Source organism: Lampris incognitus, chromosome 10 (assembly GCF_029633865.1).
Source record: "Lampris incognitus isolate fLamInc1 chromosome 10, fLamInc1.hap2, whole genome shotgun sequence".
In the NCBI taxonomy this organism is placed as follows: Eukaryota; Metazoa; Chordata; class Actinopteri; order Lampriformes; family Lampridae; genus Lampris; species Lampris incognitus.
This window is the reverse complement of record NC_079220.1, coordinates 2,990,046-3,123,468: the sequence shown is the minus strand read 5'-3', so window position 1 is coordinate 3,123,468 and position 133,423 is coordinate 2,990,046. Positions and strand designations below refer to the sequence as shown.

Sequence of the window (133,423 nt, the reverse complement as noted above, 5' to 3'; positions counted from 1 at the left end):
TACAGTGGTTGTGAAAAACGGATAAACAGGTCAAAAGTTAATAAACATTCATGCATGTCCAACTTTGACCTGTTGGTGGCGCTAGAGCTCTGGAGCTAGAGTTGCCAACACAGTATCACCACTTGAACCCATTAATAGGTGGTCTGCTGTTAACTTATTACAATATTGGGGAATTATTACATTATCAGGACCTGCAAAATGAAGGCTAACCTGATCATGTAATAACCTCCTGTTAATGCAATACTTTATTACATTATCGGTAAAAGGTTTATTACATTATCGGGAAATGCACTTTATTACATTATCAGGAAGTTATTATATTATCAGTTTTTATTGCATTTTCAATGGCCTCAAGTGCATTTTTTTATTACATTATCGGGGATTTGTTAGATTATCAGGTTCTACAAGGGTCTTTGTCCACGTCTGCGTCTAAGTTTGTCTTGGTTTGATGGCCGGGAGAGCTGCCGCGGGATCAGCTGGGAGAGCTTGGGTGTTGTGTCTGGTTGGGTGGTGTTAATACCCAAGTCTGACTTGTATGGTTGAGCGCTAGCAGTTACTGTGCCTTTGAGAGGGGCGGGGAGCAGTGTGATTTACGGCAAGTTGAAAAGTGTCGTGAGTTGATGTTGGTTAAGTAAAAGTTGTAAATGTGGCTCTCGGTGTGGTCATTGACTGAACATAATACTTGGTCCGCTGTGTCCGGTGGGCCCAGGGACCACGGCCCTGCCTGGAGCTGTGCCCAAAGATGAAACACCGAGGGCGGTCTGACAGCATGCAGAAGCGGGGCAGGCTAAGCTAACTGCTAACCCATGCAGACCGGCAGTTGTGATAACACCGAGGGCGTTCTAGCGGCGGCCTCGCCGAGCCTTGACTGTGTTTTTAGTGTCGTCGTGTGGAGTGCGGGGAGGTGTGTCGAAGGAGTCTGGCTGGGAGAGCTGACAGTGGATCGGCTGAGGGAGCCTGGTCTGCTGTGTCCTGTGGGCTCAAGGACCCCGGCCCTGACCAGAGCTGCACATGAAGAGGAAACACAGAGGGTGGTCTGACAGGACGCAGAAGCGGGGCAGGTTAAGCTAGCGGCTAACCCATGCAGACCGGCAGTTGTGATAACACCGAGGGCGTTCTAGCGGTGGCCTTGCCTAGTCTTGACTGTGTTTTTAGTGTCGTCGTGTGGAGTGCGGGGAGGTGTGTCGAAGGAGTCTGGCTGGGAGAGCTGACAGTGGATGGGCTGAGGGAGCCTGGTCTGCTGTGTCCTGTGGGCCCAGGGACCCCGGCCCTGACCGGAGCTGCACATGAAGAGGAAACACAGAGGGTGGTCTGACAGGACGCGGAAGCGGGGCAGGCTAAGCTAACTGCTAGCCCATGCAGACCGGCAGTTCCAACAATCATCCTGGCTGGTGTTCGTTCTCCTGGACAGTGATTTTCTTTTGTTTAGTTTAGATATATGTGTTAGTTTGGTGTTAGTTTGGATACAAAACGATTTTTTGTTTCATTTCATGTGCACAAGTGCATGAAATGAAACGACAAATAACAAAATAGATAACAAATAAAAAAATAACAGATAACAAAATAGCTGTTGCCAGGACCCGTCCCACACCTGACACTTTCATCCGGCCCACATACCGCGTGGAATGATGGCACTTGGGCAGTCCGCTCCTGTTTGCCAGATCTGGGCCAGAACCAAGCCATAGCAATGCCGCATGTGCCACATATTTGCCAAAGGTGGCCATTTGGGCCGTATTCACCATTTACCACACGGGCCACTTCAGGGTCACATCCAGATTACGTTGCCCAGAGCACCGCATCTTTGCCAAAAAAAAAGGCCCAGATGTGATTTGGCATATTTGGGTCATATTTGCTGTTATACATGTGGGCCACTTCAGGCTCACATCCCTTTTGTCAAGGCCAGAAGAAGGCCATCAGTGCCGCATCATTGCTTGAAGTGGCCCACATCTGGATGCTGTCTGCGGTGTGACACCAATGTACAGTCAGTCTGGTCTGAGTATGACCTGTGTAAACCTGAGTGCCTGCTGTGGGGTGCTAAGGAGACAGAAACTGAAACCAAACCAAACCAAATAATATGTTTATCCCTTGCGTTAAAATGTCGGAGGGTTGCAGTAATAGGTTATTTATAAAATTATAAAAAGAAGCACGTGATATGTTGTTAGCTAGAGTTTAGTGTCAAAGTTCAAACTGGTCTGAACTTTGTTCCCTGAATCTAGCCCAAAGAGACTCAGGTGGTGTAGTTTTATTAAGTGCCTATCAAATGGTGGACCAAATCCTGTACAGTCACCTAAAGAAAAACCGTGCCTGACCTGATTAAAATGTGTTCAACGTTGCTGCTGCAAGTCAGGATATGAATTTGAAGTAAACACTTAAAAACTGAAATGTAAAAAAAAACAAACCATAACCTTCCAAATAAAATGTTCAGTTCTTCCGTTAGGATCAACACCAGAAACGTCTTTGTAGCGGATTCAGGGGGCAGCCGGGACGCGAACCCGGGCCTCCCGCACCACAGGCTAACCTGTGGTGTGCTAACCAGTCAACTGAAGGGTCTGGCCCCTGGTGTTTTACGCCTCTTTCAAGCATCTGATCCCTCTTAACAGATCTGCTGAAGATCCCTGTTTCGGCCACCCTTTTAGAAAGGCTTTTGATGACGTCATTCGTGCACGTCACATCTTTGGATTAAAGTCATTTCTCTGTTCAGTTCTAATCCTCAAATCAACCAACAGTAAGAATCGTACCAGCGAATACAAAACACGGTGTTCACTACATTACCTCTTCATGTGGGAAGTGACCTGCTGCCACACCGACTAGCACAGCACAACTGAGTCAGTCCACACCCACACCTTTACTTCTGAGAGACACAGCGGCGGGGGGGGGGGGGTGTCAGGGAGAGGGGAGGGGGGAGAGAGGTAGGCCCCCAGGAATTAACTCATCACCTGCCGCTGTGCCTTCTAGAAATGCTCCACAACTCAGTAGGCATGGCCCCCTAGTGAGCATCCAGAGCGCTACAGAAACAGTGCCTATCCAAGTTTCAAACTGCGACTCCCATCCCACAAGCCGTCCCATACTCCCTCACCTATCGTATGGGACGCAGGCCCCGCCGTCCTCAGTATGCCATCCGCGGGTAGTAGGGCAACCTTCTCCAGCCTTCGTCCCCGTTCCTTCCGATAATGGCTGTCCCGACACACAAGCCAACCAGCATATCCCTCAGATGCAGGTTAACCCCTTGCTTCCCCCTTCAGTCACCTTGAACCAAGTCCAAGCTGACCGTTTTGGATCACAAGCTGTTCAACCCCTCCCTTATCACAAGCAGGCCGCTATGCAACCCCTCTCACCCCCCCCCCCCCACATGGCTTCTGATAGGCCGACTAGTTTTCCCCTGTCCAACCCATGTATGGGGGTTTCATCCAGACGCGTCAGATAAAAAATGTTCAAGTGTTCAGTGGGGACTCTGAGTGCAAAATCTTGATTGAAGACCGGATCCGAGACGTCCGGTACCTTCTTGACGCCGGGGGGCTACCAGCACACCTCCATTTTGCAATAATAATACTTTATAAATGTTCGTTTTGAAACTTTTCATCTGCAGTGGTAGAAATGAGTGTAGATGTTTATGTTGGGGTGGTGAGATAGCGTACCAAAGGAAAAGTATTTTAAATCATTTATTATGAAGTGAACTCTGGGAAAATAACGTGACTCTATTTTATTTTAAGAGTCATACAGAACAATCAGCACTGAATAAAACTGACTTGTGACAGTTTAATAATTTGGTTCTACCTGATGTGCGTAACTGTAGTCCACTGACTTCCGGTTTCTACTGCAGCGGTCATACCAGTTTCCTGTTTGTTGGCGCGTGCTACTGACAATGGCATAGTTTTGGCGATGCCTGCAGGGTTACCATGGTCAACGACATGCACAGTAACTTCATATGTACAACTTGAAACTTTCCCCCCGTTTGCTGGTAGGTGCAGGTGAAAGTTTGACATTTATCCACACATTCACACCTAGGGACAATGTAGTACGGCCGGTTCACCTGACCTGCAGGTCTTTGGACTGTGGGAGGAAACCGGAGCCCCCGGAGGAAACCCACGCAGACACGGGGAGAACACACAAACTCCACACAGAGGACGATCCGGGACGACCCCCAAGGTTGGACTACCCCGTGGTAGCTTGCTGGTAGTGTGGTGGTGGCTTGGTGTCAAAGTGAATTAATTTAATGACTCAGACAACTGTATGAATTTTATGTGTCAAGAGTTGGGAAAGTTTGTTTAAACCTGGGCCCTGACGACTCTCACTCATGCAAATGAAGTGGGGCAGGACAACAACCCTTTTGCCCTCCTCCCCCCAGGAGTCTCTGGTGGCTTTTTCACAGATAACACCTCAGCTCTTTGCACTCTAGCTGGGTAAAGGACTCTTGTCGGTGTGCACACCAAAATGAAACAAAGGAAAGACTTCCGTTCTCTACTGGTACCGCCGAACGGCACCGATTCCACAGCCAGGTTGTTTAGAGCAGTGGTTCTCAACCTTTTTGGGGTCCTGGACCCCCTGCGTATTTTTGATCTACCCTGAGGACCCCTCCACCTGATCTTGGGGGAGGGGGGTTGCAATTTGATAGAAACAGTAGAAACTGCAGTTTAAATTGCATTATAGCATTTATTCACTCTTTGGGGCAAAAATAAGAGCTTTCAGTTGTAACTTAGATATAGTTAACAAAACAGAATTCTTATGCAGTAACTTTCAGATATATGTAACAAAACAGAATTCTTATGCAGTAACTTTCAGATATATGTAACAAAACAGAATTCTTATGCAGTAACTTTCAGATATATGTAACAAAACAGAATATGTATTCAGTAACTTTCAGATATATGTAACGAAACAGAATATGTATTCAGTAACTTTCAGATATATGTAACAAAACAGAATATGTATTCAGTAACTTTCAGATATATGTAACAAAACAGAATTCTAATGCAGTAACTTTCAGATATATGTAACACAACAGAATATGTATTCAGTAACTTTCAGATATATGTAACAAAACAGAATATGTATTCAGTAACTTTCAGATATATGTAACAAAACAGAATATGTATTCAGTAACTTTCAGATATATGTAACAAAACAGAATATGTATTCAGTAACTTTCAGATATATGTAACAACACAGAATATGTATTCAGTAACTTTCAGATATATGTAACAAAACAGAATATGTATTCAGTAACTTTCAGATATATGTAACAACAGAATTTTTATGCAGTAACTTTTAACAATGCAAACGGGAGCGAGATCTCTTATTAAAATACAATAAATTACACTTGTGAAACAGATGTAATTAGAGAAAAAAGTCCTGTTACCCTTTATAGTTTAGGTAGATAAAGGTCTCAGTCACATTTGAGTAAAATAATCCTATTTCTCTCAATGTCATAGGATCTTTTTTTTAAAGATATTTTATTTTCACGGACCCCTTGCAATTACACCACGGACCACTAGGGGTCCGCGGACCCCCGGTTGAGAAACACTGGTTTAGACGATGGAAGCAGGTCCTCGCAACGAGCACCTGCTGGTGTTTTTACTCCAGTCATCAGAGCACCAGATGCTCGTTCTGAGCCCATTACCCGCCGAAGCTCCATCGGGTCACCGGACCCGAGTCTATGTACTGGTACCGATGGGTTCTTTCTCCTCCTCCCTCCGGCGGACAACCATTAACTCAAGATTCATTCATTTTTACCGTGTACCGGAAGTTCCATCGTGTGCTTTTTATTTTCTTTTTTTGGGGGGGGGGTTCACCCCTTTTCTCCCCAATTGTATCCGGCCAATCACCCCACTCTTCCGAGCCGTGCCGATCTCTGCTCCACCCCCTCTGCTGATCCGGGGAGGGCTGCAGACTACCACGTCTCCTCCCATACATGTGGAGTCACCACATGTTCTTTTCACCTGACAGTGAGGAGTTTCGCCAGGGGGCGTAGCGCGTGGGAGGATCACGCTATTCCCCCCAGTTTCCCCTCCCACCTGAACAGGCGCCCCGACCGACCAGAGGAGGCGCTAGAGCAGCGACCAGGACACATACCCACATCCGGCTTGCCACCTGCAGATACACGGCCAATTGTGTCTGTAGGGATGCCCGACCAAGCTGGAGGTAACACGGGGATTCGAACCGGTGATCCCCATGTTGGTTGGCAATGGAATAGACTTGCCATGCTACCCGCACGCCCCAGTTGAGGTTTTTTTTTTTTTGCACATTAGGGTTCAGTCGCACAGCTGATTTCAAATCAGTTCACTTATGAGAGAATTCAACATGTAGCTTGTTGTAAATGGGACGTTTACACGCAGAGCTGGACTCTTTCTACACACTCCTCTAGAGCTTTCTACACACTCCTCTAGAGCTTTCTACACACTCCTCCAGAGCTTTCTACACACTCCTCCAGAGCTTTCTACACACTCCTCTAGAGCTTTCTACACACTCCTCCAGAGCTTTCCTCTAGAGCTTTCTACACACTCCTCTAGAGCTTTCTACACACTCCTCCAGAGCTTTCTACACACTCCTCCAGAGCTTTCTACACACTCCTCCAGAGCTTTCTACACACTCCTCCAGAGCTTTCTACACACTCGTCTAGAGCTTTCTACACACTCGTCCAGAGCTTTCTACACACTCCTCTAGAGCTTTCTACACACTCCTCTAGAGCTTTCTACACACTTCTCCAGAGCTTTCTACACACTCCTCTAGAGCTTTCTACACACTCCTCCAGAGCTTTCTACACACTCCTCCAGAGCTTTCTACACACTCCTCTAGAGCTTTCTACACACTCCTCCAGAGCTTTCTACACACTCCTCTAGAGCTTTCTACACACTCCTCCAGAGCTTTCTACACACTCCTCCAGAGCTTTCTACACACTCCTCCAGAGCTCTCTACACACTCCTCTAGAGCTTTCTACACACTCCTCCAGAGCTTTCTACACACTCCTCCAGAGCTTTCTACACACTCCTCCAGAGCTTTCTACACACTCCTCCAGAGCTTTCTACACACTCCTCTAGAGCTTTCTACACACTCCTCCAGAGCTTTCTACACACTCCTCTAGAGCTTTCTACACACTCCTCCAGAGCTTTCTACACACTCCTCCAGAGCTTTCTACACACTCCTCTAGAGCTTTCTACACACTCCTCTGAAATGGATATTTTTATAGACAACAGTCTAAGCTAACAAACATGTTAGGGAACAGAAAACTAACATTTATTCGCTTCATAACTTGATTTGCGTCAACTCCGTCAGACACACCAAGAAGCTGTTTTAATTGGACCGGTTCAACAGGCGCGTGAAGTCCTCAGGTATATACCGATGGTGTTCTGGAACAGAGTTAAGCACTAAAACGCATTATACACATTTTTGTTTTGATTTCAGACTTGGAGATGCCGACCCTCATCCCGGCCATTTTACACTCAGCTGCAAACTGCCCCAGTGCACACTGGAGGTCACGTTCTGATGGAGCAAACAAAACCACTTCATCTGCGAAGACCAGAGATGCAAGTCTGAGGTTCCCGAAACGGACGCACTCCCCACCTTGGCTGCGCCTGGAGATCCTGTCCACGAATATCACAAACAGAAACGGAGACAAGGGACAAGCTTGGCGGAGTCATGTCCAATCTGGGCTGGGAATGCCTTGGGATGCTGCCACCGCAACCCGAACCCGGAGAAGCCGCTGAAGGTGAATGAATGAATGAATGTTCTGATTTCACACCATTTTGAAAACTTCCATTTCAAATTCCTTAATTTTGTGTATTCATTTTTGATATTAAGCATATGGAATCAACGTTCTTAGGCAAAGACGACATCACTGCATGTAGTTCAGCTGGTGCTTTAATACATAAATACAATGAACTGAACCAAGAGTCGCTCATTTAGGTGAAGGCTGTCATGTTGTGTGTGTGTGTGTGTGTGTGTGTGTGTGTGTGTGTGTGTGTGTGTGTGTGTGTGTGTGTGTGTGTGTGTGTGTGTGTGTGTGTGCGTCTGTCTGGGGAATCAAAGCCATGTGGGACATGAGACAACACGTCCTTCAGACGACCAGACTCACAGACACAGAAAGACTCCGTAGTCCCTCCATCACCAAGGTGGGCCTCCAATACAGTCTTGTCATTGTCTCACTGCATCCAAATGTCACGTTTCATGTGTCACCTCAAAAACACCACAAGTTACACAAGTAGATGAACAACAAGTGAAACATTTCATCTAAATGTTCTGTGTGAATAATTACTGACATATTGCTTCCATAGTTTTCTTAATTTGACAGACTTGGAGTATCTTTACATGTAAGTGAGAATCAACTTGGAAGGCAGGTAGAACAGAATTCAACACTGTGCAACATGACTTAAAACACTCAAAAGGACAAATGACAGAATAAAAATAACAAATATCTCACAAAATAATAGTTCACTACAGCAGAGTAGCTACACGTTTAAAATGAAACGCAAGGAATCAGTTTTAAAACACTGAAGCTAACTAAAAAATATTAATTTTATTACTAGGCAGTATTAGCACCTGTTTTTATTCATTCTCTTGTTTCTTCACTTTATTGTCAAGCACTTTGAACCACATCCCCTGTATGAAAGGTGCTATATAAATGAGGTATTATTAGTATTTTCTTAATGTTCGTTTTAAAACTTTTCATCTGCAATGGTAGAAATGTATAGCTGTTTATGTAGGAGTGGTGCGATAACATACCAAATCAAAAGTATTTTAAAATATTTATCATGAAGTTAACTCAGGAAAAATAAAGGGATCCTGTTTTATTTCAAGAGTCATACAGGAAAAAACAATACAATGTTCGATTTCCTTATCTAGGTTTGGCCGCAAACAATGGCTTCTGGCTACTGCTTTTGACTTAACAATGCCCACATGTTCTACATGTAACTCTTCCAACATTTTAGGTCTCAGTGTTGTAGGTATGATCGCACGTAACCCCCGTAACACACAATCTGCTTCCACCGTGAGCTCCTCACGTCTGTTCCAATATGGTTTTAACACCTCATCTGTAACATGTTTAGGCCAACCGTTCTGTGTGAAATGCCTAACTTTGGTAAGCACCCTGTCTTTTTCGGTCTCTTTCCTAATGTCTTTGGCTGAAACAGGGAGGGCTTCAAACCATGACACTCTAAAATCAGGGTTGCTCTGTGCTGCTTCTTTCTGTAAAGGCAACCTTGATAAACTGTCCACGTTTGCATGCTCCAAGGACGGTTTGTATATGATGTCGTACTGATAGGCTGAGAGAAGTAGCGCCCATCTCTGCAGGCGGGCAGCGGCTAACGCTGGCACCCGTCTTTGGCCCCAGAATCTTTACCAGTGGCTTAGGATCAGTAACTAATATGAATTTCTTTCCATACAGATAATCCCTAAATTTCTGTACCCCAAATATGATGCCTAGTGCTTCTTTCTCAATTTGGGAGTAGTTTATTTCAGTCTTGCTTAAAGTGCGTGATGCATACGCTATTGGGCTTTCGCTACCATCTGGCATCTTGTGTGACATCAGTGTTCCTAATCCATATGCGCTAGCGTCACAAGCCAATATGATAGGCAACTGAGGGTCAAAGTGAGTAAGGACAGTTGAGGATAACAACTGCCTTTTTGCATTTTCAAAAGCTGCTTGGAAACTGGGAGACCAGTCTTTCTGTAACAGCACCGTCATAGGTTTGATGATGGTAGACAAGTTCTCAATGGATTTCCCATAATATGTCAGTAAGGATAGGAACGCTCTAAGCTCTGTGGTATTCTTTGGCTGTGGAGCACTTGCTATGGCTTCCACTTTCTCTAGTATTGGGTGTAACCCGTCTCTGTCTATTTTGTGTCCCAGCTACACTACACTTGGTTGACAGAAGGCACATTTCTCTTTGTTTACCCTAATACCTCTGTCTTGTAGCCATTCTAAGACCTGTCCCACGTTTTCCCAGTGTTGGCTTTCTGTTTCCCTGTGATCAGAATGTCATCTAGATAACAGACAACACTTGGAAGACCCTGTAGCACCTGATCCATAATACATTGGAATATTGCCGGTGAACTCGCTACTCTATATGGCAACCTATTCAGTCGATAGAGACCTTTGGTGTATTTATGGTAAGGTATTGCTTCGATTTCTCATCTAACTCAACCTGTTGGTAGACTTGTGTTAGGTCTAGCTTGGTAAAATATTTGCCACCTACTAATTTAGCAAACAAGTCTTGCGTCTTCCGTAGTGGGTATTTGTCTATCTCTAACCATGGGTTTATGGTGACCTTATAATCCCCACAAATTCTAACTTCCCCTTTGGTTTTTGGGATGCACACAATGGGCGTCGCCCACTCACTGTACTCTACAGGAATCAACACACCTTTCTCTTTCAGCTTTGTGAGCTGCTGCTCCACTGCTGCGCTCAACGCATAAGGTACGGATCTGGCCTTACAAAATTTTGGAGTTGCATTGTCAACTATCTGTAATTTTGCTTTTACTCCCGCGATATCCCCTCTGTCCCTATCAAATACTTGGGAGTATTTCTCATACATCTCAGTCAGCGGATCTGTTACCGGCACATAGCTCTTTGCTGGTGCATTCTTGCACGCTCACTCGAGATGTCCTTTCTTGTTGCATGCTCTGCACTGGAAATCTTTGTACTTGCATGATGCAGCTGGATGTCCCTCGCCAAGGCATCTGTAGCACGGACTCTCTCTCACGCCCTGACTCTTTTTCCTGTCATGTGCCTTCTCGGCGATCCCGCATGCACCTGCATTTGCTTTGTGACTACTCACACTGTCTGTTCTCAGCGGAGTTTGCTGGAACATTCTCAAACTTGAAGTTGTGCATTCGAAATTATTCACAATGTCCATCACTCTTTCCCAGTTCAACTGTTCTCCATATGGAGCACTTAATAGCTTAGCTCGTAGTGCCTTACTACTAATGCCATAAACTAGCTGATCCCTTAATTGTTCTTCTAGTGTTGTGCCAAACTCACACGAGGCCGTTAGCCCTTTTAGCCCGGCTACATACTCTGCTAACGACTCTCCACTTTGTTGCTTGCATGCACGGAAACTATAACGTTCACTAAGGACATTTTTCTTCGGCACCTAAAAGTCTCAATGCTTTCAAGAGGTCTGCTAGTGAGGTTTCAGGTGGCTTTTTCGGTGCTATCAAGTCAGTCAGTAACGAGAAAGTTTTTGCACCCACCACTGATGAGAAAACAGCCCGTCGTTTCTCCTCTTCAATTCCGTTTGCTTCTACAAACTGTGCAAAACGTTCTTCGTGTGTGCTGAAGCTTTCGTTAGCTTCACTGAAGCACAATCCCGACTCACTGCTGAAAACCGCCACGCTTAGTTGACCACGCTGCTAGCTAGTTCTGTGACTTTTTCACTAGCTTCATCTCCCATTCTCTCAACATTTTCTCTCCGCTTCCACAGGGAAAACCCCCCCCCCCCAAAAAACAAAAAAATCGTGGTAAACTAATCCACACCTCGTTACCAGTTTGTTGTGTCTTTGTGGGCCCAGCATTCAAAAATAAGGATCGACAGAAATACGATTTATAAAGAACTCAAAGAGCTTTACTAACTCGCGCTTCATGTGAACTTGGGCACACTCTGATCTGGAGCTATGCTGAGAGGGCAGGGCTTTATACCGTGGTGTGACTTCCAGCAGCCTGAGGCTCAAGGGATATGTAGTACAATATGTCTGCCAACAATTAGCTCTATTCTTGTGTTATTAACAAAAATACACATCTTAATACACCACACAATGACCGCTGGGATAGGCTTCAGCATCCCGTGACCCGAATTCGGATAAGTGGCTAGGATAATGGATGGACGGATATATATTTTACATATAATAAGGAATGATTCCTTATTTTAAGGAACGGTTGGCAACCCTAGTGATCACGTGATCGGTGACCCTGTGTCAAGTGATCTACCATTTCAGTAGCTGTCTGTGGGCGGCTGCTGAAATGGTATGTGAGTGTTCCTCCAGGACAGTGGAGGCGTCTCTACCTCCTCTATCTAACACAGACGCACTGAGGAGTCATACGACTCGAACCCAAACTTAATCCCAACATAGAGAGGCTCAGTGAACGTGGAGGTGAAGGTGTGGAGGTGCGTCAGTGTGTCAGAGGAGACTCTGTAGAAGGACAGAGTTCCAGCAGACCAGTCCAGATACACTCCTACTCTGTCAGAGGGGGAGATTTGTGTCTTTCTTCTTTTATTATTATGACAGGCAGTGTAACCATCACTACAGCAGAACAGACTCCAGGACTTTTCTTTCCATCCAAGAAAACAGTCAACACCTCTTCCTCTCCTTCTGATTCCTCTGTAAGTCACTCCTATATCAACCCATCCTTTCCACTCCACCTCGATGTAACAGCGGTCCTTTAGACTCTTTCTACATAGAACCTGTTTCAAGTAGTCAAATCTGTCTGGATGATCAGGATACGACTGCTCCTCTCTCCCCAGCACCACCTTTCTGTTGTCCTCAGATAGACGGAGGCTTCCGTTTGCTGTGTTCGGGTCCAGCGTGAGTTCACAGGTATCTGATGGAGACAACGAGAGACAATACAGCAGTATTTGTTTAGCTAATATTCCTGTTGTTTAGTGTCTCTTGATTTGTTCACACTGAGGCGACATCTATCAGTCGTCACAATCCTACAAGTCAACAGCCAATAGATGTGCTCTCCTTGGCTGACAGCACACTGCTAGTGAGTGGGTTGTACTAAACATGGCCATTGTCTGTTATTTTTTCCCCTTCCCCAATATTCTGACAAATTACACGACTTTAATCTAACCCTTAATGTAACCACTATCTAAACTTAACCCTAACTTAACAATATCTAAACTTAACCTTACATTTACATAGAAAAAGTAGGTGGATTTTCTCAAAATACAGGTGGTGGTGGGGGGGGGGGGGACGCCATTGTCCAAGCTCTGTTCACAGTACTACCTGTTTTTCTTCCTTTTGTGAGTTTCACACAGGAAGAGGAGGGATGAGATGAAAAGAATCTCAGAGAACCCTGCAGGGGTCTTATAGACGTGATGCTGTATGAGTCCCAGGCTTAACAGTCTTATAATGGCTGCTCCTCTAAGACTAAAAAGCCAGGCTTGTAGCAAACTATTAAGTTTGAGAAGGGGGGGGGGCTTCTGGGTAGCGTAGCGCTCTATTCCGTTGCCTGCGAACACGGGGATCCCGGATCGAATCCCTGTGTTGCCTCCGGCTTGGTCGGGCGTCCCTACAGACAATTGGCTGTGTCTGCAGGTGGGAAGCCGGATGTAGGTGTCCTCGTCGCTGCACTAGCGCCTCCTCTGGTTGGTCGAGGTGCCTGTTCAAGGGGACTAGGGGAAATAAGTGTGATCCTCTCACACGCGACGTCCCCCTGGTGAAACTCCTCACTGCCAGGTGAAAAGAGGCGGCTGGCGACTCCACATGTATCGGAGGAGGCATGCGGGAGTCTGCAACCCTCCCCAGATCAGCAGAGGGGGGGGGGGGCAGCAGCAACCAGGAAGGCTCGGAAGAGTGGGGTAATTGGCTGGATACAATTAGGGATAAAAAGGGGGGAAAAGCAAAAAAAAAAAAATAAAGTTTGAGAATGTGCGAGACTTTGTCTCCTGATGTAAGGCAGACATTAATAGAGTCTTACTAACAGTCTTAATATTGATTTAATGGTCGTCTTAATATAGTCTTAATAGCAGGGCTCTAGGTAATCAGAAGGGACTTGATAATGGCTCCAACGCTAACAACTGTCAACAGAGAACGGCTGCAGGAGTCCAGGCAGCGTGGCAGTCTATTCCGTTGTCTAACAACACAGGGGGTCCCGGTTCGAATCCCCGTCTTCCTGCTGGCTTGGTCGGGTGGCCCTACAGACATAATCAGCCGTGTCTGCGGGTGGGAAGCCGGACGTGGGTATGTGTCCTGGTCACTGCACTAGCGCCTCCTCTGGTCGGTCAGGGCGCCTGTTCGGGGGGGAGGGGGAACTGGGGGGAATAGTGTGATCCTCCCACGCGCTACGTCCCTCTGGCGAAACACCTCACTGTCAGGTGAAAAGAAGCGGCTGGCGACTCCACATGTATCAGAGGAAGAAGCATGTGGTAGTCTGCTAGACGGCTCGGAAGAGTGGGGTAACTGGCCAGATAAAACTGAGGAGAAAAGGGCAGGAAAAAAAGAAGAGTACTGCTGTTTCTTTAACACTCCTAGACTCAAAAGAAACATAATGTTATCGGCTGCAGCCGTGTTTACCCTGCTATGCTTACACCACAGAGTAACAAGAGCAGCCCGCCATGTTTTTAACCTTTACATGGTTTTTAACCTGTAGATGTCAGCAAACGTACTAAAACGGCCTCGTGTTTAGTGACTCCTAGAAATTCTTTCATGAGGCCCACTGACTGTTATTTTCTGACCAGTGTAATGATGACACACCATGTCAACCATCATCTTCCCTCCAAGTAGGATGTGAACAGATGGGTGTCACACGCTGCTGTGTAGACAGACTTTCCATCTAAACAGTTGAATGTGGTCTGATTTGTTTTCAGGAATAAACTAAACACACACTTACACTTCCTCAGACCTGGTGTCAACCTGCACACTCCGGCATGGTCCATTCTGGGGGTGGAGGAGAAACACAGTCACACCAGCACATTTTCAATTTAATAAACCTCCATCCGATATCAGTCCTATCCACTGTTACAGAAGAACCAGTCTGATCCAGCGTCAGAGTAGGAGGGAGAATATTCTTGTAGAAGACATGAGGAATTAGTGTCATCCAGCCTGTCGAAACCTGAGAGTGTCCAGTCTCCAGTGTGGATCCTCCAGTCCAGCAGAGAGCAGCTTCCCTCCTGAGTCTCCTGGATGGTTGTAGCTCAGGTCCAGCTCTCTCAGATGGGACGGGTTGGAGCTCAGAGCTGAGAGCAGAGAAGAAACACCTTTCTCTGTGACCAGACAGCCCGACAGCCTGAAAAACACACACACACACACACACAGCTTTTGATTTCTACATTTCTAGAGGTGTGTAGAAAGTTCTAGAGGAGTGTGTAGAAAGTTCTAGAGGAGTGTGTAGAAAGTTCTAGAGGAGTGTGTAAAAAGCTCTAGAGGAGTGTGCAGAAAGCTCTAGAGGAGTGTGTAGAAAGATCTAGAGGAGTGTGTAGAAAGATCTAGAGGAGTGTGTAGAAAGATCTAGAGGAGTGTGTAGAAAGATCTAGAGGAGTGTGTAGAAAGATCTAGAGGAGGGTGTAGAAAGATCTAGAGGAGTGTGTAGAAAGATCTAGAGGAGTGTGTAGAAAGAGTCCAGCTCTGAGTGTAAACATCCCATTTACAACAAGCTACATGTTGAATTCTCTCATAAGTGAACTGATTTGAAATCAGCTGTGCGACTGAACCCTAATGTGCAAACAAACTCAACTGGGGCGTGCGGGCAGCGTGGCAAGTCTATTCCATTGCCAACCAACATGGGGATCACCGGTTCGAATCCCCGTGTTACCTCCGGCTTGGTCGGGCGTCCCTACAGACACAATTGGCCGTGTATCTGCAGGCGGCAAGCCGGATGTGGGTATGTGTCCTGGTGGCTGCACTAGCGCCTCCTCTGGTCGGTCGGGGTGCCTGTTCAGGGGGGAGGGGAAACTGGGGGGAATAGTGTGATCCTCCCACGTGCTACGTCCCCCTGGTGAAACTCCTCACTGTCAGGTGAAAAGAAGCGGCTGGCAACTCGACATGTATCAGAAGAGACATGTGGTTGTCTGCAGCCCTCCCCGGATCGGCATAGGGGGTGGAGCAGCGACCGGGACGACTCAGAAAATAGGGTGATTGGCCAAGTACAACTGGGGAGAAAAAGGAGGGAAAAAGCCAAAAACAAAAAAAAACCCTCAACTGTCACTGTTCCAAACAGTTGTCCCAATGACCTGGTACCAGTTAACTGCAGAACCCTACGAGTCCTTCTTGGTAGTTTAGGTCTCAACAACCAGTACACCGAGGAGGTAAAAGAATGAAATGTACTCATGGAAAACAATTGACAGGGACTAGAAAGTAGAACCAGAGCTCGTTATTGCAACTGGTTTTAAATCCTCCAATCAGACAAAGGGCCACCCAGCTCAGGATGTTTTGACTGCCATTACAGTGGATGTAAATAACCCAGCCACTGAGGATGCACAATCCGGTGCATTCGTAGCACCGGTCCCAAGTCCGAATAAATGGGGAGGGTAGCATCAAGAAGGGCATCCGGCATAAAATATTTGCCAAATCAAATATGCGGATCATAAATCAGATTTCCATACCGGATCGGTCGAGGCCTGGGTTACCAACGACCACCATCGGTACTGTTGGCCAGCAGGGTGCCAGTGTAAACTATGCTACTGTCATGAGTTTAAATACTTGGGGTCAACTGTTCAAAGTAACGAAGAGTGCAGAAGAGAGGTGAAGAAGAGAGTGCAGGCAGGGTGGAGTGGGTGGAGAAGTGTGTCAGGAGGGATTTGTGACAGAAGGGTACCAGCAAGAGTTAAAGGGAAGGTTTACAAGATGGTAGTGAGACCAGCTATGTTGTATGGTTTGGAGACAGTGGCACTGATGAAAGACAGGAGGTGGAGCTGGAGGTGGCAGAGGTGAAGATGATAAGATTTTCATTGGGAGTGATGAAGAAGGACAGGATTAGGAACGAATATATTAGAGAGACAGCTCAGGTTGGACGGTTTGGAGACAAAGCAAGAGAGACAAGATGGAGATGGTGTGGACATGTGTGGAGGAGAGATGCTGGGTATATTGGGAGAAGGATGCTGAATATGGAGCTGCCAGGGAAGAGGAGAAGAAGAAGGCTAAAGAGGAGGTTTATGGATGTGGTGAGGGAGGACATGCAGGTGGCTGGTGTGACAGAGGGAGATGCAGAGGACAGGAAGAGGTGGAAACAGATGAGCCACTGTGGCGCCCCCTAACGGGAATAGACCGAAATAGTAGTAGTAGTAGTCGTAGTAGTAGTAGTGGGATGTAAATGAGGACTGAAGTGGTCCTATGTCTAAGAGGTCTACGAATACTGACCTGAGAGTTTCCAGTCTACAGTGTGGACTACCCAGTCCATCAGAGAGCAGCTTCACTCCTGAATCCTGCAGATCGTTGTTACTCAGGTCCAGCTCTCTCATACTAGAGGAGGGGGAGCTGAGAACTGAGGCCATAACTTCACAGCTGCTCTTTGACAGATTACACAAACTCAACCTGAATCAAGATGAACACACAGAAATATGTCATATTTTAATGTCTTAAAGTATTTTTACAAGGATTTACAACCTGTTTTCATCATTAGTACAATCTGAATAACGACTTTATTATACTGTTTCGTGCATTTGATACCGAGGGGAAGGAAAAGAGCACAATGATTTGAGAATATACGATAACCTTAAAACAAAATATGGCATAAAGGGTTAGCATTTTCAGATGGTATCATGCTTTGTATGTCTGTTCATGAACATATTAAAGTATGACAATACTGTATGAGATTTTTATCTTGCCCCTCATTTATTTTCAGAGTGAAATTAAACAAATGCCACGACACATTCATTCATTCGTCTTCAGCCATTTCTCCGGGGTAGGGTTGCAGTGGCAGCAAGCTAAGTAGGGCGCACCAGACGTCCCTCTCCCGAGCAGCGCCCTCCAGCTCCTCCTGGGGGATCCCAAGGACATTCCCAGGCCAGACTGGACATGTAGTCCCTCCAGCGAGTTCTGGGTCTACCCTGGGGTCTCCTCCCAGTTGGCCATGCCCGAAAAGCCTCCAAAGGAAGTCACCCAGGAGGCATCCTGATCAGATGCCTGAACCACTTCAACTGGCTCCTTTCAACGTGAAGGAGCAGCGGCTCTACTCTGAGCTCCCTCCGGATGGCTGAGCTCCTCATCCCATCTCTAGGGCTGAGCCCAGACACCCTACAGAGGAAACTCATTTCAGCCGCTCGTATCCGCAATCTCACCCTTTCGGTCACTACCCAAAGCTCATGGCCATAGGTGAGGGTTGGAACGAAGACTGACTGGTAAATTGAGAGCTTTGCCTTCCGGCTCAGCTCCCTCTTCACCACAACAGTCTGGTACAATGTCCGCATTACTGCTGATGCTGCACCAATCCGCCTGTCAATCTCCCGCTCCATCCTACCCTAACTCGTGAACAAGACCCCAAGATACTTGAACTTGAAAATAGCTGAACTGCTTATTCCAAATAGGCAGTCCAGAGGCCCATTCCACATCTTTGTTTGCTCTATCAGCTGACTTAAACAAGGGAATACAAAATGCTCATAACCAGGACCCAGATTCACTGCCTGCAGGTGGATCTGGTGTGGTACAAAAAGAGATTTAATCGTTCCTCAGTCAGTCAAGGAAGACCTGGATTTCTAAGGAATCAGAGCACGCTGAAGAGAGCCGTCCCTCTGTGCAGAATGAAATCTTATCTGTATTCACAGATGCTTCTCTAGATGAGTCAGTCAGAGATGACTGGAGCCAGGGGGCATCTGGGTAGTGTAGCGGTCTATTCTGTTACCTACCAACACGGGGATCCTGGTTCGAATTCCCATGTTGTCTCCAGCTTGGTTGGGCGTCCCTACAGACACAACTGGCCATGTGTGTCTGCAGTTGGGAAGCCGGATGTGGGTATGTGTCCTGGCTACTGCACTAGCACCTCCTCTGGTTGGTTGGGGCGCCTGTTTGGGGGGGGGGTCTGGGGGGGATAGTGTGATCCTTCCACGTGTGAAACTGCCTGGCAAAACTCCTGGAAAATCCCTCCCTGATTTCCCCCCGGCGAAACTCCTCACTGTCGGGTGAAAAGAAGCGGCTGGTGACTCCACATACTATATCGGAGGAGGCATGTGGGAGTCAGCAGCATTCCCTGGATCGGCAGAGGGGGTGGAGCAGTGACCGGGACGGGATGGAACAGTGGGGTAATTGGCCAAGTACAACTGGGAAGGAAAAGGGGGAAAAAAATCAAAAACAAAAAAATGACTGGAGCCACCTTCGGCTAACATGAATGAAACGGTGCTATCCAAAGTTATGAGAGGCTTCAACCCTTCACACCACTGGTGGAGAACCATCATGTACTTGTTAGAAACAGACATGATTGCGGTGACTTATACAGAGAAACAGCGGGCATTCACCCCGCTAAGATTCTCAAAGTGGCAATGCAACTTTGTCTCTGGCAGTTGGTGCATCTCAAGAGTCTGAGTGCTCTTCATATCACTGTTTCATTGGATTTGGGCATAGATCTCATGTCTTGGGGATGACCTCATCAAGATGAATTGTGTTTACACCCTGACATTGTCAACTGGATCTGGCAACCATTCAGATAAGCAGAATTGGGCCGGTTTGCCTTCAGGGAAAACACATATTGCCCCGCTGTGGCATTCTCTGAACCAGAGATGAACCAACATTGGGAGTAGATGACCTGTGGCATTCACTGTGGCCCTATGCCCTCCTTAATGCCTTTCCACATTTAACAGTGACAGCAGTGTAGCTACACTTAGACCTGATCCTTCCTTCATCCCCAAGAACATCAGTGCTTTGTTTTGTTGTAGTGATATTTTGCTGAAAGCCTTTTGCCTTCTATCTCACCAGAGTGAGAAAGAAAAAGCTTCTCTTTTTTGTGTGAGAACTGCAAAACTGTTATGTTCAAATCTACTCAGCAGCTATTTGTCTTCTACAGAGAAGCGTCCAACGATCAAGTACTTTCTAGCAATGGCTATCTCACTGGCTGTGTGAGGCCATTGGCCAGACTTATACAAGCATGGATGGATGTGACACAGATACTGTTCTCTCATTCTGCCCTGCAAACTATAAGCTCTTGCTAACTCTGTTGTCAGCTGGGAAACAGGGCCTTCCCTAGTTAAGTTAAAGTTTATAATTGGTGTTCTGGTGTTGGTTGTGTTTTTTCAAACTCTGCCTCACTTTTGGTACACTCTCCAAAGTTACATATTGTAGCTTTCACTTTAACTTTCCCTTTTAATTCCTTTGACTAAATACATGGTTTACAAAATTAAGATGAATTGGAGTTGTCGAGAAATGTCTTATGGTCTTGTTCAGTTGCTCCGTAAGATGAGGATGTAAAGTTCAGTGTTACTGCTGTAAATTCTGCTTCTGCTATGACTATTACAACTACCACTGATGACACAATGAAAGAAGGATTGACATGGTCCTGTGTTCAAGAGGTTTATGAATACTGACCTGAGAGTTTCCAGTCTACAGTGTGGACTCTTCAGTCCATCAGAGAGCAGCTTCACTCCTGAATCCTGCAGATCATTGTAACTCAGGTCCAGCTCTCTCATACTAGAGGAGGGGGAGCTGAGAACTGAGGCCAAAAGTTCACAGCTTCTCTCTGACAGATTACACACATTCAACCTAAACAAAAATTTGTGATTTTAAAAACGACACTTTGAATACATTTCTACTTTATTTTTGATGTAGAAAAACTGAAGAGATTCAATTTATTAAATTATCAATATACTTACAGAGCTTTTCTTGAGGCCTTGACCACTGGCAGTAGCCTCAGAAGACCCTCCTCTGAAGCAGAGTATTTCTTCAGGTCAAACACATCCAGCTCCTTTTCTGAAGACAGTAAGATGAAGACCAGAGCTGACCACTGAGCAGGAGAGAGTTGGTCTGTGGATAGCTTTCCTGATGTTAGGTACTGTTGGATCTCCTCTTCTAGAGAATGGTCATTCAGTTCACTGAGACAGTGGAACAGATTGATGCTTCTCTCTGGGGAGAGATCCTCCCGGATCTTCTCTTGGATGTACTGGACTGTTGTTTGATTGGTCTGTGAGCTACTTCCTGTCTTTCCCAGTAGGCCTCGTAGGAGAATCTGATTGTTCTCCAATGAGAAGCCCAGGAGGAAGCGCAAGAACAAGTCCAGGTGTCCATTTGGACTCTGTAAGGCCTTGTCCACTGCTCTCTGGTAGAGGGTTGATTCTGAAGACTTCTTGGAGGTTGACTGTGTTTCTGACAGTAGGTTGTTTCCAGTGCTGACGAATAAGAGAAAGACATAAAGAGCAGCCAGAAACTCCTGAATGCTCAGATGGACAAAGCAGAAGACCTTGGCCTGGTACAGCCCACACTCCTCTTTAAAGATCTGTGTGAACACTCCTGAGTATAATGACGCTCTGATATCAATGCCACACTCTGTCAGATCTGCTTCATAGAAGATCAGGTTACCTTTCTCCAGCTGCTCGAAGGCCAGTTTTCCCAGAGACATAATCATCTTCCTGCTCTCTTTATTCCAACATGGCTCTGTCTCAGATCTCCCATAATACTTCACATTTTCCTGGATGGACTGAACCACCAGGAAGTGGATGTACATCTCAGTCAGGGTCTTGGGCATCGCTCCTCTCTCATCTGTTTTCAGCACATGATCCAGAACTGTAGCGGTGATCCAACAGAAGACTGGGATGTGACACATGATGTGGAGGCTTCGTGATGTCTTGATGTGTGAGATGATTATCCTGGCCTTCTCCTCATCGCTGAATCTCTTCCTGAAGTACTCCTCCTTCTGTGGCTCAGTGAACCCCCTCACCTCTGTCACCATGTCAACACACTCAGCAGGGATCTGATTGGCTGCTGCAGGTCGTGTGGTTATCCAGAGGCGAGCAGAGGGAAGCAGTTTTCCCTTGATGAGGTTTGTCAGCAGAACGTCCACTGAGGTGGACTTTGTGACATCTGTCCAGGTCTCATTGTTCTGGAAGTCCAGAGGGAGTCGACACTCATCCAGACCATCAAAGATGAACACAACTTGGAATTGGTCAAAGCTACAGATTCCTGCTTCTTTGGTTTCAACAAAGAAGTGATAAAGAAGCTCTACCAAGCTGAACTTTTTCTCTTTCAGCGTGTTCAGCTCTCTGAAAGTGAATGGAAATATTAAGTGTATATTATCGTTAGCGTTGCCTTCAGCCCAGTCCAGAGTGAACTTCTGTGTTAAGACTGTTTTACCGATGCCAGCCACTCCCTTTGTCATCACTGTTCTGATTGGCTTATCTTGTCCAGGTAAGGGTTGAAAGATGTCTTCACATTTGATCAGTGTTTCTGGTCTCACTTGTTTCCTGGATGCTATTTCAATCTGTCTGACCTCATGTTCATTATTGACCTCTCCACTCCCTCCCTCTGTGATGTAGAGCTCAGTGTAGATCTGATTCAGAGATGTTGACTCTCCTGGTTTCGCGACACCCTCAAACAAACGGTGAAACTTCTCCTTAAGCGCAGATTTGAGTTTACTCCGGCACACAGGAACAAGAGTTTCTGAATGAATGAACAAATGACTGAATGAACAAATGAATAAATCAATCAATTTGGAACTCAATGAGTGGATGTTACTGCAAATGTGAGAAATAGAAACTTTTCCAAACTCCATAGTATCTATTCAACTAGTAATTAGTGGATGGACTAGCAGGCCTAATTTAAGACAAATGATGAAGAGATATTTATAATTCATACAATGGGTAGATTTAGCCAAGTAACATTCTATTGATACATATCTTATAGTAATTCTGTTCTCCAGTGTCAATATTTTAATAGTTGCTGTTCCAACTCTTGTAGAAACCATGTACACCGATCAGCCAAAATTAAAACCACTGGCAGGCAAGTGAATAACATTGATTATCTTGTTACAATGGCACCTGTCAACAGGTGGGTTATATTAGGCAGCAAGTGAACAGTCAGTTCTTGAAGTTGATGTGTTGGAAGCAGGAAAAATGGGCATGTGTAGGGATTTGAGGGAATTTGACAAAGGCCAAATTGTGATGACTAGATGACTGGGTCAGAGCATCTCCAAAACAGCAGGTCTTGTGGGGTGTTTCTGGTATGCAATGGTCAGTACCTACTAAAAGAGATCCAAGGAAGGACAACCAGTGAACCAGCGACAGGGTCATGGGCACCCAAGGCTCACTGATGGGCGTGAGGAGCGAAGGCTAGCCTGTGTGGTTCTATCCCACAGAAGAGCTACTGTAGCTAAAATTGCTGAAAAAGTTAATGCTGGCTTTGATAGACAGGTGTCATATCACACAGTGCATTGCAATTTTCTGCGTATGGGGCTGCGTAGCCACAGACCAGTCAGAATGCCCATCCTGACCCATGTCCACCACTGAAAGCGCCTACACTAGGCACATGAGCATCATAACTGGCCCATAGAGCAATGGAGGAAGTTTGCCTGGTCTGATGAATCACGCTATCGTTTACATCACGTGGACGGCTGGGTGTGTGTGCATCGTTTACCAGGGGAAGAGATGGTACCAGGATTCACTATGGGAAGGAGGCAAGCCAGCGGAGGCAGTGTGATGCTCTGGGCAATGTTCTGCTGGGAAACCTTGGGTCCTAGCATTCAAGTGGATGTTACTATGACATGTACCACCTACAGAAACATTGTTGCAGACCATGTACACTTCTTCATGGCAACGGTATTCCCTGATGTCATCAAGATGGTGCCGGGGATGGCAGGCTCAGTACAGTGTTCTCTAGTACTTTTTTTTGGTTTTTGTTTATTCGGTGTGTGTCCGGTTATTCAAACCTGATTACGTTCACTAAAGAAGAACTGCTAAACATTAGGTAGTTAATTCCAGAAAGTTTTTCCTCAGTTTTCACAAACGCGGAAAGTTTTTTGAGATCTTAAGAGTAACAGCGGCTGTCTGTGGGACATGGAGGAGACGCAGACAGGGGAAACGAGGGCATCCGGGTGGCATGGCCGTCTATTCTGTTGCCTACCAACATGGGGCGCACCGGCTCAAATCCCCATGTTACCCCTGGCTCGGTCGGGCGTCCCTACAGACACAATTTGCCATGTCTGTGGGTGGGAAGCCGGATGTGGGTATGTGTCCTGGTTGCTGCACTAGCACCTCCTCTGGTCAGTTGGGGCGCCTGTTTGGGGGGGGGGGGGCTGGGGGGGATGGTGTGATCCTCCCACACGCTACGTCCCCCTGGAAAAACTCCTCACTGTCAGGTGTCAAGAAGCAGCTGTCGACGGCACATCCATCGGAGGAGGCATGTGGTAGTCTGCAGCCCTCCCCGGATCAGCCCGACCCAGACAGCCCGGAAGAGTGGGGTAATTGGCCAAATTCAATCAGGGGAGAAAAAGGGAGAAAAAAATCAACAACAAAAAAAAAAGAGAGAGAGGGGGGGGGCACGGGCTGTCGTGGTGATGAGACTCTGACAGCGGGGATTTCGATCGGACGATTCACCTGACGAATCTCCGCTCCATACCCAACAAAATGGATGAGCTGCTTCTCCTCAATGGGATGAACAAAGTCTTTGCATGTTCTGCTGCCCTTTGTTTCACTGAAACCTGACTCAGCGCCCCCCCCCCCGACAACGGATTACATCTGCCGTGCATACATGTCTGCCTCCAGTGTCTTGTTGTTATTTCTGCCAGGTTTTTAAAAAAAATCTTTTTGTCCTTTTTATTTTCTTTTTTCGTGTGAGTGATGTCTTCAAGTGCTAGAAGCTGCTGCATACGGGTGTCAAATTCCTCGTGTGCATAGGCACACTTGGCCCATCAAGTTGACTCTGATTCTGATGGCAGTGGCATCTTTAAGCAGGATAATACGCCCTGCCACACTGCAGAAATTGTTCAGGAATGGTTTGAGGAACATGACAAAGACTTCAAGGTGTTGCTTTGGCCTCCAAATTCTGCAGAACTCAATCCGATCGAGCATCTGTGGGATGTGCTGGAAAAACAAGTCCGATCCATGGAGGTCCCACCTCGCAGTTTACAGGACTTAAAGGATCTGCTGCTAACGTCTTGGTGCCAGATGCCAAAGGACACCTTCAGAGGTCTTGAGGAATCCATGCCTCGATGGGTCAGAGTTGTTTTGGTGGCACGAGGGGGACCTACACAATATTAGGCAGGTGGCTTTAATGTTTTGGCTAGCAGCTCTTACTGGGATTATGGGTATAATGTTGATGTCTTGAAGAGGTTCTCTCTGGTATTATTGTTCTGATGTGAACCACTGGTATTTTACACCCACATTAACCAATCAACAGTTTAACGAGATTATCAATTAGATTTTTGTTCATTTGCCATCCAGATGTTAACTTTCTGAACCCCCTTTATAAACCTATATTTTCAACAGGGTTTGGAAACAATTCCACCTCCCATTTTGCCTCAATTAACCCTTTCTGTGGTGTTGAAGCTTTTGAATAAAGAGCCTCTTACTGTTCTCCAGAGAGTCAGCCAGCCCCTCCTGCTTCCTAATCCTCAGGAAGTGCACTGTGAGCTTCAGAAGTGCCTCTCTGGCGCTCCTCGTCTGCTCTTCCTCCTCCCTCTGTCTCTCTAAGCACCCTGAGTATTCTGGACTCAAAACCTTCTGGACCCTCTTCAGCTCCTCCTTCACATAACTGACGATGTCGCCTTCAACCAGCTGGAATTAATATATGAATTAAACTTTCATGTTAAACTCATGGAACAAAATATCAAAAACATCGGTCACTGATTAAAAGCCACCGGTGTAAAGAGTGGAGCATGGAGAGGATCACTGTTTTTCGTTTCATTTGTAGGTGAACTAAAAGGTGGTGTTGTACATTTACACACCATAATTATGGAGTCTAGGTCTGTTTGATTCTCTTGGACAGACTGACCACTGGGAACCTCTGACTTCTCCTGGTGGTTTCTGTGGAGAAAACATGACATATTTACCTATCCTGTATCTCGATATCAGCACACACAGGAGGTTAAAGGTGACCAAGTTGTGTCCTGATGGATCCTGGTAGAAATACAAGGTGAACATCACTGTTCACAGTCTACTGATCTGATTATTAGGTGGGATATTTTGAGAGAAGAAAGGAGAAATCAACAGTTTGAAGGTACAGACCAATTCTATATCTCGTGACTTGTTACCTCTGTTAAGAAGAGACTGATAACAACCAAACCATCTGTTAATATCATTATCATAATTCTGACCTCTGTTCAGAAGAATGGTGTCCATCTTTGAAATAAATAGGTGGATCAAGAGACTGGTCACTCGCCGTGGACGGACAGGTGGATACACGGTAGTCTGGTTTCTCCTGATGGACCCTATTAGTAAAAGATCATGGAGACACTCAAGATATATGATTGTCTATTGGTATTGAAGAGGACAATGTAACATTTTTCACTAATGGAAATATAAAATAACATTATTTTGACTCTACCTCTTTTTAGAAGGGTGGGGTTCTTTAAAATTGGTCCCTGGTTCTCCCATAGACCGGTGACCCTTCATGGACAGGCAGCTGGATACAGGGAAGTCCGGTCTCTCCTGATGGATGCTATGAGTCGTAGATTTTGAGATTTTTGATTTTGAGATACTTTATTGATCCCTGTAGGGAAACTGTGCTCTGCATTTAACCCATCCTAGCTGTGTAGCTAGGAGCAGTGGGCAGCTGCCGTGCAGCACCCGGGGACCAACTGCAGTTCGTCTCGCCGTGCCTCGGTCAGGGGCACGGACAGGAGTATCAACTCTAACATGCACGTCTTTTTTGATGGTGAGGGAAACCGGAGAACCCGGAGAAATTCCACCGCAGACACGGGGAGAACATGCAAACGCCACACAGAGGAGACCCCGGGATGAACCCCAAGGTTGGAAAACCCCGGGGTTCAAACTCAGGACATTCTTGCCATACCACTGTACCACGTGCTGTCCCACTGTGCCGCCCAGATACAAGTGATTAATATGAACTTGGTTTTAACTGATAGTCACTATGGAAGTGACCATAGAGCTTACCTCTGTACAGCAGAGTGGTGTTCATATTTGAAATAAATAGGTGGCTCCATAGAATCATCACTCGCCGTGGACGGACAGGTGGATACGGGGGAGTCTGGTCTCTCCTGATGGACACTATTAGTAATAGATCATGGAGACACTCGAGATATATGATCGTCTGTCGGTGTTGAAGAGGACAATGTTACATGTTTCATTAATGGAAAAATGAAATAACATTATTTTGACTCTACCTCTTTTTTGAAGGGTGGGGTTCTTTAAAATTGGTCCCTGGTTCTCCCATGGACCGGTCACTCTTCATGGACAAACAGCTGGGTACAGGGGAGACTGGTCTCTCCCAGTGGCCTGGACTTCAACACAACACAAACAGACCTTTGACTCTGACTGATAATGTCATGAGGACATCACTGCTGAGCTCTGAGATGGAGAGCAGTCCCGGACAGTTAAAGATCCCCATCTTACCTCTTAGCTTGGGTCTGGCTGTCATGTTCCCCCGACAGCGTGGTTTTCAAGGTAGGAGCTCCTTCCTCTCTCTCCTCACACACATTCATGTTAGACACACTCATGGTAGCGCGTCGACCTTCACACAAACACACACACACACATGCTGTGTTTGTTGGACTGAATGGGTAGTTAGGTAGTTTTGCCAAATCTTTTCAGTGTTTTTATCCTGCCCGGTAACTATGTACGCCTGCTGACTGAGCATGCCTACAGGATGGAAGTTAAAGACTTATTTACACGGTGTCAAGGAAACAACCCCTTTCTGCATGTTGATAAAACTAAAGAGATCCCTGTTAATTCGAGGAGGTCTAAAAACAGTCACGCCACAATTTGCATTGTACCCGTACCCCGATTTTGCTTTTGATCGCATGACCAGACATCCTGGTTTCACCGGGACAGTCTCGATTTTTACGTTATGCATCCTGGTATCCCCAAAATCTCCGAAATATACACATTTGTCCTGTTTTCACCAGTTTGTTCACCCAAGAACTCACAAGAACTTGAGAAAAAAAGAAAACAGCTAAGCCCAAACCGGGGAGTTGTTCCTCATCCGATGTGAGGGTCTAAGGACAGGATGTTGTGTTGCTGTAAAGCCACTTGAGGCAAATTTGTAATTTGTGATCTTGGGCGATACAAATAAAATTGACTTGACATGATTTGAACAACGTCCAGTACAGTTTGATATGGGAGCCAGAGAGAAATAGACCTGTTGCGAGTGATTTTCTCGGATTTCAAAGCAGATGTAGCAGCCGTTGTGTCAAGTGTGCCATCAGATAACCAGTAAATAGTCTGCACCCTTGTTAAAATGTGATCCTTGGACCAGAGCTAATGCAGGCAGTCTAAACTTCACTACCCTACATTGCCGTGTTATTCAAGTTATACTGATCGTCTGTCTGAAAGAAGTACGGCCACATCGGCATCACATTTCCATCTTGTTTTCTGCTGGAGTTGTTTCCAACACACACTTGCTTGCTGCTGTGTGAGTGTTCTTCCTACCTGCTCAACACATTTCTACAGCGGTACACAAAGACTGGAGAGGGTCTCCAACCATGGTAGTATTATGGAGCCTGACCCCATGGTCCAGCTGGATATAATAACTACCTATTGGAGGAGGTGTGTGTGTGTGTGTGTGTGTGTGTGTGTGTGTGTGTGTGTGTGTGTGTGTGTGTGTGTGTGTGTGTGTGTGTGGAGAGAGCAAGGCTGTAAACACGAGCACAGAGGCAGAGAAACAGGAGGAGTAACAGGAAAATAAGAAAATAAGTATTACAAAAAATTGGGAAAAGGAGTGAGTTAAACATCCATCCATCCATCCATTATCCAAACCGCTTATCCTACTCAGGGTGGCGAGGATGCTGGAGCCTATCCCAGCAGTCATTGGGCGGCAGGCGGGAGACACCCTGGACAGGCCGCCAGGCCATCACATGCCCCCCCCCCCCCCACACACACACACACACACACCTAGGGATATTTTTAGTGTGGCCGATTCACCTGACCTACATGTCTCCGGACTGTGGGAGGAGGAAACTGGAGCACCGGGAGGGAACCCACGCAGACACGGGGAGAACATGGCGGCGTGAACTCACGTTTGCAGCGGCTTCACCCAGTACCGACTATGCAGTGTCTTTGTCCATGTCAATGGGGATAAATAACGTATTCTGATTCTGATTCTGCCAATATTACTTTCGAGCCAAAAACAGTTAAACAGGTTCACACACACACACACACACACACCAAAAAAAGAAGAGAGAAAATGAGTAATGACATGAGGTAGTGTCCGGTCTAAAACAGAGAGGCTCTCCATTTTAGCACTGAAGTATTCCAGGACTGTGGTGAGGGGATCTTTGGTCTCTCGTCCCAAATATAGAGAATCTTTCTCAGCACTTCCTCCACCCTCACACCTTCCTGTCTCTCTCTTCCCATGAATTTATAGCTCACTGGTCATACAGCTTCTCTGGCCTGAAAGGTCCCCCCCCCTCTTTTTCTCCCCAACTGTATCCGGCCAATCACCCCACTCTTCCGAGCCGTCCCAGTCACTGCTCCACCCCTCTGCTGATCCGAGGAGGGCTGCAGACTACCACATGCCTCCTCTGATACATGTGGAGTCACCAGCCGCTTTTCACCTGACAGTGAGGCGCTTCACCAGGGGGACGTAGCGCGGGGGAGGATCACGCTATTCCCCCCAGCCCCCCCCCCCAAACAGGCGCCCCAGAGGAGGCGCTAGTGCAGCGACCAGGACACACGCCCACGTCCGGCTTCCGACCCGCAGACACGGCCAATTGTGTCTGTAGGGACAGCCGACCAAGCCAGAGGTAACACGGGGATTCGAACCGGCGACCCCCGTGTTGGTAGGCAACGGAATAGACCGCCACGCTACCCGGACGTCCCAATCTTTACCCTTTTAATCACATTTTTAGTAGTCATTTAGGTGAAAACTGTCAGATCAGATTCGGGGGAACTTAATGGGGGCCCCTCTAAATTAAACTTTTATGTTAGTTTTAATCCAAAGTCAGCTATCGTAAAAAGACTCTGAATCAACTTCCTGAAGTCGAAACCATCTAGGCGACACAAATGGGACCAGACAGACACAGACAGAGCCACTTAAATATGAGATGGCTGACAACCTAACGCCCTACACTTAACTTGCCCAAGATGAGCAGCGTTTAAGTATAAAGTAGCGGAGGAAGTGATTCAGGATATGGGAAAGACCTGAATTCAAAGTGTAATTCAGATTTTTTTTTAAAAGTAGGTGTAAATATGAGCATTTTGCTTGCACTGTTGCTGAAGGCTGTATAGTAGTAATATTATCCCCGTCTGTAGCCCCGGACCCTGCTGGACGAGTTAGGGTTAGCTTGTCTGCTAGTGCTGCCCTTTGACCTCCCCGCTCTTCATCCTGGTTTAAAACTCGTCTGTCTCATTTTCTCTCAGCTGCTGGCTCTCCTTTTGGCAGCGTTTGGGACGAAGGCCTGTAACCCCCTTCTCTGAGTCACCGAAATATACTAGCTAACACGTTACGACGGGACCAAGTCAACTAGCGGTTAGCATAGCGGCAGCTGTATAGCAGTAGAGGTAGCAGCACAGCGGTAGCTGTATAGCAGTAGAGGTAGCAGCATAGCGGTAGCGGTTAGCAAACAAGCGTCTGCCAATCACCCACAGTGACAATGAGTGACAGCTATCGGCACGCGCACCGACTGTCTCCCTTCTTGTGTTTTTGGTAAAGGAGGGTTCAGACTGTATTTCTGTTTTATTTCCAAGTTCATTTTTAAATAAATATATATTTACAGCAAATATTGTTATGTCTTCATGCATGCCCAATAATCAAGGTAAGAAAATCAAAGAAGGTTGAATCAGTTCATCTGGACACAACATTTATTGACAGATACGTTTCATCACTCATCTAAGTGACATTTTCAGTCTAAACTGACGGCAGGTACCCCCACCCTTATAAACACCCATCCATCCATCATCTGAACCGCTTCTCCTGCTCTCAGGGTCACGGGGATGCTGGAGCCTATCCCAGCAGTCGTTGGGCGGCAGGCGGGGAGACACCCAGGACAGGCCGCCAGGCCATCACACACACACACACACACACACACACACACACACACATTCACACCTAGGGACAATTCAGTACGGCCGATCCACCTGACCTACATGTCTTTGGACTGTGGGAGGAAACCGGACCACCCGGAGGAAACCCACGCAGACATGGGTAGAACATGCAAACTCCACACAGAGGACGACCCGGGACGCCCCACCATACACAGTACAATACAGTGCCTCATGACCGAAACCAACGACCAGTTGCTATCATATGCATACATGGGTGTGACCTTTATTAACTAGAGTTTCGATGGCCATGTGTACTATTCACAGTGGATTAGGAATTGTTGCCATCACAGCATTGTAACATGGCGACGGATGTACTCTTAGGCCAGTGGAGGTAGTCCATATGAAATTACAAAATGACCCCACCCCTAGCAATAGGACCAGTACTATAGGGGCAGTACTATAGGCAGAGGCATGGGTGTGCTATGGTAGCCCCAGTCTCACCTGTAGTGGCCAACTTGTGTATGGAGGAAGTGCAAAAGAGGCTCTGATGTCCTATCCAGGGACACCACCTAGCCATTGGTTCAGATTTGTGGACGACACCTGGGTTAAAATTATATCTCAGGATGTAGCACATTTCACCGACCACATGAACTCTGTGGACACCACATCACGTTCACCAGGGAGGGAGGATGTGGAACATGACAGGTCAGCCTTGTCAGACTGTGAAATTGTAATTGGTGATGGGGGGACATTTGACTGTTGATGTTTACTGTAAACCAACACATACTGATCAGTACTTAAGGTTTGACTCTCATCATCCACTGGAGCACAAACTAGGAGTCATCAGGACTCTGGACCACCAAGCTGACAACGTCCCCACCGACACAGCAGCTGGGGAAGGGGAGACATCCCACATTAAACAGGCCCTGGGGAAGTGTGGTTATCCTAACTGGGCATCTGTCAAAACCAGGAAGCTGCCCAAACAGTGTACCAGCCAATCGAAGAGAGGAGAAAGACAACAGCTGTCTAATCGTAAACCAGTGGTGATTCCGTGGTGGTGGGAGCGCCGGAATAGTTGAGACACGTATTTTCCAAACACTGCGTCTCAGTTGCTTTCAAACCCCAAAACACCCTGCACCAGAAGTTGGTCCACCCCAAGGACCAGGTCCCCTGGCACAAACAGGGCAATATAGTGCAGCTGTTAAAGTGCCAGGAGGATTGGTGACTTGTACATTGGGGAAACTAAACAGATGCTGGCCAAGAGGACGGCACAACACAGGAGAGCTAACCCGTCAGACTAGGACTCCACAGTCTACACCATCTACAGTCTACACCACCATCTACAGTCTACACCATCTACAGTCTACACCCATCTACAGTCTACACCACCATCTACAGTCTACTACATCTACAGGCCAGTGGCCACTCTTTCAGGGATGAGGTTGTGCACATCCTTGATGGGGAGGAACGCTGGTTTGAACAGGGAGTCAAAGAGGCCATCTATGTGGAGAGGGAACGACCGTCCCTGAACCGAGGGGGGGGGGGGTAAGAGTACATCTGTCACCATCTTACAATGCTGTGATTGCAACAATCCCTAATCCTCAAAAATAGTACACATGGCCATCGAAACGCTAGTTAAAGGTCACGCGCATATTTGCACATGAAACTGGTCTTTGGTTTCGGTCGCTAGGCACTGTATGGTACTGTGTTGTTTATAAGGGTGGGGATCCCTGCAGCCAGTTTAGACTGAAGACGTCACTTAGATGACTAATGAAACGTACCTGTCAATAGATGTTGTGTCCAGATGAACCGACTCAACCCTCTTTGATAAATGTTTTTTACATTTGTGTTGTACTTTGCAGGTCAGGTTCGGTCCATGTGATGGGTGGTGCTCTGCTCTACAGTCTAGGTAAAGACGTTTTATACTGGACATTCGTAAAATATTCAGATTTCAAATCTTCTAACCTGTGGAACACATGAGGTAATGATGCCAAAACAAAGCTATATGATTTAGTCTGACCCCACAATCACGTCACAGAGCTCATTTTAACGAGTTGTCACATCACTTTGTGACGTCATAAGGATTAGAATCACAGGCTTACTGATCAATGTATAGGCTTTCATATATAACTTTTGAACCAGATGAAGTAATGACGTCAAACCAAAAGCCTTTCAATTCAATCTGACCACTGGCCTTCCAGACATTACACTGACAGGTGGGGGTTCCTACGCCTGTGAACGCACTGCTCATGATGCCCACTGGCCCTCCAGACAGTACACTCACAGGTGGGGGCTCCTACGCCTATAAACACACTGCTCATGATGCCCACTGGCCTTCCAGACAGTACACACACAGGTGGGGGTTCCTACGCCTGTGAATGCACTTCTCATGATGGCCACTGGCCTTCCAGACAGTGCACTCAACAGGTGGGGGCTCCTACGCCTGTGAACGCACTTCTCATGATGCCCACTAGCCTTCCAGACAGTGCACTGACAGGTGGGGGCTCCTACGCCTGTAAACGCACTGCTCATGATGCCCACTGGCCCTCCAGACAGTGCACTCACGGGTGGGGGTTCCTACGTTTAGCCTGACCCCAAAATCATGTCACAAAGCTCATTTTAAGGATTTTTTTGGTATGCAGTTTCCACTTAACCCCTGCTACTGCTGGGGCAATGGCCAGGTCTTATCTACAGGTCTTCTCTGGCACCTTAGCTATGAGCACCCTGCCTTATCGAATCACTGTTCACCGCTTAGCGGTCTGCACGAGCGACATGTGCAGCAAGTACTCTCATGACGAGCAAACGAGGAAACCGCATGATGCAAGAGTCCTGCGAGAAGAACTCAGCCACATGGTGCTGGAGGCAGACGGACTCGCGTGGCCGTCGTTTGACACCGCTAACATACTCGAATCAAAAGTTAAATAAATTAGAAATCCGACCAGTTTGCGAATAGCCAAGCCAAAAAATGACTTCACCGATCTCTCGCCTGGCCTGGCCTAGCCTGGCCTGGACTCTGGACCGGAGCCAAATAGTTCCCGATACCGTCCTTATGTAAAGGCATCGAACACGGTATAAAGCGACATTGGTCAGGCAAGATCCAATACGTTCATCGTCAAGGTTTGGCTCCAACCCCTCGCCAGGCTTCGCCCTTGACGTTTCAAAGTCAAACGACGTCCCTCACGGAAACCTGAGACGCGTGTCTGATCATAACCGAGGTGAAGACGGCAGAAGACACCACGATACCGATTTGTATCCGTTTATCTGAAATCAGTTTATCCACACTTATATCGATTTATATCGATTTAGCCTTTAGTTTCGACGTCACGTTTAGGTCTTCGGAAAGCCGACGGGAAAACACGGGAGAAACTTTGATCGAGCGCGGGCGGGCCAGCGGCGGCGTTACAGATCAAGCGACCGAACAGCACATTATACGACCCGTCCTCTGTGACGGCTTAGATATAGATCCATTTACCTTTTCCAGGGTTCGTGTTCTGCGTCACGTCCCAGAGCGTCTGAAATCGAAAGTATAGAGTGCTACAGGGTGGGGGGCGGGGGGAGAGAGGCGAGGGGGCTGGACGAGAGCGAGAGAGAGGGAGCGCGCGAGAGAGAGAGAGCGCGCGCGAGAGAGAGGTTATTTTTTAACTGTTTTTTTTATTCGACACATTTACTCGACACATTTAATCGACACATTTACTCGACACATTTATTCGACACATTTATTCAACGCAACACAAAGAATTCACAACTTGAAGGAGCTACGTAGACAATTACACTTGTTTTAACACTCATTTACATAGCACACGTGCGGAGCGGTGGAGGAGAGATGCTGGGTACACTGGCAGAAGGATGCTGAATACTGTGCTGCCAGGGAAGAGGAGAAGAGGAAGGCCAACGAGGAGGTTTATGGATGTGGTGAGGGAGGACACAGAAAACGGCTTGTGTTCTATTACAGCAGGTGTCTGAAAATGCGATCTGACCAGAAGTGTAAAGCGCTTTGAGTGGCTGTTGCAGCTAGAAAAGCGCTGTATCAAATGCAACTTGATTGGTTGATTGATTGATTGCCATGCAGGTGGCTGGTGTGACAGAGGAAGATGCAGAAGACAGGAAGAAATGGAAACGGATGATCCGCTGTGGCGCCCCCTAACGGGAGCAGCCGAAAGTAGTAGTAGTAGTAGTAGTAGTAGTAGTAGTAGTAGTAGTTACATAGTACATACACATGTATAGCATGTGCTTACACCTGAGGATGAAAACAAGAAACAAGCCCAATAGGACTAAATAAGAATAAATACAATGGAGGGAAAAAAATAGAGGACTAAAGTTCTGGCATTGCCTGTATTAATGGTGACCATCTTTCAGCAAACCTGTGTGTTTTCAACTGTAATCTTGCTGGGCTTTTCTCCATGATGAAGACATTTTTTTCTACCCTCTCTCTCCATTGTTTTATGCTGGGGGCTGTGGCTTCAACCAGGACACTGTCATCTTTTTTTTGCTATTAAAAGCAGAATTGTCAATAAAGAATTTAAGACACTATCGGTCATATTATCAGGAAGTATACCCAATATAAAAAGAGCTAGATCTAGATTAAAGTTTATACCCAAAACCTGTTTAACCTCCTTTTGGACATTCTTCCAGAAATCCAGGAGCTTCAGGCAATCCCGGAATATATGTGTTAAGTCCCCCACCAATCCACAACCCTTATAATATTTCTTAATTATCAAACTCAACAGATGAACAGATGACGTCAGCACATGAAACGGTAGAAGCACCAGTTCCCCTCCTCACCAGCGTAGTGAAGGACCCTGTTCACTCCCACACAAACACCAGCCGAGGTACCTTCCCTGTCATAGGAGGTATTTTCATTTCATCAGAAACAAACCAGAGCACAGCGGACACTATCTCCCTGTGCATGGCAGCGACACCTCCCAATCCTCTATCCTCCTTTTTAGTTTGAGTCCGCATAAAGACCTGGGAAGGAGGTTCGGTCCCTCTGGAAGAAGGAGAAGGAGGTGCAGGAGGAGTCGGATCAAGCTGGACCACTTGTCTGGTTTATTTCAGCGTCAGAGCTGTTGCTTTTTGCCCCCGAAATACAAAAGAATATGACTAAAATAAACATACATTGATAATGAAGAAACTAACCCAGCCACTGAGGATGCACAAGCCAGCGCATTCTTATTGCCAATCCTAAGCCCCGATAAATGGGGAGTGTTGTGTCAGGAAGGGCATCTGGTGTAAATTCTTTGCCAAATCAAATATGCGAATCATAAATCAGCTTTGCAGACCAGATCGGTCGAGGCCCAGGTTACCAACGACCGCCACCGGTACTGTTGGCCAGCAGGGTGCTGATGGAAACTATGCTACTGTTGGGCAAAGGAGAAGGAGAGGAAGAAGGCATGTCCAGAGGCAGAGGGAGAGGAGGAAGGGTAGGAGTGTGGAGGTGAGAGTCAGAACTTTGAATGTTGGCACTATGACTGGTAAAGGGAGAGAGCTGGCTGATATGATGGAGGGAAGAAAGGTAGGCATGCTGTGTGTGCAAGAGACCAGGTGGAAGGGGAGTAAGGCCAGGAGCATCGGAGGTGGGTTCAAACTCTTCTACCATGGTGTGAATGGGAGGAGAAGGGGGGTAGGGGTAATTCTGAAGGAAGAGTATGTCAAGAGCGTGCTGGAGGTGAAGAGAGTGTCAGACAGAGTGATGAGTATGAAGCTGGAAATCGAAGGTGTATTGCTGAATGTTATCAGCGCATATGCCCCGCAAGTTGGGTGTGAGATGGAAGAGAAAGAAGAATTCTGGAGTGAGTTGGATGAAGTGGTGGAGAGGGTACCCAAGGGAACAGAGGTGATGGGCAGGTATGGAGTCAAGGAGAGGAATGTGGAAGGACAGATGGTGGTGGATTTTGTGAAAAGTATGGAAATGGCTGTGGTGAATACCTATTTCAAGAAGAGGGAGGAACACAGGGTGACGTACAAGAGTGGAGGAAAGTGCACACAGGTGGACTATATCTTATGTAGAAGGCGCGATCTAGAAGGGATTGGAGACTGCAAGGTGGTGACAGGGGAGAACGTAGCTAGGCAGCATCGGATGGTGGTCTGTAGGATGACTTTGGAGACCAAGAAGAGGAAGCGAGTGAAGGCAGCGCCAAAGATCAAATGGTGGAAGTTGAAGAAGGAAGACTGTTGTGTGGAGTTCAGGCAGGAGTTAAGACAGGCACTGCGTAGTAGTGAAGAGTTGCCAGATGGCTGGGCAACCACTGCAGAAATAGTGAGGGAGACAGCTAGGAAGGTAGTTGGTGTGTCATCAGGACAGAGGAAGGAAGACAAGGCGACTTGGTGGTGGAACAAGGAAGTACAGCAAAGTATACAGAGGAAGAGGTTGGCAAGGAAGAAGTGGGATAGTCAGAGAGATGAAGAAAGTACACAGGAGTACAAGGAGATGCAGCGTAAAGCAAAGAGAGAGGTGGCAAAGGCAAAGGAAAAGGTGTATGGTGAGTTGTATGACAGGTTAGACACTAAGGAAGGAGAAAAGGACTTGTACCGATTGGCTAGACAGAGGGACCGAGCTGGGAAGGATGTGCAGCAAGTTAGGGTGATCAAGGATAGAGATGGAAATGTGCTGACAAGCGAGGAGAGTGTGCTGAGAAGGTGGAAGGAGTACTTTGAGGGGCTGATGAATGAAGACAGTGTGAGAGAGAGAAGGTTGGATGATGTGGGGATAGTGAATCAGGAAGTGTGGCGGATTAGCAAGGAGGAAGTGAGGGAAGCTATGAAGAGGATGAAGAGTGGAAAGGCGGTTGGTCCAGATGACATACCTGTGGAGGCATGGAGATGTTTAGGAGAGATGGCAGTGGGAGTTTTAACTAGATTGTTTAACACAATCTTGGAAAGTGAGAGGATGCTGAGGAGTGGAGAAGAAGCATACTGGTACCGATTTTCAAGAACAAGGGTGATGTACAGAACTGTAGCATCTACAGAGGTATAAAGTTGATCAGCCACAGCATGAAGATATGGGAAAGAGTAATAGAAGCTGGGTTAAGAGGAGAGGTGATGATCAGCAGCAGCAGCAGTATGGTTTCATGCCAGGAAAGAGCACCACAGATGTGATGTTTGCTTTGAGAATGTTGATGGAGAAGTATAGAGGAGGCCAGAAAGAGTTGCATTGTGTCTTTGTGGATTTAGAGAAAGCAAACGACAGGGTGCCGAGAGAGGAGGTGTGGTGTTGTATGAGGAAGTCAGGACTGGCAGAGAAGTATGTAGGAGTGGTGCAGGATATGTATGAGGGCAGTGTGACAGTGGTGAGGTGTGTGGTTGGAGTGACAGATGGGTTCAAGGTGGAGGTGGGATTACATCAAGGATCGGCTCTGAGCCCTTTCTTGTTTGCAATGGTGATGGACAGGTTGACGGACGAGATCCGGCAGGAGTGTCCGTGGACTACGATGTTGCGGATGACATTGTGATGTGTAGTGAGAGTAGGGTGCAGGTGGAGGAGAGCCTGGAGAGGTGGAGGTATGCACTGGAGAGACGAGGAATGAAAGTCAGTAGGAGCAAGACGGAATACATATGTGTGAATGAGAGGGAGGACAGTGGAATGGTGAGGATGCAAGGAGTAGAGGTGACGAAGGTGTATGAGTTTAAATACTTTGGGTCAACTGTCCAAAGTAACGGGGAGTGCAGAAGAGAGGTGAAGAAGAGAGTGCAGGCAGGGCGGAGTGGGTGGAGAAGAGTGTCAGGAGTGATGTGTGACAGAAGGGTACCAGCAAGAATTAAAGGGAAGGTTTACAAGATGGTAGTGAGACCAGCTATGTTGTATGGTTTGGAGACAGTGGCACTGATGAAAAGACAGGAGGAGGAGCTGGAGGTGGCAGAGATGAAGATGATAAGATTTTCACTGGGATTGATGAAGAAGGACAGGATTAGGAACCAGTATATTAGAGGGACAGCTCAGGTTGGACGGTTTGGAGACAAAGCAAGAGAGGCAAAATTGAGATGGTTTGGACATGTGTGGAGGAGAGATGCTGGGTATACTGGGAGAAGGATGCTGAATATGGAGCTGCCAGGGAAGAGGAGAAGAGGAAGGCCAAAGAGGAGGTTTATGGATGTGGTGAGGGAGGACATGCAGGTGGCTGGTGTGACAGAGGAAGATGCAGAGGACAGAAAGAGATGGAAACGGATGATCCGGTGTGGTGACCCCTAACGGGAGCAGCCGAAAGTAGTAGTAGAAACTGTCTTCTTTCTTTTTTCTTTTTCTTTTTTTGATTACAGTCAGCCTAAAAATTGTGTTAGTAAGGAAATAGGTGCAAGTGCCATCATCAGTATTTTAAAGGCCCCACAAATTATTTTTTATGAGCTTAATTTGCATTATACTTTTCCCCCCAGATAATCATAATTTGTGATTTTATATTGAATTCCTGATTTACTCTATATTTTCATTACTCAATTCAATATATATATATATATATATATATATACACACACACACACACACACATATGTATGTATGTATGTATGTATGTATGTATGTATGTATGTATGTATGTATGTATGTATGGCATTTCTCCAAAAATTCTCGCGGACCATAAATCAACCCGTCACGGGCCGGACGTGGCCCGCGGGCCGCCTATTGGGGGACCCCCCGGAATAGACGTGTTGCGTTGCATTCACGTTTAGTGCGTAAATCCCATTCCTCTCCCCAGCCTCTTGAGCCGTTCACAAGTTCTTCCTCCAGGCCACCAGATGGCGGTAACGCGCCGATCCGGTCGATTTTTCCGCCGCCAAAACCGCTCGTCGCGCAGAAGAAATAATTTTCTTTTCGGGAAGAAGAAGGTGCCGACAAAGCGGCCTTGTTTTCCCGTACAACGGAAAACAGCAAATCCGAAAAACAAAAGCAAACAACAAACCCGAAAAAGCGACCATGTACGCTCGGACGAACGCCGGGGGAGCGCACGGTGACTTCCAAGACCGGAACGGGGTGAACTACGTGTCGCCGGCGGAGTCTTTCGGACACTGCTCCCAGTTGTTCTGGAAGAAGGACCCCAGTGACTCCGGAGTAAGAGCGCCGTTAGCTACAGTGAGCCGAGCCGAGCCGAGCCGAGCGGCGGCGTGTGTGTTGTTCTTGAGCGGATATTTAAAACGCCCACTCTTGCCGGTTCATCGGCGAAAAACGCCGCGTTCTCTCGGCAAGACATCCGCCGCCGGCGTCTCCGTGCGCCGTATTTCATTTGTAGCTGGAAGCGGTTAAAATCCGCCGAGCGCGTTAGCGTGAGGCTAACGCTCACGCCGAGCGGCCTAGTCTACCCGCACCGCGCACCCCGCCGTCCCGCGGCACCCGAGGACCCCCGCATACGTACCGGCGCCACATCACCGGGGGTCGCGTTCCGATTAAAAGGGTCGAAGGTTACGAGGCGAGCGTCGGATGAGCTTTACGCTTAGCCGAGACGAACGGAAGAGCCCTCTCTCACAACAAAACACACAAAAAAAATAGAAACACGGTGGATACACAGAGCCCGCTATTTCTGTCAAGATGTATAATGTGAATATTATTAGCTGGTTGGTTTTATCTTTATTGGGGGGAAAAAAAGAAAAGGTGAAGGAGTCGAGGCCTTTCGCGTAGCCGGTGAATGGCCCAAAGTAAACATGAGGAGGTCGCCCCACCGGAAGCCAGCCCGGAGGAGCGCTTCAGAAAGGGCTCTTTGTGAGCACGGGCTGTGTGGCTTCATTCACCATCATCACTCTTATTATTGCGCGTTACAGCCTCGATTTGGACTTGACTCTCCCTAACGCCTACGCTCCCACAACTTGAAGCATATGTATACTTTCACCACTTAATTTTCCTTTTCTTTTGTTTTTTTTGTTTTGTTTTTTTTTTGTTTTTTTTGGATAACATTTCGTGGTAGTGTCACTCAGTGAACTGGTGGGCAAGCATGCTCGTTACTTCTCTGCTGTTTGTGTAATTCCCTGATGCTCGGTCCGTTCCAGCTCAGTTTGTTGACTGTAAACGAAATGTCATTTACCAGAGTGTGCTCAAAGTCATTCAGTGGAATGCTGCATCTGTATGATGGCTATTTAGTCGTTGATATGATCCTTAACCCGCTGTGTGGTTGTTTCCTTACCGAGCCATACCACACCATTTGTCTTGAGTGTTTTGTGTAGCCTTTCAGTCAACCGCAGTTATTCCAAATTACTAATCATGTGAATTTAAACCCCCCTCTCGGTTAACCTGCCTTTACCGAACTCCTCGGTCGGTAATATTTATAAAGGGAAAACTGGAAGCCTTTGAAAATATCTTAAGATCCGATTGCATTCGTCCAGCACTTTTCCCACTCAGTGTGAAAGTTCTCGACACTGTACATAGCTTACCTTTTCCCATCTAATAGTAGAGACATGGCAGTTGTGGCCTGGAGGAACTGTTTACGCCTGGCACAAACTTGAAGCCACAGCACGTTTCTAATAACCTCCCCAAAGGTCTTTTAAGTGGTCAGTTTACAGTCCACCTCCAATACCTCCCCCCGATAGTGTGTTTCCAACTTGATTTCGGGTAAATAAGCACGATCACATGTCTATCCAAACACCCTCAGACTCAATTTAGGTGTGAAAGCTGTCATAGTTGCCAGCAAAAGTTGTTGTAAGCAGCCGTCAGTTGAAGTTGGATCCAGCCTGTTCTCTCAAATGTTTACCGTGGTAGTGCCGCATTACGACATGGCGTCTATATTGTGTGTACGGTGTGTATCGTTGCCTCACATCAACCGAGTTTGAGCAGACACCTGTACCCATGAAGTGAAGTCTATATGACAAGGAGGTTCTGCTCTCAGAAGAGGGCCCTGTGCACCAAGAAGTCAAACTGAAAACACAATGCACAGGTATATAGAAACGGCTTTTTAGAGATCCTTTGCGCTGAAGAGATTAAAAATGATAGGAACATAAATGCAAGAAATACTGACTCATTAGTTGGGGATTTTAAAAAAATACTGAAGTGGAAGTGATGTCAGTTTCCCAGTCCCATGTCATCATGGAAACTTGTGGGTGGTCAAACCAAATATGGAACATTTTATCAACAAATGAACTGCTTGGTTGGCCCAGTGGTTAGAAATTGTACTGTGTTTTAACTGGCGCAGGGTCGATCCCGACAATAATTGATATGTCACTTCAGTTGAATCGGTTATTTTGGGTGTATTTTCATCGATTGCAGGCGGGGGAAACCTCATTAGTACCTGTTTCAGCATCACTGGAGTTGGTTTATGAGTACAACTGTACAGGGAATCAACTCTAGGTCTCTTGGTTGGGGGGGGAACTAGCTCACTGACCATCAGATTATCCTGTCCTTGTAGTTTGTTATGTTTTATGCCTTTACCAGCTCTTTGTGTATGTGCATTGTCTCGCTCACTTTGGTCCTTCTCTCTCTCTCTCTCTCTCTCGTCTCTGTGTCTTCATGCTAGCCGAGCTCCACCATCAGTTGGTGCGACCAACTCCCCTCCTCTTCAGCCTCCCTCTCCGGCTCAAGTCTCTCCATGGACTCCCGAGCAACTTCAGCTACAACAGCAGCTTCAGCAGCGGCAGCAGATATGGACTCAGATGAGAGGCCCTATGCCTGCGACCTCTGCAACTGTGCCTACAAGCACGCCAGCTCCCTGCTCAACCACAAGCTCACCCACCGGACCGGAGACTTCAGGTGGAATTTAATCTTCCTTTCTGTCTGTGTCTTTGTCAGTCACTCTCGCTGACTTTTTTTTCTCTTGTCTATCACTTTGTCTATTGTTCTGTGTATCTGTATGTTTCTCAATCCATGTATCTATCACTGTAGCTAATGATCTGCCGATCTGCGCATTGGTGTATCTGTTTGTCTTCTCTTTCCAGTAGAAGCTGATTTAATTTATTATTTATCTGTTTCTTGTCTGTTTATTATAGAATAGCTACCTTTTCAACCTGAAATTTGTCTTGATAACGAGGCCTAAAGCTAGTTAGGAGTCAAAACTTTTTTGTTGGGTAGTAAAACGGTGGTTCTCTAGGATATGCATGTTTCCCCTATAACCAAAAATGGCACCAGTACAAATACTGAATACCATCACTTGGGGACCTGGTGTGGTGTTTGCGTGGAATGAAACTCGGCATACACATGGATTATGATAGTGCAGCACGGTAGGGTAAAATGCGTTGGAAGAATTCACTCATACAATCTGATATACTTCTGATTATGTTCACAGCTATTGATGAAACGTTATTTCAAAATGGGCCAGGGACACGTCACCCAGTATTACTGCATAGCAATAGCCCTCTCCTGTGATGTTATTAATATGGCACACTAGGGGTGCAACGGTACACATATTTGCACAGAACATTTTCAGTATGGGTCTTTGGTGCGGCACGCATGTGTACTGAATACGACATTGTTTTAACCACTGCACGTGCAGAACTTTTGTGTGTGCAAAACTTAATTTAAAACACCCGAGTTTCCTCCCCTAGCAACTTTTTCAAAGGACCGGGTGTTGTACATTCAGCCACCCCACTAAGCACACGTGCACACATGTGCACTTCACAGAGAGATATCTAGTAATTTATTACAGCATAGGCCAGTGGCGGCTGGTGCTAAAAAAAAATTTTGGGGGGGGGGGGCGCAATTTACCTTGGCGCAGCACACCTGACAGCTGCTTTAATGTCCACACAGTCACAGAGTTATTAAGAAGGACAATGTAGCCTATAGATTTTATCAGGGTTCGTAGATGGTGGATGATTGACAGTCGAGACGAGATGTCATGGTGGGTGTGAACATGATTGACAGCCAAGAATTGTCCAATCAAATTAGATCAATAACCATTAAAGCAATATCAATTCACTGTCAATAAAAGTGGGAGTGTCTGGGGCGCACAGAACTGCACCCCATGGGAAATCTGAAGAAACCAATCAGATAGCAGCCTCAGGTCACCTGCTTGCCACAAGTTTGGGGGTTTACATAAGGTATTGTTTGGCCGGCGCCCCTCACCCAGGAAGTATATGTATTCAGACAGAAATCAACTAAATACCATTTGAACCAATATTTAATGCCGCTGACAGACGCTGACACACTGAAAAACGTTTATTTCGTAATTATTTGCTTTATACAAACCCCAATTCCAGTGAAGTTGGGACATTGTGTAAAACGTAAATAAAAACAGTACACAATGATTTGCAAATCCTTTTCGACCTATATTCAATTGAATACACTACAAAGACAAGATACTTAATGTTCAAACTGATAAACTTTATTTTGAATTTGATGCCTGCGACATGTTCCAAAAAAAGCTGGGACAGGGGCATGTTCACCACTGTGTTATGTCACCTTTCCTTTTAACAGCACTCAATAAGCGTTTGGGAACTGAGGACACTAATTGTTCAAGCTTTGTAGGTGGAATTCTTTCCCATTCTTGCTTGATGTACGACTTCAGTTGCTTGACAGTCCGGGGTCTCCGTTGTCGTATTTTGTGCTTCATAATGCGCCACACATTTTCAATGGGAGACAGGTCTGGACTGCAGGCAGGCCAGTCTAGTACCTGCACTCTTTTACTACGAAGCCCCGCTGGTGTAACACGTGCAGAATGTGGCTTGGCATTGTCTTGCTGATATAAGCAGGAACATCCCTGAGAAAGACGTCACTTGGATGGCAGCACATGTTGCTCCAAAACCTGTATGTACCTTTCAGCATTAATGGTGCCTTCACAGATGTGCAAGTTACCCATGATGCCATGGGCACTAACACCCCCCCATACCATCACAGATGCTGGCTTTTGAACTTGCGCTGATAACAATCTGGATGGTCCTTTTCCTCTTTAGCCCGGAGGACGCGACGTCCATGATTTCCAAAAACAATGTGAAATGTGGACTCGTCAGACCACAGCACACTTTCCCACTTTGGGTCAGTCCATCTCAGATGAGCTCGGGCCCCGAGAAGCCGACGGCGTGTCTGGGTGGTGTTGATATCTGGCTTTGGCTTTGCATGGTGGAGTTTTAACTTGCACTTGTAGATGTAGCGACAAACTGTGTTAACTGACGATGGTTTTCCCAAGTGTTCCTGAGCCCACGTGGTAATATCCTTTACAGAATGATGTTGGTTTTTAATGCAGTGCCACCTGAGGGGTCGAAGGTCACGGGCATTCAATGTTGGTTTTCGGCCTTGCCGCTTACGTGCAGAGATTTCTCTGGATTCTCTGAATCTTTTGACGATATTATGGACTGGAGATGATGAAATCCCTAAATTCCTTGCAATTGTACGTTGAGAAACGTTGTTCTTAAACTGTTGGACTATTTGCTCACGCAGTTCACAAAGTGGTGAACCTTGCCCCATCCTTGCTTGTGAACAACTGAGCCTTTCGGGGATGCTCCTTTTATACCCAATCATGACACTAACCTGTTTACAATTAACCTGTGCACCTGTGGAATGTTCCAAAAAGGTGTTTTTTGAGCATTCCTCAACTTTCCCAGTCTTTTGTTGCCCCTGTCCCAGCTTCTTTGGAGCGTGTTGCAGGCATCAAATTCGAAATGAGTGAATATTTGCAAAAAGCGATAAAGTTTATCAGTTTGAACATTAAATATCTTGTCTTTGTAGTGTATTCAATTGAATATAGGTCGAAAAGGATTTGCAAATCATTGTATTCTGTTATTATTTACGTTTTACACAATGTCCCAACTTCATTGGAATTGGGGTTTGTACAACGACAGGTTTAAGTAGATTTTCATCTCTTGATGTTTGAAGGGGGCGGCACCCTAGCGCCCTGTACTGGCCAGCCGCCACTGGCATAGCCTCATAGTTATGGTGAACGCAGGTAAACCAGAGGTCGAAAGTCCTGTACAGTTCAATTACAGTTAATTTTCTAAATGCTGCACTTTAATGGTTATTTTATTATATTTTTCGTGCAACTGCTGCCATGGGCTCTGCGTTGTAAATTGTGGTCACTCACTTACTCATGGACAACCTTAGAGCGACACTGAGTAGGAATATGTAGTAGGATGCGCTTGCCGCTCACATCAGGTGTGCCGTGGGTCTGGGCGGTTTTGTGCTTGTTTGAGAGAATATTTTAAGTTTCACAGTCCTAATGTGAAGGTGAAAGCTGCCAATGTGATGCAAGTATAGAACAGTTCAAGTAGCTGATGTTCTAAATGCTGCACCGTAATGGAAGTTTTTTTATTTATTTCAGAGAATATTTTGATTTACTTTTAAGTAAATTTTACTTTTTTATTAGTAGGTTGCGGCCGGTTGCAGCAGTACTGACAGACTTTTTTTTTTTAGAAAGACACAGCCATACCTTAGCTTTTCTTTCTTTACCCCCCGCTGTACTGAAAATACCGAACCGTGACTTCAAACCGTGGTACATACCAACCCGTGGTTTTTGTGTAACACTAGACTCCTATGGTACACCTGGATCTGATTTATTTGTGGTGATAAAACGCCATTGGAAAACTGAAGTGAGACAAGAGACAGTCTTCATCCAAGAAGTCCCAGGTGTGAGTCCCTCTCTGACCAGCTTGTATCAAAAAGTAGGGTTGGGGCATCCAGGTAGCGTTGTGGTCTATTCCATTGCCTACCAACACGGGGATTGGCGGTTCGAATCCCCATGTTACCTCCGGCTTGGTCGGGCATCCCTGCAGACACAATTGGCCATGTCTGCAGGTAGGAAGCCGGATGTGTGTATGTGTCCTGGTCGCTGCACTAGCACCTCCTCTAGTCGGTCGGGGCACCTGTTCAGGGGGGAGGGGGAATAGCGTGATCCTCCCACGCGCTATGTCACCTAGGTGAAACTCCTCACTGCCAGGTGAAAAGAAGCAGCTGGTGACTCCACATGTATCGGAGGAGACGTGGTAGTCTGCAGCCCTCCCTGGATCGCTAGAGGGGGTGGAGCAGCGAGCAGGATGGCTTGAAAGAGGGGTAAGTGGCCAAGTACAGTTGGGGAGAAAAAGGGGGAAAGATTAGAAAATAAAAAAGTAGGGTTGGGTATTGTTTGAGAATTTTTGATACCGATACCTTTAATTCAATACAATACCTTCATGATACTTTTCCCGATACTTTGTATCATGAAACCCTTGTAGGATTATCAGCCATCTTTTCTATCAATTATTATACAGTGAGCACCATAATTCGTTGAACAGTGACACATTGTGTTATTTTGGTTCTGTATTTCTAGCACTTTGAGATTGAAAGAATACGAGGACAATGAGGTCAACGGGCAGACTGGCAGTTTTAATGTGGATTGTATTTTGACAGGACCCTCTCACATCAATACACAAGTTGCAGTAATTGGTATCTGTCCATTCAGTTATAATTCTTATGGAGGAAAATCATCATATCTGCCTTTGCTGGGAGGAGACGAGCCCTTTCCACACTAATTGTGTCCTCAGCTGTTAGGAACGTGCGCTCAACTGGAGTGGAGGATGCTTGGGGGAACACAAGTACCTAGCACTACGGTCAAACAAGATCAGCTAAATCTCTTTCTCGCCAACCACCAGATTACTCTATTTGTTGAGGTCAACACATCAGATAGGCTTCTATACAGCTCCAACTCCTTTCTTGTCCTCTCTGCATTAGGTTGCGTGTTGGTGCTGGCACCTTCCACATAACCACTGATGGTTAGGGCCTGGTCTTCTTCCACAAAGAGTTCACCGAGTGCAGGCACGAGAGTCCACCTCTTTTGCGGTGGAATCTTGGGAAAAACAGTAGATGAAAGCAACATGGCTCAGAATGAAAACACTCAGACATAGGACAGTGGTGTGGCATTGAGATCATCATACACATAATTCTTCCTTAGCACCTCACATAATCCATCATCCTCATTCTTTTCTAGTGCTGCCTCTTCTTTCTCCTCTGCCTGGCCATCGTCATATTGATGTTCCTTTATAAATAGAAAGAGATATGTTTACAATTACTTCCATACATAAGTGTCCATAAGATAGTCTATTGGCTTAGTATAAACCCCTCTAATGTGCCTGTCTTTCCTCAAGCCTCGCCCACACAGCAGCATCCTGGACTTTAGCTTTAAACCGCGGATCCGTAGCAGTGACCTCTTCCAGGAATGCCTGAATCTTTGGCTCCTGTTTGAGCAAATAATAAGACTTACAAGTCAAACTCAAGTAGTGGGGGCAATTCTAGTCAGTTAAACCTTCACTATTTATTATTAGTATTACTAGAATTCCCTTCAGTTTCTCTCTACAGGTAAGTAGGTATGACAGGTATAAAGGTTTAAAAGGAGTTGGGTTTATGTAGCTTGCACATTTTCCAATAGGTAAGTGTAGCAGGTCAGTATATTAGGTTCAGCATAGAGGTACGACTTACTGTTGGTAGGCTTAGGGTTGTGTAGCCCACCAGAACTGGATTCTGCAGCAGAAAAACTCAGCTGATTCTGACAAAAAGAAATAAATAAAATCAGAGTAAATGTTTGTTGAAATTAAGACCCTGTAAATTCAAATTTAAGAAGATGTAATGAATTTTAAGGCCTAATATTTGTAACATTGAATTTAAGACATTTTAAGACCCACAGACAGGCACCCTGAACTTGCTTTGTACCGCTTAGAGAGGTCATCCCAGATTTTCCTCTTGACAGTCGCAGAGAAGGAGTCCTCACCTCATAGGGGGAACTGGGGGGAATAACGTGATCCTCCCACACGCTACGTCCCCCTGATGAAACTCCTCATTGTCGGGTGAAACAAAGCAGCTGGCAACTCCACATGTATCGGAGGAGACGTGGTAGTCTGCAGCCCTCCCCGTCTCGGCGGAAGGGGTGGAGCAGCGACCAGGACAGCTCGGAAGAGTAGGGTAATTGGGGAGAAAAGGGGGGGGGCAGCTATCCCTTTAGATAAAAGCAAATCAAGGGTGTTACCACTGCAATAATTTAGAGGGTAGGTGCCCATCCACCTACCCTCTAAATCCCCCCCCCCCCCATCAGTGCTGGTCAGTTGTTGACAGACACTGGCTGTCAACATTTAACTGAAATGGCACTTAAATGGACTGTGTTGTTAATTGTTTGTGCTTTTTTTTGTTCTCTCTGTTTTTATGTTTTTAGTGGTATCGTTTTTAGGGAATTTTTAGATATATGTTTTTGTCTTCCCTGTTGCACTGCTGTGGGCTGGGAGAAATGACATTTCATTTTTATTTATATGCCCAGGTACATAATGAAATGACAATAAACAAAATCTTGAATAAGGCAAGTCTTCAACAAACTGAGCGAACCCAAAAGTATCAACTAGTGCCAGAAAGGTTTTACTTAGAGGATCAACAGCCTCATTCAGGTGAATATTGAAATCACCAAGAATCAGAATCTCATCAGAATGAGTAACAAGACGGAGACAATTTCTTCATGAAATAGTGAGTATGAGCCACAAAGTCGATCACAATGTGGACTGGGCAAAGTCTTCATGGCTAGGGGAGATGGACTTAGAATAAGAGCCTCATAAGATTTGACTTTAGTTTCAAGTTTAGAGGTTAAATTGAAAATAGTCTTATATATTAAGGCAACACCCCCACCTTCTTTATTTGCCCGATCTACATGAGTATAAGTATGATCGGGTGGGGAAGCTTCATTTAAGGGAAGGAAAACATTTGGTTTTAGCCATGTTTCACATAACCCAATCATATTGAAACTATGTTCAAGAATTAGATCATTTATTAGTAAGGCTTTGGTAGACACTGATCTGATATTTATGAAACCAAATTTAAGGGTCTTGCTGAAGTGATCAGTAGTAGGCAAAACGTTAGAGCTACCAATAGGTGAAATATTAATTGGAATTAGTCACCTTGTATTGACAGTTTTAATGACCTACGCTTTGGACAATATGTGGTCACACTTTTGATAACATTAGATGTTTGATTTTGTAGTTTATTAGATACTTTTGTTAAACATTTCACCACCACCAGTGGTAGGAATGATTATTAGGTTATTGTGATTCACATATTTAGGAGAGGAGAGCTTGGGAGCAATACAACAGGATAGGGAGACGGTCTCAGTGTTATAGACTAAGCTGCAATCTGATAATCTGTACTATGAGAAATTTTCTGACTGAACATATTAATTAAACTAGTTGATTCCACAGCCGCACTAGGTTTAAACCTGGCAGGCTCTCTAATCACCTCTAACCTGCTGAATGATAAGTCCCTAGTGTCAAAAATAAACGTAGACAGTTATCTATATTGCTAAACAAAAGAGTGGTGCCGTCCCCAATAGGGTGAATGCCGTCCGCTTTCAGTAGATAAGGGCAGCCCCAGAAAGGCCAGTTATCAACAAAGCGGAATCGCTGCTCATTACAGTAACATACCAGCCGGCGGTTCATTGAGGTGAGCCTACTGTGCATCTCATCATTACTCCTCATGGATAAGGGAACAGACAATTAATTGATGTCGAGACGTCTTTCTGGCAAACTCAAGTGTCCTGACTAGGCTGGCTTTTGTGATCTCTGATTGCTTCATCCTAGCATTATTGGTGCCGGCATGAATAACAGTGTTGCTGAAAGTAGTAGTGCTGTATACCTGGGTTCCCTGATTTTCCGTCCCCGATGCCCGCACCCTAAGATTATCCTCTACATCGTAGACTCTGACCCCAGGTAAACAAGTGAACCAAGGCTGGCGAAGCTAATCTGATATTGCCGGTAATGGAGTCTCCTATCACTAGTGTGCGTTGCTTTACTCTGTCGACAGGAGCAGTAGAGGCACGTTGACCGGTAGGACTACCAACAGGGCTGGTGGGGGGCGAAAACCAGTTTGCAGTTGGGAGAGGTGACTGCAGTCCAGCCCAGATGACCGGTGGCTTGCTCTTTCATGCCGATAAACAGAGACAAAGTCAGTCGCATCTGCCAACGAGGCTGAGCTAGTGCTAACAATAGCAGGTCTGCTGTCAGGCCCTGGGCTAAGGTTATCTGGAGTGCCCATCAACCTCTAACATAATCCTAGCCGAAAGAAACTGCTCTAACTCACGGACACGTCTCTAGTAGAGACAACCTATCTGTAACTGCGGAACAGTGACCACACACCATAGTTTTAACGAGGCTGATTTGACTGCAAATGTAATAGAGCTAATTGCTAAGCTGGGCTAAGCTCGAAGTTAGTAACAAATTAGGAACAAGAGGCTGCCTACTAAATGCAAGAGTCGTTTGAGAAAGAAAACTAGAGAATCTAGTGATAGGTGAACTAAACACAGAAAATAGCTAAATCAGTAGGACAAATGAAGAGGTTAGGGCAGAATATTATAGAGACGAGATAGTAAGAGAATTAACAGTTAGCGATCTCACAAAGCCGACTCTCACAAAAGCAGAAGCCGGAAACAGCTGGCAGTGAGGAAGAGTTAGGAAATGTTACGGAGGTGGAAGAAAGTAAATTTGGTGACGGACTTGATGTGGAGCTCAAAAGGATAGAGTGGGGTTTAAGATGACTGCTAGATTTCTGACCTCAGAGGATGGGCAGATGGAACAGCCATAAATGGGACAGGACAATGTCTCCTACATTATTGAGCAGAGCCTTCGGAGCCACCAACGTAACCTCCGTCTTACTGCTGTTGAGCTTGAGTAAGTTTGAAGTCATCCAGTTTTTGATGTCCTTAAGACTACCAGTCAGAGATGGGGGAGGGAGTTTTGAGGTGGTTTTGGGGTGGATGTAAATCTGTATGTCGCCAGCATAGCAGTGGAAGGTAAGACCGTGGTTTCGGATGATCTGGCCCAGGGGTACCATGTATATTATGAACAGCAGGGGACTAAGTACAGAACCTCGAGGGACACCTTGGTTTACAGGGGCTGGGGAGAGGGAGGATTTGTGTTCCCAAGTGACGCATACTTTTGCCCGTTAGTCAGGTAGGTTCTGAACCAATCCAGTTCTGTCAGTGTTGTTGCAGTGATGCCCAGAACTGTTTACATGCAGTCAATGAGAATGGTGTGACAGATAATTTCATTGGTAGCAAAGAAGTCCAGGAGGATGGGGTTGTTAAAATGGCAGGAATCAGTGGCAATGGTGAGGTCGACAAGGGCCGTCTCTGTGCTATACTTGGCCCATAAACCTGATTGGAGATTTGTACAGGTCATTGTTAGTCATGTGACACTGTGATTGGGTAGCAACAGCTCGCTCCAGAATTTTAGCAAGAAACGGAAGGTTGGAAATGGGTCTATAGCTGTCTGTTATCCGGGTCCAGTCCTTGCTTCTTGAGGGTTGGAGTGGCTACAGCCAGTTTAAATGAAGGTGGAACCGCACCAGCAGAGAGGAGTTCACAATGCTCACAATGAGAGGGCACAGAGAAGGTTGGCAAGCTTTGACCAATGAAGATGGCATTGGATGCAGTGAGCAGATGGTGGCTTTAGATCTGGTGATCAGCTCTTCAGTGTGGGCTGCATCAACAGGTGATACAATGGAGAAATGGCAGTTTGGAAGGGGGGTGGAGAGGGCAGTGCTAGTCACAACCTGAGTTGAGGGCATTCCCCATGTTAATTCTTCCTCTTTTACCAGTTTTCAACCAATTGCAATTTCAATGTTAGAGGGTACAGTCTCCAAGATGAACTCCTCCTTGTACATTTTAGACATCATTCCCACTCAGCTGCTCAAGGAGGCATTTTCAACTGTTAGCCCCGTTATTCTGCAAATTCTCAATAATTCTCTGGCCTCTGGTTCTTTTCCAGACAGTTTTAAGCATGCCATTGTTCACCCACTGCTGAAGAAACCTAATTTAGATTCCTGTCCTTAAGTAATTACAGACCAATCTCCAAATTTACTTTTTTATCAAAGGTTCTAGGGAGAGTAAATTCATTTCAATTGATTTATTTTATGAACACTAATATTGTTTTTAACAGTTTTCAGTCTGGTTTTAGAGCACTGCGTAGTACTGAGAAAACTCTAGATAAGGTCACTAATGACCTACTGCTGACTGCTGACGTGACAGCTCAGTTTTAGTTCTTTTAGACTTAAGGGCTGCCTTTGACACAGTCGATCACAGCAGCCTCTTACATCGCTTAGGGACTTGAGTTGGCATCAAGCGCTCGGTTCTTAATTTATTACACTCTTACCTCACCAACAGAACTTTTTCTGTTGTTCTGGGTAACTCTACTTCCTCGATGGCTCAGTTGAGCTGCGGTGTCCCTCGAGGCTCAGTTCTTGGTCCCCTTCTGTTTTCTATATACATGCTGCCCCTTGGCCAGATTATTCAAAATCACAATGTGTGGGCATCCAGGTAACGTAGTAGTCTATTCCATTGCCTACCAACACGGGGATCGCTGGTTCGAATCCCCATGTTACCTCCAACTTGGTCAGGCGTCCCTACAGACACAATTGGCTGTGTCTGCGGGTGGGAAGCTGGATGTGGGTATGTGTCCTGGTCGCTGCACTAGCGCCCCCTCTGGTCAGTCGGGCCACCTGTTCAAGGGGAAGGGGAACTGGGGGGAATAGCGTGATCCTCCCACGTGCTACGTCCCCCTGGTGAAACGCCTCACTGCCAGGTGATCATGATGTGTTTTACCATTTTTATGCTAACGACACTCAGTTATACATACCTAAAACCCACAGATCCTAGTGCCCTAGTAAATCTCACACCTGGCCTCTCTGACAATAAATCACGGATGTCCAAAAATTTTCTTAAATTTAATGATGATAAGTCTGACATCATTTTGTTCGGTCCCCCAAATTCCATCAGCCCTTTTTGTACTAATTTTCGTAGTGTGTCAGGTAGTCTTGAGCAGGCTGCTAGGAATCTTGGGGTAATATTCGATGCTAAACTCAGTTTTGATAATCGAATCAAACATGTTGTTCAGTCATTCTTTCTCCAGCTCAAGGTAATCTTCAAAATAAGGTCAATTGCTGATCTATAAAAAGTTGGACATGCTTATATCTATTCCCAGCTTGATTGTTGTAACACACTTGACTCGGTTATCAGCAAGGGCTCCCTCCACCGTCTGCAATTGGTACAAAACACCACTGCTCGGCTCATTACCGGGACAAAGGCATGACCATATCACTCCTGTGCTTGCCTCCCTACACTGGCTCCGTTATATTTCGAATTTATTTTCAAAATGTATTGCTCACTTTTAAGGCCTTAAACGGTCTTGCTCCTACATACATTTCTAATTTATTGTCCTGGTATACGCTCTTTCGGCCATTAAGTTCCGCAGATGGAGCCCTGCTGTTTATTCCCAGGTGTCGGTTTGTCACAAAGGGTGACCGGGCTTTTGCTGTTAGAGCCCCCACACTATGGAACTCTCTTCCTATTGAACTAAGACAAACCAAGTCTGTAGCTTCTTTTAAGTCTCATCTTAAAACTTGTCTTTTTGTGATAGTTTTTACAAATATTTTATATTTGTTTTTATTTATTCATACTATTTTCATTTTTATTTGGTCTTATTCTTATTTTTGCCTTGTCTGGTTTAGTTCTTTGTAAAGCACTTTGTAACATTGTTTAAGAAAAGTACTATATGAGTAAAATTATTAGAGTATGTGGTAGATGGATTTGATTTTTGACTGAAAAAAGTCCAGAAACCTATTGCAGCATTGTATAAAGCCGTTGATGGGGATGGGTTCCAGGTGCCAACATAGCCTGTTGATAGTGAAGAAGAGGGATCCAGGATTTCCCTTACTGTTATTGATGAGGTTAGTATAGTAAACTGATTTCGCCTGGGAGAGGGCATTCTTGTAGTAATTGACATGCTCCCTGTAGGCTTCCAAGTGGACTGGGAGACCAGATTTTTTATAAAGCCTCTCATGTTGGTGGCCAGCAGACTTCATTGAGTGCAGCTCAGGAGTAAGCCAACGAACAGGCAGAGAGAAAGAGACGGTTTGAGTTTTCAGAGGGGAAACAGAGTCGAGGCTGGAGGGAGAGGAGTGTGTCATAGTGAGACGCCAACTCCGCAGTTGAGGAGGTAAGAAGATCTGGGTTATTTTGTGTTTGTAGTATACTTACTGGAATAGTTGCGCTGACTGATTTAATGTTCCTATATGAATTGGTCCACTTTTGACAATTTTGTTAGGGGAACAGCCACATTACACAGGGAAGCAAGATGGTCAGCGATGGTAAGATCCAGTCTACGCAAGTTGAAGGGGACAAAACCTGTCGAGCAGACAAGGTCCAGAACATGGCCTTTGCTATGTGTGAGAAATTTTACATGCCGAGTTAATTTGAAACAGTCAAGGAGAGACAGAGACTCAGCAGCAAATGCACAACTGTTGGAGTCAACGTGGATGTTAAAATCACCTAGCATGAGCGAAGTTGGTGACATGGAAGACAAGTGTAAGGGCCTCTGAGACTTCCGAGAGAAACACAGAGGATGGATTCGGAGGGCGGTAGACTAGGAACCAACCCAAAGGGCCAGACATTCAAAAAAGATGAGGTACTGGGTGTAGGGAGGATCTTTGTCTTGAGGTTTGTTTGATGGATAATCACAAGCCCCCCCCACCCTGACCCACTGAGCGAGGCTTTGTAAGATATACGTAGCCTGGTGGAGTAGCTTGATTAAGAGCACTAAAGTAATTTGGCTGCTGCCAGGTTTCTGTTAAACACATAATGTCGATGCCCAGGATAGCATTGTATATCGAGTGTTAAGTTACAGGTACTATAGTTTTTGTACTGGTTGCAATATGTACATTTGGCCAAACAACGGCTTGCGTGGAAGTATACATGTTATCATGTATTGGGAGGAAGTGGAAACTTTAATTGTGAAGGTACAGGAAGTGACGTGTTTGTTGTTGCACATTGAGTTCATTGTGAACACGGCGGTTGCCAATAAAGCAGTTGTTGAATAACTTCAAATGTTTGTTTTCTCATCGAGTAACATTGGTGGCAGAGGATTGTTAGTGACTACAGAGTAGGGTTGGGAACCGGAACTCGGTTCCAAATTAGAACCGAGTAAAAAAGCCGGGTACCGGGTCCCATTAAAAAAAAAAATTGAATTTCAGTTCTGCTTATCAGTTCCTAAAAGAGATATAGATCTTTATTATTGCAAACAACGGCTACATATGTCTGCAAGGACTTGGCGGCTATTTTTTTCTTATATCTGCCAGGATCTGTCTACTTTATGCATCAATGCAACCGTTCCTGCGTGTCCGTGTCCATTTGTTTTGATACGAGCTAGCGGCTAGCATGTTTGACTAGCATCACAGCAGCAGTTTGAATGATGGACCGTGGTAAACGGTCCAAAGTGTGGCTGTACTTTGCCAAAGAAAGCGACAGTAAGGCTAAGTGCAGTAAATGTGGGGAGTTAATTAGCTGCAAGGCAGGTTGCACCTCATATCTGACCAAACGCTTAAGGCAGAACGGCATCGATTTGAATGAATTACTTGTGCAGTAACAGTTACTGTCATGTTGAATTTTTATTTGCAGGGAGATGACCAGGGCCCTAAATTCAAAGTACACTCCTCCCTCCAGATATAGTTTGAGGAATTAACTGATTTCTGCATGGTACAAGGTGGAAAAGTCTTAACATTTTAAATATCTGAGCTCAGTGATGTTAGCAAATGGTTCAACCGTTACTGCTTTCCACTTTGTTGTCAAGTGGAATATATGAGAGATTAGAGTATTTTCCACCACTAATTAACTACAAATAGGACTTTGTTGTTTGGACAGTAGTATTTTCCTTGGATGATGTGTTTATTTATATGTATTTACATTGTTAATGTTCAGTTAATGTTTAAAAAAATAAAGATTTTTTTGTTATCTAAACATTTGACCTCTTTTTTTACCATATTAGAATCGAAACTCTGAATCGATAGGAACTGGAATCGTTAAGCAGAATCAGAATTGGAATCGATAAAATTCAAACGATATCCAACCCTACTACAGAGTCCCACCGGCTTTGACGAAGGGAAGCCATATGAAAGAATGAAGTTGCAATTTCGATTAGTGTTACAGAACTTGAGAAAAATAAGCATGAGCTTGCTGTAGTTTTGGCACTTTCGGGAAGAGCAAGAGAAATAGCTATTGAAATAGATGATTTTCAATAAAATGACTGGTATGAACTCTTTACTTGCGAAGCTGACAATTTGTTTCTCAAGGAAGAAAAAATCTGAACCTATGACGCTTACTCGAGCTTCGGCCGGATTACAAGAGACTGTATTGTTTCCATGGCGGACTATATTATCGATTTTGACCAACGGTACCCTCGGATGCTCAAACACAAGATGGAACTTCCCGATGCAGTGTTAGCTTTTAAACTGCTGAATACTGCACGCTTGGACACGAAAGATTGACAGTTAGCTCTCGTAGCATGGACAGATCTGAGTTTTACATCAATGAAGTCAGCATTGAAGGGCATATTTGGAGGAAAAGCATCTGCTACCATCATGGGAATTAACCAAGAAACTACATATATTCCGGAGCAGAGGCGACAGAGAGGCAAGTCATGGCCCCAAAAGGATCAACAGAAGACACCATTGCCTGGCACAAACCCAGGTAGGGTTGCAGATCAAAGTGCTTTTTGTCAATCCACTTTTCACTGAGACAAGGACTGTCCACACAAAGGAGAGCAAGTCAAGCTGACGGAAAATAGTAACACAGATAAAGAGGAGTGAAACATCACTCTATACACAAAATAGTCGCCCACTGAAGCAGAAATCTTTATGACGGAGTGTTTTTGTTCAGCAGTCATCGACACTGCATGCACAAGGACTGTGTGGGGACAGGACTGGCTAGATAGCTGCATGACTAAGCCAGAACCAGTTGAATGACTTGAGGAAAACAGAAACACCCAGTTGTAGACTCTTTAGACTTGGAGGTGGAAAAGTTGTCTATTCCACTAAAAGGTAGAAAATTCCTGCAAAAACAGACTTGTCATATTGAAACTGAAATAGTCCCAGCTAAGATTCTACTGCTTTTGAGCAAAGCCTCCATGAAAACAGCGGGGACAGTACTGGATATGGAAAAAACACAGTGGTGATGTTCAACAAACATGTAAAACTTGACTTTACAAGCTCTGGTCATGACTGTGTGAACATTTTGGACAACAAAATCAAGAACATTCAATGGGATTACCAGGTCTTGGCAACTTTACAAGATGGCACTCCAAAAAAAAAAGCGAGAGAGAGAGAAAGAGAGAGCATGAAGAAAGCCAGTGTGAGGATGAAATATTGACAATCTCAGAGAAAAAATGAGCTCATTAACAAAACAGAACATCTTGTTGAAGCGTCATAAACAATTTGGTCATGCTTCCACTAACAGGCTATAGAGGCTTCGAAAGCTTTCCAGCAATAAAGATACAGAATGTAACACCATCCTGCAGAAAATTGTGAGTGAATGTGAAATATGTCAAAGATACAGTAACACTACATCAAAGACTGCTGTTGACCTATCACTGGCATCTTGGTACAATGAGACTATGGCTGTAGTTCTGCATGAATTTGAACCAAGCGTGTGGTATCTCCACATTATTGACCAGTTCACACAGTAGAGGACTGTATTGGGATTGGGATCCCATAGGTCTTGCAGGACCTAACGCAAATCTTGTCAGGGTGGGCGGTTTTAAATGTGCCGCAGGTGGGAGTGGGCGGTCAAAATATAAACTGCAGGTCCCGGGATTTAGCGCTAACCAGAAGGATGGCATCAACAAATGACGTTAAAAAGATTAAAGCAGGTCATTACAAAAGCAAAACAAGGCAAGTGTGATATTTGGAAAAATTCCTCAGTTGTTACTGACAGAGATGGAAATTAATTGGCCCTTGTTAGTTGCAACAAATGCAAAAGTATTGCTCTACAATGGGCACAAATCTGGCACCTCTTGGTTGAGGCGACATACCTACTCCATTGTCCCTGGTCAACGTAAGCTCTGCTTCAAAGATAAAGCATTTCTTCATGCACATATTAAACAAGGTACTGTGGGGAAATGTGTCGCACGCCGATGTAGAGAAATTCGGCCATATGATTTCATCGCTGGTGTTTTCTATTAAAAGCTGAGACATTTTTATTTTTTATCAGCTGAATAAGAACAAGCCTAGCTTTGGCTACTACTTAGTCATCTGGTAACTACTATTTAAGTTGTGACCCATTCAAACTTTTCCTGCATTCACTGCATGGAATTTGAAACTTTGTTGCAAAGCAGTCGATTCATTTTTCAGTTGCATGTAATGGTGCAATATTTTTGATAAATCAAAGTGTTATGTTTAAATGCTGAGGAGGGGAATGGAATAGAATAGAAAGTGTTTATTGTCATTCTACATAATACAATGAAATTAGAAGTGCTACTCCTGATCATTGCATTAAAAAACGGAAACGAAACAAAATAAAATAACCTCAGCAAAACAAACAACCACAGCCAACAACACGTCTAAAATAATAAGTAAAGTACATATAATGTAATTTTGCCCTAGAATAGGTGTACTTATTGCACTAGAATAACTAATTATTGCACTAGTATGAATGTAATTATGCACTAGAACATAATTTCGATACGTTAGTACTGACAGGTACTTTGCATCTCTTTGTTAATACTACACAGTAAAATAACGTGTTTTCCCTGTGGTACAGGAAGAGACACAAAATCAGTGGAGCTCTATTGTGCAGGCATTAATGGTCAGAATGTTTGCGGGTGTGGGTGGGAGTGGACACATATTGCGGGAGCAAGAGGGAAACACCACATTGCAGAAATGGGCAGTAATGGTCAGAAATCCAGCGGGAGCAGGATTAGGAAAACAGCCCCGCTCAGGGCTCTGTCACATGGTTTAGTGCATGCAGCATTCTGACTGCAAAGAAATCTTCTGATATAGTGAAACACTTTGTCCATTCTCGGATTAGTGTGCATGGTCCATCTTAAAAACTGTACAGTGACAATTGGTGAGAGTTTAACAATGATGAGGTGAGAGCTATAGCAGAAAACTTCAACATAGAAATAAAGAGAAGAGCTGCCTACAGCCCATGGAGCAATGGACTTTTGGAACGACACAACCAAACACTTACTGAGATCATAATGAAATTGAAGACAAGTAACTGTTGTGACAGGGACACGGCAATGGACTGGGCTCTTGTGGCAAAGAGCACCATGCCAAATGTCCATGGCTACAGTCCTCACCAGTTGGTTTTTGGAAAGAATCCCAATCTAGCATCTGTCCTAACCAAATAAACCCCCAGCTTTAGAGGGCAGGACAAAAGGTGAATGGGTGGCAAAACACATCTCGGCTTTACATGCATCGAGAAAAGCTTTTACAGAAGCAAAATGTTCAGAAAGAATACGGAGAGCACTGTGGAAAAAAATACGTCATACAGACAAAGAGTGGAAACGACCAGGAGTTGTCATCGGTCAGGATGGTGCAGTGCTGTTTGTCAGACATTGGGGAACCTGCATTAGGGTATGTTATCTCATTTTGAGAAATGTGAATACAGAAATGTGGATCAGCGTGTCATGAGGGATGATGCTGAAAATGACACAGACCTTGATCAAGGACAGGAGATTGTTGACAGTAATGTAGAGGACATAGAAGACACTAACTGAGGTTCATCAAGGTTTAAGACAAATGTAGCCAACAGGAATGACCACTAGGGTGCAGAATGAAACAACATCACACAAATACCATAGAGACACATAGTGGTACAGAGCAGGGAACAGATATCAGTCTGAAAACAGGACAAATCGTGAAATACAGAGATAAAGACAGGGTATTTCATAACTAGCTAAGGCAGGAGTGGGCAGTCTCATCCAGAAAGGGCAATTGTGGGTGAAGACTTTTGTTCCAACCAAGCAATTACACACCTGTGTCTCCTAATCAAGTTCCTCAGCAAATACTCTACTGGTTGATTAGTGGGATCAGGTGTGTAACTGCTTGGTTGGAACAAAAACCTTCACCCACACTGGCCCGTTCTGGATAAGATTACCCACCCCGAGCTAAAGTCTTAGGGCATGCAGCCAAAGCCACGGGCAAATACAAACTGGTATAACTTGCTGCGTATTGAGCCCACCAATATTGCAGTCACTGACATGTCAAGCGTAGAGAACCTTCAGGTAGAAAAAAATGTTACTGACACTACTACCATAGATGTATGTGAGGATGTATTTTTATACGTCAAAAGATGTATCATTTGAATTAGCAAAACATGAGAAGATGGAAGCGCTAGAGTGATAACATGTGAGGAAGTTAGGGATGAGGGACAGACGTTCATTTCTACCAGATGGGTGTGCACCCTCAAAGAGACACTCACTGGGTCAGTACTAAAAGCATGGGTTGTGGCTAGAGGTTTTGGGAAGTTAGGAGTGTCAGAGCTGCAAAAGGACTCACCCACATGTGCTGCAGAGTCTCTTCGGCTACATGTGGCAGTGATTTGTCAAAGACAGTGGAAACTTCATTTATGGATATGAAATCTGAATTTCTACAGGGGATGAAACTATCACATGACATTTACATCAGGCCCCCTCCTGAGACTGAGATTGAAGGAACATTGTGGAAGCTCAAAAAGTGTGTATGTTCCCTGATATCAGGCATAGTTGTCAACCTGTTACACTCCCGTTTCTATCTTTAGTCTGACATTGCCTCCACTCTAACTGATTTCAGTGGGGGAGGGGGCTTCAGTTTTCCCTAACCAATCACTAGAGACCAATGCATCTGTCTGAATCTCAACGTCTTTTCAAGTCAACACTCATGCGTAGCCATGCCAACATACTGGTCTTGCTGGGGTTTTAAGAGTGAAGTGGAGTGAAGTTAAAACAAACTATGATGTTGGGCGAAATTGAGAAGACATGCTGTCTAACGCTTGACAATGGCATTAGTCCTGCCTGTGGCATTGATTGGCTAATCATTATTCCCCCTGCGGGACTCATTGAATTATCACTTTTCCTTTCTTTTTTTTAATTTCTAGTTTTTCCCCTTATCCCACCCGATTAACCCAATGGCATATGGCCGGAGCTCTTGTCGAATAACTCCCCTGACTCACGCTTCCACAGGAAGGAGATAGTCGTAACACCAGCTTCCTTCAAACTCATGTCGGCTGCTCTCGCTATTTTACACACTGAAGCCTCGCATGGAATGCATTACCTTCAGGCCGCGAAGGATACGTAGGGAGAATGCTTTCAGTTGGTTGGCTGCAGGCGCCCGGATGGGCCAGAGGGGTCGCTGGAGAACGACGAGTCCCCGAACACTACACCCGCTATCCCTCGGGTAAGGGTGGCCTAATGAATGCCTTATTCCCATGGATGCTCTGGCCGTGACCGGTTACGGCGAGTCTGGGATACGAACCCCCCAGCCACATGACGATCGGATTGCAAGAACGGCGGTTTATTCCACTTGGCCATCAGAGCGGCCTGAATTATCACTTTTTCAACCAAGAAACGGCTGTTTCATGTCATGATGCCAGACCAGAAGAATCAGTCAACTCAGTGGAATGGGTGAATTCAAAGGTCTGGGCCCAGGCAAGTGTGTATGATCTGGCAGATGCTTCCCTGTAATACTACAACAGAGTAAAGGAAGTAGTGCTGACAGCAGGAGGAAAAATTTCTCAAGTTGATCCAGCAGTTGGCTAGATCAGGACTGTGCTGTAATTGGGATTCTTGACTGCCATGTGGATGACTTCATATGCACACAAAGTTGCTCCACTACTGTAATACCTCAGCTAAGATCTGAGACTTTACTCTCAACACTGAAATTGTGATGGGTTGAAACTGAGTAAAAGAGGTAGAATTAACATGGGGAATTTTGCCAAATCATTATGCGGATTGACAAGGCCATACCAGATCAGTTGAGGCTCCATACGGGATTGGCTGAGGCCCAGGTTAACAACGGCCGCCATTGGTGCTGTGCCCTCACAGGGTACCGATGAAAATTGTACAATCCGCTATGGCGACCCCTGAGAAACGGGACAAGCTGAAAGAAGAAGAATGCTTAAGGATTCTGTTGTTCTACAGTATTGTTTGTGTTGTCATTTGTTAATAAAAGACATTAATCTTGAGGGATTTGGTTGAATGAGGTGCTTTCTATGCATTTCCTGTGACATAATAAAGCTTGTGACATTTTTTTCTTATGGATATGGAGTTATAGGGAATTATAGACCTATATGCTCATAATAATAGGCCTCGAATCCGAGACAATGCCCGACAAAGCGCTGTGAAACATCCATCCATCCATTATCCAAACCGCTTATCCTGCTGTCAGGGTCACGGGGACGCTGGAGCCTATCCCAGCAGTCATTGGGTGACAGGCAGGGAGACACCCTGGACAGGCCGCCAGGCCATCACAGGGCCGACGCACACATTCACACCTAGGGGCAGTTGAACATTTCTTTGGACTGTGGGAGGAAACCGGAGCACCCGGAGGAAACCCACGCAGACACATGGAGAACATGCAAACTCCACACGGAACGACCTCCACAGTTGGACTACCCCGGGGCTCGAACCCAGGACCTTCTTGCTGTGCGGTGACCGCGCTAACCACTGCGCCACCACTGTGCTGTGAAACAGAAGCGCAGAAACAGCGTAGTAGCCCCAACAAATTTAAGATTTGAAAGATTTATATTTATAATTTCTTTATTGTCATTTCTCAGTACTCGCGAATTTTGTCCTCTGCATTTAACCCTTCCTATACACTAGGAACCAGTGGGCAGCCACAGTGCAGTGTGTGGGGACCAACTTCAGTTCCAGATTTCAGTCAGCTATTAGCCTAAGTAAACCTTAATCCATCAAGTCAAACAGAGATACAAAGCGCACATATTTCTGTTATAACGATACCTTTAATGAGATAGCCGTAACAGTAGGCTTAACAGTGTACTACTCAGAATTTTTTTAACAAGGAAATCACAAATCACTCAGAAATACAATTATAATTTTTACCAATTACTGACACAGTAAGGTATGAAAAATAAATGAACAAACTGTAATAAATAGAAGAAGGTAGGGCATTTATAATAACAACAGCACAGCTGAGATCTTCTGGTATTTTGTCTTCCCTTTAACGGCCAACGTGAACTGAAGCGTGACGTCACTGCTGTGAGTGAGAGGGATGTCGCGTCCAAGCTGAGACGGTATATATTTCCACATTTTAACAGTGCAAGGAAAAAATATGATGATTATAGTACAAGAATGTGCCGACAAAATGTATTTTCACAGTTCACCTTTGATAGCCTACATTTTGCAAATATATGTAAATACAAGCAACACCTCCAAGTCTGAGGCCACAGTTCTCTACTGGAAAATGGTGGATTGCGCCCTCCGGGTTAGGGATGAGTTGTTGCCTCAAGTGAAGGAGTATCTCGGGGTCTTGTTCAGGAGTGAGGGTAGGATGGAGCAGGAGATTTACAGGTGGATTGGTGCAGCATCAGCAGAAATGCGGACATTGTACCGGACTGTTGTGGTGAAGAGGGAGCTGAGCCAGAAGGCAAAGCTCTCAATTTACCAATCAATCTTTGTTCCAACCCTCACCTATGGTCATGAGCTTTGGGTAGTGACCGAAAGGGTGAGATCGCGGATACAAGTGGCTGAAATGAGTTTCCTCCGTAGGGTGTCTGGGCTCAGCCTTAGAGATAGTGTGAGGAGCTTGGACATCTAGAAGGAGCTTGGAGTAGAGCTCAAAAGGAGCCAGTTGAGGTGGTTCGGGCATCTGATTAGGATGCCTCCTGGGCGCCTTCCTTTGGAGGTTTTCCGGGCACATCCAACTGGGAGGAGACCCTGGGGTAGACCCAGAACTTACTGGAGGGAGTACATGTCCAATCTGGCCTGGAAACACCTTGGGATCCCCCAGGAGGAGCTGGAGGGCGTTACTGGGGAGAGGGACGTCTGGAGTACCCTACTTAGTTTGCTGCCACCACGGCCTGACCCCGGAGAAGCGGCTGAAAATGAATGAATGAATGAATAAAAAAAAACGAATCTCTGCATCCCAAATTTGAAAACGGAATACCTACCCAACAAACGGATATTCGGATAGTTGAATGGTCGAGTCCAGCCCTAGAAATAACTTTGTATAGTTTATTTGGGATGAAAACCTGCGTACACTTGGTTGAGTACCACTGTATAAGAGAGACATGGATGTCCCTTTGCCTGCATACAGAGGTTCTGGCACAACAGCAGTGGTAATTCTGTTTCATTTTGAACGGATCGCCGGGATGTAAAGTGGTTAGACTGATACAGTTACCAGGGTCACCTTAAGAGCCAGTTTTAAAAAAAATTACAAATTTCAGGAATATAACTTTAAAGGCACCAGCAGTTGTGAGTATTAAGGCCATTTGTGAGCATGTAAATCTTCACGGTTGTGGCTTTGAGATGCTAGATAGAATTCTTAAGCCCTTCCTTAACAACAGTGGTAGTCAGTGAGATGATGCTTCCTTTCCCTTCCTTCCTCTAGATGTGACTTCTGCAGCAAGCCCTACACCAACTACATGTCACTGCGAAACCACATGCGGATTCACGGCCAAAAGCGCTACGTGTGCGACCTGTGTGGGAAGGCCTTCCGCCTGGCTCGGTACCTTCGCAACCACCAGAAGATCCATGATGACGGGCCCAACCGCTTTGACTGCCCCTCCTGCTGCAAGAGCTACAGGACCATGTTGGAACTGGCCCAGCACCGCTGCAGTGCTGCATCCAGCCAGGTGTGTGTTCTGTCTTTCTGTCCTGTCTGTCATTCTCTTGCCCTGTTTGTGTGTGTTTGTGCATCATTTGCGTGGGTGTACAGCAAGGCTCCACAATTGTGTCTTGTGTAAAAGTCAAATCAGATTTCTCTCTTGAATGGGCATATTTGGAACCTTGCTTCACAGCAGCTTGTAGGATCTAGCCAGGCGAGGGATTCCTATAGGAAATGGGTCTTTAAACACAAGGGGCATGTAAAATAAGGGGGACTATGAGAATGTACTACATGCCTGTGTATTTACATGGTGCTCACCCACATGTTGACATTTTCATCAGAACATTATGATAATCCATACTATCAGTCCACATGATTTAGGAACCAAATTGGTTTTACTTGATTAATTTTTAGTCAGCTGGCATTTTCAACTGTAATGGGTATCCAAATTTGAATAAATGTACCATTCTCTAGTTGTGAGTTCTTGGGTGTGCATTGTGAATGAATCGATACTGATTCTGGTATCGGATACCGAGTTGATACCAAGCGAAAATTGAGTATCGTCAGATATTTGACCCAAGACTAAAACCCAGTACCAAAAGCCATGAGTGACTTTTCAGAAATAAAAGTTAAATGGCTTGATTCACTGCACGATTTAGACACATGGAAGCCTGTATTCCTTTAGTAGTGGTACAGAAACGATTGTCTCATTTACTTTGCACATTGACCCCCCCCCAACTAGTGGTCTAAGTATGCACTGTTCAGTAAAAGTAATAGATCGGTACTCGACATCGGTTGATACTTAACGGTTCACACTCCTAACCGGTATTGGCAGTGAAAAAGTGACATTGGTGCGTCCCTAGTTTGCCCAAATAAGTGTGTGAGATTGTGCTTGTGGCTAAGTGGTGGTGAGAAACTAACAGCAGTCATGTGACCAGTCACTTTATCTGCTTCAGCAGCTGTCATTTAACAGGTCACAAACCCTCATTTAGAGCTCTCAAGTATCTAGCTAGTAAAACCTGTTGATGGTTAGTTAGAGGAACAATGCGCACAGACTGACAAATTAAAATTAATACCTGCTCTAGTTTATATTATAGTGAGTCTATTTGTGTATGAGAGTTGTGCAGTTGAGAGTTAGGGGGTATGTACACACGAGAAGGTGTGGGTGTGTGAGTAGGGGTGTAAGAAAATATCGATACACGAGTATCACGATATTATCTTTTGTGATACTGTATCGATTCTCAAAACCACTATATCGACTTTTAATTGTTTACATGTGAAGGTTCGTGACAAACGTTTTGTGTTGTGTGTAACCCCACGACCACTAGATGGAAGTGTTGTAATCTATCTGCAGCCATTTGACTCTTCCACTCCAACCCAACAACATAAACTGGGACAGGAAGTAGCATAAGCACAAAGAACACAGGCCTATGAAATCACAGTATATCGCCTTCCTTACAGTATTGTGATATATTGACCTGTAACCCCTGTATCGTGATACGTATCATATTGACAGATTCTCGCCAGTACACAGCCCTGTGTGTGAGTGGGGGTGTGTGAGTGTGCATGTATGTGACGTATCCTTGTCCCACTGTCTGTTCCAGGACCAGAAACTCCACATAACTATGGTATGCTCACTTAACCCTGGTTTGTGAGGACGTTTTTTTGTTTTTAAATTCTCCGGTTGTTTCAGAATGGATCGGTGGTTTCTGAGTCAGGTTTAGAATCAGGGTTAGGTCCAGTTCAGGAGAAGAGTCAGGGTGCCAGACAGTAGGGGATGGAAGATCCTTATTACGACATTAATCTAAATTTCTGTCTGTGTGTGTGTGTGTTTGTGTGTGTATGTATGTGTGTTTGGGTTGGGTTTAATAAGAACCGGTTCAACTGCCCGTCCTGCTTTAAGAGCTACAGAACCATGCTGGACCTGGCCCAGCACCGCTGCAGCGCCGCGGCCAAGAACCAGGTTGGTGGGAGCATGGGTGTATGTGTCTGTATGTGTTTGTGTATGTGTTTGAGAGAGAGAGAGAGAATAAGGCAGAGTGAGCAGTTGTAGGTGTAGGGGCCATCTCAGGATGTCTTTCCACAATCCATGTTTGTGTGTTTAAAAGAAAACTGCCTCCGCCGCATGTAGCACTGATATGACAAAAAGGTCATGTGCTGCATCTCCATAACAGCCAGCTGCAGGAGCTGCCACTCAGGAAACAGCACACTGGCCCAATACACAGCCAGTGTGCTCCAGTACAGACTCTTTATATGGTAGTTTTCTGGGGTATCGAGCTCACGACTACTGTAATATCTGTATTCGTTCTGGGTTTTTTTTTTTAATGTGCATTGTTCTATTCGTGTTCATAAAATGGTAGCTGCCTACAGAGCTTGAGAAGCCCCATTGTGATTGGTTGGCTCACAAAAAAAAAAGATGGCATCCGGGTAGCGTAGCGGTCTATTCCATTGTCTACCAACACTGGGATTGGTGGTTCGAATCCCAGTGTTACCTCTGGCTTGGTCGGGCATCCCTACAGACAAAATTGGCCGTGTCTGCGGGTGAGAAGCCGGATGTGAGTATGTGTCCTGGCCGCTGCACTAGCGCCTCCTCTGGTCGGTCAGGGCGCCTGTTCAGGGGGGGGGGGGGGAATAGCATGATCCTCCCGGGCGCTACATCCCCCTTGTGAAACGCCTCACTGTCAGGTGAAAAGAAGCAGCTGGTGACTCCACATGTATCAGAGGAGGTATGTGGTAGTCTGCAGCCCTCGCCGGATCTGCAGAGGGGGTGGGGCAGCGACCGGGACAGCTCGGAAGAGTGGGGTAATTGGCCAGGTACAATTGGGGAGAAAAAAGCAAAGATGTCATGTTAGGTCATGGTTCTCCTAAAGTTGGGCTTCAGGGGAAGAAATAGCCGTGACAAAAAAGTCTGGTATGGAGTTTGTCTTCTTATCATCCTGCTTTAGAAAACCCAATTCCTTATTATGTCGGTGTTATTGTATATAAAGGGTTTTTTTTTGTTTTGTTGGATTTTTCCCTTTTCCCCCCCAATTGTACTTGGCCAATTACCCCACTCTTCCGAGCTGTCCCAGTCACTGCTCCACCCCCTCTGCTTATCCGGGGAGGGCTGCAGACTACCACATGCCTCCTCCCATACATGTGGAGTCACCAGCCGCTTCTTTTCACCTGACAGTGAGGAGTTTCACCAGGGAGACATAGCGCGTGGGAGTATCACGCCATTCCCACCAGTTCCCCCGCCCCCCCAAACAGGCGCCCCGACCAACCAGAGGAGGCGCTAGTGCAGCGACCAGGACACATACCCACATCCAGTTTCCCACCCACAGACACGGCCAATTGTGTCTGTAGGAATGCCCGGTCAAGCCAGAGGTAACACGGGGATTCGGACCGGCGATCCCCGTGTTGGTAGGCAACGGAATAGACCGCCACGCCACCTGGATGTCCCGTTTATAAAGGTTTTTAATGGAGTTGTCTTTTTCATGCAGTGCCCGAATCTGTGCTGATCTACCTTTGCCAGCGTCAGTCAGCTATTTAAACTGAAACACCAAATATGAGCCACCATGAACACCCAGACATGTCTGACCGTAGATTTATCTCATACTAGGGTTCTGAAATACGGCACTTTTGGGGGATACTTTGTCTACTCGTTAAAAACCTTGTCGGGGGATAATGTTAGAGATGGATTCAAGTTAAATTTAGACAACCACTTGTTACGCTTCAGACTGAGACCAGAGCTAGAAAGTTTTGAATTTGTGAGGTATTGTGTAAAATTTCCACAAGACAAGCCGACCCTTTATAGCAGGTCAGCCCGGGTTTGTGTAATTTCACATGCAGAGATCTGTTTTAGTCGGCACCATTCAGACTTCACCGCCTGACCATACTAGTCATGGTATGCTTCAAAAAGTAGAAATATTACATATTGTACCTTGAACAGTAGATTTGTAGTGTTGCACATAGGGTTACGGTCATGCCCCTTTTCCACTGCATGGTACTGGCTCAACTCAACTCGACTCTATTCAACTCTACTCGTTTCACCTCGTTTATTGTAAAGAGACTTTGAGTATTAGAAAAGCGCTATATAAGTTTAATTTATTGTTATTATTATTACTCACTTTACTTGTTGGGCTGTGTTTTTTCACAGCAGATAGCGTCCCCTCGTGGTGAAGCCCCGCTGGTCATCTGTGGGCGTGTTGACTAGTTTTTCCTCCCTTGTCTACCAGTGCCCCACACGAGTGTTTGATTTTCAAACAAACCAACAAGACCAACTGTAAATGTGCTTCACATGAACAATAGTAGAGATTCACTGACAACAATAGTAGAGATTCACCGACAACACATCATGTTTTACATGGATAGATTATCAACTATAATACAAGTTTCGAAGACTCGCTTTGGCATTTCCTGGTTATAAACACAGCTGTTCAATTTCTCTCTGACCAATCAGTGGTCAGGTTTTATTTATATTTAAATAAATATCAATAAATTTTATATATATTATTTATTTGTTTGTTTGTTTGTTTGGACCCCCCCCCCCCATTTTTCTCCTCAATTGTACCCGGCCAATTACCCCATTCTTCCAAGCCGTCCCGGTCTCTGCTCCACCCCCTCTGCCGATCCGGGGAGGGCTGCAGACTACCACATGCCTCCTCCCATACATGTGGAGTCACCAGCTACTGCTTTTCACCTGACAGTGAGGAGTTTAGCCGAGGGGTCATAGCACGGGGGAGGATCACGCTATTCCCCCCAGTTCCCCCTCCCCCCCAAACAGGCTCCCCGACCGACCAGAGGAGGCGCTAGTGCAGCGACCGGGGCACACACCCACATAGCCCGATTGTGTCTGTAGGGACGTCCAACCAAGCCGGAGGTAACACGGGGATTCGAACCGGCGATCCCCGTGTTGGTAGGCAATGGAATAGACCACCACATCACCTGGATGCCCCCTTTTATTTATGTTTTTGTATATATTTATTTATTGTTATTTATATTTTATTTTAAATTTAAATATTTTTATTTATAGGATTTTATTCATATTTAAATTAAATATACATATATTTATTTTATTTTGTTTTATTTATTTATTTATTTATTTATATTGATATTATTGACTCAGCTCACCTGGAACCTCGACAGAGGTGCCACCAAAAAAGTACCTGGTACCAGGTACCATCCCTAACTTTTGCCCAAAGGAAAATCAAAAACAGCGAGTAGTCGAGTCGAGCCAGTACCATGCAGTGGAACAGGGGCATTAGGTAGCTTGCAGTGGAACAGGGGCATTAGGTAGCATGCAGTGGAACAGGGGCATTAGGTAGCATGCAGTGGAACAGGGGCATTAGGTAGCATGCAGTGGAACAGGGGCATTAGGTAGCATGCCGTGGAAAAGGGGCATTAGGTAGCTTGCAGTGGAAAAGGGGCATTAGGTAGCATGCAGTGGAAAAGGGGCATTAGGTAGCTTGCAGTGGAAAAGGGGCATTAGGTAGCATGCAGTGGAAAAGGCATTAGGTAGCATGCAGTGGAACAGGGGCATTAGGTAGTATGCCGTGGAAAGGGGGCATTAGGTAGCTTGCAGTGGAAAAGGGGCATTAGGTAGCTTGCAGTGGAAAAGGGGCATTAGGTAGCATGCAGTGGAAAAGGGGCATTAGGTAGCTTGCAGTGGAAAAGGCATTAGGTAGCTTGCAGTGGAAAAGGCATTAGGTAGCATGCCGTGGAAAAGGGGCATTAGGTAGCATGCAGTGGAAAAGGGGCATTAGGTAGCATGCAGTGGAGAAGGGGCATTAGGTAGCTTGCAGTGGAAAAGGGGCATTAGGTAGCATGCAGTGGAGAAGGGGCATTCGGTAGCATGCAGTGGAAAAGGCATTAGGTAGCATGCAGTGGAAAAGGGGCATTAGGTAGCATGCAGTGGAACAGGGGCATTAGGTAGCATGCAGTGGAGAAGGGGCATTAGGTAGCATGCAGTGGAACAGGGGCATTAGGTAGCATGCAGTGGAGAAGGGGCATTCGGTACCTCTGGCAGCGGTCCTGACGTCGGGTCAGCAAATGAATGAGAGTTAAAGGAAGTTTAGTGGAACAAGTGTTTGTATGATAAAAGTGTGTGCGTAGACGTGTGTGTGTGCGTGCGTCCTTCATACCATCACATCAGTTATGGGTAGAGCAGTGTATGTGTGTGTGTGTGTGTGTGTGTGTGTGTGTGTGTGTGTGTGTGTGTGTGTGTGTGTGTGTATCCTCAGTATTCTAAAGCCAAAATGTTTTTTGTTTGGTTTTTCTTTCCCCCAACCAGAACTCAGTCACACAGGCCTTACAGTGATACAATTCAGTTCATCAGTTCACCTCTTCTCTGTCCCACCTCTCTATTCTGTTCTGCATGCATCACTGGAATGACGGCACACACACACACACACGGATGAAGGTTTCAACAAAACTGACCACTCTGCTCCTCTCTTCCCTCCCTCTCACTCCCCTCTCTTCTTCTCCCTCTCCTGTCGTCTCCTAATCTCTCCTCCTGTCCTTCCTCTCTTCTCTCCTCCTCTTCTGTCCTCCAGCCTGGTAACCGTCGCGCCAACTTCTCCTCCGCTCCTCGCCGTCAGCAGCAGCAGCAGCAGCAGCAGCAGCAGAACAACACTACTTCTATGATGCAACAGCAGCATGGAGGACACACCCAGCAGGAGCCTCTGCCCCCCCACTGCGTCTCCCCCATGACCCAGGGGGGAGGTGTGGCCGGACAGCCTACGTCTGACCCTCACCAGGTAGACCCCCAGTCAAATAGTGCTCTATAAATTTTATTAATATCATTGTTATTGTTAATAATAATGATAATAATAATAACATACCTTTCTAGACCGAGGTAAACCTTCTTAACAAAAACTGCTTTCTTATTGTTTAGCATGTTAGACCCCCTGCTAAATACAGGTCTGCTTTCATTTTTACGAGGTTGGGAGCAGAAATCCAGTCAAATTCCAATCACAGAAAGTTGAATCAGTTCATTTGGACACAGTGTTTATCGACAGAAACGTTTTGTCACTCATCTAAGTGATTTCTTCAGTCTCAACTGACTGCAGGTATCTATCCATCCATGATCCAAACCACTTATCCTGCTCTCAGGGTCGCGGGGATGCTGGAGCCTATCCCAGCAGTCGTTGGGCGGCAGGCGGGGAGACCCCCTGGACAGGCTGCCAGGCCATCACAGGGCCCACACACACACACACAGATTAACACCTAGGGACAATTTAGTACGGCCGATTCACCTGACCTGCGTGTATTTGGACTGTGGGAGGAAACCGGAGCACCCGGAGGAAACCCACGCAGACACGGGGAGAACATACAAACTCCACACAGAGGAGATACGCAGATGTATGCAAAATCACAAGTCAGTGACTCAGTGCTCCAGTGGAGCTGCTGGTTACCAGCAGTAGAATATCTCTGGTTATACTGGGCAGCTCCTGAGTGTGGGAGTATGTGAATGCAGATCAATGCAGATCTGTTTGAAAAGGAACGTGTGCTCAGCAGACTTTCACATGAAATGTTTAAGTAAATAAAAAAGATAGACCTTAAACATGTCAGTGAAAGACATTGACCGTGGCCTGTAATACATGCTGACTAGACTGCCATCTGACAGTAATCTAATGGTTGTCCTACGAGCCCTGCTGCTGCTGATACCTGACTGCAGGTATCCCCACCCTTAAAAACAATACAGTGGCATAATGGCCGAAAACAATGATCGTTTTCATATGAAACTTGCCATGACTATTAACTAGAGTTACAACAGCCATGTGTACTATTCACAGAGGAGTGGGGAATAGTTGCAATCACAGCATTGTAAGATGGTGACAGATGTACTCTTAGACCCCTTCTCGGTTCAGGGATGGTCGTTCCCTCTTCACATAGATGGCCTCTTTGACTCCCCGTTCAAACCAGTGTTCCTCCCTGTTAAGGATGTGCGCATCCTCATCCTTGAAAGAGTGGCCACTGGCCTGTAGATGGTGTACACTGTGGAGTCCTGGCCTGATGTGTTAGCTCTCCTGTGTTGTGCCATCCTCTGGTCAGCGTCTGTTTGGTTTCCCCGATGTACAAGTCACAGCAATCCTCCTGGCACTTAACAGGGTTAACCATTTACCAACTGTAAACCAACACATACTGATCAGTACTTAAAGTTTGACTCTCATCATCCACTAGCGCACAAAGTAGGAGTCATCAGGACGCTGTACCACTGAGCTGACAACATCCCCACTGACACAGCAGCCGGGGAGGTAGAGAAATCCCACTTTAACAGGCCCTGGTTAAGTGTGGTTATCCTAACTTGGCGTTTGTCAAAGCCAGGAAGATGCTCAAACAGTGCACCAGCTGATCGATGAGAGAAGGACAACAGCTGTCTAAGCATAAACCAGTGGTGATTCCGTATGTGGCGGGAGTGTCGGAAAAGCTGAGATGCGTGTTTTCGAAACACCACATCTCAGTTGCTTTCAAACCCCGAAACATGCTGTGCCAGAAGTTAGTCCACCCCAAGGATCGAGTACCCCGGCACAAACAGCGATATAGTGTAGCTGTTAAGTGCCAGGAGGATTGCAGTGACTTGTACATTTGGGAAACTGAACAGACGCCGGCCAAGAGGATGGCACAATACAGGAGATGTAACACATAAGACTAGGACTCCACAGTCTACACCATCTACAGACCAGGACTCCACAGTCTACACCATCTACAGGCCAGTGGCCACTCTTTCAAGGATGAGGTTGTGCACATCCTTGATAGGGAGGAACGCTGGTTTGAACAGGGAGTCAAAGAGGCCATCTATGTGAAGAGGGAACGACCATCATTGAACCAAGGGGGGCCCTAAGAAAACATCTGTCGCCATTTTACAATGCTGTGATTGCAAACATTCCCCAACCGTCTGTGAATAGTACACATGGCCATAGTAACCCGAGTTAATGGTCACCCCATTATTTGCATATGAAACTGGTCGTTGGTTTGGGTCGTTACGCCACTGTATTGTTTATAAGGGTGGGGACACCTGCAGTCAGCTGAGACTGAAGAGGTCACTAAACCCTTTTTACACCAAAATTAGCGTGTATAAGCTGGGTTTTTTAAATGTGGGTAAACTTGCTAAAAGTAGGCAATTGACTCCTTTCACAGTGCCAGCAGACCCAGGTCTGACTGCCTGCAGACCCGGGTCTGACTGCCTGCAGACGAGTTTGCCTTTCTTTTTTCCCTTTTCTGTAGCGTCATCTTTGACGTCATGACGTTCGTGATGTCACGAACGCGCTGGAAATCAGGGAAGTAAACAGTAGAAAGCAGCATGGAAGCCAGAGAGACGGTGGTTAACGTTACTTTTTTATATCTTGTACTTCAGTCTCTTTCAAACCATACAAACTCAACGCAGACTGAACGATGTTCAAGCGATGCTTGAACGAAGACGCTGTACCCACAAACAATAAATGTTTTTCTTCAGTTGCGGCGCGATTTTATGACGCACAGACAATGGCGCTACGTCATCGCACAGCACAAATTAGCGTGTCCACCGGGGTGTCGCGTTTACATCAATGCCGATCGGAGGTGGAGCCGGTAAATACCCGTGTCTGCCGCAGAGTCGTGTGACCCGGGAGTGAACGACGATTGTACCCTTTTACATTGACCACCAAAGGCAGGTGTTAGGGGGTTCTTTGGCCAGTGTGAAAGGGGCTTTAGATGAGTGATGAAATGTATCTGTCAATAAACGTTGTGTCCAGATGAACTGATTCAACCTTCTTTGATATTGTGGTGCGTGTTAAAGCTGTTTTATTTATTATTTGTTGGTTCTTTCATAGCATTTTGGTCCCAGAGTCTGACCATTTAAAACCCTTGGGCTGAGAGAGAGGTATGCACAAGTAGCCTAAAAAAACAGATTTTCCTTTGGATCGATTCCTCTGTCCTGTTCATACTTCTGACTGATGAATCTTTTTTAGTTTTCCCAGAGAGATTTAGGGTGTTTTCACACAAGGGACCCGGGCCCGGATCTGAGTACACTTGACCCCAAAATTCATTTAGTTTGAGTAGTGTGACCACTGCGTGCTGTACCCGGGTACGGATCAACGAACTGTGTCCGGTTTCACTTGAAAAGGTGCTCTTGAGTAACGGTTCATGTGTACTCAGGTAGGGTTCGCATCAGGTGTGAAATTAACGGTACCAAAACACGGAAGTGGACTGCTATGCTACAGAGGCATTTCTCAACGCTGCCTATGTCCTCTGAAATCTGCGTATCCACGCAGCACTCACCAGTCTCATGTGTAGATACGCAAGTGTACTTGGGTACGGAACGACATTACCAATTTGAAAGCTGACTGGCAGGGTGGGGGGCAGTCGTACTCGGGCATGGTACGAAGCATTCATACCTAATGTGAAAATGCCCTTGGACTTATGCCCCTTTTCCACTACATGGTACTGGCTCAACTCGACTCGACTTTTTCGTTTTCCATTACTGAAAAGTACCGGCATTTTGGTAACTGTTACCACTTTTCTGGTACCACCTTTGTCGAGGGTCCAAAAAAAACTTGAGCAGGTACCAAAATCAATGCAGACCAGCTACACTGAGGGGGTACTGTTACAGTAATGGAAAACAACACTGCGAGTTGAGTTGAGCCGGTACCATGTCGTGGAAAAGGGGCATTACAAGCATCAGAAGTTGTCATTATATTAAGGAGAATGGGGCGTGCCGGTTTATTTTTCTTCAATGTTTGGTTTGGTTTTGATGTTGCTTTTTATTGTTATAAATCTCACCCTCACCACACAGGGCCATTCCAACTCAGCCTCCTCCCAGAGCCAGGGCAGTCAGCAGAGCATGAGGAACAGCTCCTCCTCCAACAAGCACGTCTCTTCCTCTAGCTCCTCCTCAGCATCCTCCTACTCCTTGCTCCAGCCTCTGGTGCCTGAGGTAAAGGAGATGGGCTCGGCATACACTAGGCTGACAGCCAGCAGCAACCCCATGGTAGGAGACAGAGCCGCCGTGCACCTGCCGGCTAGCCGCCTCCCCCCTTCCCATCCAGATACTAACACCAAGATAGAGAAACAGTTTTGCCTAATGTGTCCACCGGGAACCTGAAAGAAAGCCCCTTACACCAAGCCAGTCAGACAGTGATGCATTAAATATGGGCAGTGCTATATATTTGACTGATGCCCCCACTGTAACCGTATCGAATTTGAATTACTCTTCTGTTGAATGAGAATACCACAAATCAATCATGGAGTGTGCAGGGTCACTGTCTCTCCGTCCTCTTCAGGATCAGTATTTTGGTACATGGAGTGCTGCTCTTGAAATGGGTTTTCTGTTGTTGCTCTGCAACTGCCAGAGTCCTGCCCAGCCACTCCCACTTGCATCTGTTGGGTGCTACTAGCTAGAAACCAGGTACCTGGTGGATGCAGTGTGCTAGCTTCGTTGTGTTTTAGTCTGTTGTTTTTCATGGACTGGCCTTGAGGTCCAAATTTAGGATTCAAGTGAACTGAAAAGGAGCTTGAAAATATTGTTAACATTTTTTAAGAAAAATTTGTGGGAAGTGCTTACTACAAGCTAGTTTGTTGACTTATATTTAGTCGTACCAATTCGTTTAAATGGGACTCACCCTACTAATGCAAATTAGCGTCTTTTTAAAATGGCTGTTAGGATGACAGTTGAAACACTTACCTTTCAGTAGGAGGGAACAACAGGCTAGAATCCAACACATCAGGGTGTGTCTCTAACATGGCCGTCTTACTCTGTGATTTTAAATTCTTCTCAGATGATGGGCACAGCTTTCTATCCCCGTTAACCTGGGCTGGTGTAACACTGCTAACTTGGTGCTGGCTTTCAGACTAATCCTTCGCTCTGTCGCATGCCTGCTGTGGGTAATCTGGATTCAGCATGGCTCCAGTTTAGGGCTGCACAACCCTGTCTAGAGGGACTCACAGTAGAGTTGGCACATTGCAGTGTCGTACTTTTTATTTAGTGCTCAACCTGAATCTAAATCTGAATCTCTAGAAGTTGACGCTAAAGGCACAGTAAAATTTTAAAAAATTAATTTGTTCTCAGATCACGGACAGTATTAATCACATTGTATCAAATGGTTTCAGTTGTGCAGTCTTAAGGTAAAGTTATGCTTCTGCGTAGAATCTACACAGAGCCTACGCTACGCAAGTGGCCTACACAAGTGGCCTACACAAGTGGCCTACGTGGTTGTCACCATTAAGGAATCAGGAACACTTTATTTGTCATTTCATTTCACGCACTTGCATACATGAAATGAAATGCCGTTTCCCTCAGCCAACAGCAGTACAACACAAAGACAAAAACACATCCAAAACTACAAGAACACACATACCCAAACCAACACACATATCCAAACTAACACATAGTATATATAAACTAAGCAAAAAAATCACTGTCCAAGGCAACGAACGCCAGCCAGGATGACTGTCGGAATCGCCGGTCTGCATGGGTTAGCAGTTAGCTTAGCCCGCTCCGCTTCCGCATCCTGTCAGGCTGCCCTCGGCGTTTCCTCCTCGGGCGCAGCTCCAGGCAGGGGCCGTGGTCCCCGTGCCTAAGCAGACCAGGCTCTCCCAGCCAGACACCCTCGACACACCTACCCGGACTCCTCATGACGACATCAAAATCACCAGTCGACGCCAGGTGAGGCCACTGCCAGACCGCCCTCGGTGTTATTGGAACTGCCGGGTCTGCATGGGCTAGCAGTTAGCTTAGTCTCCCTGCTCTCCCAGCCGATCCAGCGCCATCTCTCCCAGCCATCAAATGAGGACAAAACTTAGACGTGGACAAAGACACTGCATGGCCAGTACTGGGTGAGGCCACTGCAAACACAAATTGGCGCAGCTATCTTCCCACACCGGAAGCGGAAAAAATTCATGCTTGTGCGCTTGTGTGTCTGCTTCGCTCTGCCATTACACTGCCAAAACGCTAGTCGGCGGTGGGGTTTTATGCCACCATGTTGAGTTTCTCATAGACAGCAGAAGAACTTTCTTCGTGTCCTTCAAGCAATGGTGACTGAAACTGAAAGGATCATGTTGGAGTTGGAGCTGATAAATGTTGAAATGTAATGTCGTGAAGACAAGTCGTACAAATATGCATACTTGCGAACTTCCTCAACTAGTCTCCTTGGTTTGGCCCATGGTTACTGTTTGGTGAAGAAGGAGCAGATGAAGAAGAAGAAGCAGCCGGAAATGCGCAGCAGGAAATGGGATGCTACCAAGTGGACCAATCACAATTGTTTTTTTTGGGGGGGGGGGCTTTTTCCTCAATTGTACCCAGCCAACTACCCCACTCTTCCAATCTGTCCCGGTTGCTGCTCCACCCCCTCTGCCGATCCGGGGAAGGCTGCAGACTACCACATGCCTCCTCCGATACATGTGGAGTCACCAGCCGCTTCTTTTCGCCTGACAGTGAGGAGTTTCACCAGGGGGATGTAGTGCCTGGGAGGATCATGCTGTTCCCCCCAGTTCCCCCTCCCCCCGAACAGGCGCTCCGACCGACCAGAGGAGGTGCTAGTGCAGCGACCAGGACACATACCCACATCCGGCTTCCCATGACCAGTTGTGTCTGTAGGGACACCCAACCAAGCCGGAGGTAACACGGGGATTCGAACAGGCGATCCCCGTGTTGGTAGGCAACAGAATTGACCGCTATGCTACCCAGACGCCCCCACCAATCACAATTTTTGCAGTTTGCATAGCTTCATATCGCTGCAATGTGTAGTTACATTTTTGGAGAGGTGCACATCAGGCCCCAGCGTAGCCTCCAGCGTTGGGTCCGCGGCTATGCTGGAGCCCCGGCATCGAGTCTACGCAGAAGCATAAATCAGGCTTTACTCTCCATGCTTTAATTTACCCCTGTGTGTGTCTCCCCCCCCCTCTCTCTCTCCCCCTCCCCCTCCCTCCCTCCCTCTCTCCCTCTCCCTCTCTCTCTCTCTCTGCTGTGTGTAGCCTGACCTGCCGTGCTGCCTTCACCCCTCCATGGTTTCACTTTCATGTTTAAATGCAGTTTTGCCAATCTGTCTGTTATACTTATTGTTCAAGGCTCAATCTACCTACTTTTCTCCTCCTCCCCCCCTTCATGCTCTCCTCTCTCTCTCTTTTACAGCCGAAGCACCAGGACAGTTTCTCACTGGCCCCCCAGAGGCCTCTCACCACCATCAACCCCATCGGCCACACCCTCCACCCCAACGGAGCCCCCACGCTCAAGCCTTCCCCCGTGCCACGCACCATCCAGGGCATGCCCTGGGAGCAACGCTCCCTATACAACCAATGAACCCCCCCCCCCCCGCCTTCGGATACTGCCCCAACCCCCACTGTGCCCTACCCCACCTCAACCCCCAGCTCTATTTGTTTTATTTTGTTTTTTGTTTTGTTTTGTTTTTTTCCACTTGCCACTTGGCATTGGGACTCCCATCCCATACCCACCCCACTCCACCCCCACCAACCACTGCCCCCCCCCCTTTTGGATTGTAAGTGGTGTTTATGGGAGAAAGGGGTGGGGCGTTGGAGGTTGGGTTGTGCTCCACAGTTGAGATCTAGATGAGATTGATAACTGAGTAGTTAGGATAAAAATGTGCTGCCTTGACCCTGATATATGATCTATGCCATGTACTGGTTCTAAGTTAAAATGTTTGTCCCTAACCTACCTCCCCTTACTCACACATACCCCCCAACCCCTCCCCCACCTTTTCTAGTTAAAAAAAATCTCTCTTTATAAATAGTTTCTCTCTTCCTCTTTTATTCACTCTTTTTTTACACGTCAGATGTAATGAAAGGATTTTTCTCCTCTCCGTGTGTGTTGGCGAGAAATCAGGGTTCCCACGCATCCTGGAAAACCTGGAAATTTATAGACTAGTTTTCCAGTCATGGAAAACCTGGAAAATGATAAAATTGATTAGATGTTCTGGAAATCTTATTGCGGTCATGGAAAATTGTTGAGTTAGTTTAGAAAGCTTACTTCTACCCACTGAGGGGGCATATTTTCAACTAGTGGTTTAGCTGAAACGTGACAACAGTGTCAAGTCTGAACAGTGGTGATGCGTGGGTCCCATGGGTTGACCCGCGGTTCGGGTCGGGCTTACTAGAAAATATCATGGGTTCGGTCGGGTCAAAAAGTGACAAAAGGGTCCGCGGTGGCGTAGCGGTCTAAGCATCGGCTTGGTGTCGATGCAGTTGCCCACTGGGGACCGGGGTTCGCGCCCCGGTCTCATCAGATCCGACTATGGCCGGACTCGATGAAGCAGCGATCATTGGCAACGCTGTCTTCGGGAGGGGGGCGGAGTCGGCTTGTGTTCGTCATGTGAATGCGTCTCTGTGTGTGTCGGAAAAACAGTGGTTCGGCCTGGAGTCGCCTTGTCACGAAAGTGGGGAGGCGCTTTCCTTCGAGACTGCCGGCCGGAGAGATGCAGTTGGCGAACGCATGCAATATGAGGGTGGGTGTTTGAATTAAAATAGGGATCGATTGGCCACTAAATTGGGAGAAAAAAGGGAAAAATCAGAAATAAATTAAAAAAAAAAAAAAGTGACAAAGCAGCGTTCCGGGTAAGTTATAACTTTGGGGGGGGGGGTTCCCCTTTTTTCTCCCCAATTGCAACCGGCCAGTTACCCCACTCTTCCGAGCTGTCCCAGTCGCTGCTCCACTCCCTCTGGTGATCTGAGGAGGGCTGCAGACTACCACGTCTCCTCGGATACATGTGGAGTTGCCAGCTGCTTCTTTTCACTGGACAGTGAGGAGTTTCACCAGGGGAATGTAGCGCATGGGGGGATCACGCTATTCTCCCCAGTTCCCCCCCCCCCCTCCGAACAGACGGAGGAGGCACTGGTGCCGCGACCAGGACACATACCCAAATCCAGCTTTCCACCTGCAGACACGGCCAATTGTGTCTGTAGGGACGCCCGACCAACCCGGAGGTAACATGGGGATTTGAACTGGCGATCCCCGTGTTGGTAGGCAACGGAATAGACCGCCGCACTACCCGGAACGCCAGCCAATACGTCTGTTATGGAGTGTTGAGGCTTCTGTACAAGACTTTCCCCTAAGTGGTATCCGTAGCTTTTGTTTACAGCCCCAAAACTATTTTATTTGGTTAGAGAGGAGGCGACCACTGACAGCATGCCGGACTGAGCCAGAGAGAAGTTTAGTTCAGGCAGGCTCATATTCAACAGGCTGTGCCTTCCAGTCAGCGTATTAAGCTGTGCCAACAGCCCAAAAACAAAATAGTGCAACACTGCTGTGTTTGCTATAGCCTGGGCTAAATTTGGTGGTTTGTGGGTCGGGTTCAAATGGTTAATCAACACATTTTTTAACAGGTCGGGTGGCGTGGATTGGCTCTCAACTGGTTGGGTGGGTGCGGGTATTATTGTCGTCTTTGTTAGTATAGTGGTGAGTGTCCCTCGCCTGTCACATGGGAGACTGGGGTTCGATTCCCCGACGGGGAGACAACATACTTTGGGCGGCACGGTGGCCAAGTGGTTAGCGCTGTCGCCTCACAGCAAGAAGGTCCTGGGTTCGAACCTCGGGGTTGTCCAACCTTGGGGGTCGTCCCAGGTCGTCCTGTGTGTGGAGTTTGCGTGTTCTCCCCGTGTCTGCGGTGGGTTTCCTCCGGGTGCTCCGGTTTCCCCCACCATCAAAAGAAACATGGGTTAATACTCCTGCCTGTGCCCCTGAGCAAGGCAATGGGAAGAAGAAGTGGAGTTGGTCCCCGGGCACTGCATGGAGGCAGCAGCCCACTGCTCCTAGCTACACAGATCACAGCTGGGATGTGTGACTTCGCAATAACTGAATTTGCCCAAGGGGATTCATAAAGGAAATTTAATTGATTAAAAACCCCCTGACCCGCGCATCACTACTAGGCAGTATGTCCAGGGACACGGTCCGTCTGTAGACTGTCGGGACGTCCACTCATGGGTAGTACTTATTAATATGGCCTTCTGTCAGCAATGCCTGGCATGGATTTCCAACGTCAAGTCAGTTTTATTTGTATCGCCCAGCATCACAAATTAAAAATGGAAAAGGTTCTGGAATGTCGTGTCTTTAAAGAGTGGGAACCCTGTCGAGAGGTGAGCGTGTGTGTGGCTGCTTCCTCCGGGCCAGCGAAGAAGTTTCCGGCCTGTCATCTTGGACGTCAAAGCGAATGTGGACAACTCTCTTCAGGCTGTGTGTGTGTGTGTGTGTGTGTGTGTGTGTGTGTGTGTGTGTGTGTGTGTGTGTGTGTGTGTGTGTGTGTGCGAGCAAGGTTTGGGCTGCCGTTTGCAGGCCGGCTTGGCTCCTGGGAAAAGGAGGCAATGTGAACCACCTCGTCCGTTTGTTTAGTGGGATTGTGTTGGGCCCTCAGAATGAGTGATGTGCATATTTATCTTGTTCATGTTTGGGTTGAAAGGGGTTGTCGATACTTCAGATTGTGCTTTCTGCTCTCTTTCTCTTCTCTCTTTTCTCTTCTGTCTTTCTCTTCTCTCCGTCTCGCTCCCCTCTTCTGTCGTATTAGAGAAAGGGTCACAGTGGACATGAGTGTAACGGGTCCAAACCCGTGTGCAGCACATTGTGGTGTACGTGTCCTCTCAAAACCAGGTCTAATGAGCTTGTAGACATGAAGCCCTGCTCTTAACGAAGGACGTTAAGTTTCACCCACCCAGAGCCGCCGGCAGGGGGAGCACGCCAGCGTTGCGCGATGGGCGCCATTTTATCTTTTAATACACAACTGAATTGTCCTTTATATAAACTCACATTTCTAACGGCTTGTTATTGCAGCCATTATAGTAACGTAGTTTTGATAACCGGGTCGAACGTCTTTTTTATTTTTTTTTATTTTTATCACTGCTGTCTTACTGTATTTGTTCCTTTAACTGTACAGCACTTCGTAATTTTAAGAAAAGTGCGAAATTATTGTTTCCTCATGACGTTTGTTGTCTGTTGTCTGGGGCGAAGCTATATTGGCTGCAATTCATGTAAAAACGCTCTGTTGGACTTCACCAGGGGCCAGGCTTGTGGTGCCAACGTGGCTGCTGAAATGTGTCGGCGTCTCTGGGGCCCCTTATCCCACCCCCCTCTCTCGTCGTCTCTTCCTGTAGCAAAGTCAATCCTGTATCACTGCTCCTCTCTGGGTGGATGTAGTAAAGCCCTTCCTGCAGGGTGTGTCAATAAGCAGGCGTACATCAGTAGCCGGATAGCTTTGGATTTTTAATAAAATTGTAAAACAGGTTTTTGTTTTGTCCATGAAGAGGGAAACACCAGTATCTATCAAATTCGTCATGATGGGATTTAACCGTTAACATTGGTAAAGGATGATGTAGTGTTCTGTTAAAGTGTAACCACACTAAAACACCTTGTTCCGAGATGTTCCTTGGTATTGTCACGAGATCAAACCTTCCAGGTCATAAATCAGGCGTCCCGTATCTTGAGATGCCTGCCGTTCTACTGACATTGCATTTCCTCTTTTTTTTTTAATTTTTATTTTTTGAAGTTGTTTCTATTTTTATTCACATGTTTTTGTTGTCGCTTTCTCTCCTTGTAAAGTGTCTTTGAGTATTTAGAAAAGTGCTATACAAATAAAATGTTTTATTATTATCACTACTGGTGCTGGTTTCGGCGTTTTACACCTCGATGGACAGCTTCCGCTTGTAAATGCAACAATGAAGAGGTTTTACAGACATGATCCGTTTCTTCCTCGCTTGTTCCCTGTTCGCGTCACAGTGGCGGCTCCACGTTTCATCAGAAGTGGTCTGCATGATGGATCTGTCGCAACAGATGACGCCTATAATAGCATGTGATTCAGTAGAGCGTTGTAAATTCTCAGGGTAGTTTGTCCCAGTAGCAGGTTCACAAAAAGACTTGTCTTTACTGGATGTGTCCACTAGAGGGCGACCTCGCTTAGGTACAAATAAAACCGCCAGATATGTTCGTCAACGAGTCCCATCGACAAGATTAAATATTCTGAAATAAATGATGGTGATAAACTTTATTTATGTCGCACCTTCCTAAACAAACAACGTTACAAGGTACCTATAAACATTCTGTCTTTTAATGTTGTGTTCGCCCATGTTTGGATGGAAACAGGTCCGTCTTCCCATGGAAGGTAAATCCGATTTCAGAAGGAAACCAGAGGTGAAGAAATTGTCTAGAAAATTCCAAAAGCTACTTTGTGACATATTGACAGTCCGTCTTATCTGTAAATTGAGAACTGATGTTCACTTTTTTTGTCACATAAGGAGTGTGGAGACAGGCGTTCAGGAGGTGTTCAACACTGGTCATGCAGGAGGTGTTCCAACACTGGTCATGCAAGAGGTGTTCAACACTGGTCATGCAGGAGGTGTTCAACAGTGGTCATGCAGGACGTGTTCAACAGTGGTCATGCAGGACGTGTTCCAACACTGGTCATGCAGGAGGTGTTCAACACTGATCATGCAGGAGGTGTTCAACACTGGTCATGCAGGAGGTGTTCAACACTGGTCATGCAGGAGGTGTTCAACACTGGTCATGCAGGAGGTGTTCAACGCTGGTCATGCAGGAGGTGTTCAACGCTGGTCGTGTAGGATGTGTTCAACGCTGGTCATGCAGGAGGTGTTCCAACACTGGTCATGTAGGATGTGTTCAACGATGGTCATGCAGGAGGTGTTCCAACACTGGTCATGCAGGAGGTGTTCAACACTGGTCATGTAGGATGTGTTCAACGATGGTCATGCAGGAGGTGTTCCAACACTGGTCATGCAGGAGGTGTTCCAACACTGGTCATGTAGGATGTGTTCAACGATGGTCATGCAGGAGGTGACCATGCAGGAGGACGTGGTCGTGCAGTAGGTGTTCAACATGCAGGACGTGACCATGCAGGAGGACGTGGTATGCAGGAGATGTTAAACAGTGGTCATGCCAGAGGACGTGTGGGCCAAAGGGACGGCAGACTGTCACGTGATGATGAAACGTTTATAGACCAGGCAAGCGTTTCGTTTAACCTCAGATGTGTATTGAAATACAGCAGCATTAATGGGGTTACCTGGGGCTTCAATTGGATATGAGCAGGTGTCAGGGTAGGATCATGTTTCCATTCATGTACAGGCAGACTGAACGGATACGGCTGAAGTGCTGTCAGGTGGTGGGCAGCCTTACCCAGAAAGGACCGGTGTGGGTGAAGGTTTTTGTTCCAACCAAGCAGTGACGCACCTGATCCCACTAATCAACCGGTAGAGTCTCTGCTGAGCAGCTTGACCAGGAGACACAGGTGTGCAACTGCTTGGTTGGGACAAAAACCTTCACCCACACCGGCCCTTTCTGGATAAGACTGCCTACCTCTGGTCTAAATCAACAGGAGCAGGCTGGGGAAAAAACTTGTTGAAATTAGGAATCACAAAATGTGGCATATAAACTAAACTTTATGATAAACCCATTCGTGTAGGATGACACTGTTTACTGACTTGCATCCTTAACATCTCTACGGAGGCTGAGTTTTGGTTTGTTCAGATGGGGCGTCGACCCCAAACACTACCATCAGTCTGTGGTCAGTAATCCGTGTGGTTTACTGATTTAAAACGCATAAAAAGGTAAATCTTGGCCGCTACGAGTGAATCTTTGTGCCTCTGGAAGTTCAGCCTCAGACGGAGCCAGGCCTGACGTGACTTTGGGTGCTGGCGGCCCTAAAATGAGGAGCATTGTGTTCGCGAACTGAATTCCCCCCCCTGAAACGGATCAGTTCATCGTCCTCGAGTCAGCTTGGAGCGCACGTGCAGGGCCACGCCCACCCGCCGAGTCACGTCATTGGTCTACAGTTGGTTATTGTTTAGACTGGGGGCGGGGCAAGACCGTTAAAACCCTGGTATGATGAACAGATATAAACTATGAACACAACAAAAACAAAAACAAATTCTTAAGTCAAGAGATTCTACTTCTTAAGAACACAGCAACGGTGGTAGGAATTATAGTTTCTTATCCAGTAACTTCCGGGTTTGTTTGTAGAGTTCATGGAGTGGTTGTGTTGCCTGCCGGAGACACAACATGAGAGATGGGATCGTGTCACACAGCAATTCAGCGACATTTCTGCACAAGTACTCGTTACATTTCTGCACCCGTACTCGTTACATTTCTGCACCTGTACTCGTTACATTTCTGCACCTGTACTCGTTACATTTCTGCACCCGAACTCGTTACATTTCTGTACCTGTACTCGTTACATTTCTGCGCCCGAACTCGTTACATTTCTGCACCTGTACTCGTTACATTTCTGCACTTGTACTCGTTACATTTCTGCATCAGTACTAGTTACATTTCTGCACAAGTACTCGTTACGTTTCTGCACCCGTACTCGTTACATTTCTGCACCTGTACTCGTTACATTTCTGCACCTGTACTCGTTACATTTGGAATAAATTTAAATAAAACAGGCCAAAAAAAAGCCCAAAACAAAACACTAAGAGGCCAGGCTCACAAACTTTCGTGCACAGATGTGTAATAGTTCAACTTTCAGATTGAACATGTGTTCCATTTTGTCTATGGTCAATCACAGTTTCTGCTGTACCCGTAAAACCTGTAAAATCCAATTCCGTTTTGTGTTTTTCTTCCTCTTAACCCTTTACTACACACTCAAAACACGGTGATGACGTCAAACAGCTGCCAGACGCGGAAAGCTGGAGTCATTGTGGGGCAAGAGCACGTCCTCGCTGCACATCTTCTGACACTTTTACAGCCAAAACAACACCAAGAGTCCAGGCGACCTGCGTGAGACAGGCTCGGGTGTTGAAGGGTTAAACGAGCTACGTCACGTCTGACATCCCTGCTTCTCTTGCGTCATCTCCGCACCCTGGCGCGTCACGCCGCCTGGTCAAACTAAGAAGACCAAAAAGCAGCAGGGGGGCTGACCCCGAGACCGTCTCCGAGCCCCTCTTCCGCTGCGACGGAACGGCGCATGCTCCGTGATCCGCGCGCTGAACGTGCACAGTGCACGTGAGCCCCGGCCCCCGAGTGATAGACAGTCGTGTCGCTCAAGCCCGCCCCCCCTCCTTCCCCCTCATGTCTTTGAGGTCTTGAAGTAGGAAGTACTACCAGATATTTTACTTCATAATTAGAAAAATGAAGTTTGCAACTTAATTCTCCGGCTTACCTCATCCCTCACGAGCCTCCGTCAGCTCACTAGTGAGCGAGCTGAACTGAACCTCCGGCTGTGTTTCAGTTCAGCGAAGAAGAAGAAGAAGAAGCAGAAGCTAATTTAACCCCTGGAATATTGTATTGCCCTATTTTATTGTATCTCCTTTTAATTGTCCTTTTGTGTTTCCTTGCTTTGTTGTCGTTGTCTCTGGCATGTTTGATGTTCTGTTCTTAGCCTCCTCTGTTGTTTCAGAGTATACTGGCTTTGTTTGATGTGTTTGTATATTTGAAGTCTTGATAAAAAAAATAAGAAGAAGAAGAAGCAGAAGAAGAAGTAGTGGCAGTATCAGTAGCAGTAGCAGTAGCGGTAGTACTTGTTGTTGTTGTTGTTGTTGTTGTTGTTGTTGTTGAGTGAGTGGGACTACGCAGTGGAAGCACTGAGCAAATCTTGTTAATGAGCTGATTGTAATGACTCAGTGAACTGACACGACCCCTGCGCTGCCCAGCGCCGGCTCAGGCAGCCAGCAGGTGCGGCACGCGGCGTGGTTAGAACGTGTAAACCTTCCCCGGTTTCTTACGTCATCTGCACTTTCTTATTCCTACCGCACAGGCGGCGCTACGGAGCCCTGCCGCCCTCCTCTCCACGCGTATCCGCAGGTGCGCCGAGAAGATGGTGGGTTTGTATTCCACTCGCGTCGTGGACGCGTGTCCGGCCGGTGACGTCACATGATGCGCTAATGAGCTTCCACGTGCCGCCGGGCGGAAAGCGCGGGTAGGATCGGCGCCGTTATCCTTCTCGTCGCGTGTGAGAAATTGTTGAGTACACGCGTGAGAAGGCGTTGATTAGCCTTTAATAAGGCAGTGAAGGAGGTGATTGGTCTGTACAGGAGCGATGACATTTGATTGACAGTTATGAAGCGCATCCATGAAGCGGGTAAAGTAGAGGTCCACATTTAGAAACGTCCCGCTGGCCGTAACGGGACGTTCCTCGGAGACTCATCAGTCAAATGAAGAAGCTGCATCACTGTGTTACAGTTGTCCGTCTGACGAGCCTGCCGGAGTGCTTTTCAGCAACACACCGAGTAGTTTGATCTGAGAGACCATTTTTCGTGGACAAACCTACGAGTGTCACACAACACGAGCGATTCAGAGCGCCTGCGCAATCCTCTGCGGGGGGGGGGGGCACTGCGGCGGGGCTGTTGTGCGCGTGGGGGGGGGTTAGGGTTAGGGCCAGGTCACGTGATCACAGCCTGCCCGACGGTTACGTGGGTTACATACGAATTTCAGCGCACTACTTATCATAGTCCACATCTGTTGTCTGGCTGCTTGTGACGCCTCCTGTCCAGGAAGTGGACCTGGTTCTACTTCTTGTCCAGGAAGTGGACCAGGAAGTCCTACTGCAGCAGGGACGCGGCAGGAGGGGAACCTGCTGGCAAACCATGTTCAAACACCAGCTTTCAGCGACGGGCGTCATGTGCGGTGCTGATGGAGGGCCTGGGACGACGGCGGCTCCATCAGCAGGGCGGTGTTGGAAACCGCTCTTCTCTTGGTGTCCATCCCTTCATACCGACCACCTGCATGGCTGTGACGTCATGTGTGAACGAATGAGAACAAACATGTAGAAGAAACTATTTTAAAACACAAAATATCATCCGTCCATCCATCCATCCGTCCATCCACCCGTCCATCCATCCATCCATCCATCCATCCATTACCGGAACCTCTTGTCCTGCTCCCAGGGTCGCGGGGATGCACAAGATGTTGTAAAACACAAGCTCCCACATCTGTGTCCACTTCCGGTTGGAGGTTTAACCCTGTTTTGGTGCAGATGTGGCGGTGATTTGAGCTTCCCGTGTTCTGCTGGAGAACGTGAGACAGGTTATTCCTGACGTGCAGGAGCTTCTGTTCCCGCCCTTCTGTTCCCGCCCTTCTGTTCCCGCCCTTTCTCACGTTTTCGCCATTAAACACGTTTTTCTAGAAAAGAAACAAAATGAAGAAGTTTGAGAAACGTGGAAAAGAATTGTAGATGGACTATAGATTATGGATTATTAATTATAGATCACAGATTATAAATTATAGATAACTGATTATGGATTATTGAGTCACAGATTATGTATTATCGATTATTGATTATAGATAATAGATTATAAAGTATTGATTCTAGACACCACAGTCTTGAGCTGACGTTGACTTCAGATTTCCTTCCGTCTGTCTTTCTGGATGATCAACACGGTGCAGGTCCATAATCAACGGCATCGATTCTTGATCAAGTCGTCCCGGTGTTCTGCTCCTCGTGGCGCTCGGCGTCACCCAGAAGACCCCGGATTTCCCTTATTTCAGCAACAAAAAAGCTGACCGGGTGAAAAACCACCAGGGTTTCCCCCCATGTATCCTCCTGGTCTTTTATTCATTACGTTTCATGCGGATTCGAACCGACCGCGTTCCGTGTTCGACTCGACAGAGTTGCGCCTTGAAGACTTTCCCTTAGGAAGACTCAGTGATGTGGTTTCTGCCCCAGCAGACAGGCCTTTCCTGGCGGGGGGAGGACATAAATTAAACTGTAGGAAGCATTGTTCCTTGTTTTGTTGAGATTATTATCACTATTATTACCATTATTATTATCACTATTATTATCATTATTATTATTATTATCGTTATTATTACTATTATTATTATTATAGGGTGGTGTGGTGCAGGCTAATAGAAGAGAGCGGTCCTGACTATTTACTGAACATGGAGCCCTGAAGAGGCCTTTGGACCGGCGGGACCACCGGGACACGGGGAAAGTCCGTCAGACGACAGGGCAGAACCGGAAGTCAGTTTCCGTGCGTTTCCAGCGCATCGCCCCCTTCTCGGAAAGCACGTGCGCGCGACGTGAACGCGCGCGGCGGTTCGGCTCCCATAGGGAATGAACGGCGGCACCCGCTCCGTAAACCAACCGATAAAGACGCGTCGAGGCGGAAACGGATCAAGTCCTCGATCGGGATCACGCGGGATTAATATCTGCGTCCCGGCGGGGCGGAGGCTCCGTCGGGATCGATGCCGGATATTGATAAAAAATCGTTCGGACTTTCGATGGCCTTGGTGTTTGGGCGCCGCGAGGCCTCGACGGAAAGAGTCCGACGCGACTGAACAGGAAGTTGGTTCGTTCGCGTGTCTGATCGCGCAGCTGTTGGACGCCACGCGAGCGGCACCAGACCCGCTCCTCACCGTCCACCACGTGAGCAGCGCCGCTGTTCCCCACCCAAAACCTGTCACGTGTCAAAAGACATCTTTATCTGCTTCTTCACGCGGCTCGTGAATCAGGAGCGACTCCGCTTCTACACGCGCGCTGTCCCCGCCGACTCTTCCCGCTTTACTGACGTTCATCAAGGCGACTTGACGCGTGCTCAGTAATCCAGCTAGTAATGACAGACAGCTGAGGCAGTTCTGATTCTGCTGTCTGTGATGTGTTAACCGAGTTAACCACAGACCCGGCTGACCGGAACCAAGGACTTCCGTTCCCAGTCCGTAGGCTGCGATCTCCTGTTGAACAGCTTTAATCAGCTCCCTTTTTAATTAGGCCAAATCATATTGATAGATCTGTCCCCTGCTGTCCATGATGACGCACTGCAACATACAGACAGACAAGCAGACATACAACATGCAGACATGCAGACATACAGAAATAGAGACCATGCAGACATGCAGACCATGCAGACATGCAGAAATACAGACCATGCAGACCATATAGACACGCATACATGCAGACATACAGAAATAGAGACCATACAGACCATGCAGACATGCAGACCATGCAGACATACAGACATACAGACATAAAGACATACAGACCATATAGACATGCATACATGCAGACATACAGACCATACAGACATACAGACCATACAGACCATATAGACATGCATACATGCAGACATACAGACCATACAGACATGCAGACCATATAGACATGCAGACCATGTAGGCATACAGACCATGCATGCAGACATGCAGACCATACAGACATACAGACCATATAGACATGCATACATGCAGACATACAGACATACAGACATACAGACATACAGACCATATAGACATGCATACATGCAGACATACAGACATACAGACATACAGACATACAGACCATATAGACATGCATACATGCAGACATACAGACCATACAGACATACAGACATACAGACCATATAGACATGCATACATGCAGACATACAGACCATACAGACATACAGACCATACAGACCATATAGACATGCATACATGCAGACATACAGACCATACAGACATGCAGACCATACAGACATACAGACATACAGACCATGCAGACATACAGACCATGCAGACATACAGACCATGCAGACATACAGACCATGCAGACCATACAGACATACAGACATACAGACCATGCAGACATACAGACCATGCATGCAGACATACAGACCATGCAGACCATGCAGACCATGCAGACATACAGACATGCATGCAGACACGCAGATTTACAGATTTACAGACATACAGACCATGCAGACATGCAGACCATGCAGACCATGCAGACATGCAGACCATGCAGACCATGCAGATTTACAGACATACAGACATGCAGATTTACAGTCTTCATGGCCGTTCATGTTACGGGAGGCAGACCATTCTGTTCGTGCGCTGACTTTGGTTTGTAGTTCTTCATATTGTCCGCTTGGTGGCGTCACAAGGCCTGGTGAAAGAGCTCCTATAGAGCCGCAATACTTTTTTTCACGCCAAACAAAAACACAACCGAGACCAACGACGGAGCTTTGACTTCTTCCCTCCAACGAATGTTCAGCGTGAACCTGTAGACCACAAGTGGGAACCGGTTCAGACTGAGAGGGGAAACCGTTGTGACGGACTTATTGTTTGGTCGGAATGTTTATCAAGAACACAACTTCGGCTGTGACGCGTCTGTTTGTTCGCCGTTCACAGCAAACGAACGGATTTTTTTGGAGCTCTTCTGGAAGAGGACACCGAGGAGACGACGGAGCAGCGTCTCTGGTTCTGTTCGTTCTGAAAAGTCCTGCTGGACTTTACCAACCCCCACTGTGGTTCTGCCAGGATGGGGGGTTTCTGACTTCTCCCCCCCTCTCCCCCTCCCCCCCCCTCTCTCTCGCTCTCAGAACAACAGAGCGGGGCTCTGCAGGAGGGAGGGCGGGCGGACGTGTGTGCGGACCGAGGGAAGGTGAGTCGCGCTGATGTTTCTCCGCATTGTTTTATTCTCCTCACCTGTTACCCGGCGTCACGCTTCTCGCGCGCGCTCAGTTCACATCCCCCGTGTTTATTCCACGGTGAGCAGGTCGCGCGCACACCACAACTGGTTTTGTTGGCGAAACCACCACCGGCAGACCGGGTGTTGTGGATCTGGATCTATTGTGGACTCGTCAAGTTTCTGCTAAATGGCGTTGTTGTGCGTTCCCCACACGAGCAGCTCAGTGTGTGTGTGTGTGTGTGTGTGTGTGTGTGTGTGTGTGTGTGTGTGTGTGTGTGTGTGTGTGTGTGTGTGTGTGTGTGTGTGTGTGTGTGTGTGTGTGTTGTTTCGTGGAGCACACGACTGAGGTGTACATGTTCGGACGGTTCTAATGAGACCACACGTGTCACAGCGGGAGAACTGACGGAACCTTTGGGGAAGAATTCGGCCCAGCGACCCAGTCCGTCCGCTTCTCTCGACGTTCTGCTTTTCGATGTTCGCTATGGAATGTCCTGAATTAATTAAGCGCTGGCCCGCCTGCTCCCGAACTTCAGCTGCTTTTGTTGTTTTGGGTTTTGGCTTTTTTTTCGATCGCTTTCTGATCCAGTTGAGTGGCTGACGGGCCGGAACCCTTCAGACGCGATCTGACGGGACTCGCGGCGTTGGCTCCGTTTAGAGACGCCTGTGAACGGACTTTTAAAGAAACTGGACCGGACTTGTCGAAACAAAAGTCCTCCATTACGGCAGTTTTCCTTTCTTGGTTCATTTGTTGTTGTTGTTTTGCGCCTTCTTCACGACTCAGCCAGCTGCACAAGCGTCGTCAACACAACGTGCTGTTCGGCTGGACACCGGTGAGAGGACCAAACCCACCTGAGGACCCCCCCCCCACGAGACCCCCCCCTCCCATCCCGAACCAGAGACCTCCAGCTAGCCACAGACGCTTGGTTGCCCTTACAAAAAAAATCAAATAGTATAAACTTAAGTAATCGTAAAATTCACGTATATGTACTAGCAGTATACTTGTAAGTATACTTAAGTATAAATTCGTTGGGTATATCTCTTATAAGTACTTAAAAAGTAAACTGAAAGTATACCCACTGATTTGTAGTTTAAAATAAGCACGCTGGTAGCAGACGTGGATGAAGCAGCTTCCTTGTACGGGTGGCGTTCCGCAGGGAAACGTTCTGAGCACCGCCACGATGTCACGCTGCGCAGCGCGGAGCTGCTCGCCAGGCACGCGGCAGCGACGCCTTTAAAGGGAACCGGGTGAGAAAATCCACCGCCAGCCAGTTTTCTCAGCACAGCCCAGTTTCCTCCCTCAGTGTTTCTGACTCGCTACTTCTGCCACAACGACTTTACGATGCAAAAACCACGTGCCTGCTCCACATCTTGATGGACAAAACTGTAAAGGCCTGTTGTTCACATATGAAAGATACTGACGTCACTGGTTGTCATCACCCCAAAACGATATCTACTATCTCTGAACTGGCCTCATTATTATATATAGCCCTGTACTAATATAGTACTACTACCATTACTACCTACTACTAATAATAATATATTGAAAACTACAACAGCAACAATAATAATCACAAAGTTGAATCAGTCCATCTGGACACAATGTTGATTAAGAGATAAACTAATTCAACGTTCTGTGGTTTCCTTACCTGGATTATTGAGCATGCATAAAGACAGCAATAATAAGAATAATAACAACAACAATAATAATGATAATAATAATAATAACAATGATAATAATAATAATAATAATAATAATAATAATGATAATAACAATGATAAGAATAATAATAACAATAAGAAGAAGAAGAAGAAGAAGAAAAAGACACAAATGTATAGTAAACAGATACTTTTACATGTAGAAGCTTACATTGTATGCATGCATAAAAATGTTAAATAAGCTCCCAAACAAATTAATCACTCTACTTCAAGATTTTTTCCATGTCCTTTTATGGTAGTACCAGTTCACGTTGTTTCTTCCTGATTGGCCCCAAAGCGCCGCCCGTGATGACGTCACCACAGGAGGGGACTGTTGAGTCGAGTGGAGAGTAGTGGAGCCGTGTTTGAGTTTTACCCTCCCTGCTGATCTCTGTTACAGCGTTTCATCCGTCTCAGTTCCTGCCACGGGTGTTGCCGGGGATCTGCGCCGTCTCCGTTGACGTCCTCCCGTAGAATCTGTGGACACACTGCGCTTTACCTGTAGGTGAAATAACTTAACAACGCTTTCCAATTTGTCAGTAAGATTTGTGTGCCTCTGTGACCTCGCAGGCAATCAGCCTCAAGAGTGACATTTCAGAGAGACCAGAGGAGTAAGAAACAGATCCTCCAGACAAGAAATGATGTGAACCAACTTTACCGGTCCACAGTGGGCCATACTTTAAATTCTCCGCATCCAGCATTTGCCCGGGCTTAATGTGTACATTCACTGCTGAAGACACCGCAGGACGTGTGCATTCAGGGCTGCATTAGACTCAGGTTAGATGAAACGTCTATGGGCTCTGTGGGGAACATCAGGTCAAAGAGGAAAATTAGTTAAAAACAGAAACAGATGCAACAAAGGAAGACAACAAAAGAAGAGATCACATAAGAATATATGAGTGTCATGTAAATGCAGAACTCTGTTTGGCTTGCAAGAGCTTTTGCAACGTCAGCTTTTGTCAGATTTACAACTCATTAAAAAATGTTTACGACCTGCAAACATACTGATGAGCCATAACATTATGACCACCTGTCTAATATGCTGTTGATGAGCCACCAAAACAGTGCCAACCTGCTGAGGCATGGCCACCACAAGACCTCTGAAGGTGTCCTCTGGTATCTGGCACCAAGACATTAGCAGCAGATCCTTTAAGTCCTGTAAGTTGTGAGGTGGAGCATCCATGGGTCGGACTTGTCGGTCCAGCACATCCCACATATGCTCAATCGTATTGAGATCTGGTATCTGACACCTTGTCCTCGCTCCATTCCTGAGCAGTGTGTGCAGTGTGGCAGGGTGCGTTATCCTGCTGAAAGCGGCCACCGCCATCAGGGAATACTGTTGCCATGCAGGGGTGTCCCTGGTCTGCAGCGATGTTTAGGGAGGTGTCACATGTCAAACTGACGTCCACGTGAATGCCCGGACCCAGGGTTCCCCAGCAGAACATTGCCCAGAGCATCACACCGCCTCCACCTTCTTGTCGTCTTCCCATAGTGCATCCTGGTGCCATCACTTCCCCGGGTAAACAGGGCACAAACACACGGCCATCCGTGGGATAAACGAAAAAGGGACTCATCGGACCAGGTGACCTTCTTCCGTTGGTCCAAGGTCCAGTTCCGACGTCCATTGTCCATTGTAGGTGCTTTCCACGGTGGACAGGGGTCATGTCGGCTCTCTGACCGGCCTGTGGCTACACAGCCCCGTACGCAGCAGGGTGTCATGCCCTGTGTTGTAAGACATTCCTCCCGTAACCATCATTACAATGTCTTGTGACTTGTGCCACAGTAGATCTTCTGTCGCTTCAGACCAGACGGGATAGCCTTCTTGTGGTTTGTCCCTCCTCGGACCACTGTCGGTAGTGCTCATCACTGCTGACCAGGAGCACCCACAAGCCTTGCCGTTTCAGAGATACTCTGACCCAGTCGTCTGGATTTGGCCCTCGTCCAAGTTTCTCAGGTCTTTACTCCTGCCCATCTCTCCTGCATCCAACACAGCGACTAAGACAACTGTTTGTTCTCTTACCATCTAATCTACCCAGACCTTGACATGTGCCCTGTTTGGCGATCTTATCTCATCATCAGCCGCTTCTCCAGGGTCAGGTCACGGTGACACCCAGCTAAGTAGGGCACTCCAGACATCCCTCTCCGCAGCAACGCCCTCCAGCTCCTCCTGGGGGACCCCAAGACATTCCCAGGCCAGATTGGACATGTGAGTCCGTCCAGCGAGTTCTGGGTCTACCCCGGGGTCTCCTCCCAGTCTGATCATCTCCAGTTGTTTGGAGGTGATCACCGTTATTCGGTTGACCTGTGGGTTGTCATAATGTTCTGGCTTATCAGTGTATATTAAACATGAATTACTGTCCTGTGTGCAGTCAGACTGCACACAGGACAGAGCACAGCAGAAGGACTTCTCATGGCACTCAGCTCACGACTGTCATGGAAAAACTAGAAAAACGGACAAAAGTAAACAAACACAATGAGTCAACTACATGTACACACTATAGCACACAACAGCTGACAGTCGACACAATAAACACTGAAGTTCAGTCAACCAAAAAACAAACAACAAACACGTTTTTGAAGAAAGTCTGTTTTCCAGATATGCAGAAGCAAACATGTTCTGTCTGATTCCCACATACGTAGGAAACCATACGATTTGGGTTATTAGTCGTCAGGAAGAGTCATGAAATGTGTTTGGATGAGAAATCCCGGCAGGCACGTGCAGATGCATGGAGTCAGAGGACTGCGGCAGCCAGTATGCAGCCAGTATGCAGCCAGTATACAGTCACTATGCAGCCAGTATGCAGCCAGTATGCAGCCAGTATGCAGTCAGTACGCAGCCAGTATGCAGCCAGTATGCAGTCAGTATGCAGCCAGTACGCAGCCAGTATGCAGTCACTATGCAGCCAGTATGCAGCCAGTATGCAGCCAGTATGCAGTCAGTATGCAGCCAGTACGCAGCCAGTATGCAGTCACTATGCAGCCAGTATGCAGCCAGTATGCAGCCAGTATGCAGTCAGTACGCAGCCAGTATGCAGCCAGTATGCAGTCAGTATGCAGCCAGTACGCAGCCAGTATGCAGTCACTATGCAGCCAGTATGCAGCCAGTATGCAGCCAGTATGCAGTCAGTATGCAGCCAGTACGCAGCCAGTATGCAGTCACTATGCAGCCAGTATGCAGCCAGTATGCAGTCACTATGCAGCCAGTATGCAGCCAGTATGCAGTCACTATGCAGCCAGTATGCAGCCAGTATGCAGCCAGTATGCAGCCAGTATGCAGTCAGTATGCAGCCAGTATGCAGCCAGTATGCAGTCAGTACGCAGCCAGGATGCAGCCAGTATGCAGTCAGTATGCAGCCAGTATGCAGCCAGTATGCAGTCAGTATGCAGCCAGTATGCAGTCAGTATGCAGCCAGTATGCAGCCAGTATGCAGTCAGTATGGGGCCAGTATGCAGCCACTATGCAGCCAGTATACAGTCAGTATGCAGTCAGTATGCAGCCAGTATGCAGTCAGTATGCGGCCAGTATACAGTCAGTATGCAGCCAGTATGCAGCCAGTATGCAGTCAGTATGCAGCCAGTATACAGTCAGTTGCTGTCTTTGCCAACTTCTCCCAGAAAGTACAGCTGTTTAACCTCTTCAGTGACGTCTCTCACCGCTTTAGAGTGACATGCACGCTCCCAATGTCCCTTTGTATGACACTTGTTGCACTTCCTGTTCATTGCAGGACACTTCCGCTCATCGATGTGCTGCGTCTTGCCGCACCTCCCGCATTCATCTACTATGTTGGTTGCAGGACTGCTGCCACCATGACGCTGTCCGCCCTTTTTCTTGCGCCCCCAGTGGCCAGAAGACGGGATTGCGGCCCCAGTGGCAATTAATGTGTCCATATACACGTATTTCGGTCTCGCAAAAACGTGTCCTCTGACACGTAGGTATTGTGATGTAGTGTAGGTCCTGCGAGGTATGGTGAGTGGGTTTTGTTGCGTCTTCTCGGGTATTACTCCAGCTTCCACTACAAGCGCCCCCATCAGGTAGATGGAGGCAGACTTCTCAGCGCAGCGGGCTAAGTTCATGCTTACATTTGATGTGGTATTCTTGATAAGAGTCAGTGAAAGGCCATAAATCACAATATAGGACAAACTGAACGCGGGCATTGTGTCAACAGCATTTCTAAAGCCACAACATAACACGTGCGTGTGCCCTTTCCCCCTTTTTGTCTTCTAGTGTGGATGGAGATGGCAGAAGCTCAGTCGTGAGGACAAGGGGATGTGACTGGCACCGGACTGGTAAAAATCAATAAAATAAAATTAATTTTATGTAACGGATAATGATTTACACACTGTTACACAACAGTCATTGTGTTACTTTTTGGACAGTTTACTTCTTGTTCATAAACAAAAATAATACATCCCAGTGTTGAGTTTTGACTTTCCCGTGTTTTGCTGTTACTGTTCGTTAACGTCGAATGTAATGTACGGAAGGCCACGCCACCGCGGTCACGTGACCACGCCCACCCACCCCAGCTCCCCTGTCCCAAACGTCACCCATTCCCATCTGGTCCCCCTAGGTTCAGGGGACCTTAAAGCAAGGGTGGGCAATCTGATCCAGAAAGGGCCGGTGTGGGTGCAGGTTTTTGTTCCAGCCGAGCAGTTCCACACCTGTGTCTCCTGATCAAGGTCCTCAGCAGAGACTCTACTGGTGGATTAGTGGGATCAGGTGTGTAACTGTTTGGTTGGAACAAAAACCTGCACCCACACTGGCCCTTCCTGGATCAGATTGCCCACCCCTGCCTTAAAGCATGGGTAGAGTTATTTTGGTCTGGTTTGTACAAGCAGGAAGACACGATGAAGAAGAAGTGACGGAGAGGCTTCAGTCGGCCTGCCGGTTCGACTTCAGACCCGGGTCAAAATGGCTCGTTGTGTTGCTTTGGTAGGAAGCAAGCCCACGTCCACTGTCCACGTCCCCGGCTTTTCCACCATGTCACGGTAAAAGAGTAGAACCACAGACCTGGTAGGTAAACATGCTCATTTACATGCAGTGGCATTTTCAACCGCCGCTGGAATTCTCTTTTGTTTTGTTTCCACAGCAGCCTGCATGTACTCGGTTATCTTTTGGCCTTTGACCCATCAAGATAAGACGGTGAGCCGAGACAAGAGCACCATAAAACGCCGGGCGAGGATGGATGACAGGAAAGGACAGGCTGTCATGTTGGGAGTACAGGTACATTGCAGAGGGTGTGTTATTTGACATGGGTTTAGTATGTGGGGGAACTACATCCGGGTAGCAGCCAAACTCATTTGAATCTGCTTCGATCAGGCTTCACTTCTCAACATCCCAAACAACTGAGAAACTGAGCTCTGTGTCAGCGACAGGCTCGTCTGCCGACTGCTGCTGAGCAAGAAGCAAACCAGCGACCCCTGAACGCCAACAGAGGGTGGGGACACCTGCCTTGTTTATAAGGGTGGGGATACCTGCAGGCAGGTGAGACTGAAGAGGTCACGTAGATGATGATGATAAAACGTTTCTCTCTCAATAAACGTTGTGTCCAGATGACCTGATTCAACTTTCTGATTACTGAGCATGCGTCAAGACATCTGAGCCAGTTGAATTAGAGCAGTGGGCGGGACATATAACAATACTGGTAAATGACTGGCTACTGCTAGAGGAATATAAGGCTGCAGCAAATTTCTCCTAAAATGTTATCACGAAGGCAAAAAAACAAAACACCAGTTAAATGATGACAAAACTTCTTCCATGCAACAGGCAGGGGTGCAAGTCCATGAATGCTGGGATGGCATCCAGCGCTCCACCTGTGCCCCCGTCCATAGGGTTAGTGGTTGTGCCAGGAAGGGCATCCGGCGTAACATCCTGCAAAATCAGTATGCGGATTGACAAGACCCTACCAGATCAGTCAAGACCAGAGTTAAAAACGACCGCCATCGGTGCTGTGCCCTCACATGGTGCTGATGGACACCATAAAATCCACGGTGGCGACCCCGGAGAAACGGGACAAGCTGAAAGAAGAAGAAGAAGCCAAAAGTGTTTCCTGTTTTGAATGAAACACTAATGAGCCTGCCAGTCATCGTTGTAAGAGAAAAATAAATCACACAGACAGCCAGACAGACAGACAGGTAGCCAGACAGACAGACAGACAGACAGACAGACAGACAGACAGACAGACAGGTAGATAGATAGACAGACAGACAGACAGACAGACAGACAGACAGACAGACAGGTAGATAGATAGATAGATAGATAGATAGATAGATAGATAGATAGATAGATAGATAGATAGATAGATAGATAGATAGATAGATAGATAGATAGATAGACAGACAGACAGACAGACAGACAGACAGACAGACAGACAGACAGACAGACAAACAGACAGGTAGACAGACAGACAGACAGGTAGACAGACAGGTAGATAGATAGACAGACAGACAGACAGGTAGATAGATAGACAGGGTGGGACGATTCACAAATCTCACGGTTCGATACGTCTCACGATTCAGGGCCCACGATCTCGATACGACCCAGTGGACGCCTTGGCGAGAAGGAGACCAAACACCACGGCGGTTCTCTGTTTCTCATTTACTTTAAGAATCAGGCCCAACATTTTGGCCTTATCAAGGCACGTATTCAAACGTGACGCAAGCGCAGAAGTCCCGACAACGTTCTGCGCCATCACTTCTTGTTGTGTAGCACAACTGCTTTACTGTGAAACTTTAAAAACTACTAGAACGACCAAGGCGGTCATTTTGTCCGTTTCGGATTTTCATACTTTAATAAGTTTGTGGGAAAAGACGCCGCCCCTCTGAATGCTCCTAACATGGCATATATTTGCATTAAAATGAGGTTTAGATCAATTGCGCAAAAAAAAAGTTGCGATAAGATCCACCTAAAGACGACCATCAGCGGTCAAAGTGACTGCGCGTAATTAGCGCGTCACGTCGGTATTGGTGACGCGTTGGTCGCGTCATTTCCTTCGGGGTTTTTTTTACATGTGACGTTTAAGGGCCTTGTTCCGTTTGTTAGACCGGCAACACGTGTTCTCCGATTCGTTTGTCCGGTATGGTGTTCCACGTGTCGGGGCGCAGACGCCGTTACAGGCGCGCCATGACTACCGCCGAGGCGCGGCGGCAGTGTTTATAGACGTTCGACAGCGGCCAGTTTAAATTGTTTGAGAAATAGTATTGCAAACAATCACGGATGTGTAGACTCGCGAGCCCGTTGGCCAACGGGCCGGACCGTTTAGTCAGCTGGTGGACGTGGTCGCCGGCGGTGCGGGACACCCGGGTTTGCGCCCCGCCAGTGCGGCGGATTGCTGCTGCCTCCTGCATTCGGTACAGTATTACAAATGGTAACTATTGTGTCAGTTTCCTAACAGCCACACTAACTAACATATGTAATGCGTTAATATCTCACCTGGGTATTTATCTTGACACAGTATAGAGTTTACAAACCGCCCGTCATTTTGACCGCCCTTGGTCGTTTTAGGTAGGAGTGAACTCCCGGTCGTTCTAGCATTAATAACACATGATCTCGCGAAATGGGGCGCGTGTCGAACCGTGAAGACCGTATCGAACGATTCAGAGTTCGATCCAGTATCGCCCCACCCCTAATAGATAGATAGACAGACAGACAGACAGACAGACAGACAGACAGAGAGAGAGAGAGAGAGAGAGAGAGAGAGAATGATTGATAGAGAGAGAGATAGGATGATAGATAGATAGACAGACAGACAGACAGACAGACAGATAGATAGATAGATAGATAGATAGATAGATAGATAGATAGATAGATAGATAGATAGATAGAGAGAGAGAGAGACGGATAGATAGAGAGAGAGATAGAATGATAGATAGAATGATTGATAGATAGATAGACGGACAGATAGAGAGAGAGAGAGATAGATAGATAGATAGATAGATAGATAGAGAGAGAGAGAGAGAGAGAGAGAGAGAGAGAGAGAGAGAGAGAGAGAGAGAGAGAGAGAGATAGAATGATTGATAGAGAGAGAGATAGGATGATAGATAGATAGATAGATAGATAGATAGATAGATAGATAGATAGATAGATAGATATATAGACAGACAGATAGATAGATAGATAGATAGATAGATAGATAGATAGATAGATAGATAGATAGATAGATAGATAGATAGATAGATAGATAGACGGATAGATAGAGAGAGAGAGATAGAGAGAGAGAGAGATAGAGAGAGATAGATAGATAGACGGATAGATAGAGAGAGAGATAGATAGAGAGATAGATAGATAGAGAGACAGAATGATTGATAGAGAGAGATAGATAGATAGATAGACGGATAGATAGAGAGAGAGATAGAGAGATAGATAGATAGATAGATAGATAGATAGATAGAGAGAGAGATAGAGAGATAGATAGATAGATAGATAGATAGATAGATAGATAGATAGATAGATAGATAGATAGATAGATAGATAGAGAGATAGTCTAAGGACTAAAACCAAGAGAATCCCTGCTGACGGTGTTTACATGTGATTAAGGTAAATACGTCATGGTGTGATTTGGGCGTCTACATGTTTGTAATAACTTTCCTTTTTTAATAATCCGTGTTTAAAAGACTCGTAGTCGAATTGTGGAACGAAAACGTCTAGGAGAATAAACTCTTTCGTCGTGCTGAGGATGGACGTGGCTTGGGTCCGGCTGCAGAGGCTTTCCCGCCGGCCGCCATTTTGTTTGTTGTTTGTCTGATTTCTAACTTTATGGCGCTCACACAAACCAAACAACCCACATTTATACACAACAGCCCCGCCCACTTAACCACGTCATGCACTTAAGCACGTCATGCACTTCAACTGTATTGGCGGTTTGATGACGGTGTTAATCAGATGATGGTCTCAGTTGGGTGAAGCTGCAGGTGAACACGCTGCCTGACCCGTGTGGCTGCAGGCCGGGCGGACGAGCTCCCGGTGTCCTGATATGGAGGACAGAGCCCCGGTGTCCTGATATAGAAGGACAGAGTCCAGGTGTCCTGATATGGAGGACAGAGCCCCGGTGTCCTGATATAGAAGGACAGAGTCCAGGTGACCTGATATGGAGGACAGAGTCCCGGTGACCTGATATGGAAGACAGAGTCCCGGTGTCCTGATATAGAAGGACAGAGCCCCGGTGTCCTGATATAGAAGGACAGAGTCCAGGTGTCCTGATATGGAAGACAGAGTCCCGGTGACCTGATATGGAAGACAGAGTCCCGGTGTCCTGATATGGAAGACAGAGTCCCGGTGTCCTGATATGGAAGACAGAGTCCCGGTGTCCCGATATGGAGGACAGAGTCCCGGTGTCCTGATATGGAAGACAGAGTCCCGGTGTCCTGATATGGAAGACAGAGTCCCGGTGTCCTGATATGGAAGACAGAGTCCCGGTGTCCCGATATGGAGGACAGAGTCCCGGTGTCCTGATATGGAAGACAGAGTCCCGGTGTCCTGATATGGAAGACAGAGTCCCGGTGTCCTGATATGGAAGACAGAGTCCCGGTGTCCTGATATGGAAGACAGAGTCCCGGTGACCTGATATGGAAGACAGAGTCCCGGTGTCCCGATATGGAGGACAGAGTCCCGGTGACCTGATATGGAAGACAGAGTCCCGGTGACCTGATATGGAAGACAGAGTCCCGGTGTCCTGATATGGAGGACAGAGTCCCGGTGTCCTGATATGGAGGACAGAGTCCCGGTGACCTGATATGGAAGACAGAGTCCCGGTGTCCTGATATGGAGGACAGAGTCCCGGTGTCCTGATATGGAGGACAGAGTCCCGGTGACCTGATATGGAAGACAGAGTCCCGGTGTCCTGATATGGAGGACAGAGTCCCGGTGTCCTGATATGGAAGACAGAGTCCCGTGTCCTGATATGGAGGACAGAGTCCCGGTGACCTGATATGGAAGACAGAGTCCCGGTGACCTGATATGGAGGACAGAGCTCCCGGTGTCCGCTGCATTCTTCTGTTAAAGGGTTTAGAGAGTTGTTCCGTATCCGGTGCGAGGGTCTAAGGACAGGAAGTTGTGTTGCTGTAAAGCCCCTGAGGCACATTTGTAATTTGTGATGTTGGACTATACAAATAAAACGGACTTGACTCATGCTGCACGTGGTTTTGACTTCTATTGTAATTAATATCTATTATAACTAATCTAGTATCAATAATGGGCGGAGTCACAGGACGCATGTATTGTTTGATCTAATTTGACATGTGCACCTCTGCTGTTCTGAAATCGTCTGTGTTCATTAGCTTGCCAAAGTTTGATCATATTAACATATTTGGCTTGATCTCGCTTTTTATTACCTTAAACCCAAATGTGTGCTGTACCGCAAACTTTACACTACTTTTTAAGCACTTTGGGGTGTCTAGAAAACTGCTTTATAGGCCTAAATGTAATAATAATAATAATAATAATAATGAAAATTATTATTATTATTATTATTCACATTTAGAATTTTTTTTAAAAAAAGAATTCATAATTTAATGCAGCGGGTTTGTTGTTGTAGAACAGTACAAGTTCTGTCGTCGCCAGCGGATCCGGTCGTAGAAACGCAGAACAAGCGAACAAAACCAGGTCGAAACCCGTCCGCCTCGTTCAGCGGTTCCCGAGCGGCGCCGTGGCTGTTGGGGGCTGCAGGTCTCCATTTCACACGTGTAGGAGCCATTTTCTCCCCACGCAGACACGCAGGAGCCGGCCGCCGCAGCCGCCGCGCGCGGGCGGGCGGGCGGGTTTCCCGAATTTTACAAACATTTTACAAAATTTTATTTATTTTTTAACATTTTTTACACCACCCAAATGAACAGTGCCCGATAAGCACAGGCTGGCTAAACTATGTGTGTACCCTAGATTGTGCAGGGCTCTCTCTCTCTCTCTCTCTCTCTCTAGGCCGCTCTCTCTCTCTCTCTCTCTCTCTCTCTCTAGGCCGCTCTCTCTCTCTCTCGGCCGCTCTCTCTCTCTCTCTCTCTCTCTCTCTCTCTCTCTCTCTCTCTCTCTCTCTCTCTCTCTCTCTAGGCCGCTCTCTCTCTCTCTCTCTCTCTCTCTCTCTCTCTCTCTCTCTCTCTCTCTCTCTAGGCCGCGCTCTCTCTCTCTCTCTCTCTCTCTCTCTCTCTCTCTCTCCCTCTCTAGGCCTCTCTCTCTCTCTCTCTCTCTCTCTCTCTCTCTCTCTCTCTCTCTCTCTCTCTCTCTCTCTCTCTCTCTCTCTCTCTCTCTCTCTCTCTCTCTCTCTCTAGGCCGCTCTGTCTCTCTGTCTCTCTCTCTCTAAAAGGCGCAGACTCCATTTTGAGAGCAAACAGTCGGCCGCGGAGAGCGGCGCAAAGCGACTGCGCCGTGCCGTCACTTCCTCTGCGCCAGAGAGACAATGGATCAAATGAAGTTGAGTAAAGGCATCTTAAAGTGCAGCGGAGGCCTCACACGCACACGCGCACACGCACACGCACAGTTGTGTCCCAACCGCGATGGCTCGCTCCAGTTTACTGGAAGCCAGAACCAAACTGCGGCGACTTGTTAACGCGGGTAAAGGCGCAGGGCGGACGCACCAGTTGCCTTTGAGGGCAAAACGTGGTACGGAGCCGGTCTGACGAGGCTGCGGAGCGAGCGGCTCACGCTGCAGCCCCGAGGACCGGGGAACGTGGAGCCGTGCCCTCTTGACACCAGAACGCGGCCCAGAGTCCTTTGTTCCGCTGCTCCAGCCTGCAGCCTCGAGTTCACCATATAGGTCATTTATGTAACGCGGTGACGACCAGATTCTGTAGCGGCGGCTGATGCATATTCATCCGCAGGGCGGGAGGGCGGGATGGATGGATGATGGATGCACGGCTGTTAAACTAGGCGGGCGGTCCCTCGCCATATGTAGACTATGGCGGATTTGTACCACCTCGTTGGGCCGTTCCCAAAAGTGGACTTTCAGGGCTGCCGCGCGTGATAAAACCAAGACAATAAAAAAAGGGGGTATTTAGCGCGGTCACGTGTTTGTCAACCGCCCTAAATTCAACATCCGCGTCTTAGACAAGAGTCCTTCCTTTTAGACGGTCTTTCTTTTACAAGTGGCTGCTCTGAGCCTGCACAAGTTGAAGCGCATTTCGGCGCATGTGTGGAAACGCCGTGTTGCATAACCCCCTCCCCCTCCCCCACACCCCCTGCTCCTCCCTCCCATGCACGCTGTAACTGCACCCGGCGCACGTACGGGTACAGTGGAACAGCGCGCAAATCGCGGGGCGATAAGTGGGGGTGGGGGTGGGAGGGGGGTGTCGGCTTTTGCGCGTCCGCGAGCGCTAGGTTGTAACGCGCACACTCCTCGGTGAATACCCTCGGATAAGATAGGGGTGCCCCCTCCTTTTCCTCGTTTTTTTTCCTCCTAACCTACTCCAACCAAACCACGTGGTTTCCTCTTTGCAAACAAAAAACGCCGTCAATTCGAGTTGGAGGGGGGGCGGAGTCAAGCCTGTCGGCAGCAGACGTATCGGGTAGAACGAGAGAGAAAGAGAGAGAGAGAGAGAGAGAGAGAGAGAGAGAGAGAGAGAGAGAGAGAGAGAGAGAGAGATTTCTCCAAGCCTGATCCCGCCATAGTTTTCCTCACTCTTCCTCTATAGACCATCATCAAGCCCACCCCCGGTACAACCCGCCTCCTCCACAGGGCGACAGGCACACAGGACACCGATCTGTTCCACTGCTGCAAGTCCAGGGAATTTAAATTCGTCTGCTTAAAACCGTCGTGTCGGATTTAAAGGACATATTTTTCCACCTTTCTCTCCACTTTTTTACACTTGTTTATTTTGCCCCTCACCATCGGACGTCGATCTCTGCAGTTTTGCTTTGGTTTTTATTCATTTTTTTTAAACTAAATCTCTGCCCAGTTGACATCCAGTCAGACCTCCAGTCCGGCCAGTTGAGAGCTGCCTTCGGTCTTACTGTGTTTTAAACGAGACGAGGAGCAAAAAACTTTTTGGTTTTTTTGGGGTTTTTTTTTTGGTCTCGGGTTCGATTTTTTTTAACACCCCCCCCCCCTTTTTACACTTTTTCGTTTCGGGACTTTTTTTGGAACCAAAAATTTTTTTTTGTTTTCCACCATGAACAAGCTATACATTGGGAAGTTGAACGAAAACGTGACCGCCGAAGATTTAGTGAAGACCTTTGACGATCACAAGATCCCGTACTCCGGACAGTTCCTCATGAAGACCGGCTACGCGTTCGTGGACTGTCCGGACGACCAGTGGGCCATGAAGGCGATCGAGACTATTTCTGGTGAGTAAAGTTCAACTAATGGAAGCGCGGCGGCTCCCCTCCACCTCCATCCACTTTCATTCATTCCGGAGAGGAGAGGAGAGGAGAGGCGGTGTCGGGGTCGGTGTAATGGGCCACGCTGCTCGGAAAGATCCGTCCCAGCTTATATTTCCGAGTCCACGCTGCAACACGTTCAAACGAAATAAAGTCCATAGGATCTTTAGGATTTTTCCACCGGCCGTATTTTAAGGGACGGGGAGTGCGTGGAGCGCTACACGCCCTAAAAAAGAGCCACTCAACTTTTGCAGGGGGGGGGGGGGGCGACGCCGTGCAAAGCTGTTGGCAGACTGTGTCAAACAGAAAGCTTCATATGCAGCACGAACACGTCTTCTGCACGCGCGGAACTCACGCAGCCGTGTCCCTGCGAAGTGGTCCGCTAGAATCCCGACACGAATTACTGACACGCTAGCGAGATACCCAGCCAGTCATAGCCGTCAGTCGTATGTGGCGGGTGTCTTGCATAGCTACTCTGCTGCTTCATATAGAAAGAAGCTCACACACACTCACACACACCCCTCCCCCTTTCTGCCGGCTCGCCAGTACGACAAAGATAGTAAAATATCCCCATCTACTCGCCAGAGCAGGCCTCCAACACGCCGACCCCCGAGTAAGACCACGATCCCTAGGACATCATCACGACTATCATGGTGGTTCTCTGGTGTGAATATTGGTGTTGTGTCGGCGGTGTGTTGTAGATCCAGCACACGTACATAATGTAGATCCACCACATATACATGTAGCTCCAGCACACGTACATGATGTAGATCCAGCACACGTACATGATGTAGATCCACTACATATACATGATGTAGATCCAGCACAGATACATGATGTAGATCCACTACATATACATGATGTAGATCCACTACATATACATGATGTAGATCCACTACATATACATGATGTAGATCCAGCACACGTACATGATGTAGATCCACTACATATACATGATGTAGATCCAGCACAGATACATAAGAGACATGTGAAGACAGTTGGGTCGCCATGCTCCTTCAGTTTCTGCACTTAACCCCCCCCTCTCTCTCACACACACACACACACACTCACACACACACCGACGTGTTGTGTGTCCGTCCTGGGAAAGCTTTAAAAAACGGGACAGCTCAAAGTAATGTGGATGGAAGTCGGTCAGAGTCGTCGGTTTGGTAACACGACAGGTGTGTAACAGTCAATCAGCCCACACGGAAACGAGGATAGATGGGGTGAAGCTTCGTTTCCGGGTGACATTCTTACGAGTTGGACAAGTTTTTAAGCTATTTAGTTTGAATGTGATTCTGACTTGCTAAGCGCTGACTGGCTCATATGAAGTGTATTTTAGACCTTCCTCACGGCCCTCTGTCACTGGGCTCCTCTTCTTCTTCTTCTTCTTCTTCCTGCTCGTGCTCCAACATTAAGCTAGAACACATTAGCTTAAAAACCGTGAGGTGGTACAATTGACCAGTGTTAGTGTTTCCGGTGTGAGTGGAAAGTGTGTTGATACGGACTCGTGTGTGTGTGTGTGTGTGTGACTAAAGTCAGATTTGATTGATTGGTTGTGTGCACCGCAGGCCTGCTATCTGCGGATGACTAGCTAGCACACGTAGCCTGAACGTGTTTCTGTTTTCAGGTAAAGTTGAACTTCATGGGACTCCTATTGAAGTGGAGCACTCCGTCCCCAAGAAGCAAAGGTACAGTCGCATTTCTACTTCCGTTTGAACAAAAACTGCTGGGTTGTGTTTGTTTGTTGATGTTGCTGTTTGCATTTTTTGTTGCTGTTGTTTTGTTTGCATTTTCTCTGATTTTCCTCTGTTAATGAATTTGAGCAAAGGGGACGACCCGGATCCCTGTACAAGGCAGCGTGTCCTTGGCTCCTGCGCCTCCTCCACACGGTGCGTGGCTCTGAGGCCTGTCTGTCAGACGGGGTTTGAACGCTGCTCGTTGTGTGTGTGTGTGTGTGTGTGTGTGTGTGTTTGGTGGGAAGCTGCTCTGCAGAAACCTGCAAGTGGGCCTGAACTTCTGTCGAGACGAGCAGCTCGACCCTCCCTCGCAGAGAGAGGCACAGTTGGGCCTCTAATGTTGTTACCGCAGGGAAGCTTTTACTTTTGAAAACGTGATTATTGATTTATTTTGCACGTCATTAGAAGGAGGTAGCGCTATTTGAACGCTTGTGAGAGCGTGCATGGCCAGCGGAGTCCGCACGTTAACAGCACATGCTGCACGCAGCTCGGCCTGCTGGGCCACCCTGTGTGTGTGCTGATCTATTCAGCTATCTAATTATTTATTATTGAGCTTTATATATATGTATATATATATAATATTATATATAAGTTTTTGCAGAACGTGTTTTCCTGCAGGGCTCTTGGTGTTTGGCTGCGCCGCAGTTCAAGTCTGCGGAAGTTTTGAGTTTTCCCTCTTTTCATATTCGGCTTTCCTGGGGGTGTTTTCTCTCTCCACCGCTCGTTGCGTTTGGGTTGTTTTGCTGCCCGTTTCCGGCCACCCCGTTTGGGAAACACGTGGGTCTGCAGTCCGCGTCTTCTCAGCGTGTTGCGTTTCACGCAAGCGTCCGCGAGGCTGGCAGAGGGACTGAAAAGCGCAGCTTTCCTCACGCGCTGGCATATTCTGTAGACCACCGGCACCTGCAGGTCTCCTGCGGCTCCGTGCCTGTGCAGAAATGCGAGGGGGAAGGAGCCTCCTGAAACCCGCCACTTTGTTGTCGCAGGGCAGTGGTCTCTGTGCGCGGTTGTGTTGTTTAAACGCGATATTTGTTGTGGGGTTTTGTGTGACACGTGACGGCGGTCTGGCTGACCAGCAGCTTGTTGTTACACGTGGCCGCGGCGCCTTTTGGTGAGATGGTTCAAACTGCTTGTTGGGGAGTGTGTTGTGCTGAAATTCAAATTGGCCTAAAAACAAAATGGAGTCCCTTCCAGTCCTGCCCCCTCTCCCTCTCCCTCTCTCTCTCTCGCTCTCTCTCGCTCTGTCAGTGTCGCTCGCTCTCCCTCGCTCTCGCCCTCTCTCTGGTGAGAGATGACCTGCTTCCACTGGGACAGACTTCCCCTATAGAAGCTCCTTCATAGCTGTAACCTTTGGCACAGATACGACGCGAGCGTTACGCACACGTCGCCTAGCCGCTTCTCCCCGTTTGGCCGCACAAGTGTGCGCAAGAGCATCCCACCCCCTGATTAAAGAGACGACCCGAGAGCGCCAACACATTTCTCAGACATGGCTGACTGTTGGAAATGGCAACCTCCTGCTGTAGTCTATAGAACACACCTTCACCGTGGTTATCTGTAATATATACCTTCACCATGGTAATCTATAATATATACTACCTTCACCGTGGTTATCTATAATATATACCTTCACCATGGTAGTCTATAATATATACCTTCACCGTGGTTATCTATAATATATACCTTCAACATGGTAATCTATAATATATACTACCTTCACCGTGGTTATCTATAATATATACCTTCACCGTGGTTATCTATAATATATACCTTCACCGTGGTTATCTATAATATATACCTTCACCATGGTAATCTATAATATATACTACCTTCACCGTGGTAATCTATAATATATATCTTCACTGTGGTAATCTATAATATATACCTTCACCATGGTTATCTATAATATATACCTTCACCGTGGTTATCTATAATATATACCTTCACCGTGGTAATCTATAATATATACCTTCACCATGGTAATCTATAATATATACTACCTTCACCGTGGTTATCTATAATATATATCTTCACTGTGGTAATCTATAGTATATACCTTCACCATGGCAATCTATAATATAGACCTTCACCATGGTAATCTATAATATAGACCTTCACCATGGTATCTATAATATATACCTTCACCATGGTAATCTATAATATTTACTACCTTTACCGTGGTAATCTATAATATATACCTTCACCATGGTAATCTATAATATAAACCTTCACCATGGTAATCTATAATATATACTACCTTCACCATGGCAACCTATAATATAGACCTTCACCATGGTAATCTATAATATATACTACCTTTACCGTAGTAATCTATAATATATACCTTCACCATGGTAATCTATAATATAAACCTTCACCATGGTAATCTATAATATATACTACCTTCACCATGGCATTCTATAATATAGACCTTCACCGTGGTAATCTATAATATATACTACCTTCACCGTGGTAATCTATAATATGTACCTTCACCATGGTAATCTATAATATATACCGTCACCATGGTAATGTATAATATAGACCTTCACCGTGGTAATCTATAATATATACCTTCACCGTGGTAATCTATAATATATACCTTCATCGTGGTAATCTATAATATATACCTTCACCGTGGTAATCTATAATATAGACCTTCACCGTGGTAATCTATAATATATATACTACCTTCACCATGGTAATGTATAATATAGACCTTCACCATGGTAATGTATAATATAGACCTTCACCGTGGTAATGTATAATATAGACCTTCACCGTGGTAATCTATAATATACACCTTCACCGTGGTAATCTATAATATATACCTTCACCATGGTAATCTATAATATAAACCTTCACCGTGGTAATCTATAATATATACTACCTTCACCGTGGTAATCTATAATATATACTACCTTCATCGTGGTAATCTATAATATAGACCTTCACCGTGGTTATCTATAATATATACCTTCACCGTGGTAATCTATAATATATACCTTCATTGTGGTAATCTATAGTATAGACCTTCACCGTGGTAATCTATAATATATACCTTCACTGTGGTAATCTATAATATATACCTTCACCATGGTAATCTATAATATAGACCTTCACCATGGTAATCTATAATATAAACCTTCACCGTGGTAATCTATAATATATACTACCTTCACCGTGGTAATCTATAATATATATACTACCTTCATCGTGGTAATCTATAATATATACCTTCACCGTGGTAATCTATAATATATACCTTCATTGTGGTAATCTATAGTATAGACCTTCACCATGGTAATCTATACTATATACCTTCACCGTGGTAATCTATAATATATACCTTCACCGTGGTAATCTATAATATATACTACCTTTACCGTGGTAATCTATAATATATACCTTCACCATGGTAATATATAATATAAACCTTCACCGTGGTAATCTATAATATATACTACCTTCACCATGGTAATCTATAATATATACCTTCACCGTGGTAATCTATAATATATACCTTCACCATGGTAATCTATAATATGTACCTTCACCATGGTAATCTATAATATAGACCTTCACCATGGTAATCTATAATATATACCTTCACCATAGTAATCTATAATATATACCTTCACCATGGTAATCTATAATATATACCTTCACCGTGGTAATCTATAATATATACCTTCACCATGGTAATCTATAATATATACCTTCACCGTGGTTATCTATAATATATACCTTCACCTTGGTAAAATATAATATATACCTTCACCATGGTAATCTATAATATATACCTTCATCGTGGTAATCTATAATATGTACCATCACCATGGTAATCTATAATATATACCTTCACCGTGGGTAAACTATAATATATACCTTCACCGTGGTAATCTATAATATGTACCTTCACCGTGGTAATCTATAATATATACCTTCACCATGGTAATCTATAATATAGATCTTCACCATGGTAATCTATAGGAACCTGAGCTGTGGGTCCATGCATGTTTGCCTCCAATATGGACACAGAATCAATAAAACTTTGTGGAATATTTAAACGACGGTTAAATTGCGGGGTGATGTGAATTTAAAGTTGGTTTTGTCGTCCATATCTTTCCATTATATAAGAAAGAGTTCGCCCTGTTTGTATGAATTGATGACATTATTATCCCGGAATCCTTGGAAAGTTTTCATGTAAAAAACAAAACATTGTTTCCTGGGTTGATGAGGAATCTGAGAATCTCGCGGGGAGCTGCCATGTCCCCGCGAGCTGCATTCAGGATTCATGTCAGCGTTTTATTTGTGACGGTACGCGGCCTCGGCCTCCTGTCCCGGCTCACATCGATTAACAACAAACTAAACTCAACCAACAGTTAAGAGCGATTAGAAATTGGACGCGTGAACCCTGAAGCTAAGTTGTAAGTCACAATTTAAAGAAATGAAATAAGAGTAAAAAATGGACTATGTAAATATTGCAAACTAACGACTGGGGGGGGGGGGCGTTCCCAATTGGGGGAGGGGGCGTTCCGGATTATCGGTCGGACGGCCTGAGGGACGACGCTCCTCCTCCACGTCCCGCCTGGTTGGTTTCCTGCAGCTTGGGTCCTGGTTCTGGTTCTGGTCGGACAGACGGGGCGCCGGGCCGCTGACAGAGCTCCTCGCGGGGGGTTGACCCGGTTAATTCAGGAAACGCAGAGCGGTTTTCTCCACGAGGATGACGGTGTTGTTCCAGAGAAGCGGGCCTAGCGGGTCCTGTTGTCATGGGAACGTGCTCCGTTTCCGTATGAGCCCGCATGCCGCCGCCGCGCCACATGGCCGATATGACGCCACCCGTACGCCGATATATCGGTACGATACGCGTGTACCGATATACACGTGTGTGCTTGTTATTGGAGGGTTTCTGCCCAGCCTGGAGGATGACGAACCTCCGTCTGGGTGGAGGTGTGGAGGCCCACCTCGTCTCCACGCAGCAGGTGGAGCTCCGCGTGACAGATGCGCTCCCCCACGTCACAGCGGGGAGGAAATGGCGGAGCTCTGAGTGAAGGAGTGAAGGAGTGAAGGAGTGAGTGTCGGAGCGTTTTTGCGCCACTGAGTGGGGCCCGGTTCGCTCGGCGCCTGGCTCGACAGAACATGGCCGTTCTGCTCAGAGCTCAAGCGGCAAAACCCACATCGTGGCGCCCGTGAACCGCCGCACTTCTTGTTGTGGGTTCCAGCGTGTCCGGCGTGTCGTCCCCTCTGCAGCCTAGTTGACCTTTTATTTAGTTTTCGCTCATCCGAAGCCGGTCCTGGAGGTCGAACCAGGCTCCAGACTGGAGGCGTCCTCGCGGCGGTTCGGCTGGGACGGGGATCTGGGTGTTCTGTGCTCATCTGAAGAGAAACACAAAGCAGTAGCAGCTTTATTAGGATTAGGATTCATCCTAATCCTAATAATGTGGTTTTATGAAGTCTCCGAGAGACGGCCTGGACGCTCAGACGCCGCATAAAATGACGTGTGGCCTTCTCGCTCGCTGGCCGTGCGTGTCAGCTGGGCTTGTGGCGTTCGGGTCTGGGAAGTGGTTCTTGTTTGGATGCAGGTTTGGTTTTGAATATTTACTGCGTGTTGTGGTTCCCATGTGGTCCGTGTGCACGTGAGGCAGTGACAGATAAAAGCAGTCTACGTCTTACAGCGAGGACTAAAAGCAGTCTGAGCCGGTCCAAGTCGAGGTCCGTCTAAGTCCACCTGCTGCCTGCTCCCCTAGCAAACGAACTGAAACCGAAATTGCCCAAGTGCTCCTATTCGTTGGAGAAAGGCCCGCGTGGCATCCGGGACTTCCTCTTTGTTTCTGCCGAGGCTCGCCGAGCTGAAGCGCTGAGGGAGAAAAGGGTGCGCTTGTTTGTTGCGCGAATGCGTGAGAAATGTGTGTTTAAAGAAACGTGACAGGGACTCGCAGAACCTGTGTGGATCGTCAGAAACCTGGAATGGATGGTGCTGCTCCCAGTCTGGCCATGGACCAGAACCAGCACACACACACACACACACACACACAGACCCGGCCTGTGGCTTCTGCGGGATCAAAACCAGATCCGTTAACCCCGCGTGGAACAGAGCCGTGAAGCGCTTTACAACAAAGTTGGGCCCAACACTTAATTAATTAATGAATGACTTAATTGCTTTTCTGTTTGTTTGTTTGTTTAGCGGTTTTTACTCGGCGGTTCTCGTGCGTAGGGATTTTCATCTGCTTTTGTGTCTGATTTTTGATTCACTATTTCAGTCATTTTAGGTCAAGCGAACTTTAAATCCAGCGAACCCCGGGGGCTGCGTGAATCTGCATCTAGACAGGCGGAGCACAGGGTGCACCTCGTTCCTGGGGGGGCGTAGGTGCTTGCTGCAACTATCAAGGTGCGTAAAGCAAGCGCACCTCCGCAGTGGCGTCGGCGAGCCCGCTAATCTGGGGGGGTGGGCTTTTGTATTTACTGTCAAGTGTTTTGGTCCTGAGAGATTTTTCTCCCCCCCCCCCCCCCCCCCCCCGGTGTTACGTGAATAAATAAACCCTGAAGAGTAATCCCGTTTCTGTCTTTACCGAACCGCAATGGAGTCCTGCAGAACTTGTTTCTTCCGCTGGCGGGTGTCGGCACCAGCTTGTGCAGGACTTTATTTGGTTCGGTAGAGACAGAAACGGGATTACTCTTCAGGGTTTATTTATTCACGTAACACTGAAACATGGTTGTTTCCTGACCGAAATACTTAATAGTAAATATACCCCCCCCCCCCCCCCCGATAATCTGGTAACTGGTGTGTGTGACGTCACTAGAGGTGCGCTTGTTTTAGGCACCTCGATACTTGTAACAGAAAAGAACCAGGAAAGGAAATGGCTACAGAGGTGTGTGTGTGTGTGTGTGGGGGGGGGGTCTCGTTCACCCCCTTTCTAGAGAACTGAAGTCCCGCCTGTTTCCGTTGGGAGTGGTTTTGGGTTGACGGACTCGGGTTCAAAGTCCCAGGGAAGTGGTCCTGGGTACGGCAGGCGAATCACTCTGCTCCGAACGGCTCCGGCACCGTCCCGGCACGTCCCGCAGACTTCCGGTCCAAACCGCATGTTCGCACCGTGGACTCGCGTCTTCACAGGTGACGGTTTGACACCAGCACAGCCAGATGTTCCCCGTCCCACCTCAGCGCCGGCGGAGTAACGACGGCAAAAAGCGGCATGTTGAAATACACACAACGTATGAAAAATGCACCTTTTGTCAAGCTCGGGCGTGTTGCATGATGATGTGGAGGCGACGGGGGGGGGGGGGAGGTGACGGGGGGGGGGAGAGGACGGCGTCTGACATCACCAACATGGATGGATTTGCTTGGTGTGTGGGTTTTATCAGCTAGCCCAGGTTTTGAAACCCTGAAAAAATGTCAGGGTTTTGGGGTGAAAGGGGCTCTTCTGTGCACCAAGGCCCCACCCCCACTTCTTGATGTGCTGGATGAAGGGCAGCAGCCGCTGGAGGAGTGGACTGTACTGAGGGACGGCTGAAACAAACACCTTCTGATACTGCAACAACTCAGGCATCCCTCCCAGCTTGGAGAATGGAGGAACCCATACAGACCCCCCCCCCTCCCCCGCTTTTTTTCCCTCCCCAACTGTGTTCAGCCAATTACCCCACTCTCCCGAGCCGTCCCGGTCTCTGCCCCACCCCCTCTGCTGATCCGGGGAGGGCTGCAGACTACCACATGCCTCCTCCCATACATGTGGAGTCGCCAGCCGCTCCTTTTCACCTGACAGTGAGGAGTTTCACCGGGGGGACGTAGCGCGTGGGAGGATCATGCTGTTCCCCCCGCCCTGACCGACCAAAGGAGGCGCTAGTGCAGCGACCAGGACACACACCCACATCTGGCTTCCAACCCGCAGACACGGCCAATTGTGTCTGTAGGGACGCCCGACCAAGCCAGCGGTAACACGGGGATTCGAACCGGCGATGAAGCCATACAGATTTGACGTGATTTTGGGAAAAGTGATCCATTTTGAACAAAAACCACCTAAAGTTCACGTTTCAGGTCAGCCATTAGACAACGGTACAGCACATCCAGTCTCTAAGAATAATTCTCATCTCATCAAACAAATATTTCAGTTACCCCAGTAAGTTACGTGTCGTCTGGTGACCGTGGCGTGTCCGTGTCCAGGCTTTCTTTCCTCCCTGGAGAGGTGGAAGGGTCAGTTGATATCTCTAAATGGTGTAATCTGGAGAGCTGGGCAGTCAAATCTCCCAAGCTGAGAGACGCTGAGCCTCCTGCTTGTGCAGGACGCTGTGCATGGATGAGGAGGTGAACAGGTCGGGCTCTGGAGAAGAGGAGGTGAGGATCAGTCTGAATGTTGTTGTCTCGACCTTTTCTTGGTTTCTAATGTAGATGATGTCGAAATGGGCCGTTTTCTGTATCTGTTTCACTCACAAGTCACTCTGGACCGGACCGGTGACGGACCGGGGTTACCCGCCGTTGGTTTACAGATTTACTTCTTGTCTCGTAATGACATGTTTGGCACATTCGTTTGAAGGCTCGTTTCTTTGAAAACACAAATCCACTCTGTTTCTCTCACCTTGTCTTTCTTCCTCTCATCCTGTGATTTAAATAAAAGCAAAATGTCAAAACGCCACTTTTGCAGGTGACCTGTGCGGGATCAGGCCGCGTCCGTACGGATGCAGAGGAATCTGAAAACACCGGCTTCATGTGGAGAACGGCTCGCAACTTTTCCGTCCACAGCAGTATTTTCAAACTGGCTTGAAAAAGTGCACCGTCTAAACTGAAACAATAGAAAAGTGCCGGAGTCTCTTCTTCTTCTGTTGGGCGTGCACACCCCACTGATTCGGCAGCAGCTTTACGCTGATCGTATGTCGGCGTTTTGGAAAACCTTCTTTTTCAGTGCTCACAAACACCAACTTAGTGTGGAGATGAGGCCAAAATGCTAAGAAAAAGATGCACTCCCACTTTTATCCTGGTTGGTGTGGATACAGCTTTAGCATTAGCATTAGCTTACCAATGTAGGGCAACCTACAATTATGCTTTCTCCTGGTTCACAAGAGAGGTGTTCTGTTGTTCTGTTAATCCCTTTATGACTGTTTTCCGCGCCAGACGGACGGACAGACAATTGATTGGTTGGTCGTGCAGTCAACCTGTTAAGGGACAAGGGGTGGAGAACGTGCAGGAGCTAAAAACCACCATGAAAGAGTGGGGTAGTTGGACATGCCGGGTGGAAGCAGTTATGGGGCATCCTGACAGGCGACCTAGGTGAGGCGAGGTGGTTGTGCGGAGCTCTGAAGAGCCCGTTGCCGCCTGCAGTCCCTTGTTCCCTGAGCCTACTTGATCAGTTCAGGGGAAATTCTGTTGCTCTTTTGTCAGTGTTTTTAGATTGGTGACTTTTGTCCTCGTGAATGTGAGTTGAACATGTTTTGTCTTCAGCAAACCCGATACGTTGTGATGGGGAGTTGGTTTAATGTGGTATTACGGCTGGACGATGATGACTAAATCAGTTGTCACAACACTTCTGACTAAATGTCTTGGTATGGATGATGTGACGATAACGGAAAATGTTGATAAATGACCGTTAGGAATGTGGCTAGGATGACCAAGCAGGTAGAGACGCTCATTTTTCATGGGGCGGCATGGCTCAGGAGGTAGAGTGAGTCACCTAGCAACCAGAAGGCCGCTGGTTCGATCTCCGGCTCCTGCAGCGAGCGTGTCGAAGTGTCCTTGAGCAAGACACTGAACCCCTAACTGCTCCCGATGAGCAGGTTGGTGCCTTGCATGGCAGCCTCCATCATCCGCGTGTGAATGTGAGTGTGGATGGGTGAATGTGAGGCGTACGCTGTAGAGCGCTTTGAGCGGTCGGTAGACCAGAAAAGCGCTACATAAATGCAGTCCATTTACCATTTATGTCACAAAATATTCGAATAAGTTCAGAAAATAGTCTCACTTTACTGTAATGCAGCCTTTAAGACCGGGGAATGACAACATTTAAGTTATATCACCAGATTACCAGAACCACAATCCCACATCTTGTCTCAGATCACCATATGTCCACATTATGTCCACATTCTGAGCAGATCTGTGCAGCATTGAGCAGTTAGCCAGATAGCAGGTATGCTAGGTTTGCTCTGCCAACCTGTTTGTTGTCTGTTAGCTTTGATTTTCCAGTCAGCTGATGTGTAAAATGGTGGAGGCGGCACGTCCATGTTGAGGAGGATGGATGGTGGCGACCGGTGGTCATGGCTGTGGCGTTTCAGATGCAGTTATCAAGAATCAGACAAAGAAAAGGACGAGAAGCTGCACTTGTCAGTCAATCTCCCAGTCGAATGACACTGAATAGGTCTGTTTAACAAAGCAAGGCGCCCATGTGGCTGCATGAGCTGCTAAGTCAAGAAGGTACACAAGTCATAACATCATAACATTTCTAAAAATGTGATGCAAACTCTGTAGTGGTCTTGCACAAAAGACAAATTTAACATTCACAACAGATTGTGGCGGTCTCTTTTTGTCGGTTTGACCTCCCAGATGATGGAGTCACTTCCAAGGAGAAGTGGCTTCCAGACTCACTGCAGCCTGAATATTCAGCGGGGTAGCTAACAGAAGTGCCAGCTCTCCATGTGGGATTCTGCATTCAGTGCAGGTCGACCCATTGTAGCGCAACATGGCCTAGTTCAGGTCACAAACACACAAGGAAACAAGTGTAAGGTCAGTCAACAAGTGTCCCTGCTCTTTCTGAATGACGGCGTGAGAGGAAGACTAAACGTGATGGACTGTGAAGGACAAAGTCTTCTGTGGCTCCTGAATCCTCAGTGGTTAAAGTGATTGGTGTGAAACTGGTATTATCAAACTGCAAAAACACCAAGTCTCAAACAGACCCGCATTCAAACCCAATGCAGGACCAGTTTTCTGTCGTCCTTCATCCCTCCACCACAGCTCTTCTACCTCTTCTCTCTCAAAAGTAAAAAAAAGAATGAATTATCCACCTTTTTAGACCCCCTGATAAAAAAAAAAACAAGAAAAAAAGGAAACTTGGCTTATGAAATGAGGATGAGATGTGCCTTAATTCTGAAATATTAACTCATATAATAATAATCTAATATTGAATCTCAGCATGTTCAAAACGGATGTGCTGCATTTTCTTAGATTATTTTTTTGTGGCATTTTCCGCCTCTATTAGATAGTGATAGTCGAGAGAGAGACAGGAAAGGCAGGGGAGCGAGAGAGGGGATGACATGCAGCAAAGGGCCCGGGCCGGATTCGAACCCAGGCCGCTGCGGTAAGGACTCAGCCTTGTGTGGTACCTCGCTACCAGGTGGGGCGTCCCTGTTCAGCAGTTTCTACTGAGACACTTCAGCTTAAAATGTCTCTTCCTTTTACGCTTTTATAGTCTGTGGGACTTCCTCCCTCTGGGTCCCTCTGGGTCCTCAGGTGGGTCTAGAGGTCGATCCTGGAGCCGCATAATAGGAGGACGCCTGCGCGTGACAGCTTTTTACATGGAGTGGCTGATGCTCCTGCAGCCACCACAAGGTCCTTGGCAGGGGGTGGCCAAGGTCCAATGGCATGGAGAACCAAGACGATTGGCGACCGCCCTCTGTTGCAGTCTTCATCCGCCTTCACTGCCGTTGTGACCTGGAGACATCTTCCACCAGTTCCACCGTCGAGGTCTTTGTTGGATAACGCTTCGCCTGGAACCTCCCCCTTGACCTAGTCGCCTTGGGTGACCCTACCAGGAGCCAAGCTCCGGACGGCATAACTCTTGGGTACATGCAAGCTTCTCCACCATGGCAAGGTGGAGATCCAGGGGAAGAAAAATACAGATAAGGGAGCGTCATCGTGTTGTAGATGTACAGATATTTAAATGTCTGGATGGTTTTTCACCTGTTGTCAGTGACCCAGCTGTCATGAACGAGTCGGGGGTCCAGACATTAAAACGTTTGGGGAAACTTCACAGTTCAAGTCAGAAAAAAAAGACATAGCCGTTTCTGTCTACTTTGTGACTGCAGATATTTTCACTTTCTCTTTAAAAAAAAAAAGCATTTAAAGCGCCGGATGTTAACATAGCAGTACGCCAAGCTGGAATATGAATTAAAAGGACAAAAAACATTTTACTGAGCAGCCAGCCGTCTCTGGCAGTGGTTTGTCCTTTTAAGAGAGAGATTGTTGTGTCATTTCTCTTCTTGTTGATGAGAAGACGTAGTTGTGTGAGACTAAGGCAGGCGGGTGTGAGAAGACGTACGTGCTGGTGATGTAAATCACAGTAAAACAAAGACAAAACCTGTTGGAAGTTACTTGTTTCTCACCATACGACAGGAAAATGACTCTGTGATGTCATTGAAACCTTTTTTTTTCGAATTAAGCTTTATTTAAGCAGGAAGTGACTTTGAGGTGAAACTGGTTTTCAGGAGCGATCTGGAAATGGCATGGAAGCATGAATAAGAAACGTAAATGTTTCTTTTAAACAACATAAAAACAGGTTAAAACGGTAAAGATGCAACACGGCGAGATAGATGGATATGAAGTAGAACATTCTGGATGAAGTTAACAACTGGATGAAGCCTAGTGTACAAACCGTTCAAATGATGGAGGAAAAAAACCTCCGCATAAAGCTCACAGCGCCTGAGATGTGACGTCACACTAATTTAACTTGACATCAGGTGTGCTGAGATGTGACGTCAGACTAGTTTAACTTTACATCAGGTGTGCTGAGATGTGACGTCAGACTAGTTTAACTTGACATCAGATGTGCTGAGATGTGACGTCAGACTAGTTTAACTTGACATCAGGTTTGCTGAGATGTGACGTCAGACTAGTTTAACTTGACATCAGGTGTGCTGAGATGTGACGTCAGACTAGTTTAACTTTACATCAGGTGTGCTGAGATGTGACGTCAGACTAGTTTAACTTGACATCAGATGTGCTGAGATGTGACGTCAGACTAGTTTAACTTGACATCAGGTTTGCTGAGATGTGACGTCAGACTAGTTTAACTTGACATCAGATGTGCTGAGATGTGACGTCAGACTAATTTAACTTGACATCAGATGTGCTGAGATGTGACGTCAGACTAGTTTAACTTGACATCAGGTTTGCTGAGATGTGACGTCAGACTAATTTAACTTGACATCAGATGTGCTGAGATGTGACGTCAGACTAGTTTAACTTGACATCAGGTGTGCTGAGATGTGACGTCAGACTAATTTAACTTGACATCAGGTTTGCTGAGATGTGACGTCAGACTAACTTAACTTGACATCAGGTGTGCTGAGATGTGACGTCAGACTAATTTAACTTGACATCAGGTTTGCTGAGATGTGACGTCAGACTAATTTAACTTGACATCAGGTGTGCTGAGATGTGACGTCACACTAGTTTAACTTGACATCAGATGTGCTGAGATGTGACGTCAGACTAGTTTAACTTGACATCAGATGTGCTGAGATGTGACGTCAGACTAGTTTAACTTGACATCAGGTGTGCTGAGATGTGACGTCAGACTAGTTTAACTTGACATCAGGTGTGCTGAGATGTGACGTCAGACTAGTTTAACTTGACATCAGATGTGCTGAGATGTGACGTCAGACTAGTTTAACTTGACATCAGATGTGCTGAGATGTGACGTCAGACTAGTTTAACTTGACATCAGATGTGCTGAGATGTGACGTCAGACTAGTTTAACTTGACATCAGATGTGCTGAGATGTGACGTCAGACTAGTTTAACTTGACATCAGATGTGCTGAGATGTGACGTCAGACTAGTTTAACTTGACATCAGGTGTGCTGAGATGTGACGTCAGACTAGTTTAACTTGACATCAGGTTTGCTGAGATGTGATGTCAGACTAGTTTAACTTGACATCAGATGTGCTGAGATGTGACGTCAGACTAGTTTAACTTGACATCAGGTGTGCTGAGATGTGACGTCAGACTAGTTTAACTTGACATCAGGTTTGCTGAGATGTGACGTCAGACTAGTTTAACTTGACATCAGATGTGCTGAGATGTGACGTCAGACTAGTTTAACTTGACATCAGGTGTGCTCAGATGTGACGTCAGACTAATTTAACTTGACATCAGGTGTGCTGAGATGTGACGTCAGACTAATTTAACTTGACATCAGATGTGCTGAGATGTGACGTCAGACTAGTTTAACTTGACATCAGGTTTGCTGAGATGTGACGTCAGACTAGTTTAACTTGACATCAGGTTTGCTGAGATGTGACGTCAGACTAGTTTAACTTGACATCAGATGTGCTGAGATGTGACGTCAGACTAGTTTAACTTGACATCAGGTTTGCTGAGATGTGACGTCAGACTAGTTTAACTTGACATCAGGTTTGCTGAGATGTGACGTCAGACTAGTTTAACTTGACATCAGGTGTGCTGAGATGTGACGTCAGACTAGTTTAACTTGACATCAGGTGTGCTGAGATGTGACGTCAGACTAATTTAACTTGACATCAGGTGTGCTGAGATGTGACGTCAGACTAATTTAACTTGACATCAGGTTTGCTGAGATGTGACGTCAGACTAGTTTAACTTGACATCAGGTGTGCTGAGATGTGACGTCAGACTAGTTTAACTTGACATCAGGTGTGCTGAGATGTGACGTCAGACTAGTTTAACTTGACATCAGGTTTGCTCAGATGTGACGTCAGACTAATTTAACTTGACATCAGGTGTGCTGAGATGTGACGTCAGACTAGTTTAACTTGACATCAGATGTGCTGAGATGTGACGTCAGACTAGTTTAACTTGACATCAGGTTTGCTCAGATGTGACGTCAGACTAGTTTAACTTGACATCAGATGTGCTGAGATGTGACGTCAGACTAGTTTAACTTGACATCAGGTGTGCTGAGATGTGACGTCAGACTAATTTAACTTGACATCAGGTGTGCTGAGATGTGACGTCAGACTAATTTAACTTGACATCAGGTTTGCTGAGATGTGACGTCAGACTAGTTTAACTTGACATCAGGTGTGCTGAGATGTGACGTCAGACTAGTTTAACTTGACATCAGGTGTGCTGAGATGTGACGTCAGACTAGTTTAACTTGACATCAGGTTTGCTGAGATGTGACGTCAGACTAGTTTAACTTGACATCAGATGTGCTGAGATGTGACGTCAGACTAGTTTAACTTGACATCAGGTTTGCTCAGATGTGACGTCAGACTAGTTTAACTTGACATCAGGTGTGCTGAGATGTGACGTCAGACTAGTTTAACTTGACATCAGGTTTGCTGAGATGTGACGTCAGACTAGTTTAACTTGACATCAGGTGTGCTGAGATGTGACGTCAGACTAGTTTAACTTGACATCAGGTTTGCTGAGATGTGACGTCAGACTAGTTTAACTTGACATCAGGTGTGCTGAGATGTGACGTCAGACTAGTTTAACTTGACATCAGGTTTGCTGAGATGTGACGTCAGACTAGTTTAACTTGACATCAGGTTTGCTGAGATGTGACGTCAGACTAATTTAACTTGACATCAGGTGTGCTGAGATGTGACGTCAGACTAATTTAACTTGACATCAGGTTTGCTGAGATGTGACGTCAGACTAGTTTAACTTGACATCAGGTTTGCTGAGATGTGACGTCAGACTAGTTTAACTTGACATCAGGTGTGCTGAGATGTTCAGGTGTCCACAGGTCTTCTGCCTGATGACACGTCAGCACAAGCACCACTCCTCCAAACCGCTTTCTGCTGGCAAAATAAATACGTCGTCATACCGTGCTCTTCTTTTGGGTGAAGGTTTCAGCCGGCTCCGGCCCGACCGGTGACGTAGTAACAGATGTGTGGAAGTAGTCTGACATCAGCAGAGACCCCACCACCACCACCATACTACACCTACAGATTGGAGTAAAATAGCTATTATTAGAATTTTGTCATAAAATGGATCATAATTACATGATCTTTTAAGAGTTAGCTGATTCGTGCTAGGTGTTTGTGTGTCAGAGGCAAAGAGTGAAGCAGTTTTGATGAGCTAAAATGCTAATGCTACTCATGCCTGTACACTGGAATGAATTCTGTCAATTGCGAATGTCAGTATAGACTGGTCAGTGTCATGGTGTACCTTCTAAAGTTACACTGAAGCAACAAATGTTTTCATTTTAGCTTATTTTATCATGCCATACACCATTTTGACAATTTGTGTCAAAAAAGTAAAAAAAATAAATAAATATTGAAATCGCATTATTTCGACTTCCTGAAAAACATAAAAGTATAACTCTTGTGGGGACTTGACATTGTAATGTGTATCACAAGGTACATGAAAATTCCTACCAGAGTAGGAGTAAGCAACAGTTACACATTTCAAATTTTCAGTGATTAAGACATGTACTTTGAATGTAAATAAGGTGCCAGAGCGCACAAAAAGGCATCAAAATGGAGCTCGTTTATAAAAAAAAAAAAATTCCAAGGGAGGAGCTCCCTGGCTAAGCCCCGAATGTCCTCAAATCCTGGAAACGCCCCTGTTTATATATCTATCAGTTTATTTATTCGTTTATCATATATAATACACAGCCCTGTGATGGCCTGGCGGCCTGGCCAGGGTGTGTCCCCGCCTGCCGCCCACTGACTGCTGCATCCCCGTGACCCTGAGAGCAGGATAAGTGGTTTGGATGATGGACGGATGGATGGAATTTGTTGTCTTAATTGGACTCTCACAAACACCTCTCTCTCCTCTCTCTCTCTCTCATGCCCCTTTACAGAGATGGGTTTCCATTCTACCAAATTTTAATCCATGTCCTGTATCCTTTGGAAAGTTCTCCCGTCTGACCTGTACCGGGCACACTGTACTGGGGACTGTACCGGGCAGCCTGTACCAGGCAGACTGTACTGGGGACTGTACCGGGCAGACTGTACTGAGGACTGTACCAGGCAGACTGTACCGAATAGCCTGTACCAGGCAGACTGTACTGGGGACTGTACCGGGCAGACTGTACCGGGCAGACTGTACCGGGCACACTGTACTGGGGACTGTACCGGGCAGACTGTACTGGGGACTGTCTCGGGCAGACTGTACCAGGCACACTGTACTGGGGACTGTACCGGGCACACTGTACTGGGGACTGTACCAGGCAGACTGTACCGAATAGCCTGTACCGGGCAGACTGTACTGGGGACTGTACCGGGCAGACTGTACCGGGCACACTGCACTGGGGACTGTACTGGGGACTGTCTTGGGCAGACTGTACCAGGCACACTGTACTGGGGACTGTACCGGGCACACTGTACTGGGGACTGTACCAGGCAGACTGTACCGAATAGCCTGTACCGGGCAGACTGTACTGGGGACTGTACCGGGCAGACTGTACCGGGCAGACTGTACTGGGGACTGTACCGGGCAGACTGTACCGGGCACACTGTCTCGGGCAGACTGTACCAGGCAGACTGTACCAGGCACACTGTCTCGGGCAGACTGTACCAGGCAGACTGTACCAGGCACACTGTACTGGGGACTGTACCGGGCACACTGTACTGGGGACTGTACCAGGCAGACTGTACCGAATAGCCTGTACCGGGCAGACTGTACTGGGGACTGTACCGGGCAGACTGTACCGGGCACACTGTACTGGGGACTGTCTCGGGCAGACTGTACCAGGCACACTGTCTCGGGCAGACTGTACCAGGCAGACTGTACTGGGGACTGTACCGGGCACACTGTACTGGGGACTGTCTCGGGCAGACTGTACCAGGCACACTGTCTCGGGCAGACTGTACCAGGCAGACTGTACTGGGGACTGTACCGGGCACACTGTACCGGGCACACTGTACTGGGGACTGTACCGGGCAGACTGTACTGGGGACTGTACCGGGCAGACTGTACTGGGGACTGTACCGGGCAGACTGTACCAGGCAGACTGTACTGGGCACACTGTACTATGCAGATTGTACCGGGCAGCCTGTATCGGGCAGACTGTACTGGGGACTGTACTGGGCAGACTGGCAGATGGAGATGGGGTCTTGTATTTCCTGGCTTTGTCAGACTTTAACAGTGAGCACCTGACTCAAAGACAGTGCGGTTTCCTGTTCTAATCCAGACAGCTTTTCTGTTCGGCTGTATTCTCTCATCTTTTCTGTTTTTGTGGCTTCTGTTCTTTCACCTCGGTTCTGTTGTTTTGTGTTGGTGGCAGCAGTGATGCATGTAAAGATGTAAAGCTGTAAAGAAGTAAAGATGTAAAGGTGTAAATAAGATGTAAAGATGTAAAGACGACCGCTCACACTGCAGTGCTAGGTGTTAGGTGACTTTGCTCCACTCTGCAATATATATAGTCTATATCAACTTTAAAAGCATTCAAAATCTAACCTGCTTGTGGAGAATAGTGTGTGTAGCTGGTGTTTTCAGCCTGAGAGAGAGAGAGAGAGAGAGAGAGAGAAAGAGAGAGAGAGAGAGAAAGAGAATCTACTCCTTCAGGTCAGTTATCATAATGGCGGATGGGTCGTGGATGCTCTGAGTTCCACTGCTTGACTCATCATTGGACTTGCGGAGAGACCACTCGTCCTCTCCTATGCTCGGTTCTGTTTCATCTTGTTGAAGGCACGGTGGGGTGGGGTGGGGGTCGGGGGGGCGGAGGGAAACGAGGGGGTGCGACCAATCGTCCTGCAGGAGCTGGTGTGAGAAGCAAGGGAGCTCCGCCCCTGCCCAACCCCCAACCCCCAAGCCTCAACCACCACCCACCCCCACCCCCACAAAGCGCTACCTCGCCCACATGAAATCTCTCGCTAGTTTCTTCTCTTCTAGCGTTACTCCCCCCCCCTCCTCCCCCGTCTCGTGCCCACACCCCTCGCACGCTCTCTGCGCCATTCCAGCCTTGTTGCAGCCTTGAGAGAGAGATGGACAGGCGAAGCCGTACAATACACTGTCGTTTCTGATTCACTGGGGTATAGTCAAATATTAAATAAAGTAATAAATCTCTCTCTCTCTCTCTCTCTCTCTCTTTCTCTTTCTCTCTCTCTCTCTCTCTCTCTCTCTCTCTCTCTCTCTCTCTCTCTCTCTCTCTCTCTCTCTCTCTCTCTCTCTCTCTCTCGCTCTCTCTCTGTGCTGTCATCACAGATATGTGTAGTAGCGCTCTCAGAATGGCGCGCAGGGGTTTCTGGGAGTTGTATTTTAGATAGTTATTTCTCTCTCCCACTGCCCGATATGTCGCCTCTTCTCGTCTTTGTGTGAGGGCAAAAAAAAAAAAAAAAGAGGAAAAGAAAAGGGGGATTTACTTACTGAGGAGCGCTTGTCTCTCGCTGGAGGATCCTGAAGGCATTCTGGGAAATGTAGTCCTGGATTTCAATTCCTGGAAATGGTGAAAGGGAGAACAGAGGCAGGGTTTCAGAGAGGATCAGAAAGAAGGGAAACAGTGGTAACTGTTTCTTTAAGGACCCCCCCCCCAACCTCCACCAAATACACACACACACACACACACACACACACACACACACACACACACACACACACACACACACACTAACCAGGCTAGCTAATGATTGAGAACATAGTAAAACGTGGGGCATGTTTGGAGTCGTGGCGGTGAAAGAGGAGCAGATGTGAAGAGAAAGTTGTGGAGAGAGTTTTAACGTGCAGTTCATGTTTCTGAAGTCATGTATTGTGTTTTTTTTTAATTTGACGTTTATGATTTTTAAGTACACATAATCCAGTCTATCTTAGGTTTTAAATTTTCTCCACCTGGACTTTAGTTCTCTGCTGAAAAATTCCCTGTTTTGGTCTTTCAGGGGCACTCCTTATTCCTGATCGTCACACTGTGTTGCATTACAAACTCCACCAGTAATATTATCAGATTATCAGATTATCAGCCAGCTCTGAAAAGGGAAAAAAATATAAAAAAGAGGGCATAACAACTTTGTTTTCTGATACTGGGAGAATTAACCTGGAGAGCTGAAAAATCAAAAGCATCATGTAAAACGCAGCTTTAAGTCTCTTTAACACCGAACGCACAAACTCAACCACCTCGCCATCAAACCCCTCCATGTCTGTTGGTGAGTGTGATGTCATACGGCGAGTCCAATAGAAACTAATGAAAGATCAGCATCAGAAACACTTTATTTGTCATTTCATTTTATGCAATTGCGGACACTAAATGAAACGAAACATTGTTTCCTCCAGCCCACAGCAGTGCAACACAAAGACAAAAACACATATCCAAAAACTACAAGAACAAACACATCCAAACTAACACACACATCCAAACTAACACACACATCCAAACTAACACACACATCCAAACTAACACATATATCTAACCTAACACATATATCCAAACTAACACATATATCTAAACTAAAAAAAAAAAGAAACAAATTATTACTATTTGTGAGAGTATTGTGATTTTGACTATGTTGTGGTTCCTTTTTGTATGGTTGTTTGTTTTAATTTGTCCGGTGTAGAGGATTTGTATCCTGTGCTAGAAAAATGTTCATTCAATTTCACTAAATTTCATTAAATTTAGCTGCCTCTGAATATCCCAAAATATATAGTTTCATTTTATTGTTTATATTTTATCTAAACCAAATTTTGTTGAGATAAAATATTTATCTTATCTAATAAATATTTTATTTAGATAAAAATGGTTTTTGTTTATATTTCCTCTAAACAAAAATTGGTTTAGATAAAATATCTAATAAATATTTAGATAATATTTATTGTATTCGTCTTGTTTGGATAAAATATTTCTTATCTAATAAATATTCTATTTAGATAAACATTTTGTTTTATTGTTTATATCTTATCTAAACAAAACTTGGTTTAGATAAAATATTTATCGTATTTAGTTTGTTTAGATAAAATATCTAATAAATATGTAGGTAAAATAAAATTTAGATAACTTTTTGTTTATATTTTATCTGAACAAATTCTATTAAGACATTAAAAGTATTGATCATTTTGTAAAACAATTCATGGTGTAGTCAACACACTGCTGAACAAGTCTTTACATTATATATCTGAGAAGATTTAAATGCTGCATCCATTATAGTGTATGAGGCAAATTCACAGTGTTAAGTACAATTCTCGTTACTTAAAATCAGCCAATATTTATATGAAGAAAATTATATATATATATACATACAAAAAAATAAAATAGCCTGCTCCTAGCTACACAGCTAGGGTGGGTTAAATGCAGAGCACGAATTTCCCCACGGGGATTAATGAAGTATTAAAAAAAATCCCTTCAGTAAGTAATTTATTTCAGGAGAAAACTTTCAAAGTTATATTTTCCTTCATAGGGGGAGGGGCTGATTGTAGAAAATGATGGATGAATGAGGGCGATACTGGATGGAACAGTCATAAGGCCATTGAACGACAAAAGAATCCCAACTCTCATTGGCCAAGGCTGTAAAAGGGGCGCCCCCCGCTGCCTGTAAGCTGTCATGGCAGCGAAGAAGATCTTTGAGTTTGGTGGCGGGCTCGACAGAGTATGAAGAAGAGCTTGCAGCTCGAAACGTCACTTTGTGAATGTCGTAATAAACTGCATATTAGAGAGCTAGACTGTGGACCTTCGTTTATCTTTCATTTTGGTTTCCCAATGGTCCAGTACCTGATTTATAGTTTTGGTGATGTGCGCATTCTACTTCTCTTCAGGACTTGACAGCACATCCAATTCCTTCTGCCTCTCTGTTAAAGGGCCCTGTCTGTCTGCAGCAGGGATAGCGCACGAAAACCACCTGCAGTTGCTCCTGATTGTTTCTGCATCTCTGGACTGGCAGTGAACTAGAGTTTCTACCTGTCCGCTGACGTAAATTGGTGGGTAGACAAACTACGAACTAGTTTCGCTTGAGTTTCTAGTCTCCGCCCCAATCTACTCTGAAGATGGCATTTAACAAACACGTCCTCGTTCTCGTGGCTAAGCTATATTTCCAATGGTGGAAATGACTTCCCGCAACACTGGCGTTTTATGGACGACGATACAGAAGCTAGCATGCAGCAATGCATTCTGGTACTTGTAGGCGCTGTGGGAAAGACTGAGCAGCAGAACGCTGAGTTCTCCATCAGTACAGTACACGGTGAGGGCTTTATTGCTTCAGTCCACTGCATCACTCATCAGTACTGCTTGGACATGCACAAAACAATTAGTGAAATTCCCTCAGGTTTAGGTATGGGTTTGGTTTGGTCTAGAGCCAATACCCAACCTTGAAATAGATTGTGTTTATTTATCAGATTAGAAATGAAGAGATTCGCGGCAAGCGTCTCATGCTGAGCATACTTCACAGTAGATTAAACCACATGACTGTAGTTTGTAGTGGGCTACAACACTGTACCGCAAACCGCTCAGGTTGATGAAGTGTAAGACTGCCAAGAGAGGATGTTTTTTAGTCTTGGCATGTATGAAGTTGTGTGGAATCGGACCAAAAATACACGTCTTTAAAGGTCTTTGTTTGCAGCCGGGTATAAACGTGTGTTTTATGTCTTGGTAGCCACACCGCTACAGGTTGACTAGTTTGAAGCAGTGGTGGGTAGAATAAACAAAAACAGTACTCGTGTAAAACTGTAGCTACTTTATAAAATGTTTACTCCAGTTAGAAGTACTCGTAAAATAACTGCTTGAGTAAGAGCAAACGAGTATCTGGTTAAAAAACTACTCGAGTAGTGAGTAACTTCGTTGCATGCAATGTATTACGTCAATGTGAAAGTGTAAAGCGGTTCACAAATGAATCCTTCACAAGTAAACAAAGAGTAGCCGAGCGGGTCCTCGTTAGCAATGCAAGACCTACAGTCATTTTCTCAGTAGGTTTAACAGGGTATGTGCATGTCCAGTTAGTGGGGCGATTACATTTCTTTCTGAGGGTCTAAATATTCAGACTTTGTTAGCTCGCTCCTCATTGGCGTTCCCAGTAATAGTGTGCCGGGTGTGGCATCATGTTCCAACTCGCCCAGGCTGCCCGTTCAAGGCGGGAACGTTGCGGCCTTTTCCCGCCTCGCGGTTCTGTCACATTATAAAAGGCACGGAATTGGGGGGGGGGGGTGCTATTGTCCTGGAACCTACCAAAAGACTCACTGGCCAGTCGCCAGGGGGTCGGCCCCCTTCAGTCGAGCGCCTCGCGGTGCAGCACAACCCCGATCGAATCCCGCAGCGGGCGGAAATCTGCTCGGTTCTGCTAATACGTTGTAACACCATATTTGGGGACCCATCAGATTCTGTGACTGCCCTGATATTCTTACCCTATCCCTAATGGAGACGAACCCATCCACCATTTTTCAGTTCCCGATCCGATCCCTGAATTTGTACGTCTGCCCATACTGATTTTTCTTTGTTGTTGTTGTTGTGTGTTAGGTCACACGAGGCTGTAGTAAACCACACAGCACTTCTTATTAAAAGAACAAAAAATAATCAAAATGTATTAGTTTAAATGTATTCCAAAGCGAGTTACTGGAACTGCGCTGTAAGTAGGCTTCACATGCAAATAGGTGCAGGAGAGCAAATGGCAACTCCTTTAATGTGTTAATTGACTAAAGAGTCCAACTACTTTTTTTCCCTCTCCAAATTACCCAAAATAATTCATTCATTCATTTTTCCTAAAGGCCTTTCCTGTAGTCATTTCACATTAAAATGCTGGAAATATTTACATACTATATACTTAGCACAAAACGTAAGGAAATGTGTGTTTGGTAGATGGTTTCTTTGTGGTAACGATGCTTCTTGGCAGTAAATCTTATAGCGTTGGAAAGCCTGTTGATTCCCCTTTTAAATGGGGCCACATGTGTAAGGAACATCCATTGGTGGGATGAGCAGCAGAGCTGAGTATGTTGCGCCCATGAAAAACTTGCCAAATCTTCTTATTTTGCATATCTTGCTGTTGCTATTGACTCTTGTTCTGAGCTTCTGCTACCCCAGGTGCTGACCATCAGCTGCCCGATGTAACATTTACTGCCAAGAAGCATCGTTACACCAAAGACATCATCTACCAAACACACATTTCCTTACTTGTTGTGCTAAGTTTTTTTATATGTTGTTGGTTAACGATATAAAACAACACTGACTAAGTGGTGATCTGCAAAACCAACTGAAACATGTTGCTCCTGACTGACCTGCAGTTAAGGTGTGTGGTGACGTACATCACCACTGACCCTGCTCCCTGAACCCTTTACCCCTATGCACGGTCTGCTGTTTTCAGTGTTTTATTCTCCAAGCATCAATTAAATGAAATTGTGAGAATAACCTGGATAAAGTGATGGAAGATTGTAAATGTGGTTCTCTTCACTCGTCCTGTCCTACAAGTCCTCCAACAGATACGACCACCTAGCTCGTATACCCTCTGATACGACCCGCC

General features: G+C 46.4%; 5 protein-coding genes across 6 annotated transcripts in view; 3 read left to right on the top strand and 2 right to left on the bottom strand.

Moving 5' to 3' along the window:
• LOC130118939 (NLR family CARD domain-containing protein 3-like) overlaps positions 1–2,792 on the bottom strand; it is a 22,453-nt gene extending 19,661 nt beyond the window's left edge. Inside the window, exon 1 of the mRNA XM_056287273.1 lies at positions 2,773–2,792. The gene's annotated coding sequence lies outside the window, so the exon portion shown is untranslated. The remainder of the gene's footprint in view (positions 1–2,772) is intronic.
• Positions 2,793–11,852: 9,060 nt separating this feature from the next.
• On the bottom strand, positions 11,853–34,214 carry LOC130118938 (NLR family CARD domain-containing protein 3-like). 2 transcript variants are annotated; one of them, XM_056287272.1, is made up of 14 exons: positions 34,192–34,214; positions 27,132–27,249; positions 26,903–27,019; positions 26,673–26,786; positions 26,104–26,217; positions 25,874–25,987; positions 25,505–25,583; positions 25,130–25,334; positions 20,445–22,224; positions 20,161–20,334; positions 17,008–17,181; positions 14,765–14,938; positions 14,543–14,589; positions 11,853–12,529 (listed from the first exon to the last, which is right to left on the bottom strand). In XM_056287272.1, the coding sequence occupies exons 2-14, from the start codon at positions 27,233–27,235 to the stop codon at positions 12,003–12,005; spliced, it is 3,723 nt and encodes a 1,240-aa protein (XP_056143247.1). In that variant the 5' UTR covers positions 27,236–27,249; positions 34,192–34,214; the 3' UTR covers positions 11,853–12,002. The 2 variants fall into 2 exon arrangements, 1 of the variants encoding a protein (XP_056143247.1); XR_008810804.1 differs by lacking the exon at positions 11,853–12,529 and adding an exon at positions 14,097–14,126 and having other exon boundaries at positions 14,543–14,938.
• A 5,321-nt stretch (positions 34,215–39,535) lies between these two features.
• LOC130119526 (zinc finger protein 646-like) lies at positions 39,536–82,291 on the top strand. The gene is made up of 6 exons (XM_056288051.1): positions 39,536–39,756; positions 42,143–42,375; positions 64,924–65,167; positions 71,673–71,876; positions 75,893–76,087; positions 79,226–82,291. The coding sequence occupies exons 1-6, from the start codon at positions 39,622–39,624 to the stop codon at positions 79,391–79,393; spliced, it is 1,179 nt and encodes a 392-aa protein (XP_056144026.1). The 5' UTR covers positions 39,536–39,621; the 3' UTR covers positions 79,394–82,291.
• Positions 82,292–96,847: 14,556 nt separating this feature from the next.
• LOC130119161 (keratin-associated protein 10-3-like) lies at positions 96,848–98,378 on the top strand. Its single transcript, XM_056287586.1, has 2 exons — positions 96,848–97,595; positions 98,347–98,378. Exons 1-2 carry the CDS (start codon positions 96,848–96,850, stop codon positions 98,376–98,378), a joined length of 780 nt encoding a protein of 259 aa, XP_056143561.1.
• An 8,832-nt stretch (positions 98,379–107,210) lies between these two features.
• The window catches only part of igf2bp1 (insulin-like growth factor 2 mRNA binding protein 1), a 98,768-nt gene continuing 72,555 nt past the window's right edge, over positions 107,211–133,423 (top strand). Inside the window, exons 1-2 of the mRNA XM_056288015.1 lie at positions 107,211–107,385; positions 109,049–109,109. Of these exons, the coding sequence (XP_056143990.1) occupies positions 107,211–107,385; positions 109,049–109,109 (236 nt within the window). The remainder of the gene's footprint in view (positions 107,386–109,048; positions 109,110–133,423) is intronic.

Bases quoted from the DNA above. Each gene is read 5' to 3' on its own strand.
- LOC130118938 (XM_056287272.1), bottom strand. From the start codon at position 27,235: ATGAGTGTGTCTAACATGAATGTGTGTGAGGAGAGAGAGGAAGGAGCT. The intron at 27,020-27,131 runs GTAAGATGGGGA...GTTGTGTTGAAG, and splicing joins AGCCAGACCCAAGCTAAGAG to TCCAGGCCACTGGGAGAGAC. The intron at 14,590-14,764 runs GTTTCGACAGGC...CTCCACCCCCAG, and splicing joins TGGAGACTGGACACTCTCAG to AATGGACCATGCCGGAGTGT.
- LOC130119161 (XM_056287586.1), top strand. From the start codon at position 96,848: ATGGAGTCAGAGGACTGCGGCAGCCAGTATGCAGCCAGTATGCAGCCA. The intron at 97,596-98,346 runs GTCAGTATGCAG...TTTGTCTTCTAG, and splicing joins CACTATGCAGCCAGTATACA to TGTGGATGGAGATGGCAGAA.
- LOC130119526 (XM_056288051.1), top strand. From the start codon at position 39,622: ATGTACGCTCGGACGAACGCCGGGGGAGCGCACGGTGACTTCCAAGAC. The intron at 39,757-42,142 runs GTAAGAGCGCCG...TCTTCATGCTAG, and splicing joins AGGACCCCAGTGACTCCGGA to CCGAGCTCCACCATCAGTTG. The intron at 76,088-79,225 runs GTAGGAGACAGA...TCTCTTTTACAG, and splicing joins CAGCCAGCAGCAACCCCATG to CCGAAGCACCAGGACAGTTT.